The sequence below is a fragment of the Perna viridis genome, chromosome 1 (assembly GCF_037379345.1).
Source record: "Perna viridis isolate PV_CMFRI_1.1 ecotype Kerala chromosome 1, ASM3737934v1, whole genome shotgun sequence".
NCBI classification, from domain to species: domain Eukaryota; kingdom Metazoa; phylum Mollusca; class Bivalvia; order Mytilida; family Mytilidae; genus Perna; species Perna viridis.
The window spans coordinates 66,523,169-66,645,764 of NC_142445.1; the positions used below are offsets into that span (position 1 = coordinate 66,523,169).

General features: G+C 33.6%; 4 protein-coding genes across 5 annotated transcripts; all 4 read right to left on the reverse strand.

Moving 5' to 3' along the window:
- Window positions 1–10,420: 10,420 nt before the first annotated feature.
- On the reverse strand, window positions 10,421–64,858 carry LOC148629933 (uncharacterized). Of its 2 annotated transcripts, none has more exons than XM_088564791.1 (5): window positions 64,532–64,858; window positions 12,585–13,043; window positions 12,184–12,294; window positions 11,574–11,661; window positions 10,421–11,336 (listed from the first exon to the last, which is right to left on the reverse strand). In XM_088564791.1, the coding sequence occupies exons 1-5, from the start codon at window positions 64,812–64,814 to the stop codon at window positions 11,234–11,236; spliced, it is 1,044 nt and encodes a 347-aa protein (XP_088420917.1). In that variant the 5' UTR covers window positions 64,815–64,858; the 3' UTR covers window positions 10,421–11,233. The 2 variants fall into 2 exon arrangements, with proteins under 2 accessions (XP_088420917.1, XP_088420916.1); XM_088564790.1 differs by lacking the exon at window positions 64,532–64,858 and adding an exon at window positions 33,690–34,094.
- Window positions 64,859–72,716: 7,858 nt separating this feature from the next.
- Window positions 72,717–90,961, reverse strand: LOC148629934 (uncharacterized). Its single transcript, XM_088578594.1, has 2 exons — window positions 90,626–90,961; window positions 72,717–73,525 (listed from the first exon to the last, which is right to left on the reverse strand). Exons 1-2 carry the CDS (start codon window positions 90,828–90,830, stop codon window positions 72,717–72,719), a joined length of 1,014 nt encoding a protein of 337 aa, XP_088434720.1. The 5' UTR covers window positions 90,831–90,961.
- A 5,419-nt stretch (window positions 90,962–96,380) lies between these two features.
- On the reverse strand, window positions 96,381–98,731 carry LOC148629935 (uncharacterized). The gene is made up of 3 exons (XM_088564792.1): window positions 98,438–98,731; window positions 97,478–97,562; window positions 96,381–96,920 (listed from the first exon to the last, which is right to left on the reverse strand). The coding sequence occupies exons 1-3, from the start codon at window positions 98,574–98,576 to the stop codon at window positions 96,803–96,805; spliced, it is 342 nt and encodes a 113-aa protein (XP_088420918.1). The 5' UTR covers window positions 98,577–98,731; the 3' UTR covers window positions 96,381–96,802.
- A 9,660-nt stretch (window positions 98,732–108,391) lies between these two features.
- On the reverse strand, window positions 108,392–118,112 carry LOC148629936 (uncharacterized). Its single transcript, XM_088564793.1, has 6 exons — window positions 117,691–118,112; window positions 111,852–112,805; window positions 110,849–111,001; window positions 110,269–110,379; window positions 109,618–109,702; window positions 108,392–108,561 (listed from the first exon to the last, which is right to left on the reverse strand). The coding sequence occupies exons 1-6, from the start codon at window positions 118,046–118,048 to the stop codon at window positions 108,456–108,458; spliced, it is 1,767 nt and encodes a 588-aa protein (XP_088420919.1). The 5' UTR covers window positions 118,049–118,112; the 3' UTR covers window positions 108,392–108,455.
- Between the last annotated feature and the right edge of the window lie 4,484 nt (window positions 118,113–122,596).

Consider the following 122,596-nt stretch of genomic DNA (forward strand, 5'->3'; position numbering starts at 1 on the left):
TTACAAAAGCAATTTGCTCTCGGTCAGTCTCACTTTCCATTTGTACTTGCCAGTAATCACTTTGCTAGTCAATAGTCGAGAAAGAAACCGCGCCTCTAAGTGCGTCTAGACAATCGTCAATACGATTAAGTGGAAAACTGTCCCTTTTAGTCACAGAATTAAGACGTCTATAGTCTATACAGAACCTGACTGATTTGTCTTTCTTTGGGACAAGTACTAATGGGGAAGACCATAGAGATGTTGAATGCTCAATTATAACCATGTCTAGCATTCGCTGCACTTCACGATCGGCTATTTCTTCTCTTGCCAAAGGCAATCGCCGAGGGGTTTGTTTGTTTGGAACCGCGTCACCAACACTTATTTTATGTTTAATAATATCAGTGGAGCCTAAATCTTTGGATTTCGCAAAAGCATCTTTTTGGCGCATTAACATATCTCTATATGCGACGCATTAATCTGGAGTTAAATTATCACTGCTCGCCGCTTCGAATAGTTTTACTAGATGTTCAGGTAATTGATTCGCAATTTCAGAGCCGGTCAACTTAAAAATAGCCCCTTCTTTTTGTTCATCGTAAAACTTATTAAATCTGGACACTCTTCACATATAGCCGGACCATTATTTTTGTAAATGTGTTTTTCGAAATTTCTAATTCGCAAAGGTACGAAACCGCCACTGGGGTCCACTAAAGCCTTAGCTATTAATAGGTCATTATCAGGATTACAGCAGGGTTCTACTAAAGCTGAAACCAAATGTGAGGGGTCACCTACAATTTTACTCATTACAACTGTCTCAGAACAGGGGGTAAGACAAAATCGTCACTGGCTGTTACTTTAAAAGTGCTATCCACCTAACTTTCCCTTCTGCATTTAATTTCTACCTCACCTATAGTTATAGAACTGTTTCTGATATCAAGTTTAAAGCTATTTGAAAAAAGAAAGTTGTGCGGATGATTGCCGGTGCATCAATATCCGCTATAATGAAATTCTGCATGAAGGCCATTCCATTTATGTTCATTTTAAACTTAGCTTTTCCAAAAGTTTTCATCGGTTTGCCATTCGCTAATTTCAAATTTATTCCTTTATCTATTTCATCAGGTCTTAGCGACTCAGGAGGTATAGACACAAATTTTCTAAAGTGCATGACACACAGTGTCGACCCTGTATCTATCAGAAAATTAATTTTAACACCATTTATTTTCAACTTTAAATATAAACTATCACTAATTTCAGGTCCCTCGTTAAAATCAGCACTGGTCAACGGCGGACCTTTACCTTTAACCTCTAACAGTTTTCGCCCCGTGCAATTCGGGTGTCAATAGAATAAACTTGTCGTAAAAGGCGACTAAATAGTGCTCAAGAACCTAGCCGGGGGCTAGGCGCTCTGCCCACAGAGCAACTGGGATGTGTGCCCCAGGTGGTGGAATGGGGTACCCCTGGCGTTTTACATGCTGAGGTTGTCAGGCTATAATACGGAAAACCTGACCGCAAACCATAGTGGTGCAACGTTTTGGGAAATATGCCACGTTCCTCGCATGTTAAAGAACCCTGCTGTGGTATTCGATAGGAGTAGGAACCTTTGCGCTCCGCCAAAGGAGCCTAAATTGCCCGACCCTACCCATCCCCCTTTTTCTAGTGGAAATAAAAAATTCGACCCTATTATCTTTGTGTCCCATCCCTTGTTTTCATTTTATCATCATTCATGTTCATTTTATCATCCTTTTCATGTTCATCGCCTGGATATAGCTAAAATATTGCTGCTCGGGCGTTAAACCCCAACAATCAATCAATCAATCGACCAGTTTTCCGAATGAGACATATCAGTTTGGGTGCCTTGTGACCATTTTGATGTTGACCCTAACCTACTACCGTGGTTGTTTTGTTGTACGTGTCGCCTGTTTCGTTCTATTTCATGGAACTATTAGCAGCCTCGTTTGAAATGATTCTTTGATCCACAAAAATAACACGCTTTAACAGACCTAAAGTTTGTTGACTCCGTATTATTTTCAAGTTTAGCTAACCTCTCAAATACGTTGTTAAATTGTTCACCTGAATAATCATTCGAAATTTCAATCTGACGTAACGAAACCGGGTGTTTGAATTTTCTTCTATGTCCCCTAGAAATGCCTCATATTCAAGCCCAACTCTCACGCTATCTTCAATTGAATACGGTTTCCCTTGGAATATTGACCATTTTAGGTCGGGATCACCTAAAGAATCAACGAAACAGTCGCGAGCTAACTGCTCTCTTACTTAAGGTGCCGTCGGGTACGCTAGTATCGTCAATCTTTTAATGTCTTGAGTTAGTTCCGCGATACAGTTCTGCCTGGTTACTTGATTAAATACAAGCGGTAAGCGCTAAATGAGCATAGCTCCTCCTAAGGTCGGGTCTCAAATCACTTAAAATAGATTGTGCAGGCCCCCTTAAACATGTAGCTAAGTCCAAAGCTTTTGTCCTACCTATTTATTTCTGCAATCGTAGCGAAGTGTACTAAATAAACCTGTAGGCTACCCGTGCCGTCGAAAGTTGCCGCCTTCTTATTCGGTCGTGAATAATTTGCCTGCGAACAGCATAGGAGTCAATTTCCTGTGAACCACAGAACTTCTCATACTAGTGCGGACGGTATAATTATCCCCCTCGGAGATACGTTGAAGACCCCCTGCATTTCTAAAATCCCTGGGGACCAGCCCCTCTGTAAAATATGGACTGATAACAATTTTGTGAACCCTCCCCTTGTCAGGATAATCGCTGAATCAACTAAATTTCCAACATTTGTATCTCCCCTCTCTTGGGATACCCGTGGGTACGCAGTGCGCTCACAAGGGACCAACCACAGACTTGTTATCTGGTGTACAAGCCGTTAGGTCTGCCTGTTCATTCCCTTTGTTATCATTTAGATTTAATGTAGATTCACTTCTATCTGATCTCCTAAATTGTGTCTCAACCCTATCTTGGCAACTTCCCGGTTCTAACCTTACTCGCACCTGCACCTCTCCCGGTGGGGTAGCATCTTGGCAAGCAGGTGCCGGGAGTCCTGCCCCTGTCCCACTTATTTCGTCAAAGTCCATCAAATGTTCTAGACATTGTCCAACCCCATCTGTTAGTTCCGCATTTTGGCTTTCAAACTCAGACATTTAAAAATTTATTCTACGAATGATTAAATGTTTTTCCGTCGGGTCCGTTTCAGTTTAAAACTATCCCTCCGCTGTCACAAAATATGTAACGGGCCGAGGGGTTCGTGTGGTAGCGTGTAATGCGTGTCTCTAAATAGAAGCTAATAGCTAAATTAAACAAATGCGTAACGAAAATAAACTATTTATTGAACGAAAACGATTACACTTACTGTAACAGGCTATGCAAATACCTTAATTTCAATCTTACTGTATATTCCGATAATTCCCTTAGATTCAGGTGGTAGATATAGAGAATCTAAGTAACGAATACGATAGGGTAAGGGGGACACGGACGAAATATCATGGCCAGACACAGCCCATACCCATACACCAAACTAATTTATATTCAGCAATATACACAGTTGACAGAGAATGTTCGACAGTAACCAGTAATAAATTATCTCTTCAATCGTAAAATAAAAAGGACAGTGAACTAATTAGCCGTAAAAGCGTGTACGGGAAATTATAAATATCATTAATGCGGGTCTCAATAAACAGCTAGCCTCCTTTAACTAGTATCAAAAGATTGTACTTTCTGGCCAGGAACAAGTTCTTCAATATACAGGAGAAATATGTATACAGTAATATATATATGCTGCTAACCTTATATAATCTGAATTGAATTAATAACTGGAACGTTCAGACAAAACGATAACTGCAACAAAACAGGAACAAGGACAACCTGAAGTTAACGCGCAAACTATTGATAGTAGGACGACAAAAAGTACGTATCCGATAAAAAATACGACAAGAATTTACCGTTAATATGATGTCACGACAATATTTGCACTTGACAGATATGTTCATCCGGGTATTTGGCATTTCAGAGTTTCAAAAGTAAACAAATGTCGGCGGCCATATGGAGAAATAAATTGATTGGGAATATATGTATTTGGTAGTGTACACTCTCTACCACCCGTATTTAGGACATGATAGTACAATCCCAAATAACAAGTAAGGCACATCAAACCAGAGTGATACAATTTTACAAAGAAAAAGGGGGGATGTTGGGCCTTCTTTCTCATACAATCCATTCATAACAATCACCCCAAAATCCCATCAATACATACAACTCTAGACAATAAATAAATAAATAAAACAAAGCATAAATATGGATAAATTATACAATATCAATAGGCAATCTTCCAAATTTTCTATAGCCACTTTCACGCACTACTCGTTACAATGTGTAATATATAAATGTAAGCTTGAAATTTTTAAAAACAATATGTTAATTATTGCAGACAAGCGATTCTCTTGATGAGAGGGATTGCTACTGGAAATCAAACCCAAAATCTCCGTTTCAAGGATTTGTTTTGAGAGCATGTGGCATCAATACCAGAAACCTCATTTTTTTGATTGACCAAAAGCACATAAATTACAACCCACACATTAACATGTATAAGAAAAATGTACATTAATTTGTTATACATATATTTGACTTGTACATATTGATTACACAATATTCAACATTTATGCATGATAGTGCAGTGTCTCAGTGTCGGGTACTTAAAATACGGAATTATATGATTTACAAAAATAAACTGCCTAAAATTTGTTTTAAAGCCGAAATTGAACTGGGAATCTCCATTAAGGTTTGGCATGTAGATATCTGAGTGAACTGTAAATGTGCCTCTAAGTTCAACTGGCCCGAAAGACCATGTAAGCTATTGCCATCACTTTGCGTCAGTCGCCGTCCCCGTTAACTCTTCTCCCGAACTACCAGACCAATGAGAATAAACTTGATGTGAATGTTCCTAAGGGTATTCTACACAGAACTGATTTGGGGATTTTCGATCCGTCAAAAAATATGGTCACTGTTACTAAAAATTAAACATAGGGGTCAGACAGACGTTGTAGCATATATATATATATTCAAAATCGTTTTTTTTTAATTCTGACAGGGTAAATATGCTCAGAATGACAATATCTATCTGAGGTCACACCAAAAAAAAATGTCTTCATATTTAATGAATACATTCATTATTACATAAGTTATCATATGTGAATAAAATTGTTTCTTTGGTGTGGAAATAGTTTTCTGGATATAAATAAATGTATGTCCCAAAAAACAACAGACTATACAAATCTCAGCAGTTTTTTTCCCCTAAATGGCATATAATTTTGGCACCATTATGACGTCCTTAGAACGAACTAATGCCACAAAACATCATTTTCCTTAATTTTTAATATATTATGCTGTTATGAACAATTTTGATGTTATTACAAGAAAGTTTATATTTTTAGGCATTACACATAGCCTAATGCCTCTAAATCTTTGTTGTTTCATTGTTTAAAAAAAATCTTTTGAATGGAATATGTTTTTCTTTGAGCTTTCTACTTGTCCTACTTGTTTTGTATTTTATTGTTTAAAAAAAACTAAAACTGTTTTCTTGTCCTTTTGGCGGTATATATATTGGTAATGGGTGAGTCTTAAGTTCCAATCGCCCCGTGCAGGACCGGGTGTTAAAAGAATAGGCCTGCAGCAACGCTAAGCTTGTCGTAAAAGGCGACGAAATAGTGCTCAGAACCCCAGCCGGGGCTAGGGCGCTCTGCCCACGAAGCAACTGGGATGTGTGCCCCAGGTGGTTGAATGGGGTACCCCTGGCGTGTTACATGCTGGGGTTGTCAGGCTATAATACGGAAAACCTGACTACAAACCATAGTGGTGCACCGTGTTGGGAAAGATGCCACATTCCTCGCACGTTAAAGAACCCTACTGTGGTATTCTCCCGCTCCACCACAGGAGGCTAAATTGCCCGACCCTACCCATCTCTCCCTATTTCCAGTGGCAATCAAAATGTCGACCCCATTATCCTTGTGTCCCATCCTTTTTTCATTTCATCATCATTTCATGTTCATTTTATCATCAATTTCATGTTCATCGTCTGAATATAGCTGAAATATTGCTGCTCGGACGTTAAACCCTAACTAACAAACAAACATAACAATTAAGCTCCAATATGTCAACACTAGTGTATCATCTGTAAAGAAATAGCCTTCTCCGTAATACAAAAAGCCCGGAAATAGAAAAGGCAAAACGACATTTGAGAATATTATTATATAAATTTCACACTCAGTTTCTCTTTGCATTGCCCATCGGTTTTTATCAGAAGGTTGACCGTGTAATGTACTACTTTAAACTTTATTGAAGTCTTCTTTCTGCATTTTCAGTGTGTCACAACCAAGAACAACATAAATGAAATTTCCATCGCTCTTCTGTCTTTTCGTGCATTCATCCATTCTTCTGTTCTTTGCCTTGTTGTATAACTTGCGATACTTTGTGCATTTTTTGTGTTTTTAATAACATCTAGCGGTTGCAGATCAATTGAACTAGTTTTCTCAAAAAGATGTCCAGCTTGATTCAAATATTTGCCGGTTTTATAGATTGTGTTTACAACAGCCATGACTTTATCGATATCATTGCCTATTCTATACAGAAAATTGTTGCAAACATCTATGGTCAAGACGAATTTAGATTTCCTCCAAATCACCTTTTCCTTTCATACTGGAAAGTGCGATCGTCTTGAATGCTTCAACTGCATTTCTGCTATTGTTTTCAGATGCTCATTTAGCATTTCAATTCGATCTTTAATTATGTTACCTATTTAAATCCAAGACGAACTACATTGACAACCGTTTTGACCTTTTTATCGTCCAATATAAGAACATAAGAGTTTTCTTTTTCATCGACTTCAAACCTCATTCATGAGGCCAGGGGATGCTTCAATTTGAAAGCTTTCTCCTATATACAAAAATACCACTAACAAGTATTGCAAATTTCAATATGCTGTACACATGTTACAAAAAGTAACTCCTCATCCACAGGATTAGAATCAAGTGTGGAGGAAGATCGTAATCCAACAAGATCATGTCTGGACCTGCGTGACCGTCATAAATTTGTTAGTGCCTTCAATATGTGTATTAAAACTACGCAAATTTAAAGACTACTGTTTTGATTACGAATTTCCATTTGTAATATCCAAATTATAGCATATACTTCTAAAAATGTTCGAAAAACCTATTCCTATTCATCTAAAATAAGAGGTGCAATTTGAATATATGTGTAAACACTTTGCAAAAATTGAATAATATTGGTTAAATACTCACGAGTAACAGGTTACACAAAGTAGGTAACCCTAAGCGTGACGGCTGGACCTGCTATCACATATAATGACTCAGTAAAAATGATTGTAAAAAAGAACTTACAACCAAACATAAGCCTTCCCGGGACAGCATGTGTGAACAAACTAAACACTTTAAGATACCATTATATAGCCAAATGTCTTAACTTTGCACTGGTAACAAAACAAAAAGGTTGCTGTAACACTAATGGTTTTGGGGTAAACTGAAATTATGTACCCCTACCCCACCGAAAAATCGCTTGAATCGACATATTTTTCCATGTCAAAACCCCTAGAGTATTTACGCTTCAGTAAAAAATGGCTTATTTGGTATTTTCTGTTTAGTATATTCACAATTAATATTTCTGGGGTTCTTTTGGTGAACTTTGGCGATTTTCGTTGTCAGAATTCATCAAAAAATGGGATTTTCGATTTTTTCGTAAAAGACACATAAATTCGACTCTTCCAATTAAATGCTCCACTAAAAGGTCTCCAATTTGGTATCATTCAAAATCACCCGTTATTTCCTTTTTCAAGATATCGTAGATTAAACAAGCGTTTGTGTGATACAGTAAAAAATCACCCGTTATTTCCTTTTTCAAGATATCGTAGATTAAACAAGCGTTTGTGTGATACAGTAAAAAATCACCCGTTATTTCCTTTTTCAAGATATCGTAGATTAAACAAGCGTTTGTGTGATACAGTACATTAATATAGTGTATTAGCTTCCAAATGAGCTCGAGTAATACTAAGACCAGTTTTCTAGGGGTAGGGGTCGTATTTTTAACATTCTTCTAAAGTTCTTTCTTGAAAGAGTAATTAAGGGAACCAAGGTTATAGCGGTAATCAAAAGAATGTAATCCATGGACAAAGACCAGACATGGAAAACAGACATACACAACAAAGAACATAAAGTAACTAAAATCATACATACAAAGTAACAAAACCAAATGAGCAACTCGGACTCACACTAAAAACTGGGAGTATGGACCAGGTGCACCGGTAGGGTAAGCGTCCTCTGCTTTTCTAGAAACACCTGCCGAGTTGTTTATAAAAAGTTAAGTCCGGGGTAGACAAACGAGGAAAGGAAAACTCTGACCGTTGTATAAATCAGTTTTCATGGTGCAGATGGATACACAATAACGATCAACAAGTTCATGATGACGACCATGAAACTTCTGTAGTGATGACTTCAATCTTGTAGCAACATAACCCTGTTCCATAAGCCTATTTGTTAGAGTTATAGCGCGATACAAAAAGTCTGCGTAGTTTCAGCAAGCTCTGGCATAACGTATGAGTTGTGATAATAACACTCCATACACAGGTACCGAAGGGATGTTGCCACAGATGAAAGGAAAGTTGACAATTCTGAATGAAAAGTCATCACGTTTGTCGTAAAGTTTGGTCAACAGTTTTTCGTGGTTCATTTATATAGAAATTTGAATTATCTATCGAATGATACCAAATGTAAGACGCTGTAGTTAAGCTTAGGATAGCGGTTTACGTTATCTTCCTGAATCAATTTGATCCGATGGAGCAGTGTAGCGAATAGAGTCGTCACATTCTGAGACGTTTGTATAATATTGAGTCACAATGTATGGTACTAGTAGTCACAATGTATGTACTAAAGGTCACAATGTATGGTACTACATGTTATAGTCACAATGTATGGCACTAGTTGTCACAATGTATGGTACTAGTTGTCACAATGTATGGTACTAAAAGTTACAATGTATTGTATGATCAGTCACAAAGTATGGTACTAGTAGTCACAGTGTATGGTACTAGTAGTCACAAAGTATTGTATTAGTAGTCACAAAGTATTGTATTAGTAGTCACAGTGTATGGTACTAGTAGTCACAAAGTATTGTACTAGTAGTCACAGTGTATGGTATTAGTAGTCACAGTGTATTGTATTAGTAGTCACAAAGTATTGTATTAGTAGTCACAGTGTATGGTACTAGTAGTCACAGTGTATGGTACTAGTTGTCACAATGTATGGTACTAAAAGTTACAATGTATTGTATGATCATTCACAAAGTATGGTACTAGTAGTCACAGTGTATGGTACTAGTAGTCACAAAGTATTGTATTAGTAGTCACAAAGTATTATATTAGTAGTCACAGTGTATGGTACTAGTAGTCACAAAGTATTGTATTAGTAGTCACAAAGTATTGTATTAGTAGTCACAGTGTATGGTATTAGTAGTCACAGTGTATTGTATTAGTAGTCGCAAAGTATTGTATTAGTAGTCACAGTGTATGGTATTAGTAGTCACAGTGTATTGTATTAGTAGTCACAAAGTATTGTATTAGTAGTCACAATATCATGAAGCATGGAAGGCTATTAAGCACAATCTTCTGATTATGGAGTTATCTTTCGATCGTTTGTAGAAGAACAGTTAAATCTGTCTATACAGAACATCGGTTCGTTTAGACAGATGTTCAGTTTACCGAGGTTTGTATATTTAAAATGAAGGGTAAAAATTCTCAAAACTGGTAACAACGCATTACTTGGTTGAAATATTGAAAACAATTAGTACAATGTCCTTGAGTACATTTACTCTAATAAACTTTAATGGTAAATTTCTTATCTGACAATATTAGTTGTTGTGTGTAAGTATTGTGACAATGTGGCTTATGACATCAATATCATTATAAAATCAATTTGAATCAAACCTCTTCTCTAATCTTTTGATGTTTGTTTATCTACAACAAATGGTTGACCTGTTGATAGGTCACACCGGAGCATGTCATTAATAAAATTTAATGACTAGTAATCAATTATATTGAATAATTGTTGGGAAAGTTATATACTAAATTTCTTACAAGGTTGCACTCAAGAAGACCAACGTACTTTAAGGAGGTCCCCGTTCTTCTTTTATTCATGATTTAATTCATATTGTAGTGTTTAAAATTACTGAATCATGATTAATACAATTACATAGCAAGTAAAGTTCAAAGAGTTTACCATAGCAAGTAAAGTTCGAAGAGTTTACAACAGTTTTTTTTATTTGTCTACAAAAGAATTGTTTTACTGTATACTCTCTATATAAATGTTATATAAAGAATACAGAAAAAAAACAATAAATCATAGTAAAAAGTCATTTGTCTATGGTCATCAATTTACAAAATTAATATATACTTATATTTTAACTCCAATTTGAAAAATCGGAAGTGAAATTTATGTTACATTGTATGACTTCATTTCTAAATCATCGAAGAACGCATGTTTTGTGTAGTTATATTGGTCAGCTGTAACGAAGTTAGTTGTTTTAATTTTATTTTCATTTTATGCATTCTTATTTATACACAGATTAAAAAAAGATATGATAAGTTTCAATAAGATGATTTAAAGCAAAACCAATAATAAAATGGAAAGGCAAGTGTCGGTTTCATAATTTACTGTTATCTGTTTCAATTAAATGTCGAAATGTTTTAGGAATTCCCGTTAATATCTCAATCATTATATACTTATCGATATGGCTTAATAAATTCATGACAATGTGTACATTCATATAATATATGGCCGAACAGTATTCAAAGTCGTCCCCGTGGATTTTTTTAAAAGTAAAACGACAATAAATGTAGGGTTAAAAATCCTTAAATTTATTTACATTATGTATAATTAAATTAGTGAAGATAGTTAAGGATACAAGATCAGTTCATCTATGTCATCTATGTAATCAAGAGTACACAAAATCTCATTGATTTTAAAGGCATTTCGAAAAGACATAAAACTCGTTTTCTGATTTGTCTGATATAGCCTGAAAATTGTACATGATAAATAATCAATATTAATTATAAAAATACCAATCTTGAATATATGAATCCGATTATATTTTGATTCAAAACAAATAATAAAACATGGTTCCATGTGACATAAAGTAAGAAATGTATTTGTTGACTACAGTGCGATCACGCTAGTGCGACAAGTGTTACCAATCATTGTAGCACGGCTTTGTCATAGGCAATGGTCGAATCTTATTCATATTAGGTTTGACAACGTTTTCGTCTTCCTCTTCATTATCTCTATCGCATCTACAATGGAAAAAGGGGAAATCGTGCTGAATATGAGAAATGACAAAAAAGTATTTACTACTTTACTTATTTGATAATGAAAATTTCTCAAATTGATTTGCATGCAGGTAAGTTTGGTTGTCGGTTAATATTTATCGCAATGAATATTCAAATGGGGTCATAAAAAGGTTAAAGTGACGCAATTTGCCTTTGTGAGGATGAAAACTGATTTCTATATTATAATAATACTAAACATACGCTGGAAGAATACACCACAGACAACAACAACATGCAAGTAAAGCAAGCAGTGCGGCTGCACCTATGGTCCCCATCACCCACAGTTTCACTGAAAAGGGAACGGATATAGTTTTCAGTACATTTTTATACAAGGAAAACCTTTATTTTCTTCGGCATTTAGAGACAATAAAGGTATCAAACAATGATTAGTTTTGACCTACTGCCGAAGATTTCAAATTTCATACTTAAATTAATTTGAAAGGAAACGTATATCTATCGATATACAAACCAAAATATAGAAAATCGCATTATATGAACATTTGCCTTCAGATGAAGCTCGCGATATAAAAAGCAGTTCCTAATCAATACTGAAAAATAAACTACAGTTAAACCCATGTTAGGCCAAAACGTATAAATATAAGTACCAATAGCCATGAACCCTTATGTACACGTGGATCATTCAGCGTAGTTCAATGTATTTACACTTAATTCATTTGTAACTTATTTTTTCTCACGACTCAAAATTTCTCCTCCATAAACAATTACAATTAATGTTGACATGCTGGGTCTAGGATATAAGCCCCCGGAATAAAAAAGGAAACGCTGCTTTTTTTTTCTTTAGAAAACGTACTCCTTGAACATCTCTTTCCGGTAAAAAGGACCATACAGTCGCAATGAAAGTTGTCCACTTCGTCAGTACAATGCCCATAAACGCATGGTTTTGACGCGCAGTCATCCTTATCTAGAGACAAAAAATAAAGGATTATATAAAATATATAAATCTAATATAGCTAACGAAGTTGGATATTATTAATGTTTTTAAATATAATATTCACATGAAGGATAACATTTTTTGTTGTATACTTGAAGCCTTTAATTTGTCGTTTATAGAGAACTTAAACCTGATCTTTCTTGAAATATTGAATATTTGGCAAATCTTCGATTTTCACAGAGTTTGATGTAGTGTAATCCACTTTTCACTACTTATTTTAAAACATATATCCATTTATATACATGATTAAAAGTATATACCTATTTCACAAAGTTCACCCTCAAATCCAGGAAAACAAACACACATAAATTTATTTCCAGTCTTCGCACATTTTCCTTGTTTGCATATATTATTTCCATGTAAACAATCAAAGGCAAGAGCTGTATAACGGGTAGTTGTCAAAGGTAAAGTTGTAATTTTCTGAGTTGTTGTACTCGTCATACTTGTTGGTGGTGTATTTGTCGTCCTCGTTTTTGTTGTTGAATGAGTAGTTGTAGTACCTTTGCTTGTTGAAGTAGTTGTAGTACCTTTGGTTGTTGAAGGAGTAGTTGTAGTACCTTTGGTTGTTGAAGTAGTTGTAGTACCTTTGGTTGTTGAAGGAGTAGTTGTAGTACCTTTGGTTGTTTTAGTTGTTGTAGTAGAAGGGATTGTTGATAGCCTTGTCGTAGTTGGTCTATTAGTAGTAGTAGTTGTTGTAGTAGGAGATCTAGTTGTCTTCACTGAATTTAAAAGAAACATCAACCATAAATATTCGATTCAAATATGGACATGACTTTGAAAATTTGAAATATTTGAAAATGTTTTTAAATGTAAAAGAAAACTGGTTCTTGGTAGTGACTGTATTTTTGAATGGATATGGTGAATATGTAAAAGAGTCAACAACCACAGCGGGATTTAAAATGTCAGCTCAAGGCTATTAGCCGATTAAACACAATATTCATTTCTCTATTGCCTATATTTGAAGCACATTGAATTTAGTGTGTCTAATAATAAGACCAAGGGAAACGTAAAAAATGATTGAAAAGACATGCCAATAATACAAGTATTGGAAAAAAACGCAACTGCAACATGCAGCGATCGAAGGGAATAAGACACACATACACACACAGAGACAAATTTTCATGACGACCATTTTCTCCACCATATAACTTACAAAATTAAACTAGATGCACTTATCTAAATAATTAGGAGCAGCACACCAAACAAAAGTCGGCGAAGAATTTGCAGATAGTGAACATCTTTTCAATATAGTATGCCTGCTGGCCGCTCAAGGAAGTGTCTTTCTCTTACTAATTCAAACAATAGATTGTTTGCCTTCAAATATAAGACAATGGTAGGCAGAGTATGTGTTTTACCAATTTGTTAATTATTTGGTCATATAATTATTGATAAGTCTGATGACACACAGACGTTACATGTAGTATCGCAAATGTAGTGAAAAATAAGCTATTGTTCTTCTGGTATTCAACCCTTACTTCTTGAACCTAGCCCCGTGCAGGTCCGGGTGTCAAAGTATAGGCCTGCAGCAGTGCTAAGCTTGTCGTAAAAGGCGAATAAATAGTGCTCAGAACACTAGACGGGGCTAGGACGCTATGCCCACAAAGCAACTGGGATGTGTGCCCCAGGTGGTGGAATGGGGTACCCCTGGCGTGTTACATGCTGGGATTGTCAGGATATAATACGGAAAACCTGACCGCAAACCATAGTGGTGCACCGTGTTGGGAAAGATGCTACGTTCCTCGCACGTTAACGAACCCTACTGTGGTATTCTCCCGGAGTAGGAACAATAAGGCTCCGCCGCCAGGAGACTAAATTGCCCGACCCTACCCACCTCTCCCATTTCCAGTGGCAATCAAAATTTATCGACCCCATTATCCTTGTGTCCCATCCCTTTTTCATTTCATCATTCCATGTTCATTTTATCATCAATTTCATGTTCATCGTCTGAATATAGCTGAAATATTGCTGCTTGGACGTTAAACCCCAACAAACAAACAAACAAACAAAACTTCTTGAACCTTAATATATATTAACTGCTTTTATGAAACTCTTACAGATGCGATTACTTCTAACCTCACTTAAATTCTGTCAGACTGTCAGGATTTCTGCCCTACGACAGCAGATAGAACAGAAATCCTGACAGGGTCCGACAGAGGCTGTCCTAGGTCATGACACGTTTTGCTCTATTCCCTGGCAGATCCTGACAAAAACTGTCCTGGGTCGTGACAAAGAAAATACGAAAAGCTGTTCTAAACTGTCATACCCCATGACAGTTCTTGACACTAATTTTTTCTATTCTGTGTGACGTAATTTAGTACAGGAAGTCCGCGATTAATAAATGAAATTGTGTGACTAATGTAAATAACTTAATCCGATTAGGAAAAATATCTTTATTTCAAAATTTACATTGAATTTACAATTTTATATATATAGAGCTCGTCATGATCATCATCCCACTATCACTCGATCGTTGTACGTTCATTTTCAAATTTTCGTCGATCACGGTCCAGTCACTCATAGTTCAAAAATCATCATTGTTTACATGTATAATTTGTTTACATTCTGTCAACCACATGTGATATCAATTAAATTAAATTATTTATTTATAAAATTAAAGGTCTTTGTTTCCGTTTTAAGTGTAAAAGTGGTAACCGATAACTTTCAGATGTTTGTTAATTCTCACGAAGTTCAAGATTGACAGAGTACTTTTTGAGTGATGGCTACTTTTAACGAAATAAGGGTCACAAATCATTCTAAAAAATGTTAAAATTGACAATTTTAGCAGCAAATGGGCGACTGATACCTAAATATTTCGGTCAAAATTCTCCAAAACGCCACTTGTAGCAACGAATATGAGTGTGAACACTTCCAATTTACCTACATGGTTTTATATGTGGAATATGAAGAAATCGTTATATTAGTTTCATATTAGTGAATGTGACGCCTCTATTTAATTAAAAATTCTGCAAAATGTATGAATGCGAGCAGTTTTAATTTTCATAATGGTATAAAACTATTGACTAAAATGCTTATTTATTTTAATATAACTATCATGTGGGTGTCTGTGACACATATATTTCTGACAAAATTCTTGGAAAAATGTCATATTCCAGCATATGTATGAGTTTTTCAATATAACTATCATGTGGTGGCTGCGGCACATTAGTTTGAGTCGAATTCTTTGTAAATGCCATATTCTTGCAAAATGTATGAATGCGAACACTTTCAATTTCCAAGAGAGTCTAAAATTTTTTACTTAAATGCTAAATTTTTCAATATAACTATCGTATAGTGGCTGTGACATATTAATTGAGTCAAAATTCTTTATAAATGTCATATTCTTGCAAAATGTATGAGTGCGAGCACTTTTGATTTGCTTGAGGGTATAAAATTATTGACTAAAATGCTAATTATTTCAATATAACTATCATATAGTGGCTGTGACATATTCATTTGGGTCAAAATTTTTCAAAAAATATCATATTCTTACAAAATGTATGAGTGCGAGCGCTTTCATTTCCATGAAGGTATAAAGTAATTGACTAAAATGTAAAATTTGTCAATATAACTATCATGTGGTGGCTTCGACACATTAGTTTGAGTCAAAATTCTTTATAAATGTCATATTCTTACAAAATGTATGAGTGCGAGCACTTTCCATTTCCAAGAGAGTCTAAAATTAATGACTAAGATGCTAAATTTTTCAATATAACTATCATATAGTGGCTGTGACATATTAATTTCAGTCAAAATTCTTCAAAATGTCATATTCTTTCAAAGTGTATGAGTGTGAACACTTTAAAGTTCCATAAAGGCCTAAAATTTCTGTATAAACTGTTTAAAATTGTATAGGTACTCTGTATCATACCAGTGTCTAGATCTGCAACCAAAAGAATTCAGTCCAATATCTTTAAAGTCAGGGGCATAGCATGTACGGCAGGCAATAATTTGTGTTGGTACTGCATGCCATACATAAAAGTCGGGTAAAGTTTAAACATAGCAAGGCTTCTTTCCCGTCGTACGAATCGGGTTTCCGGGCTACGCCTTTTTCGGAATCACGTACATGTACTGTATGTAATTCAGTCAGAGAAGTATTCTCGAGCTAATGACTATCAGAATCTGTCAGGAACTCTTCTAATCCACATATCTGTCCTACCTAGAACAGTTCCTAACAGGAGGGTGTCAGGAACCATGATAGATTATGACAGAGCTTGTCCAGAGTCCTGACAAACCCTGACAGAGTCAGAACAGTTTCTGACAGTTTAGAACTGTTCTATGACAGCGAATCCTGACAGGATCGAAGAGAGGTTAAAAGTGATCGCAACTGTAAATAAGGAGCTATATAAAACTATTGATTTGATTATCTTTTGAATAGAGATTGACGCATTTATCTCAACATGTGCTAGTATATTATCATTTAAAAAATAAACAGTATTTTATTAAATTATTTTACAAATTATAAAAAAATTAGAACAGCTTACATTATTTATTAATGATCATATTTCATTATAATTTAAAGTCAAGACACATAATTATAAATGATATGAAAATCTGTTTTACTATTGACACTACATTTATTGTTAGTTAACATTATTCCGATGCAGTCGGTATAGTATCGCTTTTTATCAATTTAGATCGAAGATCAGAGTTGATATAGCAGTCGCCCGAGCCTTTAGATTTGTAAAGCCTGATAGCATCTGAAATGATTTTAGACTACCGCAGGAAAACTGGCATACTACATTAAGGTTCAAATGTAGATAGTTACATTTGTGTAGGTCTATTTTATAGGTATTTCTAATTTGTCATATTTAACTATGCTATTTACACCAATAAACAACTTCTACTGCGAACTAAATATGATGATTAATTGGTTTGTATCCAAATAAAAAAATGTTGACCCATAACATCACAGTACCTGTTTATTTCCATGCATTTACCAGAATACGCCAATCGTTCATTATACTATGTTCAATATGTCGCCTACAAATACAATACTCTCAAACGCATAATAAACCATTTGATGTTTAGCTTCAAATAAAAACCCTACGAGGTTATAAATAGTCATCGCTCATAGAAATGAAAAAAAGCAATGTTCAAGAGTGTCAATTGGAAGGGTTGTCCTTCAGAAATTTCATGCAGTGCCTGGCGGATCCATATACTAATATTTACAAAAAAGAGGCATTAGTTCCGATCAATGTTTGTTTGTTTGTTGGGGTTTAACGTCCGAGCAGCAATATTTCAGCTATATTCAGACGATGAACATGAAACCGATGACAAAATGAACATGAAATGATGATGAAATGAAAAAGGGATGAGACACAAGGACAAGGGGGGGGGGGGGGTCGACAAATTTTGATTGCCACTGGAAATAAGACGAGGTGGGTAGGGTCGGGCAATTTAGCCTCATGTGGCGGAGCCATATGGTTCCTACTCCGGGAGAATACCACAGTAGGGTCTTTAACGTGCGAGGAACGTGGCATCTTTCCCAACATGGTGCACCACTATGGTTTGCGGTCAGGTTTTTCGTATCATAGCCTGACAACCCCAGCATGTAACACACCAGGGGTACCCCATTCCACCACCTGGGGCACACATCCCAGTTGCTCTGTGGGCAGAGCGCCCTAGCCTCCGGCTAGGGTTCTGAGCACTATTTATTCGCCTTTTACGACAAGCTTAGCGCTGCTGCAGGCCTATTCTTTTAACACCCGGACCTGCACGGGGCGGTTCCGATCAAAAAACTTAAATAAATAAAGAGGTTCCAGTGGCAAAAGACTACACTCCCTTTTCCAGGCTAATATTTGTCGCCCATTTTTTGCTAAACTTTTAACAGAAAGGTAGCATAACCCCCGAAACCACCCTGCTCTATCACAAACTATCGTGTATTTTTATAAAGATTGCCCAGAGGTGACAAATAAAAATGAAACGTTGCTTGTAGTTCCGATAATGCATTTCAAAGAAATGGTATTAGTCTCTGATTTACATTGCGTTTTGTAAAAATAATTCTATTTGACTGTTTGGCCATGTGTTATAATGATAGAGCTGTAGGTGCTTCAGTGCCTTAGAAGTGCATGGCGAACGTTTCCTGCACCAGACATAATTGTTGAAATTATATTCTAGGATTTTGGTGTTTATGTTAATGTACGTGTCTCTGGAACTAGTTGCCCAGAAACTAAGCGCTTTTACATGACACACAGGTGTCTGTATAATACATGTAACTTGTAGAACTTGAGCTATATAGCTTATCAACTGAGAAATGTATCTAGTTGAGAGGGACGTGTATCTAAGGCCGTGTTTTATTTCAATGATTGTGGCTAAGGAATTATATGACAGACAGTTTCGACCTGAAGATCTTTAAATTGAATTTCGAATTAAAAATTTAGAAACCTGGGAAGGCCAACTAGTAGTTTGAAATTCAATCATGCAGTATGTTGGATGTTTTGAATTAATTCCTCTAGGTGTTCCATGTAAACCATCATCGAACCTGAATATTTTGCTAACTAGTGAACTGCATCCTACGATACATCGCGAATTTTGTTGAAATTGGCCAAGTACTGATAACTTAGTGCGTTCGGAAAAATTGTATCGGAATTTGAAATTTCGTGCCATACATTTGTATGCGTTATCTTCTGATGAAATGTATCGATATAAAACCTTCAGTGTTCTAATGATGATTTACTTTTGCGTTGACTGAAAGGCTTTTAAAGAGCTGGTAAATGTACATACATTACTGTATATAAAGAAACACTCTCTACAGATATTTTTATTTGTAATAAATGTAGCAACGCAGTTCATTCCCTAATATTATCCGGTAAAGTTGGAAACTCTTTTAATATCAAACTCTCTCCTGATTCTTATTTTTGCATAAAAAAACAACAACAAAAAACAAGTTGTGTTTATTTTTCTAATGAAGTGATTAAGAATAGTTTTAATCTAAAAACACTTCTGTCAAGACAACTTTCTCTTTCAAAAAATAAAAATTTCCAATACATGTACATGTACAATGTACAGATTTCAAACATGTCCCTGCATGTATTTAGTATTGTAAAGTTTATATGCAAGATGTTTTTTTCAATTTATAGGCATTTTTATGTGTATAAAATCATGTGACTTGAGTTTTCTTTATATAATGTAATTTAAAAATGTCCATTATTTCTTTCGTATTCAGGATACCCTATTTTTAAAAGACCGCAATACTGACCCGTATTCATATCAAAGCTGGTGCTGTTACCTGATGAATTACTTTGCCACACCGTTCATCGAGTGCATGGATGTTGACGTAAATTATCAACGGCTATGTGTACATATCTACATGTAATTTTAGTACTTGAAAGGACAGGTCTAATCTGATATTGGGTCCAAGCGCTCCTATCGTGCTATTGTTTTGTCAGCAGTTCAGCTTTTGGTCGCATTTTCGAATATGTTTATATCTTTTATTTCAGTCAGCTACTTCCTGTGTTACGTTTGTATTAAATTCTTGTCTTTCAAAATTTTGTTATACTCCTCTTGAAAATCTTGAAAAACAAAGACATGCACGTCCCGTTTCGTGGATTTGGTCTCAGTATCGTATAGATTTCTCCATTGGCTCCAATGCTAACGGTGCATGTTTCAAAAAATTTTTAAAAATTGAAAAGTTGATTCAAATAAACTTTCATACATATATCATGTTTCAGGAAATGTTCAAATTTGATTTTAACTTAAAAAACCTAGACCAGTCCACGAAGATTGGAAAATCATCAAACCTTGAAGTCAAAAGCACATGTTTTCTACTTTCACTTTGGTATTGTTGTTGTGCTGCAGTACTCCCTATCAACTGGATATCCTTCCTCTTTCCTGTCTTTGAATCTGTAAATAAAAATCACACATTTTATCTACTTGGACACATCTTTAAATATGGCCAAAGTTCAAGTTCAAAATTAAATGCAGCTCTTTAAAAAAAAATAAGAAAAAAAAGGAACTCTATTTTATTAGCCTCCATGTTTTGACGTACACCCGCTCAAGAATATCAATACGATACTGGTACCTATTACTAAAGGCAAAGTTTGCGAAAAAGTTTTAAAAAAATTTAACAGTTAATGTGATATGTTTTGAAATACCTTGTAATTTTTTTTTAAATTTCCATGGGAAATATGGTTGTAGCGGACAAATTTATACATGTACCCTATTCTGCGAAATAAGAAATTTCAATGGAAATAGTGAAATTTTTAGTTTTTTTAATTTTTAAATTTCAAACACAATTTTTAAGATGTTTGGGATAATTTGTCATAAAGTTGTAATAGATGTTCTAAATATTTGAAATTTATGAAAATTGTTGACCTTTTCTGTATTATGTAATTTATGTGATTTTTTATTATTGTCATGTATGAATATTTGACTTTTTTCAAAATAAAAGTTGTACTGTTAACTTTTTGTTTTCTTTGAGCCAAATATATTACTGAACATTTAAAAGAACAATTAATGCTGAATAACTGTGATGGTTAATGATTTTATGAAACTTCACACCTAGGCTAGAATAGCCACTTAAACTGCTTAGATGTTGGAGCTCCGGGTCACTCATCAGCCTCATAATCATACCAGTAAAAATGACACTGTTGGCACATTAATGCAAATTTTGAAATAATGCAACCTCTTGGCACTTAGCAAGTATGATACAAATATTTCTAGAAAAGTATATATACACAGAATTCCAAAAATCCACATTCAAAGTGCAAAAATGCCAAAAGTACACAAGTCAAAAAGTGGCTATTTCAAGCATGGACATGATAAAAGAAGACAAGTGCCTACCATAAAATGGGAAACTGAGCCTCAAAAAACTGTTTTTCATAGACCAGATGCAAACACTAGAGCAGAGGAAACATTAAACCCACAAGCATTACCTATTTTGGAAGAGAATGTGAAAAAAATGGAAAACCCACCAAAAATCACAGTACTTAGAGAAAAACCTGGGGAGGAGAACATATTTGAAAAGTACATGCACCCTAAAATACAAGGCAATAAGGACACTTACAGATTTCTACATGCAGATAAGACTTGTAAGCTGTTCACTGAAGCATTTCATGAACATGTAAACCAATTTCCAGACTGTCCAGGCAATTTCCAGTTTGACTACTCAAAAGAGCGACAGCATACCATGTGCTGGATGGAAAGTGTGGAATGTACATTGTGTGGATACAAAACTAAAATGGTTCCTCTTTATGAAGAAGTAGACTCAGGCAAGAGAGGCAGAAAGGCAGGTGCACCAAATATCAGACTGCAGATTGCACTAGCAGACAGTAGCATTTCAAATAGTGCATGGTGCCAGATTATGAGCACTATCAGTCATCCCGCACCATTTAGTACAAACATGCAGAGACAAGCAAACACCACTGGAGAAGAACTTGTGAAAATGAACAAAAAAGACATGAAGGAACAAAGAAAAACTGTAAAAAGGACACTTCTAAGACATGGGTTCCCAGAAAACACACCTATACCAGCTGAAACTGACACACAATACAACAAATCCTTGTTCGGTCACCGTAAAACAACACCGTTTCAGCCTGCTACCCAGGCTACAAGCTCACTAGCAGAAAATGTGACAGTAAAGAAGAAACTTATTGGACTTCATGATGCAAACAAGCTTTGTAAGACAGCAAGCTATTTAAGATCACTTGGAGGAGATCCAGAGTGTCCAGGCCACCCTGGTCACTGTTCAGCAAACATGAAATGGAGTGCTACAATTGGCAATGAAGAGAGATATGGTGAAATACTGGCTGATATGCTAAATGAAGATGAAGAACCACTTATAATTGGACAATTAACAACAGATGGGGACAGCCATGCATTCAGAGGATTTAGCCGGAAACAAGAAGAAAATTTAAATTTCATACCTGAGAACCTTCGCGACACCAGACACTTAGCCAAATCACAAGTGCGAGCCTGTGACAATGCCAAATTCAGTGAAATGATGCTACAGTTTGTAACTAAGGCAGACCGTACTATGCTCCAAAGACGATTTGCTATTGACTTAAGCAACAGATGCACAATAGAGTTCAACTTTGCTCTGAAGGAGTGTGCAGGAGACATGAACAAGCTTGTGAACAGACTTAGCTATGCAGCAGACAGTATCATTGCATGTTATACAGGACATTGTGGAGAAAAGTGCAAATCATACTCCTATGTATGTAAAGGTACTGAGCAAGATCACTGGGGCAAAGATTTTATGCCAGATGAGGAAGCAAAATGCTTGTACATGACAGATGATGATGAGATACTTGTGCGTAATATAATAAACATTCGATTTGGTCGGACAAACTTGGTTAAGACTCGCTTTGGGACAACGACACAAAAGTGTGAGGCCGTAAACCGAGGCTATCGCAAGTCAGATCCAAAAGAATCTACTCACCCGAGGAACTATTCTGCTCGTACTCATTCAAGTGCACACAGGATTAATCATGGGCCAGGGGAATCTGCACTTCTGAAGTGTGAGGCTCTTGGTGTACCACTTCCACCAAACTCGCGTCCGGTCACCAAGCTGAAAAGACAGAATGAGAAATATGAATATGATAGACAGAGACAAAAGACACCAAAGGTGAAAAAAGCTAGAATTGATTCTGCAATCAGGAATTTTAAGACTTATGACTCAATACCAGATGAGCCTGATACATATAAAAAAGGACTAGCTGACTCTGAATCTTGTGAAGTGATGCAAATGAAAACACGAAAGAAAACGTGCAATGAACATGGATATTCAAAAGGAAAATAAGACTTTGTTAGGACTTAAAACTTACATTCTGCAACTAAAAAACACAATCTGGGTAAGTTGAATGATGCTGGCATGCTGGGGGGTCCACATTTTTACAAATTTGTCTACTATTATTAATTTCTGGCAGTTCAAGGGACAAATGTTCAGCGTTAATACATAAACTGTTATGGCAAATGTGCGAAACATGCAAGTGCGGGGGTATATCTAAAAGATCATGCACAAGCATATACATAAATCTGTGAGCTAAATGATATTTAATCCTGCCACCAGGCCATTTAACTTTCAAACGACCATATTTAGGGCCTCTAGTAAAGCCTCTTTCTCTTTGATTAACAGCAAATCTAGTAGACCAAAATTTACAATTTTTGGAATTTTGCTGATTTAGATCAATTTTAGAATTAAGCTTGGCTAATTGCAGAATTTTCCATTGGGGATCCATTTTGGAAATGCCATGTGACTAGTACCTACCCAGGTTATGTAAATTAGTTGCAGCATCTGACATAATTTGCATATTTTTTTTCTAACTTTAAATCGAAAGTAGTGGTACTAGGTCTCAGTATCGTATAGATTTCTCCATTGGCTCCAATGCTAACGGTGCATGTTTCAAAAAATTTTTAAAAATTGAAAAGTTGATTCAAATAAACTTTCATACATATATCATGTTTCAGGAAATGTTCAAATTTGATTTTAACTTAAAAAACCTAGACCAGTCCACGAAGATTGGAAAATCATCAAACCTTGAAGTCAAAAGCACATGTTTTCTACTTTCACTTTGGTATTGTTGTTGTGCTGCAGTACTCCCTATCAACTGGATATCCTTCCTCTTTCCTGTCTTTGAATCTGTAAATAAAAATCACACATTTTATCTACTTGGACACATCTTTAAATATGGCCAAAGTTCAAGTTCAAAATTAAATGCAGCTCTTTAAAAAAAAATAAGAAAAAAAAGGAACTCTATTTTATTAGCCTCCATGTTTTGACGTACACCCGCTCAAGAATATCAATACGATACTGGTACCATTTGGATAGACCTGACAATATATGGATTGTGAAGTTATATTAGCGTGGCCTAGTCGCAAACCATTTGAGGTCTAGTGGAAGGAATATCCACGTGATATTTAAAAGAAAATAGTTTTTGAACCTGATTTTAAGATATGACAATTTTTGCATTTGACTGGAAATATCATTTGCAAAGGGGTTAATGTTGGGAAACTCAATAGAAGTAAACCTCCTCTTCCTCTTATTTTTTCCGGAATAGAGAGATTTGACGTATTTTCAATTTTACGACATATTATTTTGTTAAAAAACTACTATAGAATTTGTGATAGATTAATTTTATACATTACAACACTAAATTGGTTTTCAGAAATTGAAACTGTCATTTTGATCCAAAATTGAAATGTGTCATTTCTGAGCTCCATGACTTTCATTTTTCTCCCCATATGTGACCGATGAATACCGAAAATTCCGAAAGCGGCAGATTTTAAGCTCCCACCGGGAGACAGACAAAACAGTAGGAGATTATGAAATGTTTGATGAAATACCAAGAATTTTCCGATGAAGGCGAGAGATTTAACACCTATATGTATTGCATTTATTTAGAACTTTCCTACATCAAATTAGTACAATTCACAATCATAAGTTTTAATGAAAAATGTCATTTGTATATTTTTCTCATTTATATATCTACAACTAAAATTTTATAAGCATTAATTTTTGCTAAAAGTAATGATAAGTTTCTCGACAATGAATTATACATATACGTGCTTATTATGTTTTACATATTGTACTAATTAAAAAAATATTAAACACAGTGCAGCTGGGATCTGTCTGTCTGTCTGTCTGTAGCTAAGCACAAGAAACACCAGTGACTTTTAACTGCTTATATTTATTAAAGATAAAGTATCTTCATGCAGTGCAACCATGAAATTCAGAAATCAACGGTAATACACAATTTGTATTTTTCTCTCTTTGGAACACTCTCGATGATCACCAAATTTTATGTAAACGGGTTTTTAATTATGTCAATACTTTTTGAAAAAAAACCACTACTTTACGGAACGGGAGACAAAATTATTGATCGCATATAGCCTTTTAATGCGTATATTGAAGTAAAGATTCTTAGCATGGACATATCGTGACTACCAAATAGTGACTACCCAGAATTTTTTTCTGATTAACTTGATATTAATTACAAAAAAAAAATTAATAAATAAAATAAAATAAAAATACAACAGATCCACATTTAACAGTAAAACACATCATACCTTGTACGAGTCTCTGTTAAGGTTTTATAATACGATTGGTTACTATACAACTCAAACAAATAGTGTTAAATAAAACACCAAGGTGTAAGTATTTTTTAAACTTTTTTAAAAACTTTTTTCAACATACATTGATTGAATACGCATACAATTTTTTAATTTCGTTTGTAAACAAAAATAAATTTTCTTTTTTGATTTTGTTAAAAAACGAAGATAAAACAAATTGTTTTAATTTTTTTTTTAAATGAAAATAACGAGTTTACTAAAGGTAGATAATATTATTTCTTCTAGTATGTGCTACAGAGCCTTATGTATCATCATCTTTTTACTGCGTCGGCTATCTTTTTTTAAAGATAGTACTTGTTTTATATATTGTGTGTGTCATATTCGTTTTTCATTTGAGAAAAAATCTTTTGTCAACCTTCCGTGCAGTACAATGCTTGAAAGTTCAGTCTTCAACTTACGGTTGCAACAAGGACCTCCAAACATTCGTTTACAAACACATTGTTGTAAGGTAGAATTGAATGAGCCGTGTTGAGTACAATATCCACAAGTTTTTGTTTGGACTGAATGTTTTTGCCACCAATCATTTGTCATATTACAACCATGTAAACAACCATTTAAGTCATTATACAAATGCAAATTGCAACAAATATATTTTTCCCTTCGAATTACTCCTGCTCCACACGTAGCATTGCATGTTGACCATGGAGACCACTGCTGTATGATACAAAAGGGTCCATTTGTATTACATGCATCACATAAATTTACAAACACCAGCGATGCAAGTAAAACAAAATGTCTACACTTATAATTAACACGATTCATTGTTCTTCCAAAGTTTAATGTATTGTATGCTATTCTGAAAAGTGAGTTGTTAAGACTTCGAGTTTTATTGGAGTCTAGATTAAGCGGGGTAAAATACTTTAATCCCGGGTCACACATTATTTATTCTAAAGAGGCCTTGACTGGCGAAAGCTTAATCTTTCCTCTCACTAAAAGAATCAATAGCTAGAATGTAGAAATTTATAACATTGTCACCTAATCGGCTGTTTCAAAATGAAATGTTTTTTGTAATAAAAATGTCCTTGATTGTGAATAATAAGTATAGTTTGCAAAAATCTTAAATATAAGTCTGACTATCTTCAAAAATGCTTAAGACCAAAAAGTGACGCTGAAGTATTTGAAATTGACATGCTTTGACGTTTTTTTTAGATCACGTTTGCTTATAAAAATATATTCAAATATTCGGAACAATTTATGTACATTTGATGAATCAGGTATACAAATTGAAGTTAATGAAAGAATAATCAAGGGAACCAAGGCTACAGCGGAAATCAAAAGAATGTAGTCCAGAGACAAGGACCCGACATGGAAAACAGACATACACAACAAGGAACATAAAGTAACTAAAATCATACACAAAAAGTAACTAAAGCAAATGAGCAACTCGGACTCTACTAAAACTGGGAGCATAGACCAGGTGCACCGTTGGGGTAAGCGTCCACTGCCTTTCTAGAAACATCCGCCGAGTTGTTTATAAAAAGTAAAGTCCGGGGTAGACGAAATAGGAAAGGAAAACTGTGACACATTGAACAAATCAGTTTTTATGGCGCAGATGGATACACCATAACGATCCACAAGTTCATGGTGACGGCTATAAAACTTCGGTAGTGATGACTTCAATCTTGTAGCAACATAACTCTGTTCCAGAAGCCTATTTGTTAGAATTCTAGTGAGATACAAAAAGTCTGCGTAGTTTCGGCAGATGGTGGCATAACGTATTGAGTTGTGATATGAAAATCAACAAATCAAATGTTTATAATAATAAATATTAAAAAGCTGTAAGTTGCCTAATAATATTTTATTTTCCTGTATGTTTCATTTAATACAGCCAAACATTGTGAAATATTCAACTGATTCTAACAAGTATTACTCGAGTCTGGTGTTGTTAATATGTTTGGTTACCATTTTTTTTTCTGTCGAATTATGAGGGCAGTGCTTCCAGCAGCCTATAAAAGGAGACAAAATTAAATTCTCATCTGATTCACGTCATTTATACTTGAAGAGTAGGCTTTATCCCTGATTTTCGAGTTCATCCGTCACTGCTGTGAATACATTAGTTTTTAGAAGGAATTTAGTTGTGCAATGAGCTGACCCGGTAACAGACCAAGAAAAAAACAACTGTTTATAAGTTCTGGATTACTATACTTTAAACAAATTTCCGTATTTTACAATAATACCAAAGGACATTAACGGACAGGGTTTTTTTATATGTCCTCCCTGTGTAAATAATTTTGAATATCTTAACTATAGACAATCATCTAAACTAGAGTATAGGATTTTCAATTACAACACATTTTTTTCTCTGCACAAAACTCCTGCTCCTGAATGGTATAAACGTTCCCATTTACATCATATACCAGCCTTCATCCATTGTTTTACTTATTGCTTAAATAAACTACAAATTTTATTATTCTATTAAAATAAATATTACCTGTCGAAACAAGTCTGATAAAGATACTCAAAATTTAGTCCACAAGATACTAAGGACATAATTCGAAATGTCGTTACATGAACCAACGAGATTACACCTTTTGGACAAAAAAAATCACCACTTGATTTCCAAAATTCTCTGTTGATAAGTAAGTCATTTCCCTTTCCCTTGAAAATAAACATTTTATTAAGTCAATAAAGTGTGTTTTAGTCAAATCCCTAAAAATTGATATTTGCCACGGTAACGGTAACAAAATCAAGTTTACTTATCATAATGTTAAATTACGATATCACTTATGTTAACCATTCGTGTTTAAGATAATGCACAGCTGTTTAATAATACATGTACGTGTGTGCGGGTCGATAGAAAATCATAAAGAAAGGTTGATGATTACTAACTTCTTATTATGATTTAAAATATGTTGAAACATTAAACACCGATCTAAACAAATAGGAAATATTTATTTGAAGCTCCTCTCTCAATCCTTGTTCACATATATTAAACATAAAATTGACAAAGTTTTATCTGTTGGGATAAATAAGGTAAACACCGAGTTTGACCAAATAACTGTTATTTATAAGTTCGTCACGTAAATGGTCTCGCACATCATAACTAAGATAGCTATTCGTTTTCATCCAGCATGATTAAAAAAAAGTTTCAAAATTTTAGAAGAATATTCATAAAAAAATCACTTAACGTACACTTTAAGCATTCTTTGTGTACAATAAAATGAGTTACATAGTATGTAACATTTCACCAAGAGTCTTCCGATTTGTTTTTTTGTCAATTATGTGCAGTAAAGTTCTAATAATGATCTCAATTGTGTTTTTTACAGTGTAAGTTGTGTGAGAATGATATTTTTAGTAATGTACAATACTCAAGACATAGTACATAAGAAAATTACAGATCTCTTTCGACAAGAAACATTCCTTAAATACCTTAGTTATTTCGTACCTCCCTTTTACTGCAAGGTCCAAATCCTTTTTCTCATTGAAATTTGTACAACTTGGGAACGAATGTGCGAGGAAAAAAAATAACAATTGAGAAATGCTGTCATTCTGAATATGTTTTGTCACAATCTTCTTTTAAATTTTGCACCTTATGAAGATTATAAATGTTAACATTCCATCTTAAATTAATGTAAAATACGGACTTGTCAAGAGTAATGAAGAAAACCAAGAAAATATCGGAAATCAAAAGAACGCAATTCAGGGAAAAAGACCAGAGAGGGAAAAAAGACACATACAGCAAAGAACATCTTATAACCAAAATAATACGTACAAAGCAACAACAGTAAATGAGCAACCTTTACTTTACTAAAACTAGAAGCATGGACCAGGTGCACCGGTAGGGTAAGCGTCATCTATTTTCTCTACAAACAGTTGACGAGTTTAAGGTCAAGTCCGGGGTAGAGTAAGGAGGAAAAGGAAAACTATCATAGATTGAACAAATCGGTTCTTATGGAGCAAATGGACATACCGAAACGAGCTCATGATGACAACTTTGAAACTTCTGGAGTAATGACTTCAATCTTGTAGCAACACAACCCTGTTCCAGAAACCTTATTGTAAGAAGTCTAGCATAGTACAAAATGTTACGACAAGCTCTGACATCACGTATGAGTTGTGATATGAAAACTTCAGATGCTAAAGGGATGGTGCTACAGACGAGAGGAAAGGTGACAATACGGATGGAAAAGTCATTGCATTTGTCGAATAGTTTGGGCAATATTTTCCTTTTTCCCTGATCCATAAGTGTAGGTAAAATATGGGACTGACTTCCAGTGCCTGTAGTATCTTTTATCTCAAATTCTTTTGAGTATATGCGTAGTATAAATCCCTCAAACTAGGATTGTTTTACAATCGTCATCAAAATTGCGGAGACTGAGATCAAAGGATCTGACTTAACGATGTACCTCCATTAGGTTCAGATCAGCTATAAAGTCAGCCTCATAAAAATAAAAGAATAGGTCAGAAAGTAGTGGAGAGCACAATTTGTTCCCATTGGAATGTCGAGCGTTTGCTAAAAAAACACGACCACCACACTGAAAAAATATGTTATCGATAAAAAATCCAGCATTTTAAAGAAATCTTCTTCGATATGATCCGGAAGATGATTTAAAATCATTTTTTACAAAGAATGAGGAATCTCTACCAAGTACTACATATCCGTATATAAGCGTACTATCTATTTTGGAATAACAACAATGTATAATGTTTCTGATTTGGGATTTTAAAAGCAGCGACTTGTTAAATTGCTTAACAGCGCTACCTTTAAGCTCAAATGGTTTGATATGAATTGCAAAAGTTTCTGAGCCAAAATAAAGCAAATTAAGTTAGAAAATATTTAGATTGGTTTTTAGTTTATAGAGTATACCACCTATATTGCGCAGGTCCGGGTGTTAAAAGAATAGGCCTGCAGCAGCGCTAAGCTTGTCGTAAAAGGCGACTAAATAGTGCTCAGAAACCTAGCCGGGGGCTAGGCGCTCTGCCCACAGAGCAACTGGGATGTGTGCCCCAGGTGGTGGAATGGGGTACCCCTGGCGTGTTGCATGCTGGGGTTGTCAGGCTATAATACGGAAACCCTGACCGCTAACCATAGTGGTGCACCGTGTTGGGAAAGATGCCACGTTCCTCGCACGTTAAAGAACCCTGCTGTGGTATTCGATAGGAGTAGGAACCTTTGCGCTCCGCCACAGGAGGCTAAATTGCCCGACCTTACCCATCCCCCCTTTTTCCAGTGGCAATCAAAATTTGTCGACCCTATTATCCTTGTGACCCATCCTTTTTTTTTTCATTTCATGTTCATTAACATTCATTTCATGTTCATTGTCTGAATATAGCTGAAATATTGCTGCTCGGACGTTAAACCCCAACAAACAAACAAACAAACCTATATTGCGCAAAAAAACCTACCTAGACGAGAACAGAAATTGCGTTTTAGTTGACGCGAGAAAGTGAATATTGATGTTGTTTTCGTTGGTGATGATCTCAGCATAAGAAACATTAAAACAGCAACATAAAATTTGATTTAACATTACTATTTTTATTTAAAACTATCAAGGAGTAGTGGCTACGTTTCATAAAAATAGGACCACGCCTTGTATTTGATAGTTTTCGGAGTCGCACAGGTGCATCATATGTGAGAAGTGCCAATTTTCAGATCTGTAGTCGCTGATCAAGATATTGAAAAAAATATGTAAGCCGGAATACCTAAATGTTTCGTCTAAATCAGGACTTGAAAATTTGATTTATTTCTGAGTCATTTTTTTAATAGATTTAGTATAATCAAAAACCGATTGAAGAAAGAGAAGTTTTATTTATTCCATTTGTTCTTATGTCCTTTCGCATTCTAATAGTGATTTTTGAAAAAAATGTTAGATTTAAGCAAATGTGCACAGTATTCAAAACTGATTGTTTATTTCAAATATATGCTTTGTTTCCTGTGATATCAAAATGAAAACAAACAAAATACTATGAACACCTTGTGTCAGAACAGACGGATATCGAATTACATGTAATATACCTCAAAATCGTATTATCAAAGACATGAGATAGCCTGGACACAAATAAAGACTTGAAGTTCTATATCATTATAAAAATGACAAAATCACATTTCTATTAAATGAGCGGTTTTGAAAAGGAGATGTCTGTCACATTATTTGAAGGTCTAGACCAAGTACATGTACGTACGTTATCTCGAGCTTGCATCAGCAAGCAATTTTGTAGGAAAAAAAACATTATTTCTACTTTCTTAGTCTTTTCCGCACTTCACTTATTTAACGCCAGTATATACTTGTCCAAATTGGATTCATTAATCGTTATAATTAGAATGACATGAAATTCGCAAAATGTGATTAAAATGCACGTATTAATTCACAGCCAAGTATTTCAATGCGCCATAGTTTGTAACCAATTTCAGGAGTTACACAAAATATCTTCAAAGAAGTTGACAGTTCTAAATGGTAAAGGGCATGACCAAAACGTGGTGATTCCAGCCGACATTACCAGTAGATATGCATACGAAAGATATCGGCCATATTCAATCATTTTCTGTTGCAGCAATTTTTGATTAATGAAACACAAAACTAAGAAAATTGGAGGCATTTCAAATTAGCAGACAACGTACAATATGGTTCTGTTAATAGATTTTCATAAAATTTGTCAGAGATGATGATTGATGATCCAACTTTTTGTTAACAATTGTAAAGAAAAAAAAACACATACGTATAAAATTGATTTCAGAATAATTGAGCCATAGCGTAAGTGTGATGCTTTACAAGACATTATTTAGATTACTTATTAGGATTTTTCCTTATTCTGCTGTTAACTCATAACTGGATCATAGAATCTTAAAGATTCGTAAAATATATAGGAACCGTACATTCCTTCTTTTTTCCAAGAAATTAAGTGGTTACTGCCTTTTTTAGTAAATAATTCAAAGATTCAGTTTTATATTATATTTAAAACTTCTCGCTCATGTAGAGTACATATTTTTTTTTAATAAATTTGCAAGATGACCAGAAAATATTTAATGTGTTATAGTTATGATCAACATTAAGTTGATTTCTTCCTGAAATATGCTTCGTTTTGATATCATAACAAAGTATACACTGTAGTTGATATGATATATAAGAAGCGGAAATGAATCTGTTAAATCCATCATCTGTACTTACTGATCAAACCATGCAACTTTGTATTAATTGAATGACTTATCCAAAATTAAATTAATATTAATACTTCATCAAGATACATATTTTTCTTAAATAGGTAACATTTTTTAAATTCTATATTATGTTTACATTTTTTGATTCAGTATAAATGTTAATATGACCGAAATAGTCATAAATATTTTCAATATGCTACCGAGGTATTTCTTTCCAAAAATTACTTTTTGTACGTAAAAGCGAATTTGGTAACGATATATCAGTGGTAAGATTGGAATGAAATGTGTGTCTGATCAATACTGTCAATTGAAGGTTTCTTGACGACTGTATTTCATCAAGCCATATGGATTCAACTTTTTGAGTTAAAAAAACTACTGCCATCAAGAACAAATGAGTGCATTCATTTCAATACCAAACAGGTCAACTTTCAATGTAATACAATCTTCAAAAATCCTTGGGAAGTTCTTATAATTAAATTCTGTCGACTGTTTAATATTAACTTATCAGATTCCGTAGCATCCTGTATCAATTGCTTGAAGAAAAAAAAACACGTAATTTTCGTTTTATGAGATATTCATTTACATATTTATTTCTATTTAAATTGGCATTTTAAAATTAAATTTGCCAATTAAACATAAATAACATGTTTCTTTAGAATATTTAGGAAGTGCATTCTTTGTTTACGGTGCGCATGTTGCTAGGATGGGTAGAAAAGTCGTAAAAAATGTGCATTTTCCCCTATTTTGACTTCTGGTCTTTATTTCTTCCCACCGCATGTTGCTATGGGCCAAGTCTCATTCGGTGAGGAGAATATATGAGACTTTCTTGTTGGAAAGCTTAATGCATTTCTACACATCAAATGATTTCCAAATTATTATCAAATAAGTGAATTAATATAAAGTCTTTCAAACGACGTATTAAAAGATAACACAGTGCATCCGCACTTTCACAATCGTCTACTTGCAAGTCGACAAATAGCCATTCATAGTTCTGGTCTTACATTCTACATATATATGACGCAGAAGTCGCTCCGTCTATATGAAGGAACTTTATTGTTATGATTTTTACTACTTTTTATGATTTAATTTGAATATTTTACTTGTGAATACCATTTGTATATAATACAGAAGCCGTACGAATAAAACAAATACAAATCAGGGTGACGTACAAATCAATTAAACCTTTTTGTCGACAACTTACCGTCACAACAAGAACCTCCAAAATTACGATTACAAACACATCGCTTTAAAGAAGCATTAAAAACACCGTGTTGTCCACATTTGCCACATGATTTAGTCTGGACTGAATGTTCCTGCCACCATTGATGTGTTATACCACAACTGTTCAAGCATTGAGATAAAGTATTATAAAGTTTCAAATTACAACAAATATACTTTTGTTTGGTCATTTGACCAATGATCATTTGACCACCTCCACAAGTAGCAGTGCAGTTCGACCACGTAGACCATCCATGTGTGCCACAATATGGCCCGTTTGAATTACACCAATCACTTGCATTACATGCAATTAAATTGACAAATAAAATTAAAAAATAATTCATCCGAGCAGACATCTATGTAATATACTGGTTCGTAGGTTTACGGTCCTTTCAAATTACCTGGTTTGCTGATAACTAACTATAATCAATTTGAATAATGTATAAAGAATTTCGAGCAAGAAATTAATTGATGTTCGATATTCGGGATATAAACAGTAATGCTAATGTGTTAAAACTAAATAAAAAAGTATTATTTACTACACGTTATCTAGTTGATAAAGGCTAAATCGACCACAAGGATAATTCGTTTGGATATTTTGAGATCCTTGATTGGACGTAACACAAGAAAGTTTGTAGATACTTCATTATGCAGAGGTTATGGATAGCATAAATTCTTGTAAATAAACAAGTGGGTTGCAATCTTTGAAAATATGAAGGTAAAAAAGTGAAATGTTCATTATTTACCGCAATTGATAATATGTAAGTGATACAAATCGTATTTAAAATATTATAATGAATTGTCAATAAGAGAGTGTTAGTTAAGTTCAAAGGATAAAAATGAACAAACCACAGAATGAGGGAACCAGCATTGGTAAAGCTCATCCATTCTATTGACTTACCTTAGCTTATGCAATAAAATTCTATATTGACTCAATAACGAACTCAATTTCGAAAAAAAGAAGGAATTTAATTTGATTTAAATACTGTTTTAAACAAAATAGTCTCAATTTTATTAATTCATTAAATTTGAAACCAAGCCAATGTTGTTGAAATGTTTGTTCTCCAATTATAAGATGTAAACGGGAAAGGCATCTCCTTTTTTACCAAAATAAATGAGTGAATTTTTAATGTAGCCATTCTCAAGTTGCTCCGTTGGTTTTAAATGAACGTTTTGTTACTTGATGCATGGATTGTTTTTAAGTTCATATTAATTTTGATTTGTTGTATCATACATATACGTTAACAAAGAGATTGCTCATGGTACATGTATCAATGGTCTCGTTATATTATTACCAGCTACTGTATTTTTTTATGCAAACATTTTGTTAGACTTTAGTCAGAATAATGTGTGTACAACAAGAGGAAAGACGTAAACAAAATTGTAACATGGCCTAGGAAAATTATTATCATAATTTGTTTTTGCAAAACACATCGGACAAGCCGGTAAAGAAATTTATTGTACCTACACCAACTTGCTCTACATTTTGCATTTATTTTGGAAGCTTTTCAGGAAGAAACGGCGTTTATACTATCAGTTCATTTTACTAAAAACTACCAAAACAAAAACAAGTTAAAAAAAACTACAAGAAACAAGTTAAACAAGAAATAAAGCTTTAATTTGGTAATGTTGTTAGATAAAATACTAGATGAGGGATAACGGCAATATTGGCCGTAATTGTGTTTCCAAGACGATTGTTTGGTTGTTGGATATTAGACTAAAATATAAAAATAATACGAAAGGCTATTATTGCACTTGAGATTATTTAATTTTCAAACTGGTATGATTTTTTTTTCAACTCTGATTTATAAGTTTAAAATTTAATAATGAGGATTCATAAAAAAGGTGCTTAGAAACAAAATTGGAGAAATATTAGAATTTGATGTTTCGTAAGGACAAAAAAAATCCTTTTTCTATATCAATAAATATAGGCTGTAAGTATTGATGTTGGTTCTTCAGAGAAACTGATAAAAATAGCAACAAAATAACTCTGATTGAATAAAAAAATGATTTAAACCATGATGATTAGGTACCAGTCCACATAAAATTCATTCACTGCCAATGGTAAAGTGATTCATGGTGTAGTCTAAACAAAAGATGCGTTGTAAGTCTACATATGCTATAATTTCACATAACGATAATCATTTTTGCATTCAGATCTGTACTTTAAAAAAACATACATTCATCCCCCACTTAAATCAACCATATGTAACCAAATTAAGAACGATAACAAGGTGCCGATTTCATGTACAATCTATGTAATTTATATCTGAAAAGCGCAACAACCAAATGAAAAACAAAGACTGGTTATGTGATTAGTAACAGTTTCTAAATAAGAAATAAAACACTTCGGTGGGTTTTTGATATGCATGAAGCATTTTCTGTCTGATTTTGAGAAAGGCTGCTACTTAAATCAAGTTTGGACATGCCCGTCCGAGTGTCAAATATATAAACCGGCAGCAGCGCTATTATTGTCGTAAAAGTCGCCTAAATAGCGCACAGAACTCTGGCTGGGGGCTAGGGCGCTCTGTTCACAGAACAACTTGCTGTTTGCCCTAGATGATTGAATGGGGTACGCTTGGCATGTTTCATACTGCTTGCACGTAGAAGAACCATGATGTGGTATTCGACAAGAGGAGCCTCGGGATCGCTACAGGAAGCCAAATTGCCCAAACCTACCCAATCCCAATTTCCAGTGGCAATCAAAGCTCGTTGACCCTATTATCCTTGTGGTACATCCCATTTTTCATAATGTCATGTTCATTTTATCATCTATTTCATGTTCATCGTCCAGATACAGCTGAAATACTTCTGCTTAGGCACTTAACACTAATTAATTCATCAATCAAGCACTTGAATTTATCGGCTATAAAATGTCAGGTGCGGTACTTCAACACTTTATTATTTTATGGAAACGTATGAAAAATGTCATGAAACTATGCGAATGGATTCAAATACCCCCTTGCTCTGTCCGTGAGGAGGAACATCATACATTATTTATTTTTAATTACCATAACTTTTTGGCTTAGGACAAAAGTGCGACCCTGACGCCAAATGTTTATAGAATCCTTGTTCTTAAAGTCTCCAGTTTTGCTTAGATAGGCTCCGACCAATTGTTTCAGTTAGTTCCAAGATATCCCTGGAGGGCGATATTACGGATTTGATTACGATCATTTGTTCACCCACAAATTGAATAGAATATTGGACCTGTTACAAAATTATTGTAAATTATCAAATATTATCAGTTATAACCTCTGTGCAACGGGTGTGTTTCCAACCTGTTTTCTCCATTCCAAAATAGACGCAGCATTACAATGTTATTTGTGCTTTAAGCGATTTGACACTATTATAATTTATTTCCATTGATATGAACAATTTACTCTTTCGAGTCAAGCCCACGTCACAGGCAAAACAAGTGATCGAATTGTACGTTATGCAATAAATCATCTTTTAAATAACTTCTCAAATCACGACATCAAATGAAATATTCAATGTTAGACATTCGAAAGATATCTCATAATTTTAAATACAAACATAAAGTGATACAAATATCAATATTGTACATCAAAATAGTCGTAGATCTGTTGGTTATATCGTTGGTTTAATTAAAGACATCTTTTATATCAATTTAATATGACCAGGTTTACTTGGATTCCAAAATAGCCGTATTAAACGGTATTCAGTAATATATCTTGGTTACAACTCCACTCTATTGGCATCTGAGAAATATAATTTATTTATCAGTGGTTAAGCAATGTCAACAATAGTGCATCGATGGTAATTTCGACACTAGGGTTTTAGAGTTGCACATCTATTATTTTATTTATTTTATAATTATTACACCATATAACGTTTTGCGAATTATTTTTTTAAGTATTTATAAAAATTTGTAAAACATATTTAGATCCTCGATAGTTTTTTGGTTTACCTAGTTGTTCTTTATACCACAGAGATTATATTGGGTGACATGTCATCAAGTTTTATGTGTCTTCGGCAGTTTGTATATGAGAATGAATTCTGATTCGAATATTTGTTCTTACAATTTTACAAAGTGTTACATACTGATACAAATCGACCACAATCAAGGGAGGTAACATCACAGTTTGAAAGTCTTTATGGAGGGGCTGTAATTAACAAGGAACACTCTTGTATTGGAGTCTAGTCTTAAATCAGTAAAAAAAGACCAGTAAAAAGTGTTACATAATTGTACATAAACTACATAAAACTTTTTGTCAACACAATAAATACATTGCAAAAAAAACCTTTTACAAGTTATAAATTCGTCACCTGTGCGTTTGCTTTTTGCTTCAAGTATAAATATAGTCAATATTCATGACGTCACAAGGACCATACTTTCTAGGGTAACCACACAATCTATCATGAAGTGGAAGCAAGTGGCCATGGGATTGAATAATATTTTTTTTTCAATTCATTTTAATTTGAAAGCTATTTTTTTAACTACAGAAAATGGCAGTTTTTAATTTTGCCTTTCCGATTTTTTCCCAGCATTTAAAGCTGGGTGCAAATTTAGCAAATTTTCGTATTGAATGTAAACAAGCCATGGAAATGGCCAAAAATGCCGCATGATCATACGTTTTTGGCTTAAGAGTAAAACATAAAACTTTTTGATTTCGAAAAAGTTTATTCACAAGGGGCATAACATAAAAATGAGTTTTGTACTGACTTAATTCCTATAGCAATAAAAATGTAAATATCTTCAAAAGCGCTCTTTAGGATACGTTACTACTAGCAGAAGTCAAAAACATTATGTTATAGTTTTGTTTTGTTTTGTTTTTTTTTGGCCTATGGAGATGTTGGGCTACAAGTGCTATAAACTAGCAGTTTTTTTCGATAATTTGCCATTGCAACATGTGCAAAATGCCCTAAGTTAATAGTTCTGCTATGAAAACCAAATAATTGTGGTCAAAATTTTCAAATTCCTCTTTATTTCCGTTGTAACAAGAGACTCCGACTTTTTTGAAGTGATTGATAGGTGTGTTTAATTTTGTAATATTTTTTTCATAGTGGCCAGATTTTAAATGGGGAAGGTTGTATATTTTTACATTTTTTAACATTACCAGTAGATATTTTATCATTTTTTTATCAATTTGAAAAAAGTTACCAAAATGCTTTTCATTTTCAAATACTTTTCATACCATTGCAACAAGCGCCACCGAAGCCTGCTTTGCAAATGCAACGTTTTACTAAGTCATTGTACATCCCATAATTTTTACATACTACACAATACTTTGTTTCAATTCCATTAGCCTCCCACCACACCTTGTTTTTCCACAACTACGCAAACAATCATCAATCGACTTATAAATTGGATTGCAGCAAATGTATTTTTCTCTCCGGGTTACACCCCTTCCACAAACAGCATTACAAGGAGTCCAGTTAGCCCATTGCTCAGGTTTACAATAATTATTTGGATCACAGCCTTTCACTTTGTAAAAATATATAAAAAGTAAGAAACAAAGATGAAGTACATCATTTACTCTTGTTGGGAATCTCATTTTGTGGCTATAACAGAAATTATGAATTGAGCAAAAGCTTACTCGAGAATTAATAAAAACTTCCTTTGTGATAAATTAGCTGTAGATTTTTTTTACAAATATCAGGAATAGAAAGTTATCTTGGTTATAACTAGAATCAGTGGCATTTTTTCATTATTTAATAAAATATCTATTATAATCACCTCTTTTCAATTTAAGATGAATTGGTCTTTCAAATACAAATAGATCGATAAAGTATCTATTAAGTTTTAATCTATCACACATTTATCATATGTAAGACGCATGTGACAATAATGAATAATATTACTTAATAGCTGAAATGTCATCTGTAAGCATGGCATCTCAATCGAATTACAAAAAAATGTGAAAACGGCAATTTCATAAATATGTCTCTTAGATGACAATATAAGGTAACCATGAAGCAAACAAAAGGGTTTTGAATCAATGGATTTTACAGCTTACAGATAGTATGTTTTATACGCAATATGTAGAATTCGGTGGTACGTTCACTATTTGATAAATCCCGATAGATGAAACTTGTTTTAGACGGATTTTAAGTCCATTTTGTCTTGTATACGAGTTAACACAGATGGTACCGCAATGATCCTTACTTTGTACAGACACTTCAAGCGAAATGGTGGTTTAAATTTAGGTTTTACAGCTCGCTTAACCTCCCTCTCCCATTATAGCGTGACTATACCAATGGTGATTAAAATTATTTGCATGATATTGTCATAATCGGTAAATCAGCGGTCACATCAGCACAAAGAACAAATGCACGAGGTGAAGGGATATTGCTGCACCGGTACGGAATAGTTATGATATTGAAATTAAAATCTCTTTTATCATACAAATTCGATATGTAAGTCCAATAAAGATGCAGATCATGCTATTTCTGTAGTCTCTTATCTCGAGCTCTGATATATTGACGGTAACCATTTCCCAAAAGATTGAATGATTGATTGATTATTGGGGTTTAAGGCCCGAGCAGCAATATTTCAGCTATATTCAGGCGATGAACATGAAATAGATGATAAAATGATTGATTGATTGTTGGGGTTTAACGTCCGAGCAGCAATATTTCTGCTTTATTCAGACGATGAACATGAAATGGATGATAAATGAACATGAAATGATGATGAAATGAAAATAGGGATGGGACACAAGGATAAATTTTGATTGCCACTAGAAAAAGGGAGGGATGGGTAAGGTCGGGCAATTTAGCCTCCTGTGGCGGAGCGCTAGGTTCCTACTCCTATCGAATATCACAGCAGGGTTCTTGAGCGTGCGAGGAATGATGCAGCTTTCCCAACACGGTGTACCAGTATGGTTTGCGGTCAGGTTTTCCGTATTATAGCCTGACAACCCCAGCATGTAACACGCCAGGGGTACCCCATTCCACCACCAGGGGCACATAACCCAGTTGCTCTGTGGGCAGATCGCCCTAGCCACCGGCTTGGCTTTTTGGGCATTATTTAGTCGCCTTTTACGACAAGCTTAGCGTTGCTGCAAGCCTATTCTTTTGACACCCGGTCCAGCATGGGGCTTTACCAAAAAGAAGGGTTGTTGATTGACAATATATTATCAATAAAGCTGTATGTAAAGTTAAAGGATTAAGCATCTTTTAAATTTTTATTTTTTACGAGGTTCTGAAGAAATTCAGTCTCGTATAAATATAAAAACAATCCGGCTAGAAGAGGAGCACAGTTAGTGCTCATTGGAATGCCAACTTGTTGTTGAAAAATCGCTCCTCCAAAATGTTATCAATGAGGAAATCAAGCATATCGCAAAACTGCTTTTTAGTGTAGCACACTTTGTCATTCTGCAATGTTTCAGAAAAATATGTGGATTTGTAATCAAGAACGACATAATTTTTCGAAATAGCAAAAGACGTAAGAATAAGTCTTTTCATACGATATTTTAATTTATCTTGTGATAAAAGAGTTGGGAAATCAACAGTTTGGTGACAACTAATTTCTAAAAAGCTGTGGGATTGTAGGTTTTGAAGTAAATCTTGATTTTTTTAGTATCCACATATGATTAATGCAACTACGAGAGTATTTGGTATTGTAATAAGCTTGCTGTCCATCCTTAACTAAGGACAGTATCTTTGTAGGATGAATTCACATCTCCTTCTTGGACAAGACGAAGAACCTGCTATATACCTTTCTTTGTATGGATTCTTATGAAGTTTGGGAATCCAATACAAATAAGGTAAGTCCTCACATTTTCTTTCGATGTTGAGAGAAGATATGCAGGACTTGTGGTTGTTTTATAGGATTCCATCTTTATCAAAAGTACGTTTATATGTGGCATTATCTGAAATGTTACTATCAATGCTCAATTCTTTAATAAGGCTATTAAGGTAATGCGCTTAACAAACAAATAAAATGTTATTTGAAGCTTCGTCCACAGGGACGGTAACATATTTCTCATATAGTGAGGAAAGTCATTCGGGTGCCTCATGATCTTTGAATACGGACTTGGGTTTTTTATTGACACATTTCTGGAGATTGTTAATACGATTCCGTACCAACGATCGGATGGCACGTATCCAATCTGACAAGGACTCGATTTCTGTTTCCTGGTCCTTTTCTCTTTTCACCCATGATCTGGCATTATCATCCGGTTTTGAAATTAAGTTTCCAATTGATACACTGTGGTTCTCTGAATTTTGTACCATGAGAAACTACTTCACGTAGGAGTTCATTCTCAATTATATTCAAATCTTCAGTAATGACATGACCAGAAGGACTTTAATTAAAGAGAGAAGCGCAGTCACATGTCAGAGGGATTTCAAGGATTTTATAAATGCACAAAACGAGACTGAATATTGATTAAACGATTTAAACAAGAGAAAAATATGTGTTATTAGACATGTGTTTGTGCATATAAAACACAGGAATGAAAACAAATGATTTAAATCCTTCTGAGCAAATTGAAGTCCTATGAAAAACACATTTAATGACCATTTGAATTTATTTGTTTTGATGAATTAATTAATTTGCCATACAGATGTCTTTTTATTATAATTGTCATAGTGGTTCCTAACATAAAACATGACAAAGTGGGTTTTGTTTGATTTAAAAAAAAAACAACATAATTTGTCGACCTTATTGTCCTTGTGTCCCATCCTTTTTTTTTTCATTTCATGTTCATTTTATCATCCATTTCATGTTCATCGTCTGAATATAGCTGAAATATTGCTGCTCGGACGTTTAACCCCAACAAACAAACAAACAATATTTCATTTTTCCAACTGTAACTAATGTTTTGAGGAGTGAATATATTCATAATTGTGTTTAAAGATTAACATTAAAATTCAGATGTCAGACAAAAAATAATTAATTTTGTTTTGTTTTGTTTAGTTTTGTTTTTTTTTGTTTTGTTTTTTGTTGTTGTTTTTTTGTTTGGTCATTTCATGCTATATAGTATTTTCATCATTCTTAACAAATCTGTTTGCGATTATATATCATTGATTGTTGAAAGAGTTTCACATCTATAAAAAAACTTATCAGAATTATTGAAAAAAACTTAGATATCTTTTTGTAGTTGGTATCGGAGAAAATATAAAGCTGGAACTGGACAAAAATAAAAAAGGCGTTTAATTAAGAGAAAAAAGGGCCTATATTTCTCATTTCGCCGACATACACTCAGTCGATATTTAATGCGAAGTTAAAAGACAACTCTCTAAGTTCTAATTTGTTAACAGAAATAATTTGTTACGTCCTCACTCACTCTCCAAATAAACAAGCACGTCTATGAACGTAAAGATCTACGACCGGGATGTAAGACAGGCATTTCATTGACATTAGGCACTCAGACTATTCTTACATGATCTATAGAATTTCGATGGCTTTTTTTTCATTGATAATATTTTGCACGTCTGTACAAAACTAATTTGAAACCATCAATTTTATAACCTATACTTTTAATACACGACTAAAACTTTTTATTATAAGTATGCTACATAGTGTGTTATATGTAACCAAAACTGAAACACCTAGCTGTTTTAGCAGATACTTTGGTGAAAGAATAATCAAGCGAACCAAGTTTATAGCGGTAATCAAAAGAATACAATCCAGGGACAAAGACCAGATATGGAAAACATACACAACAAAGAACATGAAGTGACTAAAATCATGCATACAAAGTAACAAAAGCAAAGGAGCAACTCGGACTCCACTAAAAACTGGGAGCATGGACCAGGTGAACCGGTAGGGTAAGCGTCCTCTGCTTTTCTAGAAACACCCATCGAGTTGTTCATAAAGTCATGTGCGGGGTAGACAAACGAGGAAAGGAAACTTATGATACGTTGAATGAATCAGTTTTCATGGCGCACATGGATACACCATAACGATCCACGAGTTGACGACCATAAACCTTCTATAGTGATGACTTCAAATCTTGTAGCAACATAACCTTGTCCCAAAAGCCTACTTGTTAGAATTCTGGCGCGATACACAAAAGCCTGCGTAGTCTCGGCATGCTCTGGCATAAAGTATGAGTTGTGATATGAACACTCCATACGCAGATATTGAAGGGAGGTTGCAACAGATGAAAGGAAATTTGACAATTCTGAATGAAAAGTCCTCACGTTTGTCGTAAAGTTTGGTCAGTAGTTTTCCTTTACCATCGATTTCTAAGTGTAGGTCAAGATATCAGACTGACTTCACAGTGTCTGTAGTATCATCATGCGCCTTGGAAGGAAAAACATGTCATGCGCCGCCAGTAGCAATCGCCATATTGCAAGTGAGTATAATTTGGTAAAAATCTAACAACTATGATGCAACTCCTCAAACATGTGTCAAACATATATTTGACATTAGGGCGTAATCATCCCTTTTTAACTATGTATCATGTTAAAAGCGTAGTAGATAACTTGGAAATAGTGGGCAAAAATCCGTAATTTACCCAATTTTATTAACATTAAGAACAAATACCATAAAACTTACGATATTATCAAATATTATCTGAGAATTTGATCTTGAACTTGATATCACAAAACAATAAATCGTGCGATAAAAAATAACATAGGACCAAATATTTACTTGAAGATTTAAAAAAAGAGGTATATCTCTCTGAAAGTACTAACACGATATCAACGTTTCCAATTAACAGACAAAATGAGATTTCAAAAATTTGTTATAAAAAATACGAATATCTGTTTTAGCGGGACCTGTGTATGAATATGCAGCCCCGTGCAGGCCCGGGTGTTAAAAGAATAGGCCTGCAGCAGCGCTAAGCTTGTCGTAAAAGGCGACTAAATAGTGCTCAGAAACCTAGCCGGGGGCTAGGCGCTCTGCCCAAAGAGCAACTGGGATGTGTGCCCCAGGTGGTGGAATGGGGTACCCCTGGCGTGTTACATGCTGGGGTTGTCAGGCTATAATACGGAAAACCTGACCGCAAACCATAGTGGTGCACCGTGTTGGGATAGATGCCACGTTCCTCGCACGTTAAAGAACCCTGCTGTGGTATTCGATAGGAGTAGGAACCTTTGCGCTCCGCCACAGGAGGCTAAATTGCCCGACCTTACCCATCCCCCCTTTTTCCAGTGGCAATCAAAATTTGTCGACCCTATTATCCTTGTGACCCATCCTTTTTTTTTTCATTTCATGTTCATTTTATCATCCATTTCATGTTCATTGTCTGAATATAGCTGAAATATTGCTGCTCGGACGTTAAACCCCAACAAACAAAGTGTATGGATATGCACGTAGTTTGAATAAAGAACATTCTATAAAATTAAGTATAGAATAAAACTCAAAATAAAAATCAGTTTAAAAAAACAATGCCATGGCATTGTTATAAGAGCAGAATCATTAACATATCGAAGTGTGTTATGATTAGAAAAAAATCACTACCAAAAACATCCACTTCCGGTAGAGGATAAAATTTATCTTATCCCTGCAGACATGGCTATGTAAACTTTTGCTTAGTTATATTTGGACAATCTCAGACTTAAAATGCCCCGTGCAGGTCCGGGTGTTAAAAGAATAGGCCTGCAGCAGCGCTAAGCTTGTCGTATAAGGCGACTAAATAGTGCTCAGAAACCTAGCCGGGGGTTAGGCGCTCTGCCCAAAGAGCAACTGGGATGTGTGCCCCAGGTGGTGGAATGGGGTACCCCTGGCGTGTTGCATGCTGGGGTTGTCAGTGTATAATACGGAAAACCTGACCGCAAATCATAGTGGTGCACCGTGTTGGGAAAGATGCCACGTTCCTCGCACGTTAAAGAACCCTGCTGTGGTATTCGATAGGAGTAGGAACCTTTGCGCTCCGCCACAGGAGGCTTAATTGTCCAACCTTACCCACCCCCCCTTTTTCCAGTGGCAATCAAAATTTGTAGACCCTATTATCCTTGTGGCCCATCCTTTTTTTTTTCATTTCATGTTCATTATATCATCCATTTCATGTTCATTGTCTGAATATAGCTGAAATATTGCTGCTCGGACGTTAAACTCCAACAAACAAACAAACAACACAGACTTAAAATAATCATTAACAGCATAATTTGTATCACTCATCACAAGTAGGCGCTGATGTAGACCGTTCCAAAACATCAAAACGTTTACTAGTTGACATTTTTACGTAGGTGGTTTAACTACGGCAACATGAATTGTTATTACATTCTTTTGATTACCGCCCCGTGCAGGTCCGAGTGTTAAAAGAATAGGCCTGCAGCAGCGCTAAGCTTGTCGTATAAGGCGACTAAATAGTGCTCAGAAACCTAGCCGGGGGCTAGGCGCTCTGCCCACAGAGCAACTGGGATGTGTGCCCCAGGTGGTGGAATGGGGTACCCCTGGCGTGTTACATGCTGGGGTTGTCAGGCTATAATACGGAAAACCTGACCGCAAACCACAGTGGTGCACCGTGTTGGGAAAGATGCCACGTTCCTAGCACGTTAAAGAACCCTGCTGTGGTATTCGATAGGAGTAGGAACCTTTGCGCTCCGCCACAGGAGGCTAAATTGCCCGACCTTACCCATCCCCCCTTTTTCCAGTGGCAATCAAAATTTGTCGACCCTATTATCTTTGTGACCCATCCTTTTTTTTCTTTTCTTCATTTCATGTTCATTTTATCATTCATTTCATGTTCATTGTCTGAATATAGCTGAAATATTGCTGCTCGGACGTTAAACCCCAACAAACAAACAAAACAAACTTTTGATTACCGCTATAACCTTAGTTCCTTTGATTACTCTTTCAGGTAGACAGATTTTGTTTACCTGAACGAAAATATTGTTGACGTAGACATTTTATGTTTTACCCAACTATTATCTTTTTTATCTTTGACATTATTTGACTAACCAAAAACATTAAACTAAACAAATCTGTTGTTTAGTTGGACAAAAATAACTGTCTCAACACTTTTTATTTTACGATTGTGGTTTCTCATACGTTGATCAAGCGTTTCCTGTGACACTTTATATAAGCATCAGTCATGAAACGGATATGAATAGTTATATCAGTCATCATTTTGTTAAGATATGTACATGTATAATGTGACTTAAAGAAAGTGTGTTATGTTGGTATTAGTATCAGAACTAGTGATGCGCGTACTTTTATTAATGTTCAGTTTAATAGTGATATTTCCCAAGTAATGACAAAACATGCGCAAAGTTTTGAAAACTTTAATTTCAGAAATTACTCCGAGAAGATAAAAAAAAAGATTTTTTCCCTCTAATATATCACAGTTTTGATACTGCTAATGACGATCTAAATAGATATTTAAATGGCGTTTCCGATACATGCTTCTTTACATCTGGTTTTAATTTAAACACCTGTCTACTCTGAGGGATTGGATGGAAAAGAAATCGCTTGTTGTAAATGGATACATTATTTTTAACAAATATTTCAGTGGCGATTTTGAATTGTAAATACAAATCAGAAACCTACAATGGTATTTCAACTTATTATAAAGGATGATGATAATAAATTAAGTATAAAACAAAATACGTACTTTATTTAAAAAAAAAAAGCTCAATGAATGTACATTGATGGTGAATATTTACAAAACATACTACTCGTATTGCAGATCGTGTTAAAAGGGGACCAACTCCAATTTACTGTAAGTATGTAAATCCGCAATAGATATAGTAGGTATTCCAACAGAATCAATAAAATTACGATATCATAAGTAATTTTTTCCTTCTATCACTTCATACTCAGGGCAATTTAACAAAATTTCAATTTTTCATTATTTTTCATATTTTGTGATTTCGTTTTTTCTGCTATTCAAATCGAGATAAACTTATTGAGAGGAAAGAAAAAAACTGGGTAAAAAAAGTAAGATTTGAAGTTACGGCACTTGACCGCTTAGTTATAATAATTACACACATATATAACGAAATCGGCTCTTTCATACAAAGTTTAAAATTGTAGTACATCAACGTGCATTAAATAATTCACTTGAAACAAATTTGGAATAAAGGAAGTGTTCAAATTAAAAATGACACAAACATGCGCACCAGACAATAATTTCAAATTTGTTAAACAAACTAGTCACATCATCACATTTTCTATTCATAAAAGTTGTTGGAGTATCTTTATCTAGGAAATACACTTGGTTACGCTACTGACACAAAGACAAAATAATTCGTTGATAATTTTTATATTACTAAAGGCAAAATGTTTCTTTTCAACATTTACGTATAATTAATTCGAAGCAAGAATTAATGATTCATGCGAAAGATCAATATACCAAGGGGTCTTCAGTACTAATTAGACATTAATATAATAATCAACAGTACTTCTTCTGATCTATCAAAATGTTTATCTAATCATTTCTTTTTAGCATTTGTGCATTTTCATGGTTTTTGTATGGTTTTATAATTTAAAATTCAAAGGATATGATTAATATCATTGTAAATTATTGCTTAATCAGTACTTCAATCTCATTATATAATTTTATGACATCTGCTTTTTTTCAAACTGATTCATATTAGAAATAAGAAGTACAGAAATCACAAATATTGTTTTGTACTTTTGTCTAAATGGAATATAAACTAGAACATTTTGCTCATTGAATGATTGATTGGTTGTTTATGGTTGAACGTATCATGGTTGGTGTGTCATAAATTTCAAGATGTGAATAAATGACCATTCCTTACATTATGCTTGTTCGAAACACTGAACCGTATCTTCATTTATACTAGCTCTTAAAAGCAACAGCACACAAGTAGGAATGGCAGCTAACTAGGCTGACTCTGAGCCAACTAATATTTTGTTTGCTCTTTAAAGACTATTTTTTTTTATAAAAGAAAAGGTGAAATATTCAAATATTATAGTCAAGTGATTAATATGAAAATACACTTTTTAGAGTAGTTATCTTGAATGGTCCCTAAACTAGCCAATCGTGTTCGAATATGGAAATGAAATACGACATTGAGTTACTGCCCTTTGATCATATATCATATTATATGCTGCATTTTGAAATTTTATCGTTGTTATATTAAGATAATCATATCATACACAGACCAGCACATTTCCAATATTGAGCCCCGTGCAGGTCCGGGTGTCAAAAGAATAGGCCTACAGTAGCACTAAGCTTGTACTAAAAGGTGCCTAAATAGTGCTCAGAAACCTAGCCGGGGGCTAAGCGCTCTGCCCACAGAACAAGTGGGTTGTGTGCTCCAGGTGGTGGAATGGAGTACCCCTGGCGTGTTGCATGCTGGGGTTGTCAGGCTATCATACTGAAAACCTGACCGCAAACCATAGTGGTGCATCGTGTTCATAAATATGCCACGTTCCTCGCACGTTAAAGAACCCTGCTGTGGTATTCGATAGGAGTAGGAACCTTTGCGCTCCGCTACAGGAGGCCAAATTGCCCGACCTTACCCATCCCTCCCCTTTTTCTAGTGGCAATCAAAATTTGTCGACCCTATTATCCTTGTGTCCCATCCCATTTTACTTTTCATGATCATCTCACGTTCATTTTATCATCCATCTCATGTTCATCGTCTGAATATAGCTGAAATATTGCTGCTCGGACGTTAAACCCCAACAATCAATCAATCAATCAATCCAATATTGAAGGACCGTTTATCAACGAAAATGCATTAAGCAATAAACATACAATACATATAACCCCTGATGTATTTGTTTTAAAATGAATGGGTCAATTTCTCATGAAGATATATAGATGGCATTAAGCAACATGTCTATCAAAGAGTAGTCAAGGGAACCAAGGTTATAGCGGTAATCAAAAGAATGTAATCCATGGACAAAGACCAGACATGGAAAACAGACATACATAACAAAGAACATAAAGCAACTAAAATCATACATACAAAGTAACAAAAGCAAATGAGCAACTCGGACTCCACTAAAACCTGGGAGCATGGACCAGGTGCACCGGTAGGGTAAGCGTCCTCGGCTTTTCTAGAAACACCCGCCGAGTTGCTCATAAAAAGTCAAGTCCGGGGTAGACAAACGAGGAAAGGAAAACTATGACCCGTTGAATAAATCAGTTTTCATGGTGTTGATGGATACACCATAACGATCCACGAGTTCATGATAACGACCATAAAACTTCTGTAGTGATGACTTAAATCTTGTAGCAACATACCCTGTTCCAGAAGCCTATTTGTTAGAATTCTAGCGGGATACAAAAAGTCTGCGTAGTTTCGGCAAGCTCTGGCATAACGTATGAGTTGTGATATGAACACTCCATACCCAGGTGCCGAAGGGATGTTGCAACAGATGAAAGGAAAGTTGACAATTCTGAATGAAAAGTCATCACGTTTTTCGTAAAGTTTCGTCAATAGTTATCCTTTACCATCGATTTCTAAGTGTAGGTCAAGATATGAGGCTGACTTCATATTGTCTGTAATATCCTTTATCTCAACTTCTTTTGAGTAGATGCGATGTATCAAATCCCCGAAATTAGGACTGTTTAAAGATAATACGTCATCTATATAGTGGAAACTGAGATTGAATGATATAGCTAAACTGTATTCTTTCTTTCTGATCTGATCAGATCAGTTATTAAAGTCAGCCTCATAAGAGTGAAGGAATAGGTCAGCAAGTAAAGGAGTACAATTTGTTCCCATTGGAATGCCGACTGTTTGTTGAAAAACACGTCCACCACACTGGACAAATATGTTGTCGATTAAAAATTACAGCATTTTGTAAACATCTTCCTCTGTATATTTGGAAGATGATTGGGATTATTTCTTACAAAGTATGAGGAATCTCTACCAAGAACTATATATTTGTATCTAGGTGTACCATCTTTTTTGGAAAAATGACGGTGTATAATGTTTTTAAGTCGGGATTTTAACTGAGTATGGGAATTAGAAGTATATAGTGTTGACAAATCATAGGTTTTAATGCTATTATATTGAGATAATAGTCTTGAACTGATTGTCTCCAAAAGATCTTTCGAATTTTTCAGGATCCACATTGAATTGATACCACTACGGGAGTAACAAGTGTTGTGGTAGGACTGCAGACCCTCTTTGAGAGTTGTGAGTATAGAAGTTAAAAGTTTTGAAAGAGATTTGGTGGTACATTTTGCCGATCCAGCTATGAAGCGTTGTTTGTATCAAGGAATGTTTTCTAACTTTGCTGTATGACTTGTTCCATATTAAAGGAAGAGTTTTACACACTGAAGTTATCTACATAGGTTTAAAACAATATTACCAGAGATAAAAAGAAAATCCCGGTTTCAACACTAATGCATTCATCCTTTAATCATATTGTAATTTCTATTGAAAACTGAAAACCAACCATATAAAATTAATATAAAATAATATCCTTTATCATACATTTATGTAGCTACATAATATTTTTATTAGTTCATAGATTTTGAGTTCACTCATTATCAATTTTATTACGAAAACAGTTTATTTCTATAAACATTGAACAGTATAAAGTGCATATAAATTACACCTTTTCTAAGCCTACACAGGAAAGCTATGAACAAATATTATATTAAAAGCACAAACCAAATTTTAAACAATAACCAGGGTAATCTCAGGTACTGTGGAAAGATAAGCAATTCCAAATGTTTTGAACGACACCAGCAATTAAAATGATTTACTCATTATTACATTAATATTGCAAATGTTATTTGAAATAAATGATACATTAACTTCATTCAAACAATGAATGACAAATAGTGTTATTGGGAATGACTTCATCTATGGTTATAAAAAAGTCAAGTCCGGGGTAGACGAAAGAAAAACTATGACACGTTGAATAAATCAATTTTCATGGCACAGATAGATACACCATTACAACCCTTAAGTTCGTGATGACGACCATAAAACTCTGTGATGATGACTTAAATCTTGTAGCAACATAACCTTTTTCCAGAAGCCTATTTGTTAGAATTCTCACGCGATACAAAAAGTCTTCGTAGTTTCGGCAAGCTCCTGCATAAAGTATGAGTTGCGAAGAAGATTACTGGTTGCCATCTTGAACTCGTGGATCGTTACGATGAATCCATCTGCACCATGAAAACTGATTTGTTTGTCGTGTCAAAGTTTTCCTTTCCTCTTCCGTTCCCTTAATTACTCTGTCATATAAAAAAACTTCTCAATCTACATTATCTACATTTCAAGATACGTTTAATGAATTTATGAAAAGAAAAGTGGTGGTCAATGTGCAAACAAAATATTTATGCTGAGAAATGTATAAAACCAGAGGAGTCCGAAAATCTGACAGAAATGGCTGAACAGAGCATCCAACATACTTAAAGACTATATTTCCTTAAAAAAACTGAATGAGCAACCGTAGGAGGGTGTTTTAGGAATATCATTATCTAGGAATGAAAAATTAGGAATAGGGAAATCTAAATCGTCTCCTATTGTAACACAGATTTTGAATGAAGGCTGCCATTTTCTAGTGTTATGTCTAAATCAAAAAAGGTGTACATAATGTACGAGTACTCATTATGTTAGACAAGGTCAACTTGAATTCCTAAGGTAGATATAGAACATAGTTTCGATGTTAATTAGGATCATTTCATCAATAAAAAGTGGTTTCTATTTATTTAGATTTTTAGCTATAAACCACAATACAACCACATTGGCATTTTCAGGGCAATACCTCCAATTATGATATAATATGATTTTCAAGTGATTAGCTTAGAAAAACAAAATGGCATTTTATGTTGTCTTTATAATGCGATAACACTAGCAATGAGTTTTCATACATTTTGTACCTCAATAGTTTTAATAAAAAAGAGTCAGGAAATTTTGACCCTATGAGGAAATTTGTAGGTCTCATCATAAGAATTATTCTAACAGAAGGTTTCTTTCTATTTAATACGGTTTTCAAGTGTAAGGCAATTTTTTTTTAAAATACACAAAAAACATCGTTCGTGATCTTTAAAGGGAAATAACGCCAACATAGTCTATGGCTACCAGGGCTATATAACGCCAAGAGCATTTAACAATCCGAAAACATTAAAATGAGATCAAAGACTTACATAAAACACATTAAAACAATATTCTATTTACGTATATAAAGGTGGGTAAAAAGGTAGATTAAGGACATAAACCAACAAAGAACCGTCATTTCAATAAAACTTCAAAATATTGAGAAAAAAAAAAAAACGAAAGTATCAAAATTTAGATTTTATTAAATAAACCGATCAATGATGTTTTTTTTGATGGAACGGTCCAGAATAATTCAAACATTGTTCCGGTCGAAATGCCAGATAGTGACAAAATCTACGCAATCCAGACGAACATGTTTAATGGTAAGGGGACAATCCCATGGGGTAGCAAATGGCCATGTCTAGATCTAGGATATCCATTGCGACATCTAGATATGACCACTTGCTCTTTTCAATTGCCGGCTGCAGATTTATGAACGCCTTGGTTTTTTTTATAGAATGGAGCTTGTTGTGTTAAAGACTGTCCCATCGGTCCTGCTAATTCCTAAAAAACACTAGAACATATCCACGAAATCACGGGCATTTGGAATGTGGTTAAAAGTAAATAAATTGTAGAATTTTGTAAAAGATTTTATGACTGGAAAATTTAGGAAAGGTATCAATATTATTTTCAAAATGAACTGAATAAACCAATGTCAATATATAATTCGTAAATCAGCTAACCCTGTACAGTAATCACCCTACATTGCAAAAATCGATATTTCATAATATTTGAAAAAATGCAAACTTCGTATATGTTCGTTCTGTCTTTCCATTTTTGACTCATAAATGCATGTAGTTAGGATTACATTTTTACGGTCCGGTAAATTATTGTTCGGTCAGACAGAAGCTGTCTGTGTGTCTGACCAAATGTATTTTGCACAGATGCAGTATGCAGAGTAAGGGGAGGAATGTCATACAGCCTCCGTATTTTTTTGATGAACATTAGAGCAGATTTTTCGGGAAAATGTTTTTTACCGCGCGATCGCGGAAGTCCTTATTATGCTCTAAAAAATTAGATGAAAATGTTTATTGTTATTTTTGTACTTATTCTTACAGATTTTTACTTTAAAAAATTGTAACATGCAAGGCAAGTATTAATTTCTGTAAATGTGCTGCTTCCTAGATTGTAAAAAAAATGTACCACTTCCAGTTCTAGGGACACATAGAAATGCAACCGATTCCTGTATTAATTTTGACAAATCGAATGGAAGTGCGGACATCATCATAAATCCATGAATGTCGGGTTAAAAGTCATTTTCCAAAGACAGATGTTCAGACCTGCAGAAATATTAACGGAACCAAAAGTTCGTTTTTTAGACACTGTATCACTTCCAGGGGTAAAATAATTTTAATTAAGCACACTAAGGCATGATGATAAATTTATTGAGGAAGGAAGAGAAGCGACAAACAAACTAAGGTCTTCTCATTTAAATGTATAGATTCCCTTGTACAAGTTTTAAAAGCAGTGTATTGTAAAGTAACATCCTTTATTATTTTGATTAATGACCTTTTGACAACCCTGTCTACAACTGAATTCCCCCTCAATACCCACATGACTGGATACCCAGAGAAAAATAATTTGTGTATCAAGTTCATTAAGTCGATGAATGTAATAAAGAATTTTTCAAATAACGGTGTGTTTCAGTTCGTGACTCTTAATTGCCAAAAGACATCTTAAAGAATCGGAACAAATAATAAACTGTGAGAGGTTGAATTAAGTAATCAATTTCAGTGCTAACAAGCTAACAAATAAGCTCGAGCTTCAGCTGCAAAGATATTTGATGGCAATCTTTCAGCTACAACTTTGTCACCATGGACAGCAGCACTAGCAACGCTATCGCAATCTTTTCAGCAAACAGTATACACTGTTGAAATGTTAAGGTAATGAGCTTTAAGTTCAGAAATTGTTTTGTTGTAAGGGTAAAGGACTGGTTTTAGACTTTTTATAGTCACGGAAATAAAAAATAAAACAAGATAGTGGAAGTTCCCTGATTTCGACATTATGGAAACGTCAGTGAAACTCTTTAGGCTGAAAAAAAATACACTTTTTCCAGTATCTGTTATAGGTTTCTTTATATCATTTAGAAGTTGGTTTAAAGCAATTGGGGCCATGTTTTACCATTAATTCATAAAAAAAAACATCGTTTAAGATACCCTAAGGATGATCATGACCAAATTGACTATTGCCTAGATTTTTTCAGTTTGGTAATTGTGTTGTTACCTTTCATAAATACTAGTATAACCAGATATTTTGTTTAGTATGACCGTCAGCCAAATAATTGTTCTTAACCCGCGAAAGTAAACATGTCCATCATTTTAAATGTGTGACACATATTAATGTGCATTCTTGGTTATTGTTGATGGATGAGCAAATTCATAATATAAGTTGCTATGGTTAAAGCGGTTCTAGATTCTTTTTTTCATTGCTTTTCATTTCAAATATGTTCTGAACTTTCATGGCCTTTTCAATTGATTTGCTAATATATTGAAATATTGTACAACATAACTTGATCTATGTTGAAACAAATTCCTCAAAACAGTAGTATTAGCCTGGCATGATCATTAACTCATTTGACATAATAACAAAAAATATGGAGAAGCAGTTAGAATTACAATTGAATTTCGTTTTTATTTTTAATTACGCTATTGTCTTGTGTAATATAGTTCAATGCCTTGTTATTATTTATGACACACCTGATTCAGTATATTGCACAAACAAAAAAGAAATATATCGCAATTTTGTTTAAATTGTTTTAAAGTGTCTTCGTATTAAATTCTGTCATAAAACCAACGGCTTAGTGGACTTTCACAAGCACACAATCTGTCTCTGTGAAAAATGATTTGAAAATGACTTGATTAGCTTAAACTATTTTGTTGAGGCAGATGGAAAAAGTCCGAATTGGATAACATAAGATTGTTTTACTCCAAGGTTTTCTTATAAAATGGACACGTTTGGGAAGCATATACGTTGGTGTCCATAAAAAATGAATTCTAGTTCTCAACTATTAATTACAAAAACAATTCCATTGAACTGAGGCTTCCCTTGCAATTTACTAGGTTTATTGCATGGTGAATTCAAAAAGTACATACATATCTTTCAATTACGCATCTAAACAGGCCCATGTTGCTACTATGTTAAAGTCTAATGGTCGTTATCTTGAACTCGTAGGCCGTTATGGTGTATCAATCTGCAAAATGAGAACCGATTTGTTCATCTTATCATAGTTTTTCTATCCTTTTACGTCTATCTCGGACTTTCTAGTTTATGAGCATCTCGGCAACTGTTTCCTGGTAGCTGAGGTCGCTTAACATTCCGGTGCAACTGATCCATGCTTCTGGTTTTTAGTGGAATCCGGTTTGCTAATTTTACTTGTGTTTCTTTGTCTTATTTTCGTTAATTTATGTTCTTTGTTGTGTGTGTAAATTATCTTAGTTTAGTGGTTATCAATATGTTTTTATTACAGTTTGATTCCTTTGATTTCCTTTTCGCATCGATTTTAACTATAAATATTTAGACATAATGTATGTACAATCATGTATTGGTGTGCTTCGAGAGCTTGAAAGTCTAATGGCGTGTTGATATGGCATTATTGTAATACATATTATTTTAAGGAAAATGAACAATTTACACTAAAACACTACGCTACAAAATATTGACATTCTCACCATTACAGCATAATCCTCCGTATCCGTTTTTACAAGTACATCGAAGTTGCTTCTGGTGAAAATAACCTGCATTTTGGCACGTTCCACAAAGTTCAGTTTGTTTTGCATTGTTATTATACCAATTGACGTTAATACTACAATTAACAAGACAACTATAAAAAGAATACACTGGGTCACAGCAAACAACCTTTGCTCTTCTTTTTATGCCGCCTCCACAATTTGAACTGCAATTCGTCCATGGTCCCCACTCGCGAACTTTACAAAAATCTTGGCTGGTCCCTGAGCACATAGATGCATATATTACATGACAAACAGCACAAAGTGATATGATGGAAAGCAATTTCATTCTTAACTTTATTCCAGTTATCACCTGTGTGATCAATGTTCATATGGAAAATTTTGAATTGGCTTGATCTCATCTGATAAAAAGATTACTCTGTGACGTATGATTACAAAGAATTACACATCTACCTAACAATTCAATTGAAGATGTGGTCATCTTAACCCCAAAAGCCAGAAAGCAATAACAGCACCAACACAAATTGAATCGGGGTATTACAAATTGACATTTAAATACGTTCATAAGCTTAAGCCAATTCAATTACACTAAGCCAACAATATACTAAGACCATGTTTATAACGCGAATTACTGCGGTAGCATTTTTACATGCTTGGAATCTAAAGTACATAATCTCCGTTGCAAAATAGATTAATACATACATTAATACATGCATACATTTTACACTAGATACAGTCAAACGTTATGCATTTTGCCATTGATTTAACTACTGTTTCTTGTGAACAGCATACGAATGTTTTGTCAAATGTAACATAGCGGATTGGTGGAGCAGGCAAAAACAAGCTGAAATTATCTTAACTGCATAGGATTTTTTAAGTCACTTGGTAATCCTCTTTTTGTCAACTTTCCTTTCACCTGTGGCAACATTCCTTCAGCAATAGCGTATGGAGTGTTCATATCGCAACTCATACGTTATACCAGAGCTTGCCATAACTACGCAGACTTTTTGTATCGCGGTAGAGTTCTAACAAATAAGCTTTTGGAACAGGGTTATGTTGCTACAAGATTGAAGTCATATCTACAGAAGTTTCATGGTCGTCATCATGAACTCGTGGATTGCTACGGTGTATCCAACTGCGCCATGAAAACTGATTTGTTCAACGTGTCGTAGTTTTCCTCTCCTCTTTCGTCTACCCCGGACATGACTTTTTATGAACAACTCGGCGGGTGTTCCTAGAAAAGCAGATGACGCTTACCCTACCGGTGCACCTGGTCCATGGTCCCAGTTTAGTGGAGTCCGAGTTTGCTTTAGTTACTATGTATGTATGATTTTAATAGCTTTATGTTCTTTGTTGTGTATGTTTGTTTTCCATGTCAGGTATTTGTCCCTGAATTACATTCTTTTGATTACCGCTATAACTTTGGTTCCCTTGATTACTCTTTAATGATTATGTACGAAATTTCAAAAGTGCTTACTTTGCATTTTTGGCCCACACCCTTAACTTAACCCAACGCACCATTAAAGATCAGATGCAAAAAAATAAGCACAGCGGTCTATGATCAACTTTGATCTGCAGTCTTGAAAAATAAAGATTGAGTCGCAATTTTTATCGATATCAATGAGTGCTTTTATTAAAAGTACAAAAGATAGTTGGCGGGTCCTTCAAAAGTTTAGTAAATTTATCACCTTATTTCGAGGGTTTTCTCCTACATAACATGTTATGTAACTTTTGAGCGTCCTATACATGTAGAATGTAAGACCAGAACAGAATAGCTAAAATATTTTGATGGATTGATTGTTGGGGTTTAACGCCCGAGCAGCAATATTTCAGCTATATTCAGGTAATGAACATGAAATGGATGATAAAATGAACAGGAAATGATGATGAAATGAAATATGGGGAGTGGTGGGTAGGGTCGGGCAATTAAGCCTCCTGTGGCGGAGCTCTATGGTTCCTACTCCGAGAGAATACCACAGAAGGGTTCTTAAACGTGCGAGGAACGTGGCATCTTTCCCAACACGTTGCACCACTAAGGTTTGCGGTCAGGTTTTCCGTATTATAGCCTGACGACCACAGCATGTTACATGCCAGAGTGACCCCCATTCCATGACATGGGGCACACAACCCAGTTTCTCAGTGAGCAGAGCGTCCTATAGCCCCCGGGACAAGCTTAGCGCTGCTGCGGTCCTATTCTTTTGACACCCGGACCCGCATGGGGCGCTAAAGTATTTTGAAGAAGGTGACGAAACTTGTCGACATAGAAGTAGACGATTTTATATTTATTTATTACGCTGCTGAAGGGGCGTTACTGGTTGTATTATCTACTGGGTTCTGTATTTTTATGACAAAAAACATCAATATCCAGTGGTTTGTACTTTCAGTTATAGCAGCTTCATTTGTGTATTCTTTGTAATACAATTGAGAACCAAAGCATTCTCGAAAAATGTTCACGAGCTTTGATGTACGAATCGATTCATAGCTTTTTCGAAAATAGGGGCGGCCAAAACGGTCTATAGCATGGCGCCCAGATGTTTACGAAAACGAAGTTATCAGCATTGCCCATAATTTACTTATTTGAATGACGGTAGGATTTGCCTGCTCATATGGACTCATAGATACATTTATAATGATGTACATTTACCGTGTACCAAATGTATAGTAAGTTATTATCTCCATGGACTTGTTTGTCGTATTGCTTGTGTTTATTTTTATCATTTCTGAGGCCAGGATTTGCCTGCTCAGTGACATTTCGAGTTTGGATTCACTTACTATATATCATTTTTTTTTTGTTTTGTTTTGTTTTGTTTCACATACAATTAAAGCACATTGATGATTATGGGTGTATGTACATGTAATTCCCTTAAGTTATCAAGTGTCTTTGATAAAAAAATGATTGATTATGATGTTTGATGTGTCAGGAATAAATTATTGTTAAATGTATGTATTACTGGTCAGCATGTGGCTGTGTGCAGGCGCATGCTATAATTCAGTGTTAGTCTTATGTGTTTAATGTGTTGGGTATATTGTTTGGTTTTTAACCCTAAAACTTTGGTGTTTTTCTTTAACTTGACCACATTTAAGGTTTTCCTTGTGATCGCTACTTCAGGTATGGCAGCGCCACCATTGACAGTTCAATGTGGGCTATGAGCGTTTTTATTTTATTTCATTTCTGTTTATTTATTGTAGTTATTTATTTATTTTTGCCATACCTTTTTTTGTTGTAAGGATGTTTGTATACTCTTGAGGGGGTGTCAACTGTATTATCAATTTTATATTATTTGCCTCATTTCTGACAGTGACCAATTCAATTCACGTATGTTACTCATTTTTACTGTTTTCGTCATAATTGGTTTTATTTATGTACTTACCAAAAAACCTAATTGAGTAGCTTGCACATTGGTAGAATAACTCGGAAATTGGTGCAATATAAATTAAATTACAGGTCTATGAATCAGGTGACTTTCGATAGAATATGTGTTCCCTTGATACTCTTTCGTAACCGTGTTGATCTGTTTAAAACAATTGATTACCAGGAACCAGATTAAACAACTGGCAAATGCTATATATACCTAAATAGTCAATTGTAACGATCGAGCCCCTGTGTTTGAATCGAAAACTTGATAATATTACATAAATTCAATGCCAATTGATCATTTCACCTTTTAATGTGAATTAATAATTTTCAAACATGCAAAAACAGACGCAGACATGTGTTTGATATTTTTAAAGAGGTACATTTTGTGATCGTTGGTTTGCTTATGATATTGACCAGGGAACCAGATTAGGAACCAGATGAAACAAGTGGTAATGATTATTTATAGATATCGAGGCCGAGCTAATGTATTTGACCTATATATAGTCTTGTAACGCGCCCCTGTGTCTAAAGCTAGAACTATGACGCTATGGTGGTAAACACGGCACAGCTCTACGTGCAGTATTAGTAGCTTATTTTATCTGATAGTTTTCAAGTCTTTTTTCTAATTTGTTTCACTTATTTAAAGAAGTGAATGTAATGTTTTTGAACGTACGTACGTGTATCTCCGCTATTCCACTGTTGCTGTTGTCAAGCACCTAACCCGCATTGAAAAAAATATAACTCCGATTATATTATTAAAATCGAAGCAAAGCTTTTCTAAGATAAGAAAGGCAATCATTGTTTGGAATTTGCAGCTGTCGTCTGAATTTTGCTAACATGCTATAAATGTACTTACCATTTTGAGAGCGAAGGGAAAAGGGGGTATGGGGTTGGAATGTTTGGGAAAAACTTTTAAAAAACTCCCCCATAAGTTAATAAGACATATTTTCAAATAAAATATATATATTTAATATATATCAAATATTGATTTTGCTTGCTGCTTAAATATAAATAAAAAATATTGCACTTGCGAAGTAAAAATTTTCATCCGGGTCGACCCCCCTCTTTTTAATGTCCTTTATTCTTTTTACAAGTCTCGCACAGACGATACATGTATGTTGAAACTCACGGTGCTCGCTGATTTAGGCAATGCCCACCACATATTATATAATCATGCAAATTATATGCGAATATAAAGTACTGAAATTACGAGTGCAAGAGGTCGCTCACAATAATAGCGACTTAAAATGATAATTACGTGTTTGCAAATTACTTTGGCGATCATATATCTTGTACATGGGATATATACAACGTAAGGGAACATGGAAGAGTAATCAAGGGAACCAAAATTCTAGCGGAAATAAAAAAAAAATGTAATCCAGGTACAAAGACTATAGGCATGGAAAACATACACACACAACAAAGAACATAAAATAACCAGAATAATATACAAAGTAACAAAAATAAATGAACAACTTGGAACAAGGTTTTATCGGGTTTTAATGCCCCAGCTTACATTACGGCTCATCATTTTCTTTTAATTTCATCACAAACGGGTAACATACAATTGCCACCGGTCAATTCAGTAGTCAAAAGTTTAAGATAGCCATGGACAAAAAATAAGTGAAAATAAAAGGAACTAAAAACAATTCAAATTATGTTAATCAAGGACGACACAAGATTCTAAATAAGTCTTGAACTTTGTGGGGATGTCGCGTCATTCCAAGATTAAAACTACAATAATAATAATAATTATAATATATTGTAATGATGTACAAGCAAAAACTAGAAAAAATATTTGTTGACATTTTTAAAATCCATGATCTATAAAATGTTCGTCAGAATCAGAATATCACATTAAGATCTGGATATCGGAAATAGAAACATTTTATAGATGTATTTTTTATAAGCTTGGTCAAAATGCCTGTCTCTCGGGCGATTGTGGTGCATTTAAAAGACAGAAAATATTACTTTTACATTCACTTCAATTCCGGAAAAGTTCTTCAATTATATCGAGTTTAACTGGGGTCAGCAGGCGTAAGATTGGGTGTTTGCGATTGGAGTCTAGAGAACAGAAACTTGATTCGATTACTGTCATATTTTTTAAATGATACATAGAAGCATTACCTATATTTTCATGTTCAGAGACGTATTTCCACATAACCAAAATGAGGAAGGTGAAACCTAAAACGCTCCCGAAGAAACATATGAATTCAAACAACTAAGACCTTCCATATTTTTTGTTAGCCCTGTTATTATTAACGTTCAAATTGGTAAAATGTGTCATGATACACGGTTTTATTGTCCTTATGCATTCTCCTGTTGTCATGGTCTGAAATATGTATGGGGCGAAATGCCCAGCTTTTGTAAGGTAGTGCGAGTTGTCATGGTCCAAAACGTCTTTGGGTCGAATTGTCCGGTATTGATTACGTCATTTTCGGGCCATGTTTTGACCATCCATATCATAGAAAAAGCTCAGATACGATTTATATTTAATCATCGAAGCTAGTTTATATTTCCTAGACTGGTGAGTTCCTCAATCGCATTTACCAAGTATACGAAAATAAGGATCCTGATTTTACATGCACAAACCGTATATTGATGCTTTTTCTGCCCACAAGTATACAGGACCCGCTTGATAATATAGCCACTTACGATCCCTTTGGAAACGTATTTTAGTTTTTGTAGTCTTCGATAAATCCAATATCCCCTCTTTGTTTGGCGATTAATTAGTGCTCGGAACCCTAGCCGGGGGCAACTGGGTTGTGTGCCCAATATGGTGGAATGGATGGGGTAACCCTGGTATGTTATATACTGGGATCGCCATAATACGGAAAAATTGACCGCAAACCATATTATTGTGGAAAATGCAACGTTCCTCGCACGTTAAACAACTCTGCTGTGGTATTCGAAGGGAGAAGAACCTTTGCGCTCCGCCACAGGAGGCTAAAATGCCCGACCCTATCCCATCTCCCTATTTCCAGTGGCAAACAATATTTGTCGACCACAATATCCTTGTTTCCTATCCCATTATTCATTTCATCATTATCTCATGTTCATTTTATCATCCATTTCATGGTCATCGCCCGGGTATAGCTGAAATATTGCTGTTTTTGTGTTAACCACCAACAATCAATCTTTCTTTGTCATGTATAAAACCGTAAACCAGTTTCCACCAGATTCAGCGTACACAGCAAATGTGAAAGTCGTCTATAGTCACTACTAGCTCTTACATACCTTAACAACTGAGAAATTTTTACACTTTATTCAGGATAAGCTGGTATATATTGTGTAAAAATGAGAAATTCATTGTTTTAAAATCAAAATATTTTTGCATATTCGAGATGACGGTCTAAAAATTATAGTTTTGGTGGATAAATAAACGTAAGCTATTCTCCACATTTAGGATTATTAACAGAGAACACATCTTCAATATAAGCTTCTTGTCTTTCACAAGATTTTGGAAAATCTCCGATTCTTATGAATAAAGAAACGTCCAGTGCAAGTCCGGGTGTTAAAAGAATAGGCCTGCAGCAGCGCTAAGCTTGTCGTAAAAGGCGACTAAATAGTGCTCAGAACCCTAGTCGTGGGCTTGGGCGCTCTGCCCACAGAGCAACTGGGTTGTGTGCCTCAGGTGGTGGAATGGGGTACCCCTGGCGTGTTACATGCTGGGGTTGTCAGGCCATAATACGGAAAACCTGACCGCAAACCATGGTGGTGCACCGTGTTGGAAAAGATGCCACGTTCCTCGCACGTTAAAAAACCCTGCTGTGGTATTCGATAGGAGTAGGAATATTTGCGCTCCGCCACAGGAAGCTAAATTGCCCGGCTTTACCCATCCCTACCTTTTTCTAGTGGCAATCGAAATTTGTCGACTCTGTTATTCTTGTGTCCCATCCCATTTTTCATTTCATCATCATTTCATGTTCATTTTATCTTCCACTTCATGTTCATCGCCTGAATATAGCTGAAATGTCCTACTCGTGCTTAAAACTCAACAATCAATCAATCATGAATAAAGAAACAGATCTGCTAGGAGAGGGACACAACTAGTGCCCGTTGGAATGCATATAGTTTTTTTTTAGAAAAAGAGTCAAATTTAGCTAATACAGTTTAATTTAACCACGAAGAAAGCTGTAACTCCCCGGTACCTGTACGTATATCAGTCATGTGGATTAATTTTATGCATCAAATCCCAGGTAAATATGCGAGAGATCAATTATTTAAATCCTGACATAACCTTTTAGTTGTGGTGTACTTTTTCACTTGCCAATATTTAGTAGTCTTAATATTTTTAAAATGAGTTGCCAGAAACCTGAAAATGACACTTATATCGCAAAGAAATAGAAGCTAAGTTATGTCACGTTTAATAAAATTAACCGTCTTTTTTATCTTAAGAAATGTTGCTATTTTAATACGAATTGGCAAAAATTAGTGGATATTGTGCGTTATATAATAACATGATTTAACACGGAGCATATGTGTAAAAATGTACATTTTTAAAAGGCATACATGTACACTACCTTTTGTAACGCCAAAAAAATTTTAAAAGTTTCCAAAAAAACATTTGCACACTTTTGAAGGTTATTGAATCTTTGCTTTCAATAGCATTTGAATAACATGATTGGTATTGACAATATAGGAAACCTTAGTTGCCTCTTCCATTTTGCACATCGACATTTTATTTATTTATAGAATAACTATACAGACAAGTGTCTTCATAAAATTACTTAGGATTAGACAAAATAATCTTGAAGTAAAAATACAAAGACCTTGAGTTAATGCCAGTGCAAAAACCAAAACAAAAACAAACAAACACGAAAAAAAAACACAAAAAAACAGGAAGACTTACAGAGCTATCAGCTTGAAGTTTAAACATACCATTACAACATAAAGCGCCTTTCTGACAGTAACGGCAAAACTGTATTTCTTTTGCATTAACATTCCACCAGTTTGTCGATTTAGTACAGTTTTTAAGACATTTATCTAACGTTGTTATTCCATGAGCACAACATATCTTTTTTTCTCTGATCCTAGTACAAGGATAGTTACACGTTGACCATTCAGCCCATTCTAAGATTTCGCAAGTCTTGTTAACACAAACATTATGTCCATACACAGTATCGAAAACTATGTATTTTGAAATTAGTATAACTAATATCATATTGCCTAACAAATATCTGGTTATTTATAATGTATTCATTTGATATTTTATCATGTGTGTTTTACTCAGTACATGTATTACGTGAGCATGATTAGGTGTGGAAATGCAGACCTTATAAATACCTTCCATGGTTTGTGATTTATTACAACTATTTTTATTTTTTAGAAAATTGAGTTATTAAGTAGTACTCCAGCTAAGGATCAAGAAAGATGTGATTCATGGGTAAAAAGCCTACATATTTTTATTTTTTATATTTTGTTTGAAATGTCATAGTAAACAGAAAGTAACATGTGGTTTTTCATATAACCCGTGCTCTTAGGAGATAGAATGCACTGTAGATTTCAAAATTAAGGAAGATAACACTGTAAATTGCGCTCAAATACAATAGAATCTACTGGATTTTCAGTGTTGATTATCTCCTAAGAGCAGGCAGATTTGAATGAATAAATACACATTTGATAATATAGACCCATAAAACAACTTAACAAAAAAAATAAAAATATGTAGCCTTTTTTGGGTGTATCACATTTTTCAGATTTTGCATGATTCTTACAAGGCAGCTACTTAAATATAATAGTTGAAACAAACTTTCTTGTTCATTCATAGTTCTATTGTTACTTCTGATTAATGATACATTACTTTATTTGAACAATGAAAATGCCTATTTTGCCCATGAAACGTAACTTTGAAAATATAGCATACTGTGGTAATTCTATTGTTCAGTTTGATAATTGCACTTGATATAAGCTTAGGCCATTATGCACTGTTCGTGAGAAATTTATGAAATCAATAACCTGCTACAGGCAGCATTCATTAAAATACTAAGTGAGCATTTTTTTCGGAGTGTTTGTCAATCTTAATAGGGGGGGGGGTGTTCATTTAGAGTTATCGTTCGCAGCGTTATCTGGAATTGATCGTTGTTTCAGTGTTTTGGTCTCAATTACGACTTCCGGGTCAAATGACCATCTCCCTGTGTAGTACTGAAAATAAACTGAACCTTGAATTATGTATTGTAAGTGCATTATTTGTGTGCTTTCTGATCAAAAATAGTCAAAATAAAGCTGAGAATGTATACTTTAAAATCATATTTGTAATTTACTACAAAAGTGTATGAGAATTATTTACATGTGTGAGTTATTTGCCTCCATGCTGTCAGTTAGCAGAAAAGGTATAAATGTGGATTTTCAGTATCATTCATTCAAGTCAATTTTATGAAAAAAAAACAACAATCATCGTACTATTAGCATAATGATTTTGAAAGCCAAATTACCTACGCCTCGCAATGGTTTGCAACATTAAGATGTCATTTGTCCTGGGAATTCACAGTGAAATTTGAAAACTACTTTTTTAACCTCATTTTGAAATTTTGAAATTTTGAAAACTACTTTTTCAGTCTCAGTTCCCGCTATATAGATGACGTATTATCTTTAAACAATCCTAATTTCGGGGATTTGATACATCGCATCTACCCCCAAAGAACTTGAGATAAGGGATACTACGGACACTGTGAGGTCAGCCTCATATCTTGATCTACACTTAGAAATCGATGGGAAAACTATTGTCCAAACCGTACGACAAACGTGATGATTGTTTTATTCAGAATTGTCAACTTTCCTTTAATCTGAGGCAACATCCTTCAGCGCCTGCGTATGTAGTGTTTATATCTCGTATGTTATGCCAGGGCTTGCCGAAACTACGCAGACTTTTTGTATCGCGCTAGACTTTTATCAAATAGGCTTTTTGACAGGGTTATGTTGCTACAAGATTGACGTCATCACTACAAAAAGTTTAATGGTCGTCATCATGAACTCGTGGATCTCTACGGTGTATCCATCTGCGCCATGAAAACTGACTTGTTTAACGTGTCATAGTTTTCTTTTCCTCACTCGTCTACCCCGGACTTTTTATGAACAACTCGGCGGGTGTTTCTAGAAAAGCAGAGGACACTTACCCTACCGGTGCACCTGGTCCATGGTCCCAGTTTTTAGTGGAGTCCGAGTTGCTCATTTGCTTTAGTTACTTTGTATGTGTGATTTAAGTTATTTCATGTTCTTTGTTATGTATGTCTGTTTTCCATGTCAGGTCTTTGTCCCTGGATTACATTCTTTAGATTACCGCTATAACCTTGGTTCCCTTGACTGCTCTTTAACATGTGAAGTAATGGAACCGTTTGAAGTGGTTACTAAAACCTTAGCATTATATGTGTTCCAAGGAGGTAGAAAAAATACAATTAACATATAGAAAAATAGCACAATAATGAAGAAAAAAATGTTTGATATAAAGCAACGTCAACAACTAATTACATATAAGAATGACGGAAACTCTTTATTCATTATGGCAAACTAATTACATGTAAACGGAAACTCTATATTCATTCTGGCAAACTAATTACATGTAAATGGAAACTATATTCATTCTGGCAAACTAGTTACATGTAAGAGAGACGGAAACTCAATATTTATTCTGGCAAATTAATTACATGTAAGAGTGACGGAAACTCTATATTTATTATGGCAAACTAATTACATGTAAGAGAGACGGAAACTCTATATTCATTCATAACTAATTAAAAATGGTGTCACCTAACACAAGAACTTTGGCCTGAAAATTTCCGTTGTGTATATTATACTTTAGAGATTTTCATTTCTTCACTTTCTTAAACATACAGATGCCGTTCCATACTGTGTTAAGTCATATTTTAAAAGTGAATTTGAATTATTCTTTCTTTTTAAGTTTGGATCAATTTTTACACTTCTTGACCGGTGTGAGATAACTATTTCTCGTTCAGAAATACAAACATTTAAAAAAAATAAATCAACACACAAATTGCTTAAACTTACTAAATGAGTACCTGTAGAAAAGCACACTTATCAGAAGCAGCGACTGGGCAATGAAGACCATCCTTGAATTACAACCTTTACGGTAAGTCAAGAATAACGTAGTTAAGAATTAAAAACACCAAGGGAAGAATAATATACTTCCATCGGTGTATAGAACGTTTACTATAGGAATGAAAATTATATGTATATTCTTATTTATGTATTTATATGATTATCAATGAAATCTTTGTTTATGGTGATTAATAAATGGTCAGAGCAATATAAAAATTGTCAGAGCAATATAAAAATGTTGCTTTGTGTGATTTTGAACGATTTATATGGTTTATTTCGTGAAATGATGTTTATGTCATGGACGAACTTTTGCGTCTCATCTTTGAATGTCCCAAAATACTGCAACATTGAGATATATGTGTTGTTTTATGATGATTTCTTTTTTCTTACAACTCATTTTGTTTCTTGACAATTTTTAACTTAATTTTTATATATTATATGCCCGTAATGGGCTCATTGATTCGATGAATAAAGTATTCGTATTCATTTGCATTCGTAGTTAACAGGCCCTGCCATGTTGCTATGGGCACTTGATTTATGGATTTTGGTTTATCGACCGATGGCAGATATTTCGTGCATTCTAGTACGAGAACAAACGAACATACCCTGCGTTTTACTAGTCGGATAATGTTTTAATTACCCCAGTTTTTCTTTCTTTTTTTTTTTTTTGATTGAATGATAAGACAATTATATCAATAATCGATTGTTAAATAGTCTTCTTTTAAAATAACAACATTCCTTAAGTGATAGAAGGGCATTTTATACTTTATTAAAAAGATCAGAAAACACTATAAGAAGCAGTACATAAAACAAAATGTTTTGAATATTCTTTTAACAGTTTTAAAAGCAGTTATTTAGATAATAGATTACTTCATATATAGCTTATATGCAACGAATCCTCAGTCATATGCCCCGTGCAGGTCCGGGTGTTAAAAGAATAGGCCTGCAGCAGCGCTAAGCTTGTCGTATAAGGCGACTAAATAGTGCTCAGAACCTAGCCGGGGGCTAGGCGCTCTGCCCACAGAGCAACTGGGATGTGTGCCCCAGGTGGTGGAATGGGGTACCCCTGGCGTGTTACATGCTGGGGTTGTCAGGCTATAATACGGAAAACCTGACCGCAAACCATAGTGGTGCACCGTGTTGGGAAAGATGCCACGTTCCTTGCACGTTAAAGAACCCTGCTGTGGTATTCGATAGGAATAGGAACCTTTGCGCTCCGCCACAGGAGGCTAAATTGCCCGACCTTACCCATCCCCCCTTTTTCCAGTGGCAATCAAAATTTGTCGACCCTATTGTCCTTGTGTCCCATCCTTTTTTTTTTCCATTTTATCATCCATTTCATGTTCATCGTCTGAATATAGCTGAAATATTGCTGCTCGGACGTTAAACCCCAACAAACAAACAAACCTCAGTCATATATCAATAATCATTTAAGATTTCATCATGTATGACAAACCAGAAATACCGCTGTTACGAACGTGAAATCCTTTGATAAAAAACACTGGAACGCCAAAAGGACAACATAAAACAATTTAAGTCGTGCAACATAAAAAAAGGAGCATTACATGTAAATGTGAAAAGTCGAGCATATTTATATATATATTCGTTGAGAGAACAAAGAAAGCATCAATAACACTAAATACATGCATAAGACACTTGAGCGTTTTTATAATAATCTTTCAGTAATGCTACCAAACGATTCTCCTTGACATTGGTTTCGGGCGCACCTTTCTTTTAGGAAATTTGCCTTTTTTCTCATTATCATCTCCATTCTTCTTCAAGAACCTTATAGTAGGAAAAATAAAACCTTTTAAAACATAATGCAATTTCTATGCATCCGTCTGTTTTATTACATTTCAAATTATAACTTTTTGACATTTTTATGTTAGATATGTTAAACTTTCAACAGGTTGTAAAGGAAATGCAAACAAAAATTTCACCTTTACTCTGGCAAAGTAAAAGTATAATATATACAAATGACAAAAAATACAATAAAGTTTTAAGCAAGGAGCTAAATCGGGCACTTTTTAAAATTTTATAATTGAATTCGATTTTTATTCTTCACATTGTCTTTTCAAGATGAATGAGTCTATATTTTTATAAATGAACAACAACCTGGAAGAAACTCTTTGGTCATGTATGTAGTGATGTTTCTAGTTATGCCACGTGACCGTTTTTATGTCAGAACGTGGTTGAAAAATAAACTAGGAAATAGTCAAAAGGAAAGCCCGTATACCAAATATATATAACAGTATAAAAGAAAAAACCAAGTAAGCTGTAAACATCCGTAATGGTCCGGACTAGGTTCACGCATTTCAGATGGACAGGGTGGGTTAAATCAGGGTAAGAAACGCTCCCATAACGATTGATGATTATTTCTAGTATACTTCCACTCTATACGGCAGCACAAAATTGTCACCGGTCATGCAATTTCGTTAAAATTCAAATATGAGATATTACAGTAATCTACTTACCCGTTAAGACACCAAAAGCAGCAGCAAGTAAGAAGTAGTACGGCTAAAGCGCCCAAAGATGCAGTAACTATTGCCCATGTTTTCACTTTAATATAACAATAAATATTTGTGTTTGTTTACATGAATAAAGGTTGCTTCCATACTTGTTATTGTGAAACTGAAGTCTTATTCAAGGTTTATGTTTTGAATATTGAAAGCTATACATAATACAAAACATGTAACTTTCAGAGATTAAATGTATGATTTCTGCGGTTGAAGAACTTCACAATTCACATTTTGTGAATAATCTAGCGCATATACAAAGGCAATTTATATCAAATCTTAAAAAGCGTAGATGGATATAATTGTCAGTAATTTCAAAAGCATCTGTTCTTAAAAGTAGCAATATCTAAACATTTCTTCATTACCTATTACTGCTCGGAAAACGTCAAAATACATTGGACAATTTGATATATATATATAATACTGTTTCTGATAAGTATACATATATTGGACATGCAGTATTTTGGTTTACCTACTTTTTGTACACTTTTCCCCGTCAAAGAATACGTTGCATTCGCATCTAAACCCATTTACTTCATCAATACAGTTTCCATAAAGACAAGGATCATCGTTACAGTCATTTGTGTCTATAAATAAGAAAATGAATGATTATACTTCATGCCAATTTGCTTAATTTTGAATATTTCATTTTACCTTATCACGTGGCTCAGAGGGTAATAGGGTTTTTTTTATTCATCTATCACCCTCATCTTTCTCCAGTACCATTAAGTACAAGTTTGAGCCAGTTTTGCATTTGACGTAATGTAAATAAGCATTGTCCCTTTATTTTTCTGTGAAAAACTGGAACATTCTGTATAACAAAGTAATTAACATATAGTTAAATACAATATCACCCTCGGCCGCTTACCGAAATGATATTGATATTTTCGGGGTCATAAACTAGTTTGTCACACTCTTAGCTGAGCGTTATTTGGACAATCGTGAGTTAGTTTTATTTGAAACCTATAAATTTGCTTCTTGTTACCCTGCAAGTTGGCAAAGTTTGCGGGGCTAGGCATATGCTAACTTAACTAGTTAGAACTGTGATAATTTACTTCGGAATGTTATGTACAGATTAAAAAAACAAAACATACCAGTATCGCAATTCCTTCCTTCATAACCATTATGACATATACAAGTATATTTGCCAAACGCACCAATACAAGAACCATGTTTACATGGACTGTTATGACATGCATAATTGAGGCTCGCGGAGATGCCAGTTATACCATTCAAGCCTGGTAGGCCTAAACATAATTGAAAAGGCTATTAAAACTTAGAAAAAAAACATTTAACATATGTAATTAAATACATTGAAAAGAGTAAATAAGTAAACTCTGGTGTCGAGTACTGAGGAACATCAAGTGTCTACGTACATGAGTGAAATGTCCAAGTGTTCTTGGCACAAGCAATTATATTTCGGTTAATTACCAATGATTTCAATTTATGTAGATTTACCCAATATTTAAGATATTTCCAATTTTGTGATCAGTGGATTGACATTCGGAATCGTCATTATCGTAAAATAAACAGCAAAAGAAAAATGAGTTGTAACGTTTCGTTGGAGGAACCAAGATTCTAGTTGGAGGTAATCTGTATGTAAAAGAATAATCAAGGGAACCAGGATTCTGGGATGGGGAATCTGTATGTCAAAGAATAATCAAGGGAACCAAGATTCTGGCGGGGAGAAATCTGTATGTAAAAGAATAATCAAGGGAACCAAGATTCTAGCGGAAATCAAATGAATGTAATCCAGGGACACAGACCAGACATGGAAGACAGACAAATACAGATTTTATTTCATCTGTGAATTATTTTAATCAATCACACAGTAAAACAATCGATAAAAAATAACCATCCATATAAAAAATATGACGTCATTCCGCTCTAACCTTCGCTCTGGACACCTACTATAATTAACTAATGTTTCTATAAGAAATGGTATATTTTTTTTAAAGATAATTGATGTTGTTGTTCTTGTTTTGTATTGCAGATGGAATAAAACAGATTGTTACAAAAATTATACCCTTCCAAGTAGTGATATTTCGAATAGCAGATTGATTGAGGTAAGTAACAGAAAGCAAACCCTTTCCTACTTTGAATGAAAAATAATCGGCGAACAGTTATTCCATACATTGATGTTTTTTTCATTTATGTAGTTAAATTATGGAAATGTGAGAACAGATTCATTTTGGTTCAATAACCAAAATAAAACTCAATCGTCAGTACGGCTGCATTGAAAAAATATATTTATGCATATACATGTAACATTAAATGTTCAATAATTTATTAAAAAGTCAGCGTTTTACTCAGAAAAAAATATATTTCACAAATTCGTAAGCATACAATGAACATAATTAACACAGGTTTGTTTCTCTAAAACATTTCTAGAATATTTTGAGGAACAAAATAGAATAAGTATTGAAAAACTACTTCAATTTTCGGATATTTGTTTCAACTGTGTGTATAAAAATAATATGACATGAGCAAAATATTCATACAAAAATATTTTCTCCTTCATTAATAATCTTACCATTCAAATAATTCCTCACTGTATATTTCCCGTGTATAAGTGCTGAAGTACTTAACTTGAACGCGTTTTTTAATGATGTTGGTCTCAATTTTGTCAAAGCTTCTGTTGTTTTTGTCGATCTCTGGTAAGATGTCGGTTTTTTTTGTTTAGTAGTTAATATGGTTGTTGTTGTTGTTTTGGTTGTCGGTTCGGCAGTAGCCATTCTGGATTTTGACGATTTCATTCTAGTTGTTAGTGTTGTCGGTTCGGCAGTAGCCATTCTGGATTTTGACGATTTCATTCTAGTTGTTAGTGTTGTCGGTTCGGCAGTAGCCATTCTGGATTTTGACGATTTCATTCTAGTTGTTAGTGTTGTCGGTTCAGTGGTTATTAATTTGATCTCTGTCGTTGGTTTGGCTGTTGTAGTTTTCATACTTATGGTAGTTTTTCTGCTAGTAAATTTTAGGGTTGTTTTTCTGTAAGTCGGTTTAAAGGTTAATGGTTTCATTGTCGATGCCGACTTAGTAGTTGTTATTTCAGTTATTGTAGTCGTTGGTCTCTTAGTACTGGTTGTTATCTTCATTTTCAAATCAGGCGTGATTTTTCTGTAAGTTGGATTCCTAGTTTTTATGGTTGTTAGTTTTTTTGTCAATTTATTAGTAATAGGTTCAGTTGTTGTAGTCGTTGGTCTAAAGGTAGTTGCTGTCGTCGGTCTAAAGGTGGTTGCTGTTGCTGGCTTGAGGGTTACTGTTTTTCTTATTTGTATCATTCTGGTGCTTGGTTGCACTGGAGCTTTTAGCATAAAAAAAGATCATTGAGTCATAATATACTTCCATCATATCAGTATAAATGTTATACAGAATCCACAATTGATACTTTTATTTTTGATAACATGCCGTTTACTTTTTTTGTGCATAGTGCTTTAATAAAGTGTTGTTGCCCCCTACTCATACTTTGGCAAAGAATACAATTTAAATTTATATGTATTAGCTCAACATCAAAGCAATGTGTTTATCTCAAAGGAGGTAAAAAAAATTAATGTTAAGTTACTCTCAGTCTGATGGAGTTTTTGCAATGGAAAACAATGTTTGAGAAGCAACAATTAACACATTGGTATTGATTGTTTGATTTGGTATCTAGTTGATGGCCTCTTGTACACGTATGTGCCTGAGGATAATACAGTATCTTATCTTGTCTTTGATACCTCTTCACTACTACGTTTGGGTACCCAGCAAATAAGAGTACAATTAATGCTAAGAAAAATGCCAATGATTTCGTTTATTTTTCTATTGATAACGTCAATATATTGAATCAGTACAAAGTAAAGTTGTGTTCATTTTAATGTTAAATTAGTTAAAAGATAATAAAGCTTGAAATGTTTTCCCAAAGTTACCATTTATTCAAAGAACAGGATGCAAAATCTTGTTTTGCAGCTATTGTTCGTTTTAAGTTTATGACGCATTTAACTTAATATGGCATATTTACTGATATAGCTAAGAACTCCTTTAGAGTCGATCTACTTTTCTGTTTAAATTGTTTTAACTGAAGTGTATTTTGAAATTACAGCATGATACATGCAGAGCCACGCCATATCTTGACAGGGAAAACAGTGACACCCATATTTATCGACATAGCAACGTGTGAGTATTCAGGAAACTGGTAGTTTTGACTTAAGCTTTTGGTGCTGATGTCGTATTAGTAATTTTTGTTCAACGAGTGAATTAGTACTCGATCGTACTACACCACACACATTTTCCACAACAGGTTCCAGAAAAACCAGCATTACATTGACATTTGTGGTCAAGCGTTTCAAATGTTCCATTGTTGCATACTCAATATGGTCTCCTCTTCAGAACATATTATAATTAAACCGGCAGTAATGAAGACATGGCGGTTGGTTGAAAAATATTTTGATCGCACCAAACATGTTTCGATCTTTGCTGAATTCCTGCCCCACATTAACTCTTATAGGATGACAATGAAGTCCATTCTTGAATATTGCAATGGCTGTGAATTATATTCAAATGAGGTTCTGGTATGTAGAACTAAATTAGTTTTACAACAAGACGATGAATAACAAAATTAAATTATGGTACCCATCTTTCAATCGACTGAAATGTTTAAAGGACGGTTCAAAATCAGAGGCATGTCACCAAGTCAGGAATATAGTCAGCCAATTATTTTTGTTTCTGTTTATTCTTGACTTTGCCAGTTCATGTGTTATGTAATCCGCCCGTTTTATTATTATGAATTACTGTTATTTTTTTAACAACAAAATAAACTTCCTTATTTAATAAAGTGTTTGTTATGCATTAGTAAAAAAGCTTCTATCAATGTGCCCTGTATTATTTTACTGATTACGTAATCAGCTGCATGTTTTACTACATGTACATGTTTTCTTAATAAATACTATATTTGTGAAAACAAGAGGTATAAGCTTCCATCATTTATATTTTTTCCCTTCTGTATAAATCTTTTATCTAATTATAGTATTTGTGTTCTAAATCAACTCTCTTATTGAATTCTTTTTTTAATTTCAAATTCATTAGGTGTTTCCTTTTTTTATTCTGAAATCAGTATATATTTAAAAAAAGTTAAGATTTATTGGGAAAAAGTTAAAACTATAGTATTCTTCATCGAAAATATTTTAACCAAAATCAAAATGCTTTATTGTTATCTTAACACTTCATGTTACAAATATTAAGGATATATTGTACCAGAATAATTGCACATAATGACAAAAGGACAAACAGTGAGAATTGTCTTTTTCTTGTTCTCTAATAAAATAACAGTTTTTTATTATTAAATCATGTAAAAACTTCCATCTAAACTTTTTCATTTCATATGTAGATATATTGTATAATATTATCATTGAAGATTTGAAGATCAAAGTCTCTTATCCATTTACATACCCCGATCGGAGTTTCTCGTTTCCCATTAATTTCTAAAAAAAAAAGATAAATCTAAACTTTTGCTCGTTAATTCAATCTATGCCTTTTCCCACAATATAAAACGATTACATTTCATATTTACAGCAGAATTTACCGAGTTTTCCGCATTTAGTACAACAAACTATTTCTTAGGAATTGTTTATATTTTTTTAATCCAATTGGATTTGGTTTTTTTTTCCAAATTTACTGAAAATCTGTCTTGTCAAATATTACCTTTCACATCATGAATATCATTTATATGATATGACTTATAATACAACAATAATAAAACAATGTCTTTTATGTACATATTATTATAGATCACTTGCTTCCTAATGTTCACAATAGCCGCTTGCCTGAACGCCTCCAGATAAGCTCAAATAACTGCAAATTTCTCTATAAAATCTGAAATCCCCTTAAGAAAATCATTTTCTGTCCTCTCGTATTTTCGTTATTTGTTTTAAATAGAAACTAAACAATACCGAAATCAGAAAAAATATATATTAGAGGAATTAATTTCAAGCTGGCTATATTTTCATTTGCTAGTTTTTTTACCCATGTAGCTTTTAATGCCATTTTTTACTCGATCTTGTTTATCATCCCATAAAGATCTAGAAAATGTTAACTCTATTTCTTTCCTATAATTCCCTGGCGGATTGCCATAATCTCAAATAATAAAAGAGTAAAACAGATAGAGGCACAATTGTTTAATGCGTCTGCGATTTTCTAGTGACACAGAAATCCAGCTATTATTCATGAGTCATGTCTGTATATTATTTATAGAGTTTTAACCAATGTTACAAAAGAATCGCTGAACCTTAATGTTGTTAAACAGACAACATAAAATTCCACCCTAAGAATCCAAATCTACAAAAGCAATTGTTCCCTCAATGTTATAAGTTTCCGCATAATCTACGACATCATGGATATGTCTCAGATAAAAACAGCTTATATGTTTTTGCATAGCCTGGTTGGTCTTATTTTATGATATTTGGCAAAACCTTCTTTTAAGCGCAGCGCTTAGACATAAGACAGAATTGTCAAATCAACATTTATGGGAGGTAAATACTTGAAACAAGTGTACAACATATCGAAATTTCCAATATATATATGATTGGTATTTATTGTATTTAGTGATGTCTTTAGGGGATAATTATTCGACAATGATGGATCCCCCTTTTTTGTAAAGAAGTGGTATTACACTTGCTCAATGTGAGTAGTTCCAATGTTCTTTACCATATCATTATAAACCATAATAAAGTTATTTGTTTCCTACAATTTAGGATAAAATTCTACAATAATCACAATTGAACCTTGTAAATTATTAGTTTTCATCTTTGAAGATTTCATTTGTACATTATTTTGATGTGACAATGCCGTCACAAGTGGACACTTCATGTCCACTTAATGTTGAATCTAATTTTGTTTCTGATAAATACCTATCACTGAGTAATTTATTAGGATTACGAGTACAATAAAGCTCTTTGTAATAAGCTTTAATATTTTTTTAAGAATCTCGCATTGGTCAATGATTTCCGAATCTCCATGTTTTTACTTGGATGTTTCTCAAGCCCGGGAAAATAAGAATTTTTTTTCACGACACTCTACCCATCTTCCTCCACCTAATGTGAGATCCTTTTGAAAATATATTTCATTTATCTCTTTTTTTCTAATCCTGCAGTCTCTAGTTTTCTATGTTTATTATTAGTGCCTTGTCCACGATCAACTTTGTTAGGTTTGTTTGATAACTTGTCTTTCAAATCTCCCAAATTTTCTCAAATTGAATAATTCCCTTATCTCATCTTCATATGCATCCCACAATAGCTGTATATTATTAATCGTATTACCTTTTAAGAAGCTTGATTTAAACTTTAAGGTTATTTTTTTTCACTTTAAGGTCATTTAAAAGGCAAAAAATATATTTCCATCTTAAGACCTTGACATTCTTTTCACCAAGAAATATATTTGTTTTGTTTTATCGCTTAATGGAAAAGAAATATTACTGAAAGATCAAAATTTTAAGGAATAGAGAATACAAACAAAAATCATATTTTTGCTTTTTCGACTTGGAAATTATATGTATGGGTGCATATTTTAAGTTGCAAATTAAAATCAACCAAAGAATACCGTTCTGATAAAGCAAAAATGACAATTTTTTGAAAGATTCTTTTAGACATTTTTTAACAAACATTTTAACGGCAGTATAAAAACTGTGACATTTAACTGTATTTGATATCCAATGTAGGTATCAATAAATTCAAAACGAAGTTATTTAATAAATTAATTCATTGTTTCCATGGTAACATAACAATTAAAAATGGCATGGAAATGACCTAATTACTTTAAAAATTATCATGGCAACGGGTTTACAAAGATAAAAACAGTAATTGATATCCATCTTTACAGGCTTGAGTGACCTCATATAATACAAACAAGCAATATTTGACATTTGTATTTTCAAATTTTTTCCTTGTTCAGTTTCTTACAGGAAAATGTTCTTTAACATACTGCATGGTCGGTTATTTAGGTGTGTGTAAAATAAGGTATTCGAAAAATTTTGGTCTCTCAAAAATTGGCGTGATTCACTAAGTTATTAACTCCTCTATAATAATTGATATCTTAATGTTAATTAAGTTTTGATAAACAAAGCATGTAGATGAAACTTTAAAGCTGTCGTACACACAATTCTGTCTCATGTCGTAAGTAGACCAGAAAATGGAAAGCTTTTTAAGCCATATTTAATATAGAACATTCGAAAAGTGTACAACGTCTTTTTAAGTGCGTTTTATGAAGCGCATATTAAAACTGTAGGCCATATAGTACCTAAATGACTTACGAAGAGCTCAAATCTTTGCCTTATGAATACTTGAAGCATTTTCTTTCTGCTACATTTCTTACAATATAAGGCAAGCTGCAAAAGTTGTTATTTTCATCTATCAGAGACCGTAACTGCAAATGATAGTACTTTTTCACTACGAGTCAGTAGTGTTTTTACACAGATGAATCTCGTGAGACACGAGATTAGGGTATAGTTCATCAACTATAAGTTTCTTTTTGATTTTTATTTTATGTAAAGGTTCTGCTACCGGTAATATCTAGGACTTTCCTTATTTATATATGTTCATTCATAGTTTTCATAATAAATTAAATGTAACGCAGAAAGTCTGCTATGTATTTAATCCAAGCATAAATATCATGTAAGAAAAAAAAGGTTTTATGACTTCTTTATTATATAAACAATAAAAGTGTAAACAAGAAATCTTAGAATAAATCTGCAGCTGTCAAAAACAAAAGTTGAAGTCTGAAATGTATGTAGTCCTGTTCCTAAACGTGTTCTATAGTGCAAGCTAGCATTAATTTTCTTACAAAATAACAATTTCTTTAAAGACTGAATTAGGATATGGTATGCTATGTTCGAGCTAAAAACCAACATCAATAAACATAAAATATTAACATTTTCAGTCAAATCCGGCCTTTTGTTACAAATTAGAGGTACCTTGCACTGCACTAGATATTTAGGCTTCAGCATATTTGAATTTTTGAACAAAATGTTGTTTTGGAAAAGCTGTACATTTATATGAAAATTTTATGTTTACACTTTTTTGTTTGCAAGTATTGTTTTTGGTAGCACTTTTCATGAAGAAATTAAGTATGTGCATTTGTAGAATCATATAAATAGAAAATACCTTATGAATGTATGCAAGGGACATGTTCTATGTTCAAGTTACTGTAAACAAACTTAGAAAGCAAATATTAACCCCAATTCATTGCTGCAAATAAATTAGTTTATGGCATATTCCTTACTAACCATGTCAGACTTCAAGACTTTAATACATTGGTTGTAAAGATTACGCGAGTTTCACATATAAATGATAAAAATGAATCATGATAAAAACAATTTAGCAACAAGCTGCTGTGTTGAGGGAATTTACCAATCGGCGCTACAAGTATTACAATTTTATATGTAAACACATTTTCAGACTGAGACATAATGATTGTCTCCGGACATAGGTCAGAAAGTTCTATTAAGAACTACACCGGCAAGGTTACGTCTACACAGAAATACAAAATGTCTATTGCATTGTACAAATCTGTAATGAATGACAATGTACATGTTGAGATGCGTCTTTCACAGGAACAGATCGAACGCCGCGTTGAAGGCCATTTAAACTTTTCTCATGAACAAATCAATGAGTAAATGGAGCCAATGGAACCTGAATATATAAACATTGAGCTGGAAAACAGGTCGTTCACCGCTGTACCGGTTGATATCCAGACTCAAACTACAGCTGCCGTCGAAGCTGAAAATACTACCATAGCATCTAATCCTGCTACATGTACAAGTTAACTAAATTTAATGCCAGAAACAATAGACAGTATATTAAAACCGATAGAAAATATGCCTTTCCAACCAGTGATTTCCAACTCTGTTCTTACATTCAATGTTATTTTGAATTCGACGTGGAATATGAGACGGAATCTCTCAGTTATCTAAATATTTTTCACATATTCATGAATAATGTGTTCGTTATTTCTTTTAAAAAATTGAATATTGATTTTCAGTTCATTTATTTCACAATCAGATCAGTCTGAAGACATGTCTATCATTTATGAACATATCCTTTCAAGATAACTTGCGTGCTATTATTTTCAGGCGGGAATGGATTGGGTTCGTGCAGTTTCCCGTCAAGGAACAATCAAAATACATTATGACGTTGCGATGTTCTGCGGGAAAAAGCATTTACCCACTCAATTCCCATCGGAACATAACAGCTCCGCAGCTATCGTGAAAGGGTATATATGGAAATGGGAAAATGCATAAATACAAATGTACGTGTTTGTACATGAACATGATTTGGTGACTTTAATTTTAATAAAAAGACAGAAAATGTTCATGAGGAGCCATATTTGTAGACTTTTCTTGATAGTGACATTTAAAATTAGGTTAATCATTAAAGACACAAATATACATGAACTGGTATTATCACTAATCTGTAAAAGCCCATAGACATGAATCAGAGATCAGAATGAAAAATCGTCGAATGAGAACAAAGTATAAAAAACACAAAATAAAAAAAGTGTACCGTGTAACTTAAGTAAACCATAGAAAAAATGTTTGTTTGCTATTTAACAACAGCAGACTCATCAAAAATGTAATATTCAAAGTCTTTCCCAGAAATGTTTTATTCTTTTTTTCTTATTTCTTTTTAAAATAAAAAAAGAAAAAAATATTCACCTACATGTTCAAAAATGCACCAACCAACATTAAAAATTTTCAGTCAATAAATTAACCATTTTTTAAGGATGGCCTTGCACATTTGAAACCATGCGTTTTTATATCAGGCCTTTGTTTTGTTTGGTATAATAAAACAATCAAGGCATTCATATGCGGTGAATATCCTAAATTGTCAATCTCACTAAGGTTACTCCCCTTGGGCTAAAGCCCTCAGGGAAATAACCCTAGTCGGGTTGAAAATTTTGGGTATTCACCTCATCGGAGGGTCATTATATAGTATATAACTACATACTGTTCATATTTGTCATTTTACTACCAAGGATAAGATAAAATATCGTACTCTGTCTTAATGAAATGTAACTTGAGCAGTTGCCTGATCGATTAACTGCTTTTTGTTGAACGTCCTTTAGCAGTTATCGCATGCATTTCAAGTGGAGAACGAATGACCAATCGGACAACCTCTGAGTGTACAAGTTCGACACACTGAGCCGAACCATTAATAGTGCCAGCTCTAAAAAGAAACAGTCCGCCCGTAGAAATGACATCCAAATCGGGCACCTTATTCTGACTCCAATCCAAGCAGTGGCCACTGTATTTGCTCTTTGAAAATTAACAATTAAGTGATTAAAAAGTAAATACATGTGTTGGAATAGTTATTCCTTTTGGCCCTCTACTCTAAACAATTGTATCTATATACGGAAATGCGAATACGGTTTGAGTTACTGCGCTTTGATCTGTTATCATATCTTAAACTAAATATTAAATTGTATTATTCTTAAAGTATATTAAGGTCATCATATAATATATACATATTTTAAAAAAATAATCAAGAAATTAATATATAATGCATGACCAAATTTTGTAATTTTACTGTAACGTCATTAAATTTAATATCTAAATTTTAATAGTGAAATTCAATCCTAACAAATGACTGGTGTTTATGATAAACCCTTAGACACATTTACAATGCAAATTCTATGCGTTTGCCGATAGCCCACCATACAAAGAGGACGCTGGTTTTTATATAAAAAAAATTAAAACATGTCCCCAACAATCTAATAGGTGTGGAAACCTGTGTTACAACCCAATCCAATAACCGTCTCAAGAAACTACTCTGACAGTAATATTAATAAAAATAAAGGAAACTTGTCTAATTCAATTAACAGAAAATCAAAAATGACAAAGCCCATATGATCGACATGTAACACGAAATTCGCAACGTCAAAACTGGTTCAGAGATGCTTAGAAACCATACTTGTAACGTGATCAATATACTATTGGGTCTTCTAGAATACTGAATACAATAATTTCCCTCTATATGTTGTATTGCGGGAAACTATAATGGTATTTTCTGTTTATTTGATACCAATGGTACACACATACAGATCAGTTCTAATCTCTCAGCCAAACTGTCAGGCAGCTCTAGAACAGTTCTGAATGTGTCTTAGAACAGTTCAAGACTTTCATTCTTTCTTGTAGAGCCAGCTCTGCTAGAACAGCTCCACAAGAATTGTCAGAAGACCCGGTTCTGCTAGAACTGGTAAAATATCTAAATCCGTCTCATGATGAGTTCTCGTTAGTCTGCACACATTCATTAGTCTACTAGTATTTATTTAATTAACCATATTTGAAAAGCTTCGATTTTCCCAAAACCCTTTTTAATTGTGAACTATTTGTCTTTCATTTTCACGCGACGTACATATCATGTTTTTTTGTTAGATAGCAAAGTTGTTCAGATTTTCCTTGTTAAACAAATGGCAATTTAACCAATAAGTCCCATGCTCAGTTAAGATTCCGACTTAAAAACATTATACATCGTTTTTTTTTCCCAAAAAAGATGGTACACCTAGATATATAGTTCTTGGTAGAGATTCCTCATACTTTGTGCGAGTAATCAAGGGAACCAAGGTTATAGCGGTAATCAAAAGAATGTAATCCAGGGACAAAGACTAGACATGGAAAACAGACATACACAACAAAGAACAGAAAGTAACTAAAATCATACATACAAAGTAACAAAAGCAAATGAGCAACTCGGACTTCACTAAAAACTGGGAGCATGGACCAGGTGCACCGATTGGGTAAGCGTCCTCTGCTTTTCTAGAAACACCAGAGCCGAGTTGCTCATAAAAAGTCAAGTCCGGGGTAGACAAACGAGGAAAGGACAACTATGACCCATTCAATAAATTTATTTTTCATGGTGCAGATGGATACACCATATCGATCCACAAGTTCATAATGTCGACCATTAAATAAAAAGACTTCAATCTTGTAGCAACGTAACCCTGTTCCAGTAGCCTATTTGTTATAGTTCTAGCGCGATATAAAAAAGTCTGCGTAGTTTCAGCAAGCTCTGGCATAACGTAAGAGTTGTGTTACGAACACTCCATACGAAGGTGCAGAAGGAATGTTGCCACAGATGAAAAGAAAGTTAACAATTCTGAATGAGAAGTCATCACGTTTGTCGTAGAGTTTGGTCAATAGTTTTCCTTTACCATCGATTTCTAAGTGTAGGTCAAGATATGAGGCTGACTTCACAGTGTCTGTAGTATCCTTCATCTCATGGGTCCATGCTCCCAGTTTTAAGTAGAGTCCGAGTTGCTCATGTTTTCCATGTCTGGTCTTTGTCCCTGAATTACATTCTTTTGATTACCGCTATAACCTTGATTTCCTTGATTACCCTTTCAATTCATCACTAATACATATAATAACATACTAAGAAATTAAAAAAAAAAAAAAAAAAAAAAAAAAAAAAACTTATGAAACATTAACGACTACTTTAATCCATGTGCAGTATCTATTTTTTGTCATTCCGGAATGAATGTGAACAGATGTGAACTTAGCCTATCAATCTCTAGAAAATAAAAATCCTTAACGAAAAAGTATTTGTTGTGTGTGACCATCAATAATTTCAATTTCATTACATGAAAAGCTAAAATATGAATGCATTTTTGCCTACTTTGTTACCTTTCCTAGTACTAAATCTCTAAATTTGTTTGAAAACCTCAATTCATGGGATAAAAAGTCTTAAAAGAACTGTTAGAATGAGAGGTTAGAACTAATCTTATCTGTAAATATAACCTGCTTCCTTTAATTCAGTTTCTAATGCAGATTTATGGATAGCATGAAACAAGTGACAAATCTATAAAGGTATATTTTTTTAATTTATAGTTTGATTGTTCTTTATTACATGAGGACATTACCCAGTGATATCATTCACAGTCTAAGGTTAATAGACAAATATTAACGGAGATAAAAAGAAAGCCAGGTTTCTCCAAGACTAATTTAAGTCTTTTTTCATAATGCAATTTCTATTGAAATGTAAAACCCATAATATAAAATAAATAGTCATTCATGAAGTAAATGAAATATATATCCTTTCTCATACATTTATGGTTACATAAACTTTTTGTCTAAGCTCATGGATTTTAGTTTCACTCAATTTAAATTTAATTATTTTCGAAGACGGTATGTTAAAATAAACATTGAACTTCATAAAGTGCATACAGTTTATTTCTTCTTAAAATCTGTTTGACACAATTAAGAATCAATGCCACTGAAATGTACGGACAACAGAAATAAAAAAAAAGATATCAACGCCGAACATTCACATTTAATTGACAAAATAATGGTCAGAATACAAGCAAAACTATAATTAAATTCGAACAAGTCTCAATGAATTGATAAGCTAAAAAGTAAACAAAAACAGCACAAACACAACATTAAACTCAGAACAAAGACGACTTATTCATTATGAAATAAATAGAGGACGAAATCTTCATAGGGTAATCAATAACTATGACCTGACAATAACTAATTTCATTCTGATTGAAGTTGAAATGAGCATGAAACTAAAATGGAATATATAAGCTTGCAAAGTAAAACTCTATGTACACAAGCAGTAATATCGTGTAAGGATCGTAACTAACTCTTTTAACAGAAACAAAATGTTCATAGATTATATCTTGGAAATTTTGTTAAACAATGAAGAAAGAGTAATTAAGACAACCAAGATTGACGCAGAAATCAAACGAATGTAATCTAGGGACAAAGACCAGACATGGAAAACAGACAAACACAACAATGAACATAAAGTAACTAAAATAATACATACAGAGTACAAAAAGTAAATGAGCAGCTCGGATTCCACTACAAACTGGGAGCAAGGACCAGGTAAATGGGTAGGGTAAGCGTCCTCTGCTTTTCTAAAAACACCCGCCGAGTTGCTCATAAAAAGTCAAGTCTGGAGTAGACGAAAGAGGAAAGAAACACTATGACACGTTGAAAAAATCAGTTTTCAAGATGCATGTGGATACACCGTATCGATCCACGAGTTCATGATGACGGCCATAAAACATCTGTAATGATGACTTCAATCTTGTAACAACATAACCCTGTCCCAGAAGTCTGATTGTAAGTTACGGCAAGCTCTTGTCAGTAGTTTTCCTTTACCATCGATCTCCAAGTGTAAATCAAGATATGAGGCTGACTTCACAGTGTCTGCAGTATCCTTTATCTCAAGGTCTTTGGGGTAGATGCGATGTATCAATTCCCCGAATCTAGGATTTGCTGACGATAATATATTAGCTATATAGCGGAGACTGGGATTAAAAGATCTAGCTAAACAATGTTCTTTCTTTCGGATCAGATCAACTATAAAGTCAGACTCATAAGAGTGAAGGAATAAGTCAGCAAGTAGAGAAGCACAATTTGTACCCATTGGAGTGCCGACAGTTTGTTGAAAAAAGCGTCCATCACACTCGACAAATATGTTGCTGATAAAAAAATTCCAGCATTTAAAAACATCTTCCGTATATTTGGAAGATGATTTTGAATTATTTTTTACAAAAGGATGTTTCTACCAAGAAATAGTTGTATCGTGTACCGTCTTTTTGTTTTTAGAAACAACTATGTATAATGTTTTTGAATCGGGATTTTAATTTTAACTGAGTATGGGGAATAGAAGTATAAAGTGTTAAAAAAATGATAGGTTTTAATGCTATTATATTCTGAAATCAATCTTGAATTAAAGATCGCAAGAAGATCTAAATTATGTTGAATTGTAAAATCATTATTATTTTTTTTTAAATTTGAAACATCAATGTACTCAACTTCGTCTTCATACATTATACACCTGCTTCATATTATTGCAAAAATAATTGCAAATTATGATACACTAACACAATTAATAAAATGAATGTGATATAACAACATTTTTTTGTAATTACTACAGATTATCTCCGCTAAAAGTTAAAGGTTTTGTTTGGTAAATGCTGAATTATTTAACGCAAACATTAATAAGCTTCAGTTTTTATTTTCTATAGAAAAAGTTATTTTGACATTTTTTTTTCAAATAATTCCTTGATTATGTCTGTGTGACCTGGTCAAAAGTTTTTACTAAATGACCGAACAATCTTTCGCGGGTTTCTACGATTTGCTGATTAGAGTTCAGATGGTCTCAAGATTTCTTCTTGATTAAGTTAATTTATGTTATCCTTTGAGCGATGATGATTTGGATAGCAACGTAAAACTGGTTACATGTTTTCAGCATTAAATGTTGAATACAATAAACGGTAGACAATATTATGCTGCTATACAAATACAATTATGAATTTTTCGACCCCCTATATTTGTTTCATAGGAAAATTAGTTGAAGGATGAACGTGTTTATACAAATACGTATCTCATATGTCAAATGACCAATCGCTAAATTAATTGACAAAAATGGAACAGATGGGGCAGGATAAAAATCACATTACGCATTATGTACATAATACAAAAATAATTGGTTCGTTTTTGTTTGTTTGTTGGGGTTTAACGTCCGAGCAGCAATATTTCAGCAATATTCAGACGAAAAAAATAATTGAAAAATATTGTTATCATCATCGCATGGTTCCTATTATAGTAAAAATTTATTATTATTAAATAGCCAGGATTCCAATATTTCAATTAAGGAAGTAATAATCGTTGATATTACTTTGAACAGGATATCAACAATTTGTTCTCATAATCTAAAAAGTCTTTAATATCACACTTCCGTAAACTTTATGCAAGTAATTCATAAAATCAATTACATTCAATGCGATGCCATGTTATTGATTGTCAATTAAATCCATTTAATAGACAAAAGATATATTTTGGTAGCGTTCGATTTTTTCGGCTTTTACTTTCGTCCGTTTTGACGGTTGGGATATGACTATAATTTTTTGTTGATCCTTGGTGGTTTCTTCTAAAGGTCGAACGATTGTCATTGTATGTTTTTGATTTAAAACGACATGATAATAGGAATAACAAAATAATAACTTTTGTGTTGAGTATAAATATGTTGTTTACATCTTTCACAAAATTGATTTGTTTATTGGTTAGTTTTTCAACTTAGATTGTTATATGAATTTTATAATTCGATTAAGATCAATGTCGTATATCTAATTATTAAGACGTCATTGAAACACTTCGTGTATTACATGTTAATTGTGTGACTCAACCTTTTGTAAGTTCTACAAAATCAGAGGTGCAAATACTTTGTATGAGTATCAAAGTTAATAAAAGATTTTGTTAAAAAAATGATCGAGCATATTTATACAATTAGAAAGAGACGACACTTTTCAATCCATTGCATTTACCATCATTGACAGTTGCACATTAATAAGATGACAGACAAGTTTATACTATTGATTTAAAATTTAAAATTTGATAGATATCTATATGACAATGAATCATCATATAACCAGAAAAAGAAGTGTGATAACCATAAGAAAGTCAAATATCTTTATTAGTTCTAAATTATTATTTAAGATTAATATCAATAGACCAACTGCTAACAATAGTTAGTCAAAGTGAACAGTAATAAAAATTGCAAGTAAAATACAGCGAAAGAAACCCTCCTAAAATATTGTGTTTTCTAAAAGCAAATCATCAATTTATTAAAAAGAAACTAAGTCATCGATTTGGCCTTTTGCATATCATAGAACATACATTTTTACAGAGTTTACGATAAGTTCATATTGAAGAGTGCCGACAGTTTGTTGAAAAAAGCGTCCATCACACTCGACAAATATGTTGCTGATAAAAAAATTCCAGCATTTAAAAACATCTTCCGTATATTTGGAAGATGATTTTGAATTATTTTTTACAAAAGGATGTTTCTACCAAGAAATAGTTGTATCGTGTACCGTCTTTTTGTTTTTAGAAACAACTATGTATAATGTTTTTGAATCGGGATTTTAATTTTAACTGAGTATGGGGAATAGAAGTATAAAGTGTTAAAAAAATGATAGGTTTTAATGCTATTATATTCTGAAATCAATCTTGAATTAAAGATCGCAAGAAGATCTAAATTATGTTGAATTGTAAAATCATTATTATTTTTTTTTAAATTTGAAACATCAATGTACTCAACTTCGTCTTCATACATTATACACCTGCTTCATATTATTGCAAAAATAATTGCAAATTATGATACACTAACACAATTAATAAAATGAATGTGATATAACAACATTTTTTTGTAATTACTACAGATTATCTCCGCTAAAAGTTAAAGGTTTTGTTTGGTAAATGCTGAATTATTTAACGCAAACATTAATAAGCTTCAGTTTTTATTTTCTATAGAAAAAGTTATTTTGACATTTTTTTTTCAAATAATTCCTTGATTATGTCTGTGTGACCTGGTCAAAAGTTTTTACTAAATGACCGAACAATCTTTCGCGGGTTTCTACGATTTGCTGATTAGAGTTCAGATGGTCTCAAGATTTCTTCTTGATTAAGTTAATTTATGTTATCCTTTGAGCGATGATGATTTGGATAGCAACGTAAAACTGGTTACATGTTTTCAGCATTAAATGTTGAATACAATAAACGGTAGACAATATTATGCTGCTATACAAATACAATTATGAATTTTTCGACCCCCTATATTTGTTTCATAGGAAAATTAGTTGAAGGATGAACGTGTTTATACAAATACGTATCTCATATGTCAAATGACCAATCGCTAAATTAATTGACAAAAATGGAACAGATGGGGCAGGATAAAAATCACATTACGCATTATGTACATAATACAAAAATAATTGGTTCGTTTTTGTTTGTTTGTTGGGGTTTAACGTCCGAGCAGCAATATTTCAGCAATATTCAGACGAAAAAAATAATTGAAAAATATTGTTATCATCATCGCATGGTTCCTATTATAGTAAAAATTTATTATTATTAAATAGCCAGGATTCCAATATTTCAATTAAGGAAGTAATAATCGTTGATATTACTTTGAACAGGATATCAACAATTTGTTCTCATAATCTAAAAAGTCTTTAATATCACACTTCCGTAAACTTTATGCAAGTAATTCATAAAATCAATTACATTCAATGCGATGCCATGTTATTGATTGTCAATTAAATCCATTTAATAGACAAAAGATATATTTTGGTAGCGTTCGATTTTTTCGGCTTTTACTTTCGTCCGTTTTGACGGTTGGGATATGACTATAATTTTTTGTTGATCCTTGGTGGTTTCTTCTAAAGGTCGAACGATTGTCATTGTATGTTTTTGATTTAAAACGACATGATAATAGGAATAACAAAATAATAACTTTTGTGTTGAGTATAAATATGTTGTTTACATCTTTCACAAAATTGATTTGTTTATTGGTTAGTTTTTCAACTTAGATTGTTATATGAATTTTATAATTCGATTAAGATCAATGTCGTATATCTAATTATTAAGACGTCATTGAAACACTTCGTGTATTACATGTTAATTGTGTGACTCAACCTTTTGTAAGTTCTACAAAATCAGAGGTGCAAATACTTTGTATGAGTATCAAAGTTAATAAAAGATTTTGTTAAAAAAATGATCGAGCATATTTATACAATTAGAAAGAGACGACACTTTTCAATCCATTGCATTTACCATCATTGACAGTTGCACATTAATAAGATGACAGACAAGTTTATACTATTGATTTAAAATTTAAAATTTGATAGATATCTATATGACAATGAATCATCATATAACCAGAAAAAGAAGTGTGATAACCATAAGAAAGTCAAATATCTTTATTAGTTCTAAATTATTATTTAAGATTAATATCAATAGACCAACTGCTAACAATAGTTAGTCAAAGTGAACAGTAATAAAAATTGCAAGTAAAATACAGCGAAAGAAACCCTCCTAAAATATTGTGTTTTCTAAAAGCAAATCATCAATTTATTAAAAAGAAACTAAGTCATCGATTTGGCCTTTTGCATATCATAGAACATACATTTTTACAGAGTTTACGATAAGTTCATATTGAAGAGGGCGGAGTTGGGTATTTTGTTCAAACATAATGTTCTTAACCATACAAATGATTTTTTCTGGCCCATATAAACAATTGTTAGTTAAAAGAACCGACGTTGTCTAACTAATTTACAGTAAAAGTGAAACAACATCACAATTGTGTTTCAAAACATTTTATAATTCAGAATGTATTAACTGAATTTAAAAAGAAAAAAAAACAATCTGCAGAATGTATACTAACAAACCTATTACTGAAATAAAAAGAAAAGGTAAATTATTCACACAAGAAACAAAATACAAAAGCAGTCATACTATATGTGTGGAAAGAAGAATGTTAATTATTTCTTTTTTTTATTATTATTTTTTTTTATTTTTGTTATTAGAGAGAATATGAATTTAGTTCCATTTTTAAATAGTAAAGTAGGGCAATCAAATGATAATGCATACCATTGCAACAGGAACCACCAAATCCTTTTGGACAGGTACAACGCCGATGAACTTGGTCAAAATGACCTCGATTATGACAATTTCCACATACTTTTTCTTGAACTGCATTAGAATTCCACCACCTTTTTTGTATCTTACAATGTTTAAGACATTTATCCAAATTCAAATAACTTGCAGGACAACATATGTATTTCGATCTTTTCATGATGCCTGTACCACAGTTACTGCTACAATTAGACCAGGGTGCCCAGCCTAATACTTCACATGTATCACGTTGACCACTCGCGCACCCTTGAACAAAATGGATAACGAAGCAACATAAAAGTAGTATAAACAGATTCATTTCTTCGTTTGTGTTTTAGATAATCTGATTTGAAATATCGTAATTTACTTAGCTATTTTTAAAAAGCTCTTATTATCAAACTGTGATTTGGTTAATAGTTACCAAAATATTTTTGAAATCTTAGCTTATTTTAGCGTTAACATACAGTGATCGATTGATTGATAATCAGGATGAAAACAATTTTGACAAGAATAAAAAAAAAATTTTAAATACATTGTATTGAATTAAAAACAAAACAAAGCAAAATACAAAACTGCTAGCGTAAATTGCCACAGTTCAATGATATGTCCTTGATAACCTTTGCTAAAAACTGATTATAGATCATAAAAGTATATGAAGTTTCTAATATGAAGTCCTCTCTTTGAATAACTCTTCGTTAAAAATGTATTATACGGTTCTTTTTATAGCTTGTTATATAAAATATCCAAGAGAATCTTTTTTGTGGTGTATCGGAAGGAAAACAAACGAAGTTTACCTCTTGTATGTAAGATACTGTAATCAAAGTGTAAAAAAAAACCTTAAGACGATGAAACTACGGAGTTTAAAATCCCAAGTTAAAAGGCTATTCTTACAAACAATATAAAAAAACGCCTTTGCTGTACATGTGAATGTGATAGGACATCACCTCTCCCTATTATCTAGCCTTACATTATCATATATATTGAGAGACCTCAAATCTTAAACATTTTCATTATCCTTTGTATAGAGAGACTTGTAATCTTCCAATCTCATCTAACATTATCATATGTAAAGATATGCTTCTTTTCTCCCTTTAATGTAATCGAGCAGTAACCTTTGTTTATAGAGACATTACATCCTCTTTTATCTAATCTAACATTATTCCATGTATACTTCACATATCTATATTACATAATCTTATATAATTCTGTGTATTTGAACTTGCATCTCCATTTTTACGAATTTCTAATAATAATCACAAAATAAAACAACTACATTGTAAATGATCGTGATACCCAATGAAGCAAAGTTGAGAAATGACGACTAACTTACCGTGATGAAAATATAAACCTCAAATGGACCGTTGGTCAGGTGAGCTCGAAAGAGTTAAAGTATTACATATATGTGTTTTATTATATATTTTAAGATTTCAGGTTTGTTTAGTATGCAGGTCGGCTAGATCATTTTGCTGACTTTTGTGAACTTGTCCACTATAAAACGCCCTGTGCGGGTCCGGGTGTCAAAAAATAGACCCGCAGCAACATTAAGCTTGTCGTAAAAGGCGACTTGAAAGTGCCCATTGTCACGGAATAAAAGTTCCACCATAATATTTATTCCGAAGACAATTCATTATAGAACAAAACTTCCAATTGGAATATATTTTATGTAATATATTTTCCAAATGCATAATAAAAGTACCGATGCATCAGAATTAGTATCACATAAATAAATTTATGAATAAATAAAGAATCTTTTGTTACATAATAAATTTTCTTTGGAATAAACAACATGTCTTCTCATTTTCATTCATGTCTACATAGGATTTTTCATATATTTCCTTTTTTTTCAAAGATGTGAAATATTTAAAATTTAACTGAGTATAATACATATCTGTGGTAAATTTGAATTACATTGGTCTTTAGAAATATAAATTTTGTAAAAGAACATAAAGCTACTTTTATTCAAAATGGTAAAACCAATACACAAATATAAATATTTATTATTTATTAAAACAAAAGTAGAAATATTATGTAACATTTGTTCTGAATAGTAAATGTGTTATATATTATTTGTTCTGAATGATAAAATTATTATAGAATATTTGTTCTGAAATGTAACAGTATTATATGACATCTGTTCTGAATGGTAAAAGTATTATAATAATTCTTCCGATGTTTCGTGCGGTAATAGTGTATGATAATAAATCCACAAAAGGTGCAGTATGAAAGTATAATGTTGTGTTCATTCCAAATAGTAATAATATGATATAGTATTCATTTTTACTGGTAAAAATGTAATATCTTTAAAATTAGTCATAATTATTCACTTGTCTACATGTAAACAAAATTGTAAAAAAGTTTTTCATTGAAATTTAGGTTTATATCACAACTTTATTTGTTAAGATATTTACTAAACTTCAACAGAAAATTCATCATTTAAGATTGTTTGTTTGTTTGTTGGGGTTTAACGTCCGAGCAGCAATATTTCAGCTATATTCAGACAATGAACATGAAAAGGATGATAAAATGAACATGAAATGAAAAAAAAGAAAGAATGGGTCACAAGGATAATAGGGTCGACAAATTTTGATTGCCACTGGAAAAAGGGGGAATGGGTAAGGTCGGGCAATTTAGGCTCCTGTGGCCGAGCGCAAAGGTTCCTACTCTTATCGAATACCACAGCAGGGTTCTTTAACGTGCGAGGAACGTGGCATCTTTCCCAACACGGTGCACCACTATGGTTTGCGGTCAGGTTTTCCGTATTATAGCCTGACAACCCCAGCATGTAACACGCCAGGGGTACCCCATTCCACCACCTGGGGCACACATCCCAGTTGCTCTGTGGGCAGAGCGCCCTAGCCCCTGGCTAGGGTTCTGAGCACTATTTAGTCGCCTTTTACGACAAGCTTAGCGCTGCTGCAGGGCTATTCTTTTAACACCCGAACCTGCACGGGGACATAATTAAAGAACATAAGTATTTTTTTCATATTTATCAGCTTCCATCTTTGCTTTACATACATGTATTGTGCACAGGTAAATACATCTATCTCATAATGAACACGCAATTGCCAATATAAAACCCTTGATTAAAACACCTTTCTGATTCAGATAGTTATCAGCCATGTGTAAACAGGAACAACTGTTATATCAACCAAAATATGAAATATGATTGATTGATTGATTGATTGATTATTGGGGTTTAACGCCTGAGCAATAATATTTCAGCTACATTCAAGCGATGAACATGAAATGATGATAATGAAATGAAAAAAAGGATGGGACACAAGGATAATAGGGTCAACAAATTTTGATTGCCACAAGTTAAAAAGGAGAGATGGGTAGGGTCGGGCAATTTAGCCTCCTGTGGCGGAGCGCAAAGGTTCTCCTATCGAATACCACAACAGGATTCTTTAATGTGCAAGGAACCTGACCGCAAACCAGAGTGATGCAACGTGTTGAGAAAGATGCCACGTTCCTCGCACGTTAAAGGACCCTTCTGTGGTGTTCTCTCCCGGAATAGGAACCATAGGACTCCGCCACAGAGGCTAAATTGCTCGACCCTACCCACTTCTCCCTATTTCCAGTGGTAATCAAAATTTGTCGACCCCATTATCCTTGTGTTCCATCCCATTTTTGTCATCATTTCATGTTCATTTTATCATCCATTTTATGTTCATCGTCCGTTAAACCCTAACAATCAATCCACTATAAAACCAAGTCCATCATTCTTAATTTACAACACATGTTTTATGTATTCTTTTGTATTGTTGATGAATAATCGAATTCATATAGTTTGCAGGATTATAATTTAATTACATTTTGTCTACACATTTTGTTTTAATTTCAAATGTGTCATGGCTTTAGAGTATCAGTCAGTATAAAATTCAAACACTGCCTAATGTATAAGTTTTTCGCGGTGAAGAAAAACCCACAGGACAAGTTTTACCTTTTTGTCTACATATGGTATATTGTATTTTTTCACGTGACTGTAAGCTATATTCAGATCTGATTTTTTAGAAAGCAATACATTCATCTCCCGCTACAAATAACCCCATCAAACCAAATTAAGAACGATAACTCTTGCAATCTATACGACCTTTATCTCAAAAGTGCAATAACGTCATAACAAACTAAGACTGGTTTCGTGGTCTGAAGCTGTTTCTAAGTATGAAAGAAATACCAATCATATATTTTGTAAATTCATATACTGCTTATGTTGTGTTTTTTTCAAATATTAACCTCTCATCACCACCATAAGAAATAAGAAGTAGAAGTGAATTGGTTAGGTTTTTACATTACTGTTATGCTGTTCTCTCATGTGTGTTGCATTAAATATTTTGCTATAAAATGAAGCATAACAAATGAAGTTTTGTGATAATAGCTTTTAAGGTCATGTGGCAATGTATACTTAACGACTTTTCAATGGAAATTTTAATCGCCGCATGTAGGCATTTTTGTTTATTGCGGTCACATGTATCGTGTGCTAATGCTTTGGTTGCTGGTAAGTATTATTAAGTTTAATGAAGCCATATGAATGTGTCCTGATCGTCGACTCATCTAGTGCATAAGATATAGTAAAAGAACATTTTCAAAACCATTTGGACTTATTACATGCAGAATCATATTGCATTGGTGTTTGTCAAATAATTGAATACTCTAATGGCCTGTTGATCTGACATTGTTGAAGTTTTCTTTCCTTTTGAAAAATGAACAATACTACAGACACTGTGAGGTCAACTTCGTATCTTGACCTACACTTAGAAATCGATGGTTAAGAAAAACTATTGACCAACCATTACGACAAACGTGATGACTTTTCATTCATAATTGGTAACATTCCTTCCATCTGTGGCAACATTCCTTCAGCACCTGTGTATGGAGTGTTTATATCACATTTCATACGTTATACTAGAGCTTGCCGAGACTTTTGTATCGCGCTAGAATTCTAACAAATAGGCTACTGGAACAAGGTTACGTTGCTACAAGATTGAAGTCATCACTACAGAAGTTTTATGGTCCTCATCATGAACTCGTGGATCACTACGGTGTATTCATCTGCCCATGAAAACTGGTTTATTCAACGTGTCATAGTTTTTCTTTCCTCTTTCGTCACGCCGGATTTGACCTCCTTGAGCAACTCGACAGGTGTTTCTAGAAAAGCACAGGGCGATTACTCTACCGGTGCACCTGATCCATCCTTCCAATTTTTAGTGGAGTCCGAGTTTGCTTTTGTTTCTTTGTATGTATTATTTTAGTTACTTTATGTTATCTGTTGTGTATGTCTGTTTTCCATGTCTGGTTTTTGTCCCTGGATTATATTCTAATTATTACCGCTATAACCTTGGTTCCCTTGATTACTCTTACATTAATACACCTTGTTTGGAAAACCAAAAATGAATTTTTAGTTAATTCAAGTTGTAACCTTCATGACCAATGTCTTTGTTGCAAATTTATTTTTGGTCTCGTTTTTTTACGAAGTATGTTACATGACATCATATGACTTAGATTATCTTACTATCAATTCAATTGAGGATTTGGTCATCATTGCCCTCGAGGTTTTAAATTTTAAAAAAGTCCTTCTTATACAACTTCTTAAAGAATATAACATATTGACATCAGATTTCGTTCTGCTTTACACAGTTCACACAGTTCAAAAGTACTTAACAATAAAATACCCAAACCTGATTACAACTTTAATCAACTTTAATTAAAAGTCAATTATCTCTATTGCAGAATTTTATTAAAGTTTCATTCATACTAGAAACGGTAAGTTATCATGCATTCTCCCAAAGCATGTTTTGTTTGGACTCATTTCGGGGTTAGTAAAACATACAAAAATATTTTCTTGCATATAAGGATATCAAGAAACGTTAATATTGTTATTCTGTCAATTATATGCGGAAAAACAACAACATAAATACCTGTTTTGAAAAAAAACATACACTTAAATCACGTGTGAATATTTTTTCTCTTACAAGCGATTCAGTAATCTGTCCTTATATACTCAGACATTTATATTGGTAATTAAACAAAGCTCCAGCCAGGGAGATATTTAACAATATAACTAAGAAGTCGGTAGGTACCGAACAAAATCCCTCTGACTCCTAAACTACAGAAAGGTAAACAAAACAAATGTTATGACATGAATCCTCTAAACTATACTTCTGAAATTCCAATTTGCTCCATCCATGCATTAAGTTTTGTCATAGGTGTTGGCCTAGCAACCTTCCGAGTTTGTTTAGATATTTTCCTTTTATCTTCCTTTTTCTGACATCTAAAAATTAAAAGACATGAGATGATATTTGTCAATGTTTGAGCTATACAATCTAACAATGTACTGTCAAATGTAGTAAATATTCAATATAAGTGATATATTTTTATTCCGTTCCCTTTCTTACCCTACCGTTGCACCTGATCCATGCTCCCAGTTTATAGTGGAGTCCGAGTACCTCATTTGCTTTTGTTACTTTGTACATGTATGTATGATTTTAGTTACTTCATGTTCTTTGTTGTGTATGTCTGTTTTCCATATCTGGTCTTTGTCCTTGGATAACATTCATTTGATTACCGCTATAATCTCGGTTCCTTGATTATTCTAACATTAGTTTGACAAATTTAATCATCTTTCAGTTTAATGACTTTTGTGTTTTCTGTTCATTGACGACTTATTCATACGTTTGCGGTTTCAACAGGAACAACGGTGTGTCAAGATAAAAAAAAAAACATAAGATTTTTAATGGTCCGCAAAATTAATACAAATAAACTACTAATGAATTTAAACTAGCGTCAATAAATGCTGTTTTATTTGCTTTATTCAGGATGAATACTTACGCTGCTATGCCGTACAAACAGCAACATGTCAATACAAGCACTAATAAAGCTGCTACAGATGTAGAAACTATCGCCCAAGCCTTCACTGAAACGATTAAAAACTATATAAAATTAAAAATAAAAAAAACATTCCACTTGCATTTTCGAAACATTTAGTTAACACTATTTTGATGTGTTTTATGTGGAAGGGTTTATGATGAAGCATAATTATATGTTGTAATTATATCGCATTTTATGCTTTTTGAATATGATTATATCTTAAAGAAACTGGAACCGCTCAGATGGACTGGTCAAGTGCTTTGTAAATTTTGTGTGAAAACTCGTGTGTTCCATATTGTTGCGTTTTGCCTGCGTCGCTAAAGGCGGGAGCATTTATGTCACTCCGTCCGTAAGTAACACTTCAGTCTGTCATCGCAATTCAAATCAAAGTATTCGACAGAAATTCCTAAAATTTGTTATGTGGCAAAAAAACCACACGTAGTTGTGCTTATTATCAGGAAATTTTGACAATTATGTTCATTTGTTCCGTATATTTGACCGTAACACGTCTTCTTTGCATTTACCTCAACAACTTTCTTCAAAGCTGCAGTGCAACGTAAGTACAGACATCGAATGGTCTAGCGTGTTTTTTTTTTTTTTTTTTTTTTTTTTGCTTTTTTGTTTTTTTTGTTTCTGTTTTTTTTTTTGTTTTTTTTTTTTGTTAAGAAATGTTTTTGTAATTAACTGTCTAAAGTTGTGAAACATATCTTACACGATAAAAATAAAAGCATACATTTTATTTTAAACAATAATTTGTTTGGTGGAGGATACAACATTTCATTAATCATTCATACATAATTAAGTTGTATATCTACGAAATTTGTAGAGTTGCTTCTATAGCATGCAAAATTTTAACAGGTTATAAGCTTGTATAATTTTATAGTAAAAACACAACTACACATTATAAAACAAGATACTTACTTTTAGAACATGTTTTCCCCTCAAATAAAATGTTACACTCGCAGCTGAATCCATCCCCAAGATCTACACATTTTCCATAAAGACAATTATCATCCAAACAATCGTTTCTGTCTAAATGGGACAAAAAAGAATTTGACATCGATACGAATACAATACAGCCTCCGAGTTTGTCTGCGAAATATTTGTAAGAATGAACTAATCATGATGTAATGAAATTATTAACTTCAAATCTCTACAAATGTGGCCAATACTGATCGTACCTATTGTAGTTTCCGGGTTAATTGGGTATTAGCGGCATCCTACTTGACATTGACGTTAACAGCAAATAACGCGTCATATTCTACAAAAAAAATGACTAGTTAAAGAAACTGAAATAAGCATTCCATTCTATATACATATACCAATATTACAGTACTACATATTCGGTTAACCTGATTTTGTTTAGGAATATATAAGAACAAATTCAATCTCAAATATAGAACAAACCTGTTTCACAATATTTGCCTTTGAAGCCACTTATGCATACGCAGATGTAACTGACTGATGCTGCAATACAAACTCCATTTCTACAAAGATTACTACTACATGTGTTTTCTGAACTGACGGGTCCGTGAAATGTTTGAATTTCTTCTTGTGTACCTTAATTAAACAATTCAGTTAGTTTTAATTAAATTCTTGCATATTTCATTAAAAAGCAAACATTCTACAATATAGTGCAACAAAAATCGTAAATGAAATAAAATTCTTACTGAGATTAAGAAATAAAAATTGATTAATCCCTGAATGCATCACCTTTGAACGAATTTCTCGCAATATATTATATATATATATATATATATATATGAAACAGTCTGTAACGTTCCTTTATATGCTTTTTCTTATTTGAGTAAAGACAATCTTGTGAAAGAGTAATCAAGGGAACCGATATTAAAGTGGTAATCAAAATGTTGGTTGTTAGGGTTTAACGAAATGGATGATACAATGAACATGAAATAATGACGATGAAATGAAAAAAGGGATGGGACACAAGGATAATGGGGTCGAAAAATTTTGATTGCTACAAGATAAAATGAAGGGATGGGTAGGGTTGGGCAATTTAGCCTTCTGTGGCGGAGCGCACAGGTTCCTACTCCTATTGAATATCATAGCAGGGTTCTTTAACGTGCCAGGAACGTGGCATCTTTCCCCAAACAGTGCACCACTATGGTTTGCGGTCAGGTTTTCCGTATTATAGCCTGACAACCCCAGCATGTAACACGCCAGGGGTACCCCATTCCACCAACTGGGGCACACATCCTAGTTGCTCTGTGGGCAGAGCGCCTAGCCCCGGTTAGGTTTCTGATCACTATTTAGTCGCCTTTTACGACAAGCTTAGCGCTCCTGCAGGCCTATTCTTTTGACACCCGGACCTGTACGGGGCGGTAATCAAAAGAATATAATGCAGGGACAAAGACCAGACATGGAAACAAAGAACATGAAGTAACTAAAATCATACATACAAAGTAACAAAAGCAAATGAGCAACTCGGACTCCACTAAAAACTGGGAGCATGGACCAGGTGCACCGATTGGGTAAGCGTCCTCTGCTTTTCTAGAAACACCAGCCGAGTTGCTCATAAAAAGTCAAGTCTTGGGTAGAAAAACGAGGAAAGGATGAATTGAATAAATCAGTTTTCATGGTGCAGATGGATACACCATAACGATCCACGAGTTCATGATGACGACCATAGAAATTCTGTAGTGATGACTTCAATCTTATAGCAACATAACCCTGTTCCAGACGGCTTGTAAAACGCCAGGGATACCCCATTCCACCACCTGGGGCACACATTCCAGTTGCTCTGTGGGCAGAGCGCCCTGGCTAGGGTTCTGAGCACTATTTAGTCGCCTTTTACGACAAGCTTAGCGGTGCTGCAGGCCTATTCTTTTAATACCCGGACCTGCACGGGGCCTGTAGTATTCTTTATCTCAAGTTCTTTAGGGTAGATGCGATTTATTAAATCCCCAAAGTTAGGAGTGTTTAAAGATAATACGTCATCTATATAGCGGAAACTGAGATTAAAGGATCTAGCTAAACGATATTCTTCCTTCTGGATCAGATCAGCTATAACGTCAGCCTCATAAGAGTGAAGGAAAAGGTCAGCAAGTAAAGGAGAACAATTTGTTCCCATTGAAATACCCACCGTTTGTTGAAAGAGTAATCAAGGGGAACCAAGGTTATAGCAGTAATCAAAAGAATGTAATCCAGGGATAAAGACCAGACATGAAAAACAGACATACACAACAAAGAACATAAAGTAACTAAAATCATACATACAAAGTAACAAAAGTAAATGAGCAACTCGGACTCCACTAAAAACTGGGAGCATGGACCAGGTCCACCGGTAGGGTAAGCGTCCTCTGCTTTTCTAGAAACACCCGCCGAGGTGCTCATAAAAAAGTCAAGTCCGGGGTAGAAAAACACGTCCACCACACTGGACAAATATGTTAAAAATATATAACAAATTCCAGCATTTTGTAAACATCTTCCTCTTGTTTATTTGGAAGATAATTCGGAATTATTTCTTACAAAGTATGAGGAATCTCTACCAAGAACAATATATTTGTATCTAGGTGTACCATCTTTTTTGGAAAAAAACAACGATATATAATGTTTTTAAGTCGGGATTTTAACTGAGTATGGGGAATAGAAGTATACAGTTTTGAAAAATCATAGGTTTTAATGCTTTTATATTCTGATAATAGTCTTGAACTGATTGTCTCCAAAAGATCTTTTGAATTTTTCAGGATCCACATTGAATTAATACCACTACGGGAGTAACAAGTATTGTGGTAGGACTGTAAACCCTCTTTGACAGTTGTGAGTATAGAAGTTAAAAAGTTTTGAAAGATGTTTGGTGGTACATTTTGCAGATCGAGCCATGAAACGTTGTTTGTATGGATTTTTGTGGAGTATAGGAATCCAGTACATAGAAGGAAAATCACAATCAACAACTGAAAGTATAAAAATTGGTGAAACCTACCGTTACAACAAAGACCATCACTTTGACAATAGTTACAAAATTCCTTTTCTACAGCATTATGATTCCACGATGTTTTTGATATATTACAGCTGCGCAGACAGGTATCTAACGTTTGAGAGTGTACATCAGGGCAACAGATTGACTTTTGTCGGCTTCTAGAACAAGTTTGATCACACGTTGACCAATTACTCCATCCTATTGTGTGACAAATTTTACCAACACAACTTCCATTTACATTCGCAGCATTGAAAACGATACACGTAAACACCAAAAAGGAATTCATATTTCAAGACGTACTCAGATTCTATTAAATTTCAAGTTTGCACATTACAATGTCAAACAACATCAAATCTCCTTGTTATAATATATTTAATTTTATTCCTATGATAGATTTAGTTAAAAGTGCAACAGACGCATATTTTTTATCAAATAACTAGCAACGCATTTCATAAACACAGAATAATTATTGAAATGTTGAAATAAATTGATTTTTAATCCAACCCAAAGAGTTTATAATTTTAAAATAAACACATATTTTGTTGAAATAATACACCTGTCCCATAGAAACTTCCTTGATAAATGTTATAGGTTTTTTTTATTTATATTTTATTCAACGGTATGTTCAAAGACCATAGCCTTACCATGCCCGAGACATGACAAGTTTGCGCGGATCACACATGTTATTAATATAACAAGTCTTCTGACTTTTGGTTTTGCCTTTGCAATAAGCAATTTGTCTGTCCTGAAGGAGCCCTGTGCAGGTCCGAGTCTTAAAAGAATAGGCCTGCAGCAGCGCTAAGCTTATCGTAAAAGGCGACTAAATAGTGCTCAGAACACTAGCCAGGGGCTAGGGCGCTCTGCCCACAGAGCAACTGGTATGTGTGCCCCAGGTGGTTGAATGGGGTACCCCTGGCGTGTTACATGCTGGGGTTGTCAGATTATAATACGAAAAACTTGACCGCAAACCATAGTGGTGCACCGTGTTGGGAAAGATGCCTCGTTCCTCGCACGTTAAAGAACCCTACTGTGGTCTTCTCCCGGAGTAGGAACCATAGGGCTCCGCCACAGGAGGCTAAATTGCCCGACCCTACCCATCTCTCCCTATTTCCAGTGGCAATCAAAGTTTGTCAACCCCGTTGTCCTTGTGTCATTTCATCATCATTTCATGTTCATTTTATCATCAATTTCATGTTCATCGTCTGAATATAGCTGAAATATTGCTAAAGCCTTGTTTTATTTTTGACATATTTAACGGCTCTTGACTTTGGAAGTTCAGTAAGAATGTACTAACGAAACGTTTTACACTGTTGGATACAGTAGGGATAAGTGTTAATCATCTACATTAGACTTGCCTGTTGTTGGGGTTTAACGTCCGAGCAGCAATATTTCAGCTATATTCAGACAATGAACATGAAATGGATGATAAAAGGAAACATGAAATGAAAAAAAAAGGATGGGTCACAAGGATAATAGGGTCGACTAATTTTGATTGCCACTGGAAAAAGGGGGAATGGGTAAGGTCGGGCAATTTAGCCTCCTGTGGCGGAGCGCAAAGGTTCCTACTCCTATCGAATACCACAGCAGGGTTCTTTAACGTGCAAGGAACGTGGCATCTTTCCCAACACGGTGCACCACTATGGTTTGCGGTCAGGTTTTCCGTATTATAGCCTGACAACTCCAGCATGCAACACGCCAGGGGTACCCCATTCCACCACCTGGGGCACACATCCCAGTTGCTCTGTGGGCAGAGCGCCTAGCCTTAGAGACTCTGTAAAAACCGTTGATTCTATTAATCGTAAACAGCCTGTTTGCGTCATATGGGAAGTTGTAGCTTTCATAGTTAATATTTGTTCGTCCTATGTAGTCGTCTCTTTAACACCCTTATCAACTGAAACCTCAACTTTTTTCATGTTCAGAGAAAGGAGGTACCTCTGAGTCTTGCATACTAGAGCTGTTCGTTCTGAAATATCTCTGCCTGATCCCAATCATCTTTTAGCTAAATCTTTTCCCCACTACCATGAGCAAGTAATAACTTGCAATGACTTATTGCACAAAGCACAGTAATCAATATGTACAGACCTGTTATCTTTTTGTTATCTTAAAATTGGTTGTAATGACATATATGAATTTTCTTCAATAGTTAGTGAAGTAAGTAGACATTTTTATGTTTTCTGTGTATGTTATTTATTGTTCTTGCAAAATATCTATCTGCGTCTCTGAAATACTTTTTGCAATTACCGAGTACATTTATACATGCCCCGGGTACCAAATTTGACTGAAAATCAGCAATATTTTGGAACAAAGATGTCGTTTTCATTAAAATAATGATAAGTATACAACATTTTGACTCTATTTTACGTTTCTGTAAACAAGAACTTCAACTTCGTGCAATTGGCTGTTTCAGTAAGAAGATTTTAAATTATCAAATTATTATTTACTTTTTGTGAATATGGGCCAAAACAAATTGAGATTTTGAAACAATTCGGTATTCATAGAATAGTTACGGCATTTGTCTTATTAATACGGACCATTTTTAATGTTTAAATTGGTAACTAAATTATTTCTTATCAAAACTTGTCTTTTTTGCAAAATTGAGATATTTGACATAATACTGTTAAGGGGTACCTATATGAAAATTAGAACAAAAATTCACAGGAAAGCAGGGTGAAAGTGATAGTTTGTCTTTAAGTTGGAAATTGAACACAGTTATACAAAAACAAAATATTCAAAGATATGCAAACGTTTTTATAAGTAATAGGTATCAGTCTAGTATTACATATTACTGAGCGGGTGTACGTCAAAACATAGAGACTAAAAATATAGTGCGCCTCCTTTTTGCCTTTTCAAATTGTTCTGGAGGAAAAACAGTATTTTCATGAAAAATAATGCTTCAGAAAAGGGGTCCATCTTATGAACTCAAAATAAAAGTGAAAGTAGAAAATATTTAGTTTGAAATGTCTTGATGTACCAAAGTTCGAGCCTTTTTTCCTAAAATGGACCTAAAAATTATTTTTGACATTTCCCTAATTGAAAAACATGGTCAAAAGTTAGATTGAAACTCCTTGTCTATTTTAAAAAAAAAAATAAGGAAATTTAAGCTATACTATAGAAGCCTATGGGGCAAAGAATACAAGACTGAGACCTGATAATAATAATAGGTCCGTCCTTGAAAGGTTTGACACAATATTTTTGGTTATTTTTGTATGTGTAAGACTGCAGGAATTTAAAAAAAAGAAAATGTTCTGTCCAATTCTGTGTTTATGTTATTATTTGTTCTTAAATTGATCAAATTACTGCTATATCGTCGGGTTTACCCTTGTTTGCGATGTTTCAATATTTTAGAGGATGAATATTTTGATTGATGCTTTGTTTACATAATTCAGTTCAATGAATAATTCTTACCTTATTGACACTCAGTTTTAAATAGGCTTTGAAAATGCCATGAAATTGAAGATGTCACCGAAGCCATAGAATCTGAAGTATGAAAAATGACAAATCCCATACCGATTTTTGTCGAAGTTGTCACTGTTTCAAAATGCTACAGAATTGTTTCCCAATATGCTATACGTATGCTCGGTTTGTATCTCATGTACTCAACCTAAAAGGTAGAATTTAGTTTGAAGAATACAAATTGTGCTTTATCCCAGTAACCAAATTAAAACTTATAACCATTTCTATGTTATTCTTATTTATTTAACAGTGTAGGTTTACTTCTCCGATTCTACAGTTACTCTATTTCTAAAATAAACACATATCAAGCTTTTTCAATCGGGATTATTTTAACGGCAATTTTTTAAGTGTTTCAACAACTGATTATTAGGAGAATATTATTGAAATTATTTTTAATGTATGTGACCTCTCTTCTGTAAACATCAATCATTAAAATAGTGTTTTGATTTCGTTTTACCAAATTTACGACAGCAGAATATGACCTTTTATTCTCTTATGCTCTTAAAGGCCTTGTGCGGATGATTATTGAAGTAAATTCAATTATAAGAGATGAAAGCAATATTTACATTCTCTATCGGACTACTTCAGCTAATAACAACAGAAAAATATACCTACGCATGACCATATTCAACTCTTCGATTCCATTCATTCGAAAAAAAAAACATTCCTAACAGTCGTCAGAGATCTCACCTCAATACAAACAAAACATTACAATTACGATTGACGATGCAATATTTACCTGATAATTTGTCATTGAAATTATTCAACATTTTTAATTGTCAATATTGTAATGAAGCATTCAACATTTCACTACTCAATTGTAAACTAAATGAACCTCAATGGATTAGACAAACAAGTAAAATACTTGATACAGTTAGACATTGAAGGATAAAACCAATAGAGAATATTCCAAATTTTGCTGCTGCAAACCATTACAGCTTCAAGAATGGCCTATTTAATGCTAACATTTACCAAACTGCAACAATGCCACTATATCGGGAAATGCATGATTGTTCTTTTTAGTGTCATGACAAAGACAATGGTAATTTGATATTGCAACACCAAACACGGTTTGGAATTATAATTGGCTTGGTAAACCCGCTGCCAAGGATTCCTTCAAGAAAAACGTTGTGGTAGATCTACAAGTAAAAGTAACACAGTTGTGAAAAGTAAACACGACAGCAGCAGTTCAATACTTATTGGAAGGGAAGGTTGGTTTAAAACGCTATAAAATGAGCACGGGAAATAAATATTTCATGTGAAATATAAGTTAATTTAGATTACATTCCACAAGTCTACCAGGCACTTGTCACTTTTATGTAAATGGAACATTTATCGTTAAATACGACAAGGAGTAGGAAGTTAAAAGTTCAAGAGATAAATTCAAAATAAACATGAAAATATTAGCGTACTATCAAATTTTATTCAAACATCCAAAACATCATACTAAAAATGTACTGAAGCAAGGAAACTAAGACAGAAATAACAAACAAAACAATAAAATTGAAACTAAAAATCAAAGTAAAGGTACATCGTTATGTTACGCCACGAACAAAGTACAAAGCATACATTTAACTCCAGAAATTCTACAGTAACATTTGTTTTATATATGTCCATATATATATTTACCATGCAAATTTGTGGTCGTTCCCACCGTTGTGACATGCATCACTAATTTGATCCTCTATGCTATATAATAACATCTAAAAATGAACTGTCCCGTACTACCATATAACGTGTACTTAGTTTTAGCCCTAGATTAATCCTACGAGGAGGAATGACCCAGCCAGCGAAAGCTATATTTTTATATAGCCTAGCTGGCCGAGTGGTCTAGGGCGCTGAACTTTGTGCATGCGGTGTTGCCATAGATGTCACAGAGGTACAAGTTCGAGTCCCGCGGAGGGAACGACCAAATTGCATCGCAAATTTGACAGTTCTAACATCGTTGGGCATTTTTCTGACACACACACACATATATATATATATTTATCTGTATTGCATTTCTAAGGTACAAGATAAAAACTTTTTTTTGTTAGATTGATTGAAAGAAATCTAAATTGTAAGGCATGACTTACTTGTTCTAATTCAGTGTGATGCTTATCAAGGCAAATTATATTTTCACATATAAAATACTGTTGTAGTATCAAGTAACTGTGAAAAGGAAACTGGCCAGCGAATGACAAAATCCATCTTTTTGTGCAACAGAAAGTTTTTCATTTACTTATGCAAATTAAAGGTGTACAATGGCATCAACCTATACCTAATTTTAAAGATCTGGGATTTTTTCGGAGTAGAAAATCCCCCCCCCCCAAAAAAAAAACAAAAAAAACAAAAAAACAAAATCGTTTGATCGTCGAATAACAAATAATATCTTTTTTTAAACCTGCTATTCAGAGATTCAAATAGGCGACAATGGAATCGTCAGGCTAATGTGTGCAAATTTCATCGAATTCCATTTGACCATTTCAGAATAGTTGTAGAGAAGAACTTGGAATGGACGCATAACATGATCACCATATATACTATGCTTTAATACGATTTGATAAACTACTTCGAGATGGAAAAAACAAATTTAAGTGATCACTGTTGTGATATATTACATTTGACCCCGTATTATCATCAAAGTGAAAAATAATTTCTTACGCTTTATATACCTAAAACAGTTGCCAAAACTGATTTAAACACTCGAGAATTTTAAAATAACTTGGGTAATCCATAAAAGCGTTTTTCAATAGGAAAGCATTTTATACTTTACAAAAAAGTAACACTAAAATAAAGTGTGGGAAAACATAAACTTTTAAATTGTATTCAACCTGTGAAAGTAGATGCATATATGTATATATATATATAAAGTCTGAAGGAATCTGCCGACCAGCAAACTTAATGGGTATCGGATCGTCGAGTCATGACAATGCAGCACAAACAAATTTTTTTTTTTTTATATATAAAACTAAAGGATTGTACAACGATACCGATAAAGATGTTAATACACTACAATAAAATATGTAATGAGCAAATTTTTCAGTCAACAAACGACCTTCTTCAGTGCCTTAATTAAACTGAGTGTGTATGAAAGTAAATGGTCTGTGAACACAACTTACCACCTGAACAGGTGAATACCTGTTACGTATAAAATTTTATTGACAGTTAACAAAGATCTTGAACATTGTGTTATAGACACATGTTGTGTGTTGATCTTGAACACTGAGCTATAAAATTAAAATAATTTACACTGTGATAAATACAAAATAGGAAGAACTTAATGTGTTTTTTTTTGTTAATTCCGTGTGGGTGTACAACACGGAATTCTTTTATCCAGAAACCCTCCCGCTTCACTCTCTGTAGATCGCTCTAGACCGTGTTTTGTTCCACGATGAAGATTTTCTTCATTTTCATTTTCTTGATATATATATATATATATATTATATTAAATAGAACTTGTAACAAATATAAATGTATGATAAAAAGAATGTTCCATCAGTTACAAAATGTAGAAAATTACATTTAATTCATACGAGAAATTACTGAAACGTCTTCATATCAATGTTAATAAGGCATCCAAACGTTTGGCCTCGACATGGGTTTCGGGCGCACCTTTCTGTCAGCATTTTTTTTCTTTTCCTCGTTGTCATCGTCTTTCCTGTTCAAACACCTTAAAATAATACTAAACTTTTGAAACATAAAACACTGAAATTAATTTTTACTACTTTGTTAAATATACTTGCATTACAACATATTTATTTTGAATTAAAGGTGGTTGATATTAAGACATTCAATATGTCTACAACATATTGTAAAGGGTATGCAAAAATTACTATGTTTAAAAATATAAAGAGAATAGATATGGTTAATATGCAAAAGCGACAACAATCCCACCGGCATGAAAAATGTCAGCACAAAGCCACAAATTGGTCTTCGGTGAATGACAATGAAATCTCACAACACAAGGCAGGCTGCAGCTAGCCCCAAAACATCATTATATACAGGTACAGCAAAAGAGTTGCCCTTATATACTCAAATAACATAAACATAAAGGTGAATATGAAAGAAGACATACAGAGGCTAGAATTCCTGACTTTGGACAGGTGAAAAAAAATGCGGCGAGCTTAACATACTTTGGTGTGATTTCAGCACTCCCCCCTTAAAAAATATGGTCACTGTGAAAAAAATATTACGCAATTAAACACACTTAAGAATCAGATAAAAAGAGTCGGAGTCCCTTGATAAAACGGAAATAAGAAAGTGAATATGAATTACACAAATGTACTAAGAACTACTAGCAGTTAACTGACATGCCAGCTCCAGACCAGTTCAAACCTACAAAAATGTATGTATACACTGTATGTAAAATCAATCCCAATTCTTCCCATGCGGGGTTGAGAACTACGGTACATCATAAGTCATACAATAAGGACACAAGTAATTTTTGTCATCATCAATGTAAAAGTGTGCTGCCTTAAAATTAAAAATACGATAAAGTTTGAAGCAAGGAGCTAAAGCGTGCATTTTTTTTCAGGTTTTAACTTGAAATGATTATTCTTCATATTGACTCATCAAAGTGCAAGGGTCTTTTTTTATTCTTCTAAAAAAGTAACTCCAGTGACCAGAGACATAATTTTCTTTTAGTAATATCACATGATCGCTATTGTTTCAGGATGTAGCTGAAAATATAATATTTTACAGAATGTTTACTTCGTGATCTACTTACCCGTTAAGACACCAAAAGCAGCAGCAAGTAAGAAGTAGTACGGCTAAAGCACCCAAAGATGCAGCAACTATTGCCCATGTTTTCACTTTAATGTAACAATAAATATTTGTGTTTGTTTACATGAATAAAGGTTGCAAAGAAAGTTGGAAAACAACCGTTATGGTCCTAACCTGGTACAGGCATTTCAAAATAAAAGGTGGGTTAGCAAGGTTTTGTAGCGCGCTAAGCCTCCCGCATCAATTAGGGTTCATTATTTCCGGTATATTTCAATTCTTTTATCAAGTTTTTAAAGTATTGAGGACTAATAATGTTTAAGGTTTGGTGGCAAATAATACAAAATAGATGCAATTTTCAAACAAATGATATATGACCTCCGATTTTCCACATAAGTTATTATTTTCATTATCATAAACTGGATAATTATCACAAATACAAAAGTGACTTATTAAATAAATCATAAAAAAATGAAGATAAAATTTGTAGTAGTATCAAAGCATTACTCCTTAAAGTAGCAATATCTACACTTATTAATCATTTATTATCATTTACAAATAAATTTAAAATATGAGTGAACTTTTTATATGTTAATTAGTTTTAATGATTAAGTGTCTAAACATGGGTATTGGACATGAAATCGTTTGGTTTACCTACTTTTTGTACACTTTTGTCCTTCAAAGAACATGTTACATTCGCATCTAAACCTGTTTACTTCATCAAAACAATTCCCGTACAGACAAGAATCATCAAGACAATCATTTTTGTCTACAAATGAGAAAATATAATATTACATCAATGTCATGATCAATCGTAGGTAAGAAGATCATTGCAGCCTTCTGATTTATACACACTGGGTATCTAGGCAACACGACGTGATCTTAAAAAAAACAACAAAAGCATCATGTATCAGTCGCGATATGGCATTAAATCAGAAACTGTATAACTGTACATGTAATAATTAAATGCTTATACAACGTAAAAAGTGATCATATATAAACAATCTATGCATTATAACTATAAGTTAGTATGTTTGTATTTCGTTGGTTTCGATGGACAACGTAGGTGAAGAATCCCCATCAATAAAATATTAAAATCAAAGTCGTCACGAATGTTTGGAATGCATATAAAGATTTGCTTTACTATGGCAGATGAAAATTTATTTTGCCAATCAAAGGATATTTTTTATTATTGTAACTGTATGCATTTTTACTTAATAATTAAAGACTAAACATACCGATATCGCAATTCTTTCCTTCATAACCATTAATACATACACAGATATATTTGCCATATGCACCAATACAAGAACCATGTTTACAAGGACTGTTCTTGCATACAAAATTGAGGCTTACTGAGATGTCAGTTGTACTATGCCAGCCTGGTATACCTAAAGCCAGTAAAAGCAATAGCATGAATGTTTGTGATTAAAAATAATGTCAGCACAAATAGGTTACCCATCAAAAAGAGCAAATAGCAAAACTATGATCTCGAGTGCAGAAAAACGAAATTTGTTACGTGCACGATATAAATATCCGATAACAATTTGATTATCCTATTTATTTTATAAATTTTCTAAATACTGCATTAACATGGTCAACTTCAAATTCTGCAAAAACTTGTTTTTCATATTTTTGGAAAAACACGTAAAAAACATATGTATCTCTTATATTTTTCATATGTTTAGGACCCCCACGAAAGACATGACTTTAATTCATAGAATAATATATACGTCTTCCATTATATTTAATAAAATTATGAAGAAAACTGTTATCATGTTTTTTATAAGCACAAAGCCATGTTTTTCAATTTCGGTTTTTAACATATGTTTTGATACGTTTCAATACATATGAAAACATTTAGTGCGATTTGTTTTGTGTGTGTAAATTATGAGAGTATGGGAACAGATTCATGTTAAAATGTCTATCAAAAGTCCGTCTGAATTGAAATTTATGTTTGTCATAAACTGACTTCACTTTATTTATACATAATTCGTGAAAAGGGCACAAAAATTTACTAAACAAATAAATATCACAAACTCGTATGCATGCAACAAACATTATCAACCCGGCGTTTGTACAAAGAAAAATGTTACTTGAATATTTTTAAGTACATAGTAGAAAAACTATTAAAGAATGAGGTTTATTTCCCTATACTTCTTCCGACTGTGTAGAAAATGTATTATTACATAGGCAGATATTCATACTTGAAATACTATGAGTAGAAAAATCACACTTCACCATTTGAATTATTCCTTAATGAATATTTTCTGGATGCCAATGTTGAAGTACGAAAGTGGAACACATTTGTCGATTGTGTCGGTTGCGATTTTGTCAATACTGTTGTTGGTTTTGTCGATTCATGGTAAGATGTCGGTTTAGTAGTCAATATGTTTGTTTTCGTTGGTTTGGTTGTTGTCAATTTCGTTGTAGTTATTCTAGTTATTGGCTTTCCCAGCTGTGTGGTTTTTGCTGTTGATTGTTTAACTGTAGTAAATCGGGCTGTTGTGGTTTCCAGTCTTTGGGTAGTTGTTCTTGTTGTAGATTTGATAGAAGTTATTCTAGGTGTCAACTTTAGGGTAGCTCTTCTGTAAGTCGGCTTTAAGGTTGTTTTTATGATTGTTGTTGGTTTGGTTGTTGTTTTCGATTCAGTTGTTGTTCTTCTTGTAGTTATCTTGCTGGTAAAATTTGGAGTAGTTTTTCTTGAAGTCGGCTTTCTTGTTTTAACGGTTGTTGTTATCAAAATAGAAGTCGGGAGTTGTGTTGTTGTAGCTGTAGGTCTTGTACTTATTCTAGTTGTAAAATATGACGTAGATTTCTTGGAAGTCGGTTTCCTAGTTGATTTTATGGTTGTTGATTGCGTAGCTGTAAGAGTTGTTGGTATGGATGTCGATTGAGTAGTTGTAAGACTTGTCGGTTTGGATGTCAATTTCGTAGTAGTACTTTCAGTTGTTGAAGTTGTCGGTCTAGTAGTAGTTGCTGTTAATAGTGTGGGTTTTCTGAAAGTCGATTTCCTAGTTGATTTCATGGTTATTGGTGTGGGTGTTGATTTAGTCGCTGTACTTTCAGTTGTTGCAGTCGTCGGTATAGTGGTAGTTGTCGGTTTGGTGATAGCTGTCGGTAGAATGGTAGTTGTCGGTTTGGTGATAGTTGTTTTGCTTGTTGGTATACTTCTTGTTGTTTTTTGCCTTGAAGCTTTTGATATAAAAAGATCATTTAATCAGTTCAAACATTCTGATTAGAAAAAAAACAATAGAAAATCTACGACACACTATTCTTTTTGGTGATATAAAAGTTTAAGTATTTAGCACTTTAATTCAAGCCTGAACACTCTTGGAAACATTAATTGTAACTAAGTGTTTGCATTGACACCAATAGATGACAAAAACCTGAAAAAGAGTACTGTGAGTGATAGCAATTTTTGTAATATTAGTTGAATTTTAATAAACACCATAATGTTTTTCTTTTTTTTTTTTTTGTAAATGAACGCTGGTTGTTTTTGTATTTTTGTTTTTTGTTTTTTTTTCATGAACTTCCACGCATTATTTAGACATTTAGTTGTTTCTTTCTTTTTGTTTTATTTTCTTCTTTGTGTTTTTGTTTATGGGGAGATTTCTTAATTGCTACACAACATACTTTGACAAAATAGTTTACAGTTTAAACTAATACGTTTTAAATTGACAATATAAAGACAATGTGTTAATCGTTCTAAAAATTAATAGAAATTGTATAACATTTGCTTAAAGTTTAATGAATTATTATTTTATTAGATAAAGGACTTGAAAAACAATTCTTTAGAACTGATAATTAAAGCGTTGCACTTCAGCACGTTTAGATAAACCGGAAATGAAATAATACGACAATTACTGAAAGACAAATCATAGTGATGTTGTTTTTATTATTATTTACAGTGTCAGTAATATGTTTTGGATAATTACAAGCTAAATTTGTGCTCACTTTAATTTCATAAATATAAAATATAGGTTTAAATAGGGAACCAAAGAAATTCTGAAAGTGGTGTTATATATATATACAATTTATTAAAAGGAATAAATACAAAATATGACATTTTAATGTTAAGATATTGATAATATTTCCGTTGTCATATTAGTTCATTAGAAATGTGATTGTCGTAAACATCTCAATTGATATATCTGACTAAAATGACAAAACAACGACTTTAAACTGTCAAGCCAAATGTCAACGCATGGAATCACAAAGAATGAAGTGATTAGCAATTCTTTCCCTTTATTTCATTGACATGTATGGTGTAAACAGTCACGATTGTGGTATGTCCCGCCTTTAAAGTCACTTTTCACAAATCTTTATATTTCGAGTGGAAGAAAATTATAGGTGATAAAACTATAGTTATGACTGATCAAATCTCTTGGAACATTCTTCTCTGAACAATTTTCGCTACATCATTTTTCGATGTCAAAAAACAACTACATTCTGAAATTAATTTAATACATTAAAAAATACACCATATTAAGTTAAGTGTCAGCAACCCCGGCTTTTTTTAAGTTTGTCTTCTAGATGCAAAGTATAAAGATCGTATGTTGGAGAATAAAAAAAACCTTGACCAAATGTGTAACATTAAAAAGCAAGAAGCATTCAATTAAATTCAAAGTTTAAGATTAAGGTCACCAACCTTTGTTCACGATATACTTTCTTGAGGTCATTTCTTTACATGTGAAAAATAAAAATTCTATCATGAAAGACACATTCTTTATATTGAAAAGGCATTGTCATCCAAATCTCACCTTAAAGACTTTTTACAATGTTTTTGTTGTTGAATTTGCTTTCAGGTTATCACTGACAACGATCACACTAGCCATCACAACTGTATGACATTTAAAACGATCACACTAGCCATCACAACTGTATGACATTTAAAACGGTCACACTAGCCATCACAACTGTATGACATTTAAAACGATCACACTAGCCATCACAACTGTATGACATTTAAACGAACGCATCATCCGTACATTAAAACATAAGAAACCTATTTCTATGCTCATACCATTGTTCCCTTTGCTTGATGACCTCAAGGTTAAACAATTCCTCCTTAAATTATTGTTCTTAAAGTATAAACAAAAATAATGGGATAAAGTTTTTTTTTTGGCGTTACCATCATTTGATGTCGACAAATGCAACCAATTGTTTGGCGTTGAAGGAGAAGCCTGTTTTATTATGCAAGTCATAAATTTCGAAAATACTTAATCTGTTCAATGTTCATGAGATTTAAATTGAAAAAAAATCCTTTTCATAACTTATTAATCGCGATTCAATATTAGGGAATTTGAATTCCCCGTGTGTATGGGTGCCACCATATTCGGTTGAGCTGTCACGTCACGAAGTCGGTTAGTAAAGTGAAACTAAATAGGTAGTTGATTACGATGTCCGAAGAAAGCGCAAATTTGCGACTTTTCCTCCATAATTTCAATCAAATATACACTGTAAAAGAATTCAAGGTACAAAATGTAAGCAATTGTCAGGAAATTATGACGAAGGATATAGTATTTGCAGCTAGAAGATTGTATTTCTGAAGGAAATCAAAAGACTACTTCAATAGAGTGTTCGTGATGCCGGTCAAAGCTGCTTGAATATTTCTCTTTTATCACTTGTGCAATCATAAGCTTGACAAGCAGCACGTTTTGGGTGATTAGAAAAACACGATCGTATAAATACTAACGGAATATTCTTTGTTAACATATTAATATGCAGTACCAACCCGACTAAGTGACGTCACGAGCTAATCGGAAGCTATCGGTAAAAATCAATGAAGTCACGTATGATCAACATTATCGATTCCTTCAGATAGAAAAGTTTTCCAAAATGGCTATTCATATATATCTCAAAGATTTAAATTTAGCATAGCCTTGTGCATTTTTAAAAAGTGCATTTTGCATTAAAGGTTATTTATTCCATGTGTATGATTTTTCATGAGCCAACCTTGATGCAAAAGTGGTTTATCCTTAAAGCTAGATTACAGCAAATTTCTAAAAAAAAATGCATGTTTTAACAATCGAACACAAAGTGTTTGATTTTATTTATTAATGTACATTTAGTTGTGTATTATTTAAAAATGATATATGAAAAAAAGAGGCTACCAGGAACCTGAATATTTCACCTGGTTCAAGTTTTGCCCTTCAAGGGTAATAAATCAAACAAGGAGTCGTCCTACAACTTCGATGAACTATTCATAAGATTAATCATGTCATCAATTTAAAGTTATATTTTATCTGTTTCCAAAAATTGTCAAAAAAGTGTTCGCCTTTCAAGGGCAATAACTCTAGCAAGGAGTCGTCCGACAACTTATAGTTTTCTGGATAAAGGACTGAAAACTGCAAAAAAGTCAACTTTCAAGGGCAATAACTCTAACAAGGGACCGTTCAAAAGGAAACATTCGTCGGTCTTATCATAAGGATTATATACTTTTCAAGATGTAGGCTACAAAAAAAACAGTTATTTTGCGCCTTTCAAGGGCAATAAGTCTTACAAGGAGTTGTCAGACAATTTGACTTGATGGATACTTTTGTAGAATTTACATGTCCCCGTGCAGTCCCGGGTGTTAAAAGAATAGGCCTGCAGCAGCGCTAAGCTTGTAAAAGGCGACTAAATAGTGATCAGAACCCTAGCCGGGGGCTAGGGCGCTCTGCCCACAGAGCAACTGGGATGTGTGCCCCGGGTGGTGGAATGGGGTACGCCTGGCGTGTTACATGCTGGGGTTGTCAGGCTATAATACGGAAAACCTGACCGCAAACCATAGTGGTGCACCGTGTTGGGAAAGATGCCACGTTCCTCGCACGTTAAAGAACCCTACTGTGGTATTCTCCCTGAGTAGGAACCATAGGGCTCCGCCACAGGAGGATAAATTGCCCGACCCTACCCACCTCTCCCTATTTCCAGTGGCAATCAAAATTTGTCGACCCCATTGTCCTTGTGTCAATATAGCTGAAATATTGCTGCTCGGACGTTAAACCCCAACAAACAAACAAAGGATTTACATGTATCATAAAGATTATTTCCTTTATTGAAAATCTATTATAGTTTTTGAGATATTTGCTGAAAGATGCATTTCAAGGGCAATAACTATTACAAGGAGTTTTCTGACAATTTTGATTCAATGCAGACTTTTCCGACTTATAATAAAGTTCATTTTATCAATGTAAAGTTTTTTTCTATCTTTAATAGTTTTCAAGCTATTGGCTGGATGCTGCAAATTATGTCATTTTTTTTATTTTACTTTTCAAGGGCAATAACTAAACAAGGAGTCGTCCGACAAGTTCAAACTAATAAAGACATAAGTAGGCCTTCTCATAATGATCATTTTATCAATTGAAATGTTTTTCTATTCTTTGAGAGTTTTCAAGATATTGGCTGAAAACTGCGAAAATGTCATTTTTCGTCTTTTAAAGGCAATAACAAGGAATTGTCCAACAACTTTGTCCAATGGCGACTTTAGTAGAGCTGTTCAAGCTGAAGGAGAAAATTTGGTTTCAAATGTCTCTTTTAGTTTTTGAGATATATGTTGAAATTGCTAACTTGACTCCCGTCGTCTGAAAATGGCAACGGCGGTAATGTTTCACAAGATCTTCATAATTTTTAAAGTAGATACCCTAAGGATGCTGATGGGTTTGGTAATAATCAATAGAAAAGTATTAGGGCCATCCTTTTTTATTTTTATTTTTTGAATGGCACAAATACTCTTCCGTACCGTAGACATCAATCTTTCTGCATAAAAATAAAGGTTTTCTTAGATGATTGTTACATTAAAAGCAATAACACGTGTATTTAAAAGGAAAATCAGAAAATTGAGAAATCTCCAGTTAAGGGCATTAGTCATAGATGTAAATGTTTTGATATAAGTGGTTTACTTATTTTTGATATTTTCCCGATAGATAGAAAACCACAAAAATAGTACCCGGGAAATTTATTTTTTTATCACTTTATGATGCTAATCATTTTTTGAAACCGTGAATAAGTTCATTTGACAGAAATCGCGACAATTAACCAATAAAATTAATACGTTTTACAGTATATATTTAGTAAAGAATAACAACACACCACAAACCTTTGTCACAACAGGTCCCAGAAAAACCAACATTACACCGACATTTGTTGTAACGCGTGTCAAATATTCCATTGTTACATACTCCACATGGTCTTTTATCCATATAGTCCCTTACATACAACCTACTATCAATCCGACAATATTGAACACAATGTGGTAAATCGAATGGTTGAACAATATTGTGATTGCAACAAACTGGTTTAGTTCTTTGCTGAAGTCCTGTCCCACATTTGCTACTACACGTTGACCATGAAGTCCATTCTTGAATATCGCAATGGTTGTAAATTCCATTACATTTAAATGTAGTTTCATGTACTGGTATATAGAAATAGATAAGCATCAAAATTAGATGAAGCATTGTCAAACATTGATACAGATCTATTGTACCTGTCTTACAGTCGGTTCACTTAAATGTTTAAAGGACTGTCAGAAATCACAGACAATGTTTTAAATACAAAGGGGAACCTTCAATTGATTAAAGTAGGTTCATGACATGCGTTTAAATTTGTATCTAAATAAAAACATTTTAATAAAATTTATCATTCCCCAGAACAGCACGTGTTTTACACTCTTGTTTGTTACTTCATTGAAATGTTGATTCCATAACGTTTGAACGTTTTACATGTACTCATTTATGAATCCTTCTGTAAACTTTGTGACGATATAAAATTTGAAAAATCTTGATATAAATCAGGTTTAACAGTTAAATTATGTAAATGAAATATACTTCAAAGCTGCATTACAAAAAAAACCTATATTTGTGTCGTAAGTTGACAAGAAGTTTATAAGTGTTTTTTTAATACTTGTTTAAGGAACTATATGTACATAAATAAGTCTTTTTTTAAATTTTTATATAGCTTTATGGTAATATAAGAGTAAACAAGTAACTTTCTCTTTATTTATAGTAAATTAATTGTTTTATTTGTGGTAAATTAAGAAAATGTCTAAAATTGTGTTACATCCTTCGAAGTGTGTTTGCGCCTGTAAAAAATAAATCCAAGGGTATTTTCATCGTTTTCTTGGCTCATTTCTTATCGTATCGATATTTGAAAGAAATTCCCTATATGTTACGGTACTTGAAATGTAAGCCTAAACTGCAAAGAATGGCTTTATATTTGTCAAAGAAACAGGTAAATGTCGGAAAACAAATACCGAGGCGTCAGCATGGGTGTTAAATACGTCAAAATGTGACAGAGTCTGGCACGGATAATAACTCCAAGACGTGTACACTGACTGCTACGTTTATTACAATAGTAAAAGCGAGGATCACAGAATATACAACATGTTCAGAATATATACTATTCAATTATACAAGACATATCCTTAATTCTATGTACATCTGGACATAAACATTCTAAGTGTCCAGTTTACCTGCCTTGCGTATGATTTACTGACCCATTTATTATTTGTGTACAAGTAATTAGTGTCCCCGAATTGCAATTTCATTATGTATTGGGATTATTTTGTACCTGTTCTCATGTTTTGTATAGTTGTTTTACCCCTTATACATATTAATTTAATCAAAAGTTCACATAATAAAATATCAGTTATAAAGTCTCAAGATGTCCATATACTGTCGTCCCTTTCTCAAAGACTAACATTATTTAATCAAGAATGTCTAACCACTGTCTTATCACAAAAATCCAACATGTGAATTGAGTGTTAGTCCAAGATTTCTCGGACGTCCAATGGCTGATTTACCCGACAAGCTAAGGCCCACTTGTTTGGCAAATTAGCCGTTGGGCGTCAGAGCAATTTGGGCTAGCTGAGTGCATGCTATCTTTTTTTTATATTTTGGAATGAAATTTCCAGAGCCCTAGATCACTAGGAAATTTGAGAGTTCTAACATCGTTGGGAATTTTGTAGACCTTTCTACTCCCTATACGTTTACATGATCTCCCTTGTATCAATTTGATCCGATGGAGCAGAGTCGTCACATTCTGAGACGTTTATATATATATATATATATATATCCTTAGGCAATCGTACAACCTCTGTAAGTTTAATAGTTACTGAACAAAAATCCTATAAGAATAAAAATATGTATAATTTGAAGTAATTCAAACATGCCACTTGAAAAGTGGAGGATGGTATGTAAAATCTTGATCCTGTTAAAAAAAATTTTCAAAAATCAGAGGCCCGTGCGGAATTGAAACGCGGCAGCGCTATTCTTGTAAAAGACGACTAAATAGTGCTAAGAACCTTGGCCGGGGGCTAGGGCACTCTGCCCAACGGGCAATTGAGTTGTGTGCCTCAGATGGTGGAATGGGGCACCCTGGCATGCTACATGCTGGCGTCGTCAGGCCATAATACGGAAAACCTGACCGCAGACTAAGTTGGCGCAACGTTTTGGGAAAGATGCAACGTTCCTCGCATGTTAAAGAACCCTGCTGTGGTTTTCGATAGCAGGTTAACCTTCGCGCTCCGCCACAGGAGCTTTAATTCAACTATTCTCCTTATTTCCAGTGGCAATCAAAATTGATCGACCCTATTATTCTTGTGTCCTGTCCCATTTTTTCATTTCACTATCATTTCACGGTTGTTTTGCAATTTCATGTTCATAGCCCGAATACAGCTAAAATATTGCTGCTTGGGTATAAAACACCAATAATCAATCAATCAATCAAAACTCAGAAACTAAATCTAGAATTTTCTTCCAAAAGTATACAGACCGTAAGGCTATCATTAGAAGCAAAGGTGTAAAGTTTGAAGTTTACTGCATAAGACGTTCTAAAGCTCTGGAGCGACATGTTAACGCGGAATGACGTACAAAGATACGGAATTTTGTATATCATAATTCCACCGTCTTTGATGCGCGTATAAAAAACTACAGAAGTATTTATTTTCGCTTTTTATGAGCAATACCTTTAACCAAAAGTTGTCTCACAACTACAACCTAGTAGAGACTTAAGAAGGCTATTAAAAAAGGAACATTTCATCAACTGAAAAGATCTACCTTTGATGGGAACATGGAGACGTCAACATTGTTGTTCGACCCAATAAAGACTTCATTTTAATACTCAAAAACTACGACGGATGGAAGGAAAGTTATGACATAAAACATGATTACCTGCAAAACTATTGCACATTTGAATTTGACTGCCATCTCCACTTATTTGAAGGTCGATTTTTATTGACATTATGTCAATATCGAACCAAGGCAGGGTATGAATCAATAGAAAAACATTTCAATTTAGCAAAGGTATTAATTGTATTATTTTAATAAAAAAAAAAGGTTTTTTTTTCTGCTTGTGTCACCATGTACACTGACATGTACATAGTTTAATTAATATTTATATCTTTGTTTCGTGGGAATAATTCGTTTTAATATAGAAAACAGCGTAGTAATATATTTACCCTAGCAGATTAATAAATAAAAGGTATTGAGTACACATTCCAAAGTTACATGTAATCGTACATTATTGTACTATCGTTACGCAAGTTTCACCGCTATGTACAAACAACTGTGTTGTTTTTTATTTTAATATAGCCAATATAAAAAATCATCCAATTCCATACGCTTTATCAAACATTTAGCATTAAATTCGAACTAAACAGAATTCAAAGCAAAAACATATAAATAAAAATCGGTTGTGAATCTATAACATCAAATTTAACCAGCCATACTGTGTTTGGATGCAATCAAAGGAAACAAACCTGCACTATTGTTGCTTCTAGGCTTAATCTAAACGCCGGTCGAAATCAGACGATCATGTTTATCCTCGCTATCAATTGTCATCCAAATAAAACACTGTTAAACAGCAGAAGACTTGGTCTCAGTCTTGTATTCTTTGCCCCATAAGCTTTTATAGTATACCTTAAATTTCCTTAAAACAAAAAATACACAAGGAGTTTCAATCTAACTTTTAACCATGTTTTTCAATTAAGGAAATGTCAACAATAATTTTTAGATCCATTTTATAAAAAAAGGCACGAACTTCGGTACACCAGGACAGGTCAAACTAAAATAGACTTTTTTGTACTTTCACTTTTATTTTGAGTTCATAAAATAGACCTTTTTTCTGAAGCATTATTTTTCATGAAAATACGTTTTTTCCTCAAAAACAAGTTTATTGTGTCATAGCTTGATATTTACACTGTACTTTTGATGAAAAATGATAGATATTTGCCACGAAACAAAAACAGGAAAAGGCAAAAAGGAAGCGCACTATATTTTTAGGAATATGTAATACAAGACTGATACCACTTGTAATTGTAATGAAATTTAAAAAAAAAACAACTTCGGGTGATTCCGCTTGAGGCAACAACTTACTCCTTTGCTAAATTTAATATAAATATTTCTTCTCAAAGTTTTTTCTTAACTAAGATAGATCGCGATATTTGAAATCCTAACATTATCTACGAACCTTTCAACTGCAAAAATGGCATCTCTTTCGATTTTTTTTTTTTTTTTTTTTTTTGTCTTCCGCGACGATTCGCGAAGGGACGTGGAAATACCGGGCGTCCGTCCGTACGTCCACGTTTTCCGCACTTTTTTTATTATGCTTTTTATTATGCCTTTTTATGTAAAGTTACAGATTAAGTTCGACTTTTGGTTACTGTTGAATGATTTATACGGAAGTTATGGGCCTTGGACTTCGAAAATTACAGTTATAGTAATTTAGAGTTTTCCGCACTTTTTCTTTGTAATGCTTTTACCAATTGATTTTAAATTTTGTATGTAGTCTTACTATGATAAGTTATAGATTAAGTTTGGTATGGTTGATTGATTTTTGAAGTTATGGCCCTTGGAATTAGAAAATTTCAGTAAATTTAAAGTTTTCCTCACTTTATTTTTTCGCGGGGGAGATTGGAACGCTGTTTGTCATTTTAAGTACTAGTTTCACATGCATTACCACTAACGAACAAGTACTAACAACAAGCAGCTGTTTTATCGAGGTACAGT

Coding starts and splice junctions, on each gene's coding strand:
- LOC148629935 (XM_088564792.1), bottom strand. CDS start 98,576: ATGTCAAATTCTTTTTTGTCCCATTTAGACAGAAACGATTGTTTGGAT. Junction 97,563..98,437: donor GGGGAAAACATGTTCTAAAA/GTAAGTATCTTG, acceptor TAATCGTTTCAG/TGAAGGCTTGGGCGATAGTT. Junction 96,921..97,477: donor TGTTTGTACGGCATAGCAGC/GTAAGTATTCAT, acceptor TTTAATTTTTAG/ATGTCAGAAAAAGGAAGATA.
- LOC148629933 (XM_088564790.1), bottom strand. CDS start 34,062: ATGTCTGCTCGGATGAATTATTTTTTAATTTTATTTGTCAATTTAATT. Junction 13,044..33,689: donor TGGAGGTTCTTGTTGTGACG/GTAAGTTGTCGA, acceptor TTTTAAATTCAG/TGAAGACAACTAGATCTCCT. Junction 11,662..12,183: donor CGGAAAGAGATGTTCAAGGA/GTACGTTTTCTA, acceptor TTCCCTTTTCAG/TGAAACTGTGGGTGATGGGG.
- LOC148629934 (XM_088578594.1), bottom strand. CDS start 90,830: ATGAAAAGATCGAAATACATATGTTGTCCTGCAAGTTATTTGAATTTG. Junction 73,526..90,625: donor TGGTGGTTCCTGTTGCAATG/GTATGCATTATC, acceptor TTATGCTAAAAG/CTCCAGTGCAACCAAGCACC.
- LOC148629936 (XM_088564793.1), bottom strand. CDS start 118,048: ATGCTTCATCTAATTTTGATGCTTATCTATTTCTATATACCAGTACAT. Junction 111,002..111,851: donor ATTAAGGAATAATTCAAATG/GTGAAGTGTGAT, acceptor TACTGGCTTTAG/GTATACCAGGCTGGCATAGT. Junction 108,562..109,617: donor TGCTTTTGGTGTCTTAACGG/GTAAGTAGATCA, acceptor TATTATTTTAAG/GTGTTTGAACAGGAAAGACG.